Below are 117,220 nucleotides of genomic sequence, written 5' to 3'. Positions count from 1 at the left end.
CCCATGCAGGCAACGTCTTATTTGCTATAGACATAGATCTCTACAATCCAATGCGAAAGACGGCTTCCCACTGGCCGAGTTGGAAAAGATGACAAAAAGCTTGTCAGTGCACAGCCTGCATCTGCTCAAAGGACCTGCGTACAACTTGCACAGGGCACAAAGCAAGTCTCCTGTCTTCCTTTGAGTCAGAGGATTTACAGGGCAAGCTGTTTTAATGAGAGTGCACTCCCGACATGACTTTAGGCATATAGTATGCCCAGTTTGAACATAACCCCTACAAACGCAAATTGGATGCAAGAGGGATGCACAGTGCATGAAGATCACCAACGCGCTTCGCTGATGCCAGTACCAACGACAGCATCCTTAGATTCAAGGATTCTAAAGGCTCGAACAGAGCCTCCAGACCTATGATCAGGTCATGATGGCACCATTAATTTTATAACAGCCTAAAAACACAGAGTCTCTTAAAGCCCAAAGCATACTTCAGCCCGATTTTTGTGTCCGTGCGGACGGTGCATGTACAACAGAGCATTTCCGAGTGACTTGAGCACTTGGAAAAACCAAATGCATCTTTCCACTCGCACAACCAAAGGTGTATACTTTGAAAGCCTCACGCTCATTGGCGCAGCACCATTAATGCCCTCAAGACAAGCCGAAACGGCCATCCAATAAACTTCCAGAGTGGAATGGGAGTGACCTTCCTATGGAAAAGAAATTAGTATCCCCTCAATTGGGCACTGATATGGCAACAAAGATCTTCGCCTGCCCCAAGCTTCAAATATGCGCTACTTCAACACAACGGACTTCAAAATGCAAGTGCTCCATATTGTAGCTATTAGATTCTCCTTCTCAACAGGTAGGCCCCTAGAGACCACTGTTCAGGTAGAGTGTGCAGAATCGGCCTCCTGCCTGGGACAGCAGGTCCCTGCATAGAGAAAGACACTACGCTGTCCTCAACCGCAACGTCATGATGCTTGCGTACCATGTCTTTGCTAGCCAGAAAGTAGCCACCAAAATCAGTGACAGACCTTCCCCGCCGCACCCTTTCCAGGGTAGGCTGTATCAGTTCCCGTGGTGGGAAAGCGGACAGCTGAGTCCTGGGCTATACATGAGACAGGGAATCCACCCCCAGCTGGGCACTCCTGTCCATAATCAAGAAAACAGTGCGGTTTTCTGCAGGCGCAAAAAGATCCACATCGGCCCTGCCGAAAACAGATCCCAGATTCGAGGATGCAAATGCCACTCCAGGTGGGACCGCAGGTCTGCCCCATATCAAGACTGTCCGTGCCAATTGTAGCAGGGGAAGAGAGCGAGTCCCCCCTTGCCTGCTTATATACAACTCCACTGTCGTATTTATCATTCTGACCAACACATGTTTGCCCTGCTGGGCCAAGTGTTTCAGCACCACAAGAACTACTTACAGGAGAACTACGAACAATCTAATGTTCTGATGACTCAGCAGAGACAACACCACTTCTGCACATGATAATGGGACTAGGGACTTGTAGGCAATCCTGTTGACGGAGACCTCCAACATTTTCTGTGCCCGGGTGGACTGTGGCAGTATGCATCGGGCAAATCCACCGATATATGCCAATCATGAGGGTGCAGAGGGCATAACAGGTGACAGACAGGTGTGTTTGATTAAGGTGACATGCAAAGTGACATGATCTTCCCTGCTTGAAAAATATAGGCAGAGCATTTCTGCATCCAGCGAGACAAAATCATCCTCCTGACAGTCAAAGTTCTGCTTAGACTCAAGGGCAGCCAGAGAAACCATGTCTCCTCCTCAGCCTCCACGCGATCGTCCCCAACTCTCTGTGGCCTCCAAAAACGGCGATTGCTGCAAATTGATCAGTGAATGGAACAAATCAGTAAACAAATGAATTTTTGGGGGGGGAATGGATTAAAACAGTCGAGTCATTCAAATGACTCAAAATCCCCACATACCATCCAACTCACCTGTTATGCTTGTTGGTTCGACTTAAAAGTATAAGAAAGTTTTGTGTTCTTGAAAGTTGTGAACTTCAGAATAGTAAGTAAACAAAATGTAAGTATTTACGTAATCTAGGAATAATTTTACACTTCACTGTCCAGTGAATTCAGATCACTAAATCAAAAACATTTTATGATAGCATACAGTCAGGGTGAATTTCCAGAATTTCATTTTTTAGGAGTTTGACAATACTTTTAGAGTAACTGCGTCATTGTGACTAACAGATATAAAAATAGAGACCAAATAACTCGTCAGCTTGGAGAGTATTTGCAAAAATTAAGTTTAGAATATATCAGGCTATGAAGAGTCCATGAGGATAATATTACCTTAATTTCACCTCACTTTCTATCTCTCTTCTTTCTTAAAGGACAAGTTCGGTATTTTACACTTAAAGCCCTGTTTACAGATCGTATCTGATGAAATAGAACGGTTAAGATTAAAATTTGGACACATGCTCCTGTCCCGAGAATTTTAGGTTTATTTCGCTTTTGTGGACCTATTTTGCCAAACGCGTCACACCCGTGATTCTTCCGTTGAGAGCTTGAATAATAGACACTCCAGCCCAGTTGGTGGCGATAATGCACCTTTGCCAATTGCAAGCAAACCACGGGCATTTCATTGAATACACAGAAGAAGCAGAAGAAGAAGCGGCGGAGTAATATCGCAAAGGTGCTGCGGTCTCACAGCACGTCCTATTAAGTCAATGGAGCTGGACTAAAACTACGATAAAACCTGTTGGAATGCATCTTTTTCAGCGATTTTTGATGGAACATATCAGTGAACACCCCCTGACCACTCGGTGAGTTTCACGTCTTTGTAAACGAAAGTTTAATGTGTTTTTAGGACGGAATCTTCCAGTGCATATAGACAACCATTGTGGGGGTGGTGGGGGGAAGCGAAATAAACCTAAAATTCTCGGGACAGGAGCATGTGTCCAAATTTTAATCTTAACCGTTCTATTTCATCAGATACGATCTGTAAACAGGGCTTTAAGTGTAAAATACCGAACTTGTCCTTTAAGCTCTTATGTGCTGAGTAATGGCACTCATGTGACTATGAGAAAGCCTGTGCGTTTTCCAGAAACCTGTGGTAGTCAAATCTAATTCCTGTGAGAAAAGCAGATGCAGTCATGTGGTTCATTAAGAGGACACAAAGGTTCTCAGAGCACTGGTGTCCTCACCCATGAACATCTAGCTTGCATGGCAAATAAATGAACTCAACACTCGCTAGAATCCTCATTCTAAACAACTTTTTGAACTATGGAAAAAGTGAGTGCTAGGCACATTATCGATTGAATCTGTGTTCTAAGTGAATTCTCTGAATTTTGGGTTTTTGTAAGGATTTCCAGGAACCTGGTATGAATCACCTTCTCAAGCTTTATGAAGAATCAAAGCACAAAAGTATAGCCTGCAGAGGCTTGGACGCAAAAAAAAAAGCGCCATGCAGTTGTCATGGTGATAACACAAGAGTTGAGTATAGGTGGGAAAAGATCTACAAGGCTGTAATTTGTCTAGCCTTCCCACAGCCTGTTATTCCACCTGAGAGATCACGTTTATGTTGTTATACATGCACTTAAATATAATTGGTGATAATAACTTTTATGTTAATAATGCTAATCCTGTAAGAATGAAAATCCAGTCAACAAAACAAGAGATTTATTTCACTCCACAGCTTTAAATGTAGACATTTTACAAATTTTTTCAAGCGCTATGTGACATAGCATAAAGTATTTCTTCATACTTTGAAACAACTGACAACGTCTCGACAAAATGGCTCACGAACACTTATTTAATGATACAATACAATACAATCCCTAATATACAACACCTCCCACATAGACAAATACTATCTGAGAATAAAAAACTCTGTTTGCAGCAGGTGCAGATGGATAAGGCTGTGGATCAATATACACATTAAAGGATTTAAATAAAGCACATGGTGATGTAGGGAATCATGGGAGATTTATATAATGTCAATGAGTCATACACTGAATCACTGAGAGATGCAGAGAGTGGAATAGGAGTGAAGGGGGGATGAAATGGAAGGATGGCAGTAGATAAGAAGAGCCAGGGTGTTAGGAGATGGAGTGGATGAGGGAAGAGGTTGGCAGCTCTCTTTTTAGAGATACAGTTTAAAATATCTACTCTCTGCAAACATTTAATAGACATTTAGCCTGATTATTAACACTCTAGACATGCAAGCATCAGAATGCAAGTTCACATCCCATGAATTAAAATGATAAAAATCCCATAAAATAGCATTCCAATCCATTAACAGTGTCAATAAATATAAAGGATGGTAAAATAAGCATACTACAGAATATATTTCATAGTGAACTGGTCGAAACACCCCACATAAATCAAAACCATAAGCTTTAAGTCCATTTTTTCAGCTTTGAGGTGAACTCCTAAACATTAAAGTTGAAATAAAACAGAAGAAGCGACAGATCTTTTTTTCTGTATTGTGACGTATATTATCCAAGTGTAACGGAATATCGAAAAAGAAAAAGAAAGTTGGGCGGGGATTTGGTCCATTGGTTGTTGATTGGATGGAGGCGGATCTTAATGCTTGTGCAATCAATTGTAAGAAAGGGGCGGAGTTTAAGCAGGATAAATAATTGAAAAAGTCTGGCTCAACTTTAACAAAAATTACTTTTTGCTTTTGAAATGAGCAGTTGTCTCTGATGAGAAATCCAAAGCAAAATATTGATGACTCATCCTGCACTACACATATATTTGTCCAATCAAATGCTTTCTAGAGTGAGAATATCCCTCCCACAAATACCACCTGTACTACCTTGTGACATAACTAAAGCATACCTGTTTATTTAAACAAAAAAGTGAAAGAAAGAAAAAGAACAAGCCCTGTGGTATGTCCTGCTTAAACTTAAAGAGAGAATACAACTGCTCTTAGTGCAACTTTATGGGGTCTTTAGAATTTTTTTTTGAGTTTAGTCAGAAATATAGCTGAAATGCAGATGCAAACCAGTTCTGAAAATATCTTGATGTTGTACATTTTCATTTGACAACCCCAGTCCACCAGAACCACACACAACTATATTACATACTGATTAAAAGACTCTAGACTTCTAAAGGCATAATCAGCTGAGTCTGACAGAGAGAAGTTCTCATCTCTCACCTTGTGCAGTCAAGCATGCTAGTCCAGAACTCCACAGGTTTTTGATATACAACAACACAAAAAGACTCACCTAATTCACTCACAAAAACATAAGGTGCAGCTTCAAACATGAATACATTTACTCTGTGTGCAAGCTCAAAGTGTCTGTAATTTAATGCTGTAGACAGGTGTAACTAACGGACAGATCTTTCTTCTGGTTGCGACTTTTCGATGGTCGACAATAGTGCTGGAATCAGAGGTATTCTGATGTGAAGATCTACATCCTCTTCAGTCCAAGGACCACCAATACTGCTGCCATACATTGTTGCCACCTCCTCTCAAGGTTTGAAACATGCAGAACAGGTAATTTCTTTACCAGAGTTGAGCTGAGGAGAGATGGTATCTGGAACTACTGATTTCAGGATATCGTTCTCACTGGCAATGATGTGTTTCACTAGGAAGTTGGCAGCTTCGTTTATGTTGAGGTTTTCCTTAAATTTGGAGAGAGAGAAAGAACATACATGAAACTTTTTTTTGATTACCAGGTTTCAAAATGTTCAGTTTGATCATTCGGGAAGGAGACTGTGTTTGATCTCATCTCCCATTGAACCTGACCTGGGAACAGTAATGAATTATTAAAACCCATGAAAATGCTCATAGCTGGAGATTAATTTAAGACTGACTGGACTCTTCATTAAGAATGAATGGATAGAGGTTCTAAAATAAATGAAATAAATAAATAAATATATGCCTTTGAAACATCTCAATGGGATTTAATGAGATGGCCTACATGTATCAAAAGTCCATTCTCCCGTTTCCCTCGGCAACTGCCCTGCATGTGAGTGGCAGCTGTAATTAGCGTGCAAATATTAATAAGCTTCAATCAGAAGCTTTAATCAAGCGCTAAAGGTTCTGACAATACAAGTTATATCAAAAGATACAGTATTTGTTAGTATGCGGTCAGCAGGCGAGAAAAGCTATTTTATTGTAGCCTACTTTATATAAAGGGGGTCCCTGCTAATCGTGAACGTGATTTCGCCAAGTGCAACGTTCAATCAACCAATCAGATTTGAGGGACAAGTTTACAGTTTGTCAAGTTTAGGATTACAATTAGGTGCTTCTACATCAGTGTTATTTACCAATCATTTCCCTAACTTATGGGTAGGGTTAGGACTAAATATTCGGGCAGCCATCACATGGCAAACTCTCTTTGTTGGTAATCCTCCACACACTTTCACAATTGGATTCAATTTATTGTTGGTGACAAATACACCTGCAAATACAAAAACGTGCTTTTGCGTGACACACTATTCACACCAAAAGGACAAATATGAATTCTGAGACTAATGTTGAATCAGTGGGGAAAAAATTAACCAATGACTTTCCAAACTAGTACTGTGGCGGTACCCTGGTAAAGTGGTGGTAACAGATGGTAAAACTATGGTATTTGATATTTAACATGATTACTATATTCATAAACCAGAGTATTTACATGGTACTCCAAAGAATACCATGCAAAACACCGTATTACCCTGATACCATGTCCAAAAACGTCTCTTTTGTTAGTTTAAATCCCATACATGAATACACTTAGTGAATATAGTACAGTGGCATAAAATTAGGGTATGGTGTGGTATTAGCATGTAAAACCCTCACTATACCATGGTTCTGTATATTCTTAGTAAGTGTGAACACAAACATTCTCTGTCATTACTGTTGCTCCATTTAAAATCACAGCAAATGTTATATTTTACCTTAGCAGACGTCTCAAACCAGCCCACAAATCCATTCTCCTTGCAGTACTGGTCCATCTTCAGGCCGTTGTTAGTCAGAAAGTCTCTATTTTGGTCGCACTTATTGGCCAGGAGCACTGTGGCGACACTCTGGCCATTTGAAAGTATTAATTTTGTGTCCAGATCCTCCTTCCATTTGGAGACTGCCTCAAACGTGCTGGGTCTGGTAACATCAAAAACAATGAATGCCCCCACGGCCTCCCGGTAATAAACCCGCGTCATGTTCCCGAACCTCTCCTGACCTTCCAGTGCAGATGGAGAGGGAGGAAAAAAGATACAAAACAATTGGGAAAAGCACAACACAACAAGCCAAATACAGCACAGATATATATTCCTGTTCAAAAGTTTTGGGTTGGTAAGATTTTTTTTGTTTTGTTTTCAAAAGAAGTCTCACCAAGCAAGGCTGCATTTATTTGATAAAAAATACAGCAAAAACAGTAATTTTGTGAAAAAATTATTTACAGTTCAAAATAACTGTTTTATATTTTAATACATTTCTACTTGTAATTTATTCCTGTGATGCAAAGCTGAATTTTCAGCATCATTACTCCAGTCTTTGGTGTCACTTCAGAAATCATTCTGTTTTGATGCTCAATAAATATTTTTTATTATTATCAATGTTAATACACTTTTTCTTTTTTGGAGACCTTGGTACAGCTTTTTCAGGATTCTCTATTTGAATAGAAAATTCAAAAGAACAGCATTTATATTTTTTATTATTTGCTTCTCCTCATGTTTTATCTCTTTTTTTTTATCTCTTTCTTTATTTGTATTTTATTTTATCCCTTTGAAAGTGTACAGTTTGGTACACTGTTTTTTTTAGGTGATTTATTTGAAATAGAATAAATGTTTTGTAATATTACAAATGTCTTTACTGTCACTTTTGATCGATTTAATGCATCCTTGCTGAATAAATCTATTTATTTCTTCAGAAAAATCTTACTGACCCCAAACGTTTCACTAGTGTTGTATAAATAAATTGCATAGACAGACACAGTAAGATATTTTAGCTGCTCATGCCAGACACTCAAATTCTAAGAAAAGGCCTGTGCCAAGATAAATTTGGCATGATTACATTTATTATAATGAATCTACAGGACAAAAACACATGAGTCTATACAATTCATTGTGTAATTTCAAGCAATGTGCATCGTTCTGAGCACTATTCACAGCAAACTTTCTTGTTCTTCTTAAATTCAGTCGAATATGCTCATTACTGCTGATTTTTTCCAGCTAATGGCACATTCCATCTGTGTGCCTTTCTCTTGTCTGACTCTGAATGCAGCCACTCTTCTGGGCTGCCAACATTACACAACATTCCCTAGGACAGCTGTTTCCCTCAGTTAGTTCTGTTATTTATTCCAAATTAGAATCAGGAGGTGCATGTTGATCTCCATGAATCTGACAGCAGTCTGCTTCACACTAGATGAACCACGAAACATGAGATGCTGTATTGGTTTTGATAATCCATATGGGTTTATGAGATATTACACAGGTGTTGTACAGCAACAACAACAACAATGAATTATGAATAATGGATTATAATGTAAATCATCAATCAAGTTGTGTTTATGAAATCATTTGCACTTGAAAACTTCAGATGTGCTGCTGTTACTGCTATCGTTGACTTTCAATTTGATGAAATTGTAATGGTCACCTAACTTGGCAACATGTGTGTGCGTTCAGAGAAAACTATTAGTCACTAACAAGGAAAATGAACTCAGCATGTTTCACTTCATGAAATTGTATGTCAGGTGACTTCCAGGGCAGCAATGAGGAGTTTATGAAGCACATGCGGAGTTTATGACTGTAGCCTATGTATGATATTATCATCTCATCTCTCAACAGTGGCCTAAGTGCTGGAAGTACACTAACCCGTGGTTTGCTTACAGAGATTTCCCCACAATGTCATCCGCGTGCTTTATTTCTCTCACATGAGACCTTTCCATGCGGGCACGCGGAAAACGAGTTCTTTAAGCTGCGCGTGCCTGACACGTGAGGAGGACGATAAACATAGAAGAGCAGAGACTTCTGTTTTGGGTTGCAGAATAAGATCAAGTAGCCTAACATTAAATTTCACGTTGTTAAGCCATAATGGACTAATCTGATATTGAAATTGAGCTGCACATTTACGGACCAGTGTTCCACGGCTAACCACACAAAACAGCCAAAATAACTAATAATTTATCTACGATAAAACTATTGGTCTACATTTTGGTGGCTTTATTTTAAAGTTCCTAATTGTACAGGCTGCCAACAAAACATCTAATTATGTATCCCCCCCCCCCCCCCCCCCCCCTTCAATTATAGGCACTTTACCTAAAACATTAAACAATAGTTTAAATATATGCTTTGCTAAATAATAATAGGCCTACACAATTATGTACAAAAACTGTTAAATTATTTTCCATTAAAATTACTAATATTTTTACAGAGTAAATTTTTTTGTAAGTATAAGACGCATGTGTATGTAGCCTGTATTTATTTATTTACAGACAGTTAACCTCAGTTAACCTAAAGACAGGCTAATTTCTCAAAGTTTCAAAGTAACAGTAACTATTACATTTCGGCGGAATCTATGGTTTAGATTTACTATGGTAAGGAGTAAGGACGTTATGTTACATTCTTATTTAGTGTGTTAACGGAATAAACTCCATCACGTGAGGTAGGGCACTTTCTTCATTCTCATTCTATTTCAGCATTATGTTTAATAAATGCTGGCACGGATGTGTCTCCTGCTTTGACTCGCTACTGTAGTCTATACTTTCTCTTACCTGCGATGTCCCACAGCTGCAGCCGGACCGTCTCTGAGTCCCAGTTGAGAACTTTGAGCGCAAAGTCCACCCCGATAGTCGCTCTGTAGTTTGCGGAGTACGTCTGATGCACATACCGTTTGATGATGCTGGTCTTCCCTACTCCCAAATCACCGATGACAAGAATTTTGTACAAATGCTCTTTCTGATTGCTATGCATCGCTGAGGACATGTGTGTGTCCAGAGTTAATCACACTACCTAGTCATCTGTCATTGAACTTAAACTGGCACCGCCCAGGGCGTGGAGAAACTTGTGACCAGCTGTCAGACAAGCTATGTTTGCTCATGTGGGCAATATTACCTGTTATTCTGCGTCTACTCATGAGGAAATCTATCTATCTATCTATCTATCTATCTATCTATCTATCTATCTATCTATCTATCTATCTATCTATCTATCTATCTATCTATCTATCTATCTATCTATCTATCTATCTATCTATCTATCTGTCTATTTATCTGTCTATTTATCTATCTATCTATCTATCTATCTATCTATCTATCTATCTATCTATCTATCTATCTATCTGTCTATTTATCTGTCTATCTATCTATCTATCTATCTATCTGTCTGTCTGTCTATTTATCTGTCTATTTATCTATCTATCTATCTATCTATCTGTCTATTTATCTGTCTATTTATCTATCTATCTGTCTGTCTGTCTGTCTATCTATCTGTCTACAGGCATCTATCTATCTATCTATCTATCTATCTATCTATCTGTCTATTTATCTATCTATCTATCTATCTGTCTGTCTGTCTGTCTATCTATCTGTCTACAGGCATCTATCTATCTATCTATCTATCTATCTATCTATCTATCTGTCTGTCTGTCTGTCTGTCTGTCTGTCTGACTATCTATCTGACTATCTATCTGTCTGTCTGTCTGTCTACAGGCATCTATCTATCTGTCTGTCTGTCTGACTATCTATCTGTCTGTCTGTCTGTCTGTCTGTCTATCTGTCTGACTATCTATCTGACTATCTATCTATCTATCTATCTATCTATCTGTCTGTCTATCTATCTGTCTACAGGAATCTATCTATCTATCTGACTATCTGTCTGTCTATCTGTCTAGAGGCATCTATCTATCTATCTATCTGACTATCTATTTGTCTGTCTGTCTACAGGAATCTATCTATCCATCTATCTATCTGTCTGTCTGTCTATCTGTATGTCTATCTATCCATCTATCTATCTGTATGTCTGTCTATCTGTCAATCTATCTGTCTGTCTGTCTGTCTATCTATCTATCTCTTTCTGTCTGTCGGTCTGTCTGTCTATCTATATATCTGTCTGTCTGTCTATCTATCTATCTATCTGTCTGTCTGTCTGTCTGTCTATCTATCTGACTATCTATTTGTCTGTCTGTCTACAGGAATCTATCTATCCATCTATCTATCTGTCTGTCTGTCTATCTGTATGTCTGTCTATCTGTCAATCTATCTATCTGTATGTCTGTCTGTCTGTCTGTCTGTCTGTCTATCTATCTATCTATCTATCTATCTATCTATCTATCTATCTATCTATCTCTTTCTGTCTGTCTGTCTATCTATATATCTGTCTGTCTGTCTGTCTGTCTATCTATATATCTGTCTGTCTATCTATCTATCTATCTATCTATCTATCTATCTATCTATCTATCTATCTATCTATCTATCTATCTATCTATCTATCTATCATGTATGTACTGTTCACATAAAGGGAGAAAGAAGTATATAAAGGAAGAGACGAAAGAGGGGGTGGAACTGCATTCCACACTTAATCATGGAAACTGTGAAAATAACACAACCACGCAAACTCCAGCCTTGGCGCACAGCATCTCCAAATACCTCAATACTCCAACTATTCACCCTGAATATTTTTTTAAACGATTAAAATAAAAAGAGAGAAACATTTGTAATTGAGCCTCCTTTAATAACACTCAGGTAAAACCAATATTTTTTACACGCTTTGAAGAGAAATAAAAAATACTTATCCACAACATAAATAAAACCTCCAAGTAACAGAAATATTGCAAGCTACATTCGTCCCACTGTCACAAAGCTTAATCCACTATGACCATCATATTGAATAAGCACAAATATTTAGTAGAAAAATACATCACACACACGGTCGAAATCTACATTCTATGAACATCTTGTCAGAAAAGGCAAAGAGCGAAAAATGCAAAAGACTTATAGAAAATGTACAAAAGTTCTCAAAAGAACATTAAGCACTTATTTTAGCTAATGGCACTGTTCTGCATGCAAACATGACCATATTACATTACACATATTCAAGAAGAATATTGCACATTGATTAAAAGAATATAGATGTCTGTTGGTAGGTACAATGTGCGATTCTTCTAAGTCTGAGCATTTTAGCCTAAAGTAGTTCATAAAGTTCATACAAAAAAAAAATCTTATCTTTAATAGAGACTTTAATGTGGTTTATAGGTTTTATCAACAAAAACTGTAATGCCCTGTGTAAGAATCATGTCCACAGTGTAATGACACTTTGTTTTTGGCTCATCTACTGTATTTATGTATTTGGAACAAAAGCCTGAGTGGATAAAAAAAAAGGAAATGATTTGCAAATCATATACTTATATTTGTTGAAATAGGCCCTGCATTCATATATATTGCTTTATGTATAAATCACTTGTTAACTTATATTATTCAAAATTTGGGGTTAGTAAGTCTCTTATGCTCACCAAGGCTGCATTTATCTGATCTAATAACTATTTTAAATTATTTTTTATATATATTTTTAAATGTAATTTATTTCTGTGATGCAAAGGTGAATTTTCAGCAGCCATTACTCCAGTCTTCAGTGTCACATGATCATTCAAATAATCCTTCAAATAAACATTTCTTCTTCTTATTATTATTATTATTAATGTTGAAAACAGTTGTGCTGCTTAATATTTTTGAAACCATGATACATTTTTTTTCAGGAGAGAAAGTTCAAAATAACAGCATTTATTTGAAACAGAATTTTGTTATAACACTGTCTTTACTGTCAATTGAATGCATCCTTGCGGAATAAAAGTATTAATTTCATTAAATGAAAACCTTACTGACCCCAAACCTTTGAATGATCGTGTAAAAAGTTTTCTTGTATCAACTATCAGTTTGCATCATTTCCTAAAATTGCAAATTCCATGTTTCAAATTAAAATGATTAATCACTAAATACTTCAAGTAATAGTCTGGGACGTTTATATAAATTAATAAAAGTCAGATTTCTGCGGTATCTAAATAAACTTGCCCTTACATTCCTTCTATTTGATTTATTAAGAAAAATATAATAATAGATATTATTTTAGTTATATAAAGTGGCACAACATGCAACTTCTAAACTAGGGTAATAAAGAAAATGACCAATATTTAAACAAACTGCTTTGCGCTCAAAGGCTCAATTTGGTCCTACATTCAAACATTTGCACGTCCCTTGTATGTGAAGAATCGTGCAAGACGTTAAGACATCTTGCTGACAGGCAACAGGAGAGATAAAAATGACATCACCTGGAGCAGGAGTTTTGTTATATTACACACCTGTGTGGATTGACGTCGTTGGAATGTTATTAAATCTTCCGGTCTACAGACTGACCAAAATCAGTAACTTCTTGGCAAGAAGGGCCATAAACTTTGTCAGAGCACGAGAGCATATCAAGTACATCCTTAATTATCTGAAAAGCAGTTTGGTGAAGTGCCTTTCCCTACGCACATCGGGATTTTGAGGACGGGCTGGATTCCAAGCACCATAAAACGTCCTCAGCGAGTGCTTCTATATTAAGAGTTTACACTCCTTGACATTTACAACTGGGTTTTGCAATCTAAGCAGATGCACGCTCTCAGAAATTGCCTCTCAGTCTCCTTCCTGCGCTCCGAATAATCTCTCAGAGTGAAGAGGAGCTCTGGCTGTAGTGCCGAAGCATCAGCTGGTCGTATATTGGGGAGCAGGGCTCACACAACGGCAGCTCCGAGGCTGGCGATGTGGGAGACTCGCTGATCGAGTCCACGGAGGAGTCTCTGAATGGCGAAGGTGGTGTCAAGGCGCCCAGATCCTCAAAATCAGTGGTCCTGACCGCACACGAGGAGTCGTAGGTGCTGTCAAAAAGGCTGGCAGGTGAAGCCCTACTACTCCCACCGGCTATGATGCCACCGGTGATGCCGACCGCGGAACGAGGGTTGGTGTTTGCTACGGCCACCACATCTGCGTAAGTGGTGACGGTGGTGGGATGCGGCCTTTCTTGCGGGTGGAGACGGAAAGAGGGGGAGCAGGGTCTAGGGACCGGGGCGGTGGTGTTCACGGCTGTTCCCGGCGGTGACCCGGGCAGCATCATGGTGTTGAGCTCACTGATGTTCGCCGTGAATCGACTGACCACACAGCTGATCTGATCCATGATGGAGGTCTGGGGCGGGCCGCCATGATGCAAGCGCTCCGTCAGGTATGAGGGTATAGTCACCACTGTCGCACGCTCTTCATCGCGCTCTTCCAGTTCGCACCTCTGCAGCGGAGGTCGCTGACACACGGTCGGCAGCGGCGAAGGGGTCCGGGGGTGGTAGGTTACAGGGTAGCGCTGGTTTTTCTGAGACCCGTCGTATGCCAGCTTCACCTGGTCTGGCGGCCGATCACAGCCCTTTGAGAAGGGCTTAATAATGGCCGTCTGGTTGGCCTCTTCCTTTTTCTTAATGTGGATTGAGATCCGCTTCCACAGGTTTGGCCTGTAACTTCTCTCATTCTGTGCCCAAGTCACCGTTTTGCCATTGGAACTGTGGAAAGAAAACAGAAATGTGTATTTGATTGATTAATTATTCATACACATAACAATTTAACATAATTAGTATTTAGTATAGTACAGTATAGTATACTAATTGTTATAAAGTGTATATATATCAATATAGTGTATATCAGTTGAGCAACTACGGAGCCTTCCCAAAACGGAGAAATTGAGACTGAATTTATAGACTTTTGGTGTGGATTTATGCAGGGAACAGAATCACCAAAAAACGAAGAGGGATTTCCCCCCACATGGCTGCCACGCCCTTGCTAGTTTGAAACATTAAGGGCCTTATCAGACACTCGGTGCAATGCAGCGCCAGGCGCGACCCAAGTGTTTTTTACTAGTTTCAGCCCTACGCAGTTATCATTTTCACGTCCTGCGCCACGTTGTTTAAATAGCAAATACATTTGCACCTATTTGTGCGCCTATGGGCGTGCTGGTCTGAAAACGAGGTGTGTTCGGGTGCATTGTTGGCGCGTTGCTATTTTGAGGCAACAGAAATAGACTCTGCAGAATTATTATTTTTTTTGTTATTTAAAGAGCGCGTTAGTATTGTGCACCCTTTAGGCGGGTGCACAACGTGTGTGCACTCTGCTTATTACACACACAGGGTAACATACAGGGTAACACGCAGCAGCACACAAACTAGCCAAATATAAAAAATAAAGGATTACAATGTATAAGATTAATATTGTGTACATAAAGATATGGTGGAATACGGCTTGTCCTGTAGAGGGTCTGCTTGCGCACTTTAACCTCGTGCACAAGCAGATCCGTTTGCTCTCTGGAGATGTTCAGTCTTTCCGCTTGTAAAATCCCGCTATGTGAATAGCGAATCCGCCATGGCGCGAGCGCAACTGGCTTTTAAAGGGAATGTAAAATTACTCTCTGCTTGGTTTTTTGCATGTTACGCGCAAAGAACACCCATTACTCATTAAGAGAATAGGGACAACCCTTTTAGACCATGTGCTGGGCGCGCCAACCATTTTTCCTGTCGTTAAACTAGCAAAAGTGGATTCGGACACACCCTAAGTGCACTTGCACCGTGCGCTTTAGACCATGCGCTTAGATCGTTAAAATAGGGCTCTAAAGCTAAAGGCAAGAGAGAACTGACCCTACCATTAGCCATTTAAATCCATCCATTCCAAGCACAATTTCCCTCATCCAGTCCTGTACTTCAGACAGGAAATCTCTAACTTCAGTTCTCCTAATGCACCTGGGGACCCATCGACCCAAATGCACGAAACTACTGAGTTGCTCCAGGAATGATTCACAGGCAGACAGGGTAATTGGTTGGGGCTCTTTTTCTCTTTCGAGGGGAATATTGGCAGTTTTTTAATGTGCTCTAAAATATGCTCAGTTGAAGAGTTGATTCATTTTCAGTCTAAACTCATTTTCATCCTCAAAAGCAAACCTTTGGCAGGCATTACTGAGAGATAAACAGATTTAATGTGAGCTTTATTTATTTATTTATTTTGTCAGAAGCGGCTTCTGCATTTGAGAGTAGTGACTGCACATCATCTTATTATAAGGAGGAAAAAAAGGATTTTCAAAAACTGACATAAAAATAATTGACACGTTATGCCTCATTATCCTTAAATTCATTCAGTGTAAATCCAATTAAACCAAAGAAGCATAAATGAAAAAATAAGATGTCAATACTCAACTTTAGATAGCTGGGAAAAACAATTCAAGTCTGCAATTATGACCAAGCATTTTTAAACCTATCATGCAGGATTATTAACAAATAAAATAAAATAAAATAAAATAAAATAAAATAAAATAAAATAAAATAAAATAAAATAAAATAAAATAAAATAAAATAAAATAAAATAAAATAAATCTTAAGCATTCAAATTTGTGACAAAAACTAAGGATGAAACTGAAATAAATATTAAATTACACCTAAATGGTAAATGACAAATGCTTATAACAAAACAATTTTTTTTTTTATTAAAACAAAAACTGAAAATATGTATAAAAATCCAAATATTAATAAAAGCTAAAATAGTATATAGTATACTATTAGTATAGTATATAAAAATACTAAAATAACACTGCTCTCATACTGACCTTACTGTGTCTGTGCCAGAGCCTCGCCGTCTGAACAGGTTAGCCAAGCTGCTAGACCGGCTAGCGGCCGAGGCAGCTTTCCCGTCACCCACGTGCATCCTCACAACTGTCGACGTAGTGAAAGCGCTGCGTACGTTCCTCTCAGGTTTGGCCAACATGATGTAGACTTTGGGTACAAACATGCAGCACAGCGCAGTAGTGGCGCTGAGGCTAACGGAGAAACACATGGTGATTATCTTGTAGTTTGAACCAAAATAAATTGGCACGAAAGCCAGCCAGATAATGCAGGTGGTGTACATGGTAAACGCGATGTATTTGGCCTCGTTGAAATTGGCGGGGACGTTGCGGGTCTTAAAGGCGTAGAAGGTGCAGCTGAGGATGAGCAGCCCATTGTAGCCCAAAGGCGCCACCACTCCGAGTGTGGTGGTGTTGCAGATTAGGTGCACCTCGCGTATGGACGGATAGTCGTAGATCACTTGTGGAGGTTCCATGATGAAGAGCGCCACGATGATGCCCAGCTGAATCAGGATCAGTATGAAGGCGATGACCAGTTGGGCACAGGCGCTCATAAAACGAGGCTTCTTGGTGCAGATCTTCTTCTTGCTGCCCGCGAGGATGCGAGCGATGCGGTTGGTCTTGGTGACCAGGGCTGAGTAGCTCATGGCAGGCGAGAGCCCGATGCCTAACCTCTGCAAGTAACAATAGGCCAAATGCGGCTTGGCGATGAGGCAGAATGTACACAGATACCCCAAACAGATGCCAGCCAGGATGATGAAGCACAGCTCCCTGCTGGAGGACTTCACCACCGGCGTATCGTGGAACCTGATGAAGACTAAAGTGACGAAGATGGTAGCGAGCAGGCCAAGGCAGGCGAAGACCACGGCGGCAATAGGCTCAGGATCTCCCCACAGAAGGAACTGCACTGGGATTGGCTCACAGCCTGAGGGACAAGAATTTCAAAAGACGTTAATGTAATTAGGCACTACTACAAGTCTATATATTTATTTATTTAATGGGGACAATATGTTTTACTATCCTCCTGTATCTTTTTCCTGATAGTATTGTAAAAGTTAAACAGCTTAAGCAAAAAAAAAAAAAAGTTAGTATAATGCCATTGCCTATGATTATTTAGAATCAATGATGTGTGACATTTAAACTTGCAAGCAGAACATCCATTGTTATGCAGATAACACAGTAAAACTGGCGGCTGAATTACTGTACAACTTTATAAAACTGTGCAAAAACAAACAAAACCATCCGTTCAACCAAGCATCATGCATTATGCATTACAGGCTGACATCAACAAGCGCTGATATATTTAGCATGTGCGATTTGCATCAAGAGACAGAGAATAAGGATGAAACTGATTCTTAATTTGGATAGCCTTTAATGAGGTTGATCAAATGAGACTGTGAAGGTTTGTTCTGTTTTTACAGGTCAGATAAACTGTCAGTCCCAAACTAGTGACACCAAGAGCTACTCTGGAAAGTTATGGCCATGATTATCAAAGGCTTTTGTGAAAGTCCCTTTAGGGCAAGTCATCGAAATCGGCAGCCATATTTATAATGCCCCAGGGCAGCTATTCATGCTCAAAAATCTCTGTAAATGTTTGACGGAATTACACTTTAATCACGTTTCAAATCAGGAATAAAATATGACACTAATTTCAGCATAAATTGTGCTCCTTAAACTCAAAAACAGTATTTTTCAGACTGGTCCAGCTAAAGCACATGCATTAGCCTAATGCTTATATTCAAGTAACAGTAACACTTTACAATACGGTTTCTTTACTTAACATTAGTTTATGAATCATACTCTCACAATGATAATTTTTTTTTTTTTTTACCACATTTACTAATCTAGATCAAGGATTTCCAAACTTTTTTGTCAGCCAATCCCCTTACCTTAAATATTTTTTGAAGAACCCCCTTGTCACGGTTCTGTTCAGTTAGTTTAATTTCCATGGACTTTTAGTTTGTTTTTTCAGTCACATGTTCTCCTTCGTCTTAGTTTCCCGCCAATCTTTAGTTTATATGGGCACTGATTAATCGTCATAGCTACTTATCATTTAGTTCATTATCTCGGTCTATTTAAGTTCCTCTGTTTGTATCACTCATGGTCCGGTATTGTTTGTGCATAGCACACTGTTTCATGTTGTTTGTCTGTGTTGAATGAATCTAGCTGTTATTGGGATTCTGCTTTCTTCATCATCTTTGACCTGGGATTGTTACAGAATACCAGATCACTAATGGATTATGCAGGAAAAATCGCTTCCCTAGTCCAATTATAACTTCCTCTAATTGGCCTTTGACCTTCATTTCAGTCAGCTTGCATTAAAGACAACCTTCTATGATGAGACTTTAAAGTCCCTCTTCTGGGTCAGGGCTAACTACTACCATGCAGTAGACCTCCCAGTAGAGCATCTACCCCCGATCCAGACCGCAGCCAAACCCAGAGCCCAGCTCACCACCACCCCTAACCATGGAGACGACAACGCCAGAGCCCCCCGCAGACGGAGAGCTTCCGCCCACCGCGAACCCTGAGTATGACGACAGCGCCTAATAACGCCCCGGAGCGGAAGTCTGACCAGGGGTGTGAGCCGGCAAACATTGTCCTGGTGGAGCTTGACACAGAGGACTGGCTGATCGATTGGGACTCTGAAGCTGTGCATCCCACCCTGTCCCACCCTGAACTTTCATTATCAGAGTCATCAGCAGAACTATCATCACTGCTGGTTCTAGCCAGCGGAGAAACGGTATCATCGTTCAGCAAGAACACCAAATAACACTACTCATCCCTTCAAACTTACCTCTGTCACCATCTCTGCAAAGCTCAGCCAGTCCTCCAGCCCCACCTCTGCTGGATGCCTGCAGCCCTTTGCCTTCCCTTGTGACGCCTTGCAGCAACGTGAAGCCTCAGGTCATGCTACCACCTGCCTTGCCTGAGCGAGGGGATCCTTTGGCTCCGCCTCCGGCCTCTGATTCCTTCGCTCCACCTCGTCCCGTCGACCTGTCGGCTTCGTGTTGGCTCCTCCCTCCCTCGGCTCCACCAGAGACCCTCATACCTCCGGCTCCACCTTGGTCAGCCGTTACCCTGCCTGCGCCTCGGAATTATGAGCCATCGGCGGTGCTACGTCTCTCCACCCCGTAGGCTCCAGCGGGCTCCGCCCTCTCGAGCTTCACCTCGAACGCTCGTCGCCGCACCCTTGCCTTGGTCTCCAGAGCCAGCGATGTCACTCAAGCCCATCAGCTCTCTATCTGCACCCTGGGATCCCCTAACATTGGCTCTGTCTTCGTCGGTCGTCCCACGGATGTCGTCGCCCATGTCAACACCTTGGCTCCTCCCTCCCTCCGTGGGCTATTGTCATGGCTGAGCTCTGGGTCATCACCACCCGGCTAATCCATCCATCATCTCCTCCTTGACTTCTTCCTCCACCTCCTTGGTCTGCCCTGCCTGCTTTTACCAGCCCTTCTCCATCTCCTCTCATCAGCCCTTCGTCGGCTCCTTGTACACCCTCCCAAGCCCCCACCTTTCCTCCCTGAACGCATCTGTTACATGTTCTCCTTTCTCTCAGTTTCCTGCCAATCATTAGTTTATATGGACACTGATTAATCATCACAGCTGCTTATGATTTAGTTCAATATCTCTGTCTATTTAAGTTTGTATCACTCATGGTCCAGTATTGTTTGTGCATAGCACACAGTTTTGTGTTGTTTGCTTGTGTTGAATAAATCTAGCTGATATTGGGAAATACTTATTCTGGAATACTTATTGGGGAATACCTTCATCTTTGACCTGGGATTGTTACACCCCATTTATTACTGTTTTTATTGATAAATAATATTGATATTAATAATTAATTTTTTTGTTCATTTTAATTTCACATTTTTATGATTGAATTTATTAACTTTTCATCACCATACCATACCCACTGCAGTTCCCTTACGATCCCCGGGGGGTTCCAAATACAAATCTAGGTTAATAAATATATATTATATATATATATATATATATATATATATATATATATATATATATATATATATATATATATATAATACATGAGTGTATTTATTAATTACTCAAGTATTGCTCGATTTTAGTTAATGATACCGAATGCACTGATTAGTGTTAACATATTATATTGTAAAGTTTTACCATTTACTCTTGATTATGAGAATTTTAGCGTCTACATATTCGCTAGATCAGCTTGAAAAATACAGTTTTTAAGAGTGATTTGAGCTTAACATTTTTATTTGCTGTTTTAAAGGGGTGGTTGATTTCACTTTTCTAACTTTAGTTAGTGTGTAATGTTGCTGTTTGAGCATAAACAACATCTGCAAAGTTATGAAGCTCAAAGTTCAAAGCAAAGGGAGATATTTTCTTTTAAAGAAATTGCTTTTTAAGGACAACAATAAACTGCTTGTAGGGACTACACAAGCTAGTGACATCACAAACCCTAAAATGTACATAAACCCCGCCCCCGGCAATGCGATTTATAGATTATCATGACAGAATATGCTAATCAATGACTAGAAGATAACTACACATAAGCTACATAAATTCATCAACTAACCAATCAGAAATGTTGTCTACATGTTGTCACTTCTTCTTGAGTCTCTCCATCATTGTCCGACTTCGGTTTAAACATAAAAGGCTAAAAGTTTTTTACATTTTCAGTGCATGTCTGTGTGAGGTAATCGAAGCTGCTAAGGACACAAGCTGTTGTAGCTCCGCCCTCTGTGCTGGGAGCAGCAGCTCATTTGCATTTAAAGAGAGACAAAAAATGTGTTTTTGCTCACCATCAAAAAGTAACAATTTTAACATGCTATATAAAAATATCTGTGGGGTATTTTGAGCTAAAACTTCACATACACAATCTGGGGACATCAAAGACTTATTTTACATCTTGTGAAAAGGGCATTATACCACCCCTTTAATTTTAAGTGAGACTGTAGCCGCCACATTGAACATTTGGATTTCTCCTATTTATATATTTACATATGCGCCATCTTTGCTACAGAGTCTTTGTACAGTGCATTAACTATATTGAAGATCCTTGTAAAATAAATATATGGTATAAAATAAACTGCTACTAAATGTCGAAAATTGGCACTCAGGCTCTCGCATGAATAGCAGAGAGGCCTCGGCTCTCAGTAATGTACTACATGCTGAGAGACTGCTGCTACAGGGCTTACGCTTGACAGCAATTCTGGAACATTCTGACGGGCACCCCCGCCAAGTCCAAATCTCTGTTTTTGGCATTAAGTTGCCATGGTCCAGATTCTCAAATAACGCTCTAAGAGATAAATGGGTCTCCTATGTTATTCCGTGACCCAGATACTTATATCACACACTGTTGTACAAGATGATAAGCTTATGTGGCTGGTCTAAGCGTTTTAGAATCATGGGTAAAAGACGGTTGTGACTTCTAGATTAACTACAAGAAGAACATTTTGCTCTGAAAGTGGATGTAGAATCACCTGTGAGGTCATCTGTAGGCCAGGATCCAAGCTCACACGCACGGCAGGTGTATTCATCAAACACAAACTCGTTTTCTTTACACGGAGTGCAGGTCCAGCAGCAGCTCACCTCACCCTTACGGATAACCTGAGGTGGTCAGAACAGACCGGTCATGTTATAGATTTTTGTGAAGAAAATGCTTGCTCTCAAAGCCACCACCACAATGCTATATTGTTGTGGGTGGTTGCAGCGCACCTCTATGTGGTTAATAAGGGGTTCTAAGTGGTTTTTAGTGCATTGATATGTGGTTCCTAAGGTGTTTTGAGTGGCTAAAGTTCCACCTCTAAGTTTAGATGATAGTCTCCTCCTTAAAGATGGCTCAGACTCTTGCATAAGTCTGTATCTGGATTTTTTTTTTTTTTGCGCTTTGCAATAAAAAATGTAAGTAAGTCACACTCAAATTTGTAATTCTACTGAAAACACCTCTCCTATTAAGCCACATGATTAGAGATATCAGGTTCTTGTGGAAAAAAATGGCTATATTAAGGCATCTTTACACAGCTGACTTAAGGCTGCTTTGTGCCGGCTCAAAATTCTGTGTAAAGACACATTGCAGCATAAAAGCCAGACTAAATTATGCCTGCTCTGATCCACCTAAGCCACTTATATAACAATATGCAGTTAGAATTGCTGTGTAAATTACATTTATGCCACCTCTGAGCAACATTAAGCAGTCTGTGTATAAAAAAAAATTAAAAAAACCACATACACACTCACATAACACATTTTTCTTTACAAAGATTCCTTCACTGCATTTTTCACCTTTATCTGAGCTTTTTCACAGGGATCACTGCACACTGATCTGATGATGGCACTGCTGTTGGCCCAAATCTCCTCGTCATCCATCTTCAGCCCACTGTTGTCCCAGCTGCCCACGTGGATATAGCTATAGTCCTCCTCACTCATCTGTTTAAAGTTCATGATCTCATACCTAGAAAAACACATGTAAAAGCAATGTCATGGGCGTGAAATGGTTAACCTAGAGTCATTCTTAAAACCATCAACATGGTTTGCCCATATATCCATTCAGTCTGAAGGAAGATACTTTTGAAAATGAATTCACAATGACATCAACAAGAGATTGTTTTCATTATCTTTGAAAGGAGTTTAGAAGCACATTCTGACTTGTGAATGGAGCAGAATATGAAAGATTCCTACCTCCCCGGGGAGTCTCCGTTCTCATCAAACAGCACTACTTCTCCCGAGACACCACTGAAGTTTGTCCTCATGAGGAATTCTAAGAGTTTACCTCCATCAATCGGCCGCATGGCTTCACAGAGGCCTGCATAGCCTGGACACAGAGACTTCTGCATGGCGTGCAAGCCGTAAGCCATAGAGTAGATGGCATTGATCACAAAGCCCATCTTCGTGTCCTGAGCATACTGGTGTCGGAGCAACTCTTTCTCTGTGAAATGGTGTAGTGAAAACAAACAATGAAACAAACAATATATTGAATTCTAATGTCACTTTTTTATTATTAATATTGATTCAGTGCTTTCATCTGCCATAGTAATGTCTTTATCATCATTTGGGGGCTTTTCTCAGCATATACTGATATTTTGTAATTCATTTGATAACATTTTTGTTGAAAGATTCATTCTTAGATGGATAGATGAATAAATGGACGAATAGATGAATAGATCAAGTAATGAAAGGACATCCATGGACATGGAAGAATGGATGATGAATATATGAATAGTTATTCCATCAATTAATAGATAAATTGATGGAATAAAAGACATGGACAGATATATGGATTGATGGACAGATAGACTATGGATGGATGAATTAATGGATGGATAATGAATAGTTGAATGAACAGATGGAACGAAAGACTGCTACATGAATGGACGGATGGATGATAGATGATGGATGGATGATGAAAAGCTGAATTCAGTGATGGAATAAAATACTAATGTATAGATGGGTGGATGGATGGATGGATGAATAGATAGATGAATGGATACATGAATAATGAATAGTTGAATGAATAAATGGAATGAAAGATGGGCGGGTGGATGGATGGATAGATGGATGGATAATAATAATGATATTAATTTGTATTTGTAGTGCGCCTTTTTAAAACTCAAAGCACTACAACATGTACAGAAAATTACAAATCAAACAAAAAATAATTACTATAAAAAAAATACACAGTAATAAATTATAAATTAAAAGCTTAAAAAGATATGTCTTAAGAAGTAGAATTCCTAATAGATGCAGGTAATGAGTTCTATAACTTAGGCACATGGATGGATGGATGATTGGATGGATGGATGGATGGATGGATAGTTAATAGTTGAATGAATAGATGAAATGCAAGATGGGTGGGTGGATGGATGGATGGATGGATGGATGGATGTCTGGATGGATGACTGGATGGATGACTGGATGGATGGACGACTGGATGGATGGATGAATGAATAGATGCAATGAAAGATGGGTGGCTGGATGGATGGACAACTGGATGGATGGATAGATTGAATAACTGATGGATGGTGTATGGTTGGATGGATGGATGGATAGATAAACAGATCAATTGATGGAAAAACAAATGGATGTATACAGTATATGGATGGATGGATGGATGGACAGATGTATAGATGGATGGATGGATTGACATACAGTATATGGATGGATGGATTGACAGACAGATGGAGGGAGGGATGGATGCATGCATGCATGGATGGATGAACTGATAAAGACAAGAGTTAAAATGTCCTAAAATCATGTAAGCTGTGGGTCTGTCATGGTCAGAGATCATCTTCCACTCACTGGTGCAGGTCTTGTTGTATTTGAGACTCTCTTGAGGATGACCCTTCAGTCGGCACTGGAAGCGGTGCTGCCAGAACTCGACGAACCAGGGGTCCCGGAGGTTGGTGTCCGGCTGCAGGTTCAGGTAGTAATCATCGAACCATGTGACGTAAGCAGACTGAAGCTTGATAGTGATTCCCCCAGCTGCCTCCCTCTGGAAGCCATCAGTGACATCATAGCGGTCAGCCCAGCCGTCGCTGCAAAGTGTGCAAGAGACAAGTGAGTAATGAACGGCTTTTTTATAGAACAAACTCCCTTGAGACACAGACAGGGAGCCTCCCAGTCCAAACTGACCCACATAACAGCCAAAGCCCAGTAGTTATTATGACCAGGTTACACTATGAATTAGGTCTTGAGGACACAGCCGGCCAGTATTTCATACTGACAGTACTGTCACAGACTCTGGCGGGTATAATAAACCTCTCCATGAGATGGATATGCTCCAAGGCTTCCCTATTAAGCAACAAAGGGATCTTTGGATGGCAAGAGATGAATCTATTTTCTTCCTCCTCTTTAATACAAACACACACAAAATAAATGATACTTTTCAGCATCCTCTCCATCTATATGTTCTCTAACACTTCCTAAACTCACGGCGCTAAATGTTACACAACTCAGCAGTGTGTGGGAGGTATCATTTTTGTTCTCATGGTAGGTAAGGAGAGGCTTTCATAACTTGTCCTTGGAGGCAAAAGCAATGGGAGGGAAAGCATAGAGGAGCATGTAAGCAGGAGCTTGAATCATCTCATGGAAAAGAGCTGAACAGCTCAGTAAACCCACACACTGACCCCAGCGGGTCAGCCTCCCTCTGCCCACTGCTCCTGCAGGAAAACTTACAAAGACAACAAAAATGCCAAAGCAACGGCGCCACAATCTTTACAAAGATGTCTGACAGCATTTACAGCACATTAAAGCATCATGTGCATACTGCAAAATGATGCTGGGGCGATTTACGGAATATTTGATTTTATTTTGGTGCCAAATAATATTCATCAACAAATAGGACATTTCTCTCTTGCTCTTTGTGTTATAACTTGCGTAGGTGACATTAAAGCTATTTTAACAGTACATGAATACAGTACATGAATCTTTTGAACGGTCAGTTTTAATGAATCGGTTTAAATGAACACTGATTCAATTGATTTGCACTGATTTGTTTGTGTCAGCACTCGAAGATGCTGATAAAAGTTCCTCAGGTTGAATGATAGAAAAATACCCTAAAAACCAAATCAGTTCAAATACAATAATAATATCAAGCTTGAATATCTTCTGGAAAATAAAGTGTGAAAAATATTGAGAATTATTTTTTTTATGTCACAGAGCCTATGTATGTATATGGTTAGACTTCATAAAATGCCTATATAAATAAAAACATTTATTACGTTTACATGTGCAGAACTTTTATAGCATTAAAAAATAAATCACCAAATCTGGATTTAGTGAGAATTAAAAATAAAAAAGAAAGAAAGGAAAAACATGTCTGTGGGCGTTTCACGTTTTGGAATCTACACGAATCACAGTTTTAATCCGTTAACAATTAGCCCACAGAGGAATGACACACACACGCCTATGTGGGATGCTGCTGTATTAAGGACAGAAAATAATAACACATTTACACCAACAAATGCTGCAAATAAGCTGCAAAGTGATTAAATTAGGTTACATTTTTATCCATCCCCGGGGTGGAGTCCGATCAGCCCTCATCAGCCATGGATCAGCTCTTGTGCACACTTCACTGATGAACAATTCGACAGATAATACAACAGAATACAATGCAGTGTCCTCTCACTCACTACAGACAGATGGCTGGGCACAGTCTGCAAACTGCTCGTTAGTAAATAATTGAAAGCCATTCAGTTGTGAAACGGCAGAGCTCGGACATCACTGCTTTCGTGGCTGTCAATAGCCTGCTGAGAGCAGATGTTTTCAGATAGCATTTCGTAACAATTGTTTTGCAAATCGGGACGATCTTTGAAGGATGAACAAAAAATGTTTTTGGTCACCATATTAAAAATAGCATTTAAATTGAATAATATTCAGACTTTTGTGCTTTGAAGTGCTCGAAAAAGTTTTGAAGTACTTGAAAGTCCTTGAAAAGTTCTTCATTCTTATAACAATGTCTGTCTAATTTTCTGGGTTATAATCAAAGCTATATGCGATTCATCTTTGGACGTACCGGACACACACTTGTCATATTTTAAAGGGTTAGTTCACCTAAAAATGAAAATTCTGTCATTAATTACTCACCCTCATGTCGTTCCAAACCCGTTTCGATCATCTTCGGAACACAAATGACGATCTTTTTGATAAAATATGAGAGATTTCTGTCCCTCCGTTGGCAGCTATGCAATGAACACTTTGACGCTTCAAAAAGTTTATAAAGACATCGTAAAACTAATCCATATGAATTGAGCGGTTTAGTCCAAATTTTCTGAAGAGACACGATCACTTTATATGATGAACAGATTGAATTTAGACTTTTATTCACATATAAACATTGATCATTGAACATAAACAGAAGCGCAACCGAACATGCTTGACGCGTGAGAACAAACCTCATTGGTTCTTGCGGAAGCTCAAACGTGCTGCGTAACACGAGAACAAACCTCATTGGTTCTTGCTGAAGCTCAAATGTGCTGCGTAACACGAGAACAAACCTCATTGGTTCTTGCGGAAGCTCAAATGTGCTGCGTAACACGAGAACAAACCTCATTGGTTCTTGCGGAAGCTCAAATGTGCTGCGTAACACGAGAACAAACCTCATTGGTTCTTGCGGAAGCTCAAATGTGCTGCGTAACACACGAGAATGACCCTCATTGGTTCAACAACATGAGGGTGAGCAATTAATGATAGAATTTATATTTTTGGGTGAACTATCCCTTTAAGTTTGGTGCTGTTGTCAACAGCATTTTGGTTATTTTTCGCTATGTTTTGGCTATATCTTTGCATGAATATCATATTCATGCATTTCAATTTGTCAAATGGCTTCAATATGTGTAGATGTGATTGTTGTGATATTTGAGGATGGCTGCAGCAGCAGCATTTATAGAGTTAGGAAATAAAGAAAAAATTAGGGACATTTGATGACATCATAAGTTCGCCATCCCTTGGCTTTTGGTGAATTGACGCCACTGAGTAGAGTTAACGAATGAAAGCCAATGAAGCAAACATGCATATGCAGGGTATTACGTGAATGAATGAAATCAGAAAGCAGCCAAGATACCAAAGAAAGAATGTGGAGATTTTGGAAAATGTCTTGAGGCACTTTATCACTTTTGCAGCCACATAGAGATCAAGTAACTGGAACAGAGTGGCCAGATTCTCATTGAACCAAAGACAAAAAAAAAAACTCAACACTCGGCTACCTTCCCTGGTGTCTGACACCTCATCAAACAAACACACACACATAAACTCGGTCGTCCACTCATGCACACACAAACACACCTCACCCACGCATACACATGGACACACACACAGTCACTGGCACCCCCATAAACATGGCATCTTCTCTCAGCCCATCCAGGCTGTCTGGAATGCCCCGAGGCCCAGAATACCATGACACCATTTTCTGAAATAGATCCTCCTTAAATATTCTGAAATATAGGCCTTTACCACAGAACAAATGCCATTAAACTTCACCAAAACAAAGATTTTCCAGGCGCATGCAGGTTGATATTATCTGATTACAAAGTTATTAAAGGAGATGATCTCAAAACAATGGAGTTTGTTTATGATTTGAAAAACTATGGGCACTGAAAAAACGGCAAAGCAAATGATTGGATATTAAATCAAAAATCTAAATTTCACACAAATTTCTTCAGAGAAGAAGAGAAAAATATTCAAAGCACATGCTTAAAAATCTTCTTTTCAAATATTGGTGATTTTTAGAGAGTTTAACTTGCAATTGTTACCTTAAGGAGCAGTTTTGGTCAAAGAAATAAAGCTGAAATAAAATAGATGAAAAACAAAATTAAGAAAGTCAAAATTAGAAATGTTGCCTTGGCAACTAACTGAAATACATAAGTTTAGGTGAAATACTAAAATTACTAAAACTTAAACAGAAATACAAATAAATTAAAGCTAAATAGAAACATTAAAAAGCAAACAAAACATGATGAAACTGAATGCTCTGAAAAATGAGAGCTAATTATAATTAATAAATAATAATAAATACTACAATTGCATATAAATAATACTAAAATAACACTGGTATAAATTCATGTACTTTGTTGATTCAGTGTAATTAAAAATATCAGCTTCTCTCTTTTGAGGTCACCACAGTGGACCATCCACATATTTATTTCGCATATGTTTTACAATATTTAATAAAACCAATTCATTTAGCTGTTACCATTATTAGGTTGCCATTTCGGTTGCCAGTTGAAGGAATGATATATCAGTAATTATATATTTTTTCCCCATCATTTACATTTAGCAGAAGGTGTTCTTATCCAGTCCATTTAATGTAAGCTCATCCTTAAAGGTGAAGCACTAAACAGAACTGCAAAACATTATGTTTTCCCAAACGCTCCCAACATACATGTCTTCCATTGTTTGGTTGAACAGGTAGTCCCACCCCAAAAATACACCATTGGTTGAGCCAGATATTGCTGATACTCAACTGAACTTACCTATAGTCATCTCTGCATATAAAAGGAATAGGAAAAGAAATTTTAACTTTGAAAAAACAGACACTTCACTTTTAAGAGTCAGCGAATGCCTCAATACCAAACCGAAGAGCTCCTGAACAGAAGCAGAAATTGGAGGGATTATTCTTAGTTTAATATCTCAAAGACATAATACATTATTTCAGTCCTTAATATCCATAAGCGATTTATTAATGGAACAGCGAGAACTGAATTGGGGGTGAAGCTAAAAATAGATAATTTAGATGTCACACTCCAGGAGATTATAAATGGGAAGAATCATTTCTTACTTCATTTGACACTATGAATAGCACGTGCACATTTTTCAAGATGTCGATGCCAAGTCAAACTCTTAAAATACTCTTTTCACAGGATCTGTCATATACAATTATCTTTTTATAAGTCATTGAATGGTAAATTAGCAATCTTTCACAACTAGCTGAATGCGTTTGTTAGGTAAAGTTGAAATGTAAGAGTGTTTAAGAGACAGTCTGTACTTGTTGAAACAGATACAGTGTTACAGAATTAGTTCGGTGTCACTGCACCTCTCAAGTCTTGATTACACAGTCAATAAGCTCACTCAAGAGGAGTTATTATCATTACACGAATCAAGTGCCTATCTCTAAAACAATCATAAATCACATACCTTGCTTCAGATGATTGTTCACTATAATGGTGATGATGATGGTGATGGCAACATTTGTGGTGATAACAGACAGAAAGATGAGCCTTGCTTCCATGTTTTGATCCATCTTGAGTTTGTCTCTCACACACACACATACAAGCAAAGAGATGCAGATGATGATCAACAGGCGTGGTGGACATTCAAAAGGTAAACACAGTCTCTTTGAGATACCAACAGAACTGCCTGATGGTGTGGCCCTTTCTGACCCACAATATCTGTAGAAAAAGCACTAAATGAACAGAAGGTAACAGGCGGTGAAGAAGATACAGAAGAAAGGTGTCACCGGGGCTGGTTGTCACATGCGCTATATCTCATAACTACTATATGGTTTTGAATCAAACATCCAAATACAGAAATGTATGTTTATTCTAGGTTTCTCAATGTGTTGTCTGAGCAAGTTTGCACATATGCATACTTTTATCAAATTAATTAATTATAAGAACAGTTTTTTTCTGTTTATATTATCTTTCTTTTACTTTTATATTAGTACTTTGTTTTACACATTTTTGTTGCTCATTGAATAATTGTTTGCTTAATAATAATTTTACTTTTTACATTTTTGTGGAGAAACAAAAATTTTAAAGGGACATGGTGATAAAAAAAAAAAAAGATTTCTGTGTTCCCCCGATAAACTTTGCGTTCCCTTGCAAATTGTTTGCGTTCGCTCGAGAAACTTTGCGTTCGCTAACAAAATGTTTGTGTTCTCTCAAGAAACTTTGCGTCCACTCACAAAATGTTTGCTTTCTCTTGAGAAAACTCCCAAACTCTTCTGTGTTCTTTGCGAGCGAACATGAAATTTTCTCGGGGGAACGCAAACGTTTTTGAGAGAATGCAAAACCATTGAAATATGTTTTTTCCTCCCATCTCATATTTTTTCCATCACCATGTCCCCTTTAGTGGCTCAGTAAAAACCATTAAATAGTCTGTTTTTAGTTTTGCATATATACCCTTCAGTTCAAAAGTTTGTCTGTTTTAAAAAAAAAAAAAAATTAATATTTTTATTCAGAAAGTATGCATTAATTGATCAAAAATGACAGCAAAGTTATTTATAATGTTGCCAAAGATTTCTATTTCAAATAAATGCTGTTCATCAAATTCCATTCATCAAAGAAATCTTAAAACCAATTATCATGTTTCCACAAGATTAAGCAGCACAACTGTTTTCAACATTGATTATAAAAAGAAATGTTTCTTGAGCATCAACTCAGCATATTAGAATGATTTCTGAGGGATTACGTGACACTGAAGACTGGAGTAATGATGCTGAAAATTCAGCTTTGTCATCACAGAAATACATTAACTATTTTCTATTTAAATGTTTTAAAATGTACTTTGAATTGTAATATTATTTCACAATATTATTGTTTTTACTGTATTTTTAATCAAATAAATGCAGCATTTGTGAGTATAAGAAAATGTACAGACCTCAAAATAGTAGTGTATTTGATATATCAAAAGCCCAAATGTAAATTAGATGGATTCTATTTTGAATGATCCCATTTGATAACATGCTGCAACAAGCAGTAACAGTGGAAATGTTTAATAAGATTGGGTAGTCATTACAAAACAGAATGTAACATCCAAGCACAAATCTACTCAAAAACAAATCTACTCTGAGACATTCTCTGGAGTAAAACATGTGGCAACTAGCCCTGGTCTCTCCTACAACCTTTCTCAAGTGAGTAAGCTTTTCTAATACACTTTGAGAAAAAAATGGATTTGTTTTCCAAAACTGCCCAGAGTGCTTGCCGCAGGAACAATTTCAGGAGTGTTTTCTGGCTGTTTCTTTGATAAGAAAGCGTCTGTCAAGAATATAAATCCATGTGTAGGGAGTGCACGTGTTTGGTTACTCACCTGCCAACCAACAGGAACTCTCCAACTAGGCGGCGGCGTCTCATGGCCATGAGGATGCCACGCACGGTCATGCCCTCGCAGAAGCACGCCACCACACGGGCTTTGGGCAGGTGGCTTCTGAGCTTATCGAGAAGACGGTCAAAACTCTGTTCTCCAGCATTGCTGTAGATCTTGTCAGAGTGGGCGATACAGATGCCCTCCTTTGCTGCCATGTCTTTGAAGGCCTCCATTCCACTCTCACCATAGTTCCCTGAAGATTGAGAAATTGAATGATTTTTAAGCTTGAAACATATTTATATAGTTCTGTATTAGATTATATTACAGCAGTGGCCAAAAATGATGTCCAGAGGGGATATTTGTTTTTAATGACCTACGAGTTCAATTAAACTATCAAAATGTGAGGAAAACTGGATAATCTTAAAACATTTTAAATATGAGGGAGAACAAAACTAAACTTGGTTAAAGGTATAGCGGAGGATTTTTTACTTCCGGGTGGATCACCTATACTATTGGTCCTCCTAATTGTCAATCATTCTGGTGAATCAATCAAACTTATTCAAAAAGTGGAGAGGGCGGGTCTTATCTAAAATTCAGAAAGATCCTCCACTATACCTTTAAGGTATGTAACTGACTAAATTATTTGGCAAACTACAGCTGTCACGTGGAGTTGAGGAGGAAGATGAAGGAAGTGAGTGAACAGACACCTTGCCACTTAAAGATACTTTATTTAACACTACAAAACAAGAGAAAATCCAGGCCACAACACAACAGCTTACACACATAGGGTAAGAAAACACTGAAAAAGGAACAGAACAAACTGGGAGCTTAAATACAAGAGATAACAAGCAACTCAACAAGAACCAGGTGTACCAATCTGTAACCATGACAACTAATGAGCGATAGGAACACAGGGAACTAAAGGCGGCATATGAAAACAAGGAAGGTAAACTAATAATTAACTGGAACAAACACAGTGACAAAATAAAACCATGGCTAGAAATGAAACAGAAGACAATTAAACTAAACATGACAATAATGTGACAAATTGACTACAACATAATCAGTTATTGATATTTTGTTGGATCTCTCGTTTTTGCATGTGTTAATAATTTATTTGTATGACAGCTCGACCAAAAATTATGTCTGCAAAATTTGTTTCATTGCATGTTTTATTGCGTTATCACAAATAAAACAACTGACTCCAAGCACAATCTACCCCAAATTCTTGCAAAATCTGTAATGAATTTTTTATAATATTTGAATAAAGGGTGAATATGTCAATTTTACTTGGCCAGACATCACTTTTTGCCATTATATTGTATTGTATTATAAAACAATGATATACAATGCAATATATTATATTATATTATATTATATTATATTATATTATATTATATTATATTATATTAATAATAAATATGTAAAATGCATTTATTTATGTAGTGCTTATATTATATAAGTGTCTGAAAAATATATTCTATTCTATTATTTATTTATTATATTATATTATATATTATATTAGCATTTTGATTAAACATTGATTCAATAAAATATTTATATAAAATAAGTAATTGTGTTTTTAATATAAAATATCTTGAAATTGTACAGCTATAATGCTACTCTGTGACAGCAATAGATGTCACAAACATGTTGATTGGTGCACAAAACAATCCACACTAAAATGTGATGCTCAACCTGTCAAAATCATGCTGAAATGCCTTGGTTAAAATCTTCAGGGGGAAATGAGTCATAGGTGCTACTCACAGTTAAGAACAGCACAGGGTTTGACTGACATTCTCACATTTTATTCTCATCATTAGTTCTTCTGGTGTTTAGAAATAATATCTATCCTACTTCTTCCTTATTACCAGAAAATGATGAGTGGGCCAGTGGAGGAAAGTGTGAGATTGTTTCTCAGAACACTATTTTGAGAGATCACGGAAATTTCTCATGAAATTACCCTTTCAAGCAGTTTGTTCTGTTGAATAAAAAAAGTAATGTAATGTCAGATTTACTGCAAAGACTCCAAAATATTCATCTATATTCTATAAAAGTGTCCATGTTCTGTGCTTTGCTTCCTGTATATATTTAGTAAGAAACATAAATAGATTTCACTTTTTCATGCTTAGAAAAACTAATGAAAAACAGGCCATGGTGCCCCTCTTTCACAAAGCGTCAGGGGTAAACTCCCCCAATTTACATAAAAATCAGGTCACCTACTTTTGTGTGAGGAATGTTCCTAGTCTTCACGCATTTTCGAGGTACGAATTTGATACAATTGCAGAGATGGCTTGATAAAAAGCAAACATACAGCTTAATTTCATCCCCCCCAAAAAATTACTTTCACAGTTTCTTCCAAATCAATGCACAAAAAATCTTAATTATACCCAGGAGTATGAGCACTGGTAATGAAGATTACCAGTGATTGAGCTTTATTAATGAAAAAAAAAATAAAAAAATAATCTGTACATCAGCAGTGAGCGTAGTGGTTAACAGTCTGGACTTGTAACCTAAAGGTTGCAGGTTCAGATTTTGCAGGGGTGTTATGTGAACTGTGAAGTCACTGAGATGCCCTATCACCACTGCGTCCCAAAGGAAAGCATTTAACCCCAGTTTGCTATTAGCATTCCAGCGAGTACGCTGTGCTTGTCAAGGGGAAAACTGTCCATTGTTGTCCATCCTCACAGAGTTTCGAGGAACTGTACCAACTGTACAGGAACTGTACTGTTATGCAGTACATTTTAGTGTTCCCATTAATAATGTCTCAATATATTAATAATGTACACTGCCATTCAAATGCTTGAGGTGCAGCAAGATTTTTTAAAAAGAAAGAAAATAAATTAATACTTTTATTAAATTGATTAAAAGTAACAGTAAAGCCAATTATGTTTTGTTTTATTGTTAGAAATTAAATGCTATTTCAAATCAATGCTGTTCTTTTAAAATGTCTGTTCATCAATGAATCATGGTTTCCACAAAAATATTAAGCAGCATAAATAAATCATAATAAATGTTTTTTGAGTAGCAAATCAGCATATTAGAATGATTTCTGAAATTATTATGACCGCCGCTAGCGTAGCTAGCCGGTCATATAGGGATTGTCAAAGGTTTTTTTTTTTTTTTTTTTTTGTCACCTTACTGAATTTTTCGTCAACGATACCAGGGACACCGAAGCACCGGGGAACATGAAATTTGGTGGGCATGTAGCCCCACTAGACTTTTACGGAAAAATTTCGTTTGGTCCCCGGGGGCCACTTCCCCCCCCGCGCTGGGGCCCCCTTAAATTTTTCGTCAACGATACCAGGGACACCGAAACACCGGGGAACATGAAATTTGGTGGGCATGTAGCCCCACTAGACTTCTAAGGAAAAATTTCGTTTGGTCCCCGGGGGCCACTACCCCCCCGCGCTGGGCCCCCCCAAACCCCAAAAAATGCAGTTTTTCCTAAATAACTACCTGAACCGTGGCACCGAGGATGAAGAAATTTTTATGGTATGTTGGTCTACTAGACTTTTACGGAAAAATTTCGTTTGGTCCCCGGGGGCCACTTCCCCCCCCGCGCTGGGGCCCCCTTAAATTTTTCGTCAACGATACCAGGGACACCGAAACACCGGGGAACATGAAATTTGGTGGGCATGTAGCCCCACTAGACTTCTAAGGAAAAATTTCGTTTGGTCCGCGGGGGCCACTTCCCCCCCCGCGCTGGGGCCCCCGTAAATTTTTCGTCAACGATACCAGGGACACCGAAACACCGGGGAACATGAAATTTGGTGGGCATGTAGCCCCACTAGACTTCTAAGGAAAAATTTCGTTTGGTCCTCGGGGGCCACTCCCCCCCCGCGCTGGGCCCCCCCAAACCCCAAAAAATGCAGTTTTTCCTAAATAACTACCTGAACCGTGGCACCGAGGATGAAGAAATTTTTGTGGTATGTTGGTCTACTAGACTTTTACGGAAAAATTTCATTTGGTCCCCGGGGGCCACTTCCCCCCCCCCCCGCGCTGGGGCCCCCGTAAATTTTTCGTCAACCATACCAGGGACACCGAAACACCGGGGAACATGAAATTTGGTGGGCATGTAGCCCCACTAGACTTCTAAGGAAAAATTTTGTTTGGTCCCCGGGGCCACTTCCCCCCCCGCGCTGGGGCCCCCGTAAATTTTTCGTCAACGATACCAGGGACACCGAAGCACCGGGGAACATGAAATTTGGTGGGCATGTAGCCCCACTACACTTCTACGGAAAAATTTCGTTTGGTCCCCGGGGGCCACTCCCCCCCCGCGCTGGGCCCCCCCAAACCCCAAAAAATGCAGTTTTTCCTAAATAACTACCTGAACCGTGGCACCGAGGATGAAGAAATTTTTATGGTATGTTGGTCTACTAGACTTTTACGGAAAAATTTAGTTTGGTCCCCGGGGGCCACTCCCCCCCCGCGCTGGGCCCCCCCAAACCCAAAAAAATGCAGTTTTTCCTAAATAACTACCTGAACCGTGGCACCGAGGATGAAGAAATTTTTATGGCACATCAACCTAGCCCATAATCACTCATTTGTGATTTGCGCCCCTCCCATAAAAAATGAAAATGCAATATTATTCTGCTTTAATCGCCCCTATCTTCAGTGGAGATGTTCAGAACTGCACCATATTTCATGTGTATGATTAACTTGACAACCTCTGGGGGTATCCTCTGCTAAGTTTTGTAGAATTTCATCCATGGGGGGGTATAAAATAAATTCATTTATGTGCACATTTAGTGACTGTACACTCATCGGCCTGTAGATGGTGCTGTTGAGCAAAGGGTTGCTGGTTTAGGATGATACTGTCACACACACACATGCAGGAATACAAACAAACGCAAGCATGCACACACACTGACATCCACACGCACAGACACACACCCATACACACACATACAAATCCACATGCACAGACACACACACACACAAACACACACACACGCGCACACATGTACGCACACATACATACACGCACAGACACACACACACACACACACAGACACACACATACACAAATACACACACATACACACACACACACACACACACACACACACACACACACACACACACACACACACACACACACACACACACACACACACACACACACACACACAGACAGACATGCACATACTATTACTTTTTTTAGGTATATACATAAACACGCAATACAGCCAAATTACTCCACGTCATTTATTTTTGTGGAAAGCCAGTGCAGGCCTGAGCGGCGGTCATATTTTGTACCGCGATGCGGTACATCTAGTTTAGAATGAAGTTATTTCAAATAATAATATTGGTTGTAATAATATTTCACAATATTACTGTTTTGCTGTACTTAATAAATGCAGAAATTGTGAGCATAAGAGAATAAAGAGAGAATCTTAGCATCCCCAAACTTTTAAAAAGTATAGTGTCTTGTCTGTATGAAAAAATTTGAAATATTAGCTATCATTGTAACACTTTTCCTAGCTTTAAATATTGTTTTGTAATCTTTTAACTAACAAATGCCAATTAATGACAAATTCCTCCAGGAAATGAAACAACAACACCAAAAACAACAACAACACAAGCTTTGATGGATTCTGCAATGTTTTGTGATTTGCTTCACTATAAAACGTTCTAAAATGTTTGCTACAATTACAGATATCAGTATGATAATATCGAAATTTGAAAAAATAAAAACAAAACCAAGAGAATGATCTCTCAATCCCTCACTGAGCAATGTGCACCAGAAATTCTGTTCACTTTAATGCCATTGTGTAAATGATCATATAAGTGTGTCACCCATGTATAACTTCATGACTTTCAAATGCATCTCATCCTTCTGAAGACTTAGATTTGAGAAATGCATTTCCAAATGCGCACGATTCCATCTCTAATCTCTCTCCCCAGGGAAGGACTTCTTCAAATCTTTCACTCCATTCCTCTCTGCCAGTTCGGTGAATTCATTCTCTTGCTGCGCTCAAACTTCACTAGAACCTTCTGTCTCAGATAAAAATGGATATATAATTAAAAAAATCGGAGTTACATAATATCTTCCAGGCATTTCATCGATAAAGAGCGGTAATCAAGTGGTCTCAAAATCTAATTGGTTGGTCATAAGAAGCGATAACAAATGTGGCTAAAATGACCTCTGCACAACAGATATTTTGATGACGTCAACTGTCTCTTTCCCTCCTACAGAGAGACAGACACTGCAGACAAGTCTTTAAACAGTGTGTTCACTCAAACAGGAAAATACATTAAACACCCACAGACAGTGAAAACAGAGCTAAAGATGTAAATGATCATCATGGTCGCCTTTCAGTTAATGATTTCTGTTTGTTCTGTGATCTGTCACGAGGCCAAAAAAAGGCCAAAACAAAAGCACAGCAGCAACACGATACGTGAGCGTGGCTATTAACCATTCGTTCTGTGTACGCTGTGTGCAAACATCAAAGACACTCTTGAACATGACGAAACAATAGATAGACAAATCTGCAGGAAGGGATGGTTCTGCTTGGCACATCATTTTGCACATCAATACCTAAATACAGTAAATCTCACTATTATGTACAAAGCTTTCATTACTGCAAAACACGTTTGTCGAAGCCATCACCCACTTTCTCAAAACCTTAAACACAACAACCAAATCTTCAAACTACACTCAGAGAATATCTGACTCCTCTGGCGAAATCAAACAATTGCCTCAAAAGCATTTTATCTGTGCTCAAAATCAAATAATGCTTACTGATCATACACACAGCGATATTATATAATACACGCTACAGATCATTCATTATACACTACAGTACATCAAAAAATAGAGAACACAGAATCCAAAGCATGCAGTTACAGAAAAAAGCATATTACTTAAAGTATTGTTATCACAACTTATAGTAGAAAGGTGAGCAAATTGGATACTGTATGCACTGCAAGTATAGTATTGTACTGAATATTGTATAGTAGGCCTATTGAATGTTTGTATATTCAGCACTTGCATACTGTAAAAATACAGACTGCAAAAGCCAAAAAGGTTAAAGGGGTGGTTGATTATGATTTCACTTTTTTAACTTTAGTTGGTGTGTAATGTTGCTGTTTGAGCATAAACAACATCTGCAAAGTTACAACGCTCAAAGTTCAAAGCAAAGGGAGATATTTTCTTTTACAGAAATCGCATTTTAAGGACTAAAACGAACGGCTGGCAACGGAAAATGTCGTCTTTTGCCAGGCAAAGGGAACAACCCTCAGGAATGCCAGATCCAGCCGTGACAACATTCTGCACACCTTGCTCTTTCTCGTCCTCATCCTCTTCCTCCTTGTTCACCACCTCTTGTATACTCTTCCTCCTCTCCCTCTTACATCGTTTCCATCCATTGTTTGTATAAACATTCAGTGCAACATTTGAGTGAATTTAAGCACTCTGAACTGACTTGTATTATGTACAGTTGGTTTGGTCACATCATTAGAAACAAGTGTGAACAATTTTGAGTCGTTGTGTGTAAACGATGACAACTGTGTTGTAGTTGCACAGTGCGAAATGTGTTTTAGTGAGTGAGAATGTGTTTACAGTTTTGCAAAAAAAATTTGCAAATGGTGTCTTTACCTGAACTTGTTTAATGTTTTACAGAAAGAGTGATTTATTCATCAAATTGGTTTAGGCTATTTAGAATGTGGTTCAGAGAATGGGGTTTAGTGTTTTAGCAATTCAGAGAAAACTGTAACATACTTTTTAAAAGGCATTTCAAGGGTTATTTTCATCTAAAACATGGCAAAACACCTATTTTCCATTGGTGCTCAGTGATTGACAAGCTGGTTAAAAACCAGTCAAATCAAATGTGACTACAAACATTTGGTCTATTTTATTAATATAGCCAACAAATGAGCCAACAAATTACAAATGTCAAAGTATGATATAATAAAAAAAGGAGCCACAGAATATGCAAGCGGATAAATCAACATCATGGAGCTTTTCACAGCTCCCTGTTCTGTATGTGGGTGAAAACTGTGGTGGGCTCCACATTTAACTACCTGCTGGCAATTAACACCTGTCTGTGAGGTCATCAATCTTCCAGCCAATCTGCTTGAGTTTCTAATATACAGTAAAAAACTAAAATAAAAAGGATTAAAAGCTGTAGTACTGGGCAACGATTAACCGTGATTAATCGCATCCAAAATAAAAGTTTGTGTCTATATAATGTGTACTGTGAATAATTATTTTGTATATATAAATAAACACATATGCATGTATATATTTAAAAAATATTTGCATGTATATATATTTATACATCATTTTTATTATATTTAAATAACAAATTTTTCTTAAATATATAGGCCTACTTGCATATGTGTGTATTTATATATACAAAATAATTATACACAGTACACACACATATGTAAACACAAACTTTTATTTTGGATTGTTGCCAGCACTACTATATAGTTATATTAAAATAAATATATACAATTACAAGAACACCCAACAGAATTACTAAAACTTTAACTAAAAATTAAAATGAAAACAAAACTAAAAACTAATTCAGAATAATTATAAAAACTACAATAGTATGATACTCCAAGATATAGAGTTTGACTTAGTGCAGTTTAAACGGTGTTAAATCTTTTCTAACCAAGTATAATTGAATAAAAAAAGTACTTAAAAATGATGAACAGATTCCTGGATCTTGACTATATGAGGCACATTCTGCATCTGAGACATACACACTTTATAAGGACTGTGATGTGTCATTTCCCTCTATGAAAAATAAAGAGATTTAGCTGTTTAGGCCTAGATAAAGGTGAACCATGACAGATAGAGTGATACATTATCACCTAAAAAAAATCCCTCTAGAAATCTCTCACTTTGAGATTGTGGAAGATTTAGCACTTTAAATAATAGTGTTACGTGCTGGTGGAGATCTGTGTTTCTCACTGGAAGACTCTTGTGAAATACTAATATGAGGAAGAAATTCAACTTCCAGAACTAAAAGAGTTTCAGGGCAGATTCAGTTCTTCTAAGAGGCATTGGAAAATCCCATGATAACCGTGAAGAAAAATGCTTCCCTAAGGAGAGAGATCACGTACCTTCAGTGTGAATGGCAGACACATAGGTCCAGTTGTATCGTTTGACGATGTCCACCATCGCTCTGGCTTGCTGGGCGTCGGAGGGCACCACCCTCATGAAGTACTTGTACAAAGACTTATCGCTGAGATCCATACTGGTAGCCGAATACGCAATCTGGGGAATGTTGAACAGCTGAAGGAGATTCTGAACCTGGATGGCCACAGAACTGGACCCAGGCCCGATCAGCCCCACAATGGGCTTCTTCCCTTTCATGGGAGTCCCTCCATCTTCAGTTAAACACTTGGTCATGCCCTCCTCCTCCTCGGCCGAGACCAGGGTGTCACGGATAAACTCGATGCTCTGCTCCAGAGCCACGGCCGAATGCCAGCAGGAGTCTCTGATCTCGCAGCCCAGCGTGATGTTGGGTAGGATGTGTGGGTCCGCATTGATGCGGTCCAGGGTGTGCATCATGGCCTCCACCCGCTGGATGCCGTACTGCTCGCGTACGGCACCGCACTTGCGCTCGTGAACCTTGTCGGCTGGCGGCTGATGATGGACGGAGAAGAGGGCCCCGATGATGATGTCGCCGGGGATGTGGGCCAAGACGCGTCGCTCGCTGGCCTGGGCCTTCGCTAAATTATCCGGCCGTGTAGGACCCAGTCTGTCTCCGATCAGCACAAACAACAGTAAATGTAAAATCCCCATTTCCTCGGCCCTCTCAGATCAGAGTGTAGAATACAAGTAGGTTCCTCAGGGCATCTGAAAGAGTCACAAGAAGCAGAAATATTCAGAGCAATATCCCTAGAGATCATCAACCTCCCACTGAATCACAGAGGTGCATATTTGTGAGAGTCGTGATAAGGATGAGCTGTCGCCAGGGCAACGTCTTATTCTAAAGAGTGAGGATTTTTCTGCCTTCCTCTAAATATCTCGAGATCAGGAGGAAAACAAAGTTGAAACGCACATGAAGAAGTTCGTGAAATGTGCTTATTCCAGTCAGATCTCAGTAATGGGATGCATCATTAACACCTGTTAGAAACAATAAGCATGCAAATCTTAAAAGATGTATTGATTCAGATTCATGTATTCATAACCTCAGAGATTTTCCAAAACACTGAGACCCAGAAGATAATGATCTTATGCAGATTTGCAGCCACTGAATATTTATACTGCCTCTTTACCCTTAACCTCATTTTCATTACTCTAAATGAATTATTAATTTGATTAAAAATGAGTTACACAGCTTAAAGGGATAAATACAGAATTCCCCAGAATGATTGTTGGTTATAAGCCAGCCATTATATCATAATATATATATATATATTTATAGGACCTGAGGGAAATATCTCATACTTTTACAGATCACATGGAGAAATCATACCAAATGACGTCACGTCAAGAAAACACGGGAGAGGGATTTATACTATACTTTTTGTTTGCAACAGACTGATAGAACCCCACTGTGTGAACACAGAACCCCATGTATACTTAATCAGATTTATTCTTCATACTCAATTCTGTGTTCAAAATACAGAGTTGGTATTGGGATATAGATGCACTATTTATGTTCTTCCATTGCTACTGATGTTTTGCGCTCTAACTTCAAAGGAACTACGATGAATCTTTAAACAGCCAGGACTGGACAGGATATCTTAAGTTTTCCAAAACGACAGAAAAGCCTGAATTCCTTTAACACATAATTGTTGGGCAGACTTACAATGTGCATTCCGTTGAATTGAATTCGTGTCAAACCACCAACAGTAACTCAATAGTACAGAGAAATCCATACTGTATAGACAGTTTGCTAATGGTTGAACGGTTTCTTTTCTTTTCTTTATTGTAGCAGTTGTACATTATTTTGTTTATGTAATAGTTAATTTAAAAGAGACGTTAAACATTAGCAAGATATTACTTAATTAATAGATTGATTAATTAAGGTGCCAGACTCAAAAGTTACACGATCCACGAAGCATTCGCTGTTGTCTGAGCTGTCCATGGTGCTGAAATACAGTCTGGAGCATCAACCATAATCCATAATAATCATAATCATAATAATAAACCATAATAATCCAGTGAATCTGAATCTATGTATGGCAATGAAAATCACACTGTGGCGGAATACGACTTCATATGTTGCCAATGCCATAACACATAATCAAGAACTTACATGAAGAACTCACTAAGGAAGCACATGACCGTTCAAATCATCAGAAACATGACCATGAACTTAAGCGTGAGGCATTAGACATATATTGAAAAGTGTTAAATACCAACGCTATTGATTATGAAAACACCAGTGATAATGTAACTTACCGTTCGGTCGTTGTTTTGCTCGTGTTCTTCTCACAATCTCTGGGTGTATGAGCGCGTGCGATGCGCGTTCACTTCAGCAACAACTCTCGCGCGCGTCACGTGACATATATTTTTCTAAATATTTACATCTTGTTCTAACAGTCCATGAAGATGAAAACCACACAGAAGTTACATACTCACAGTCACCTCTGTTTGTATAAGTAAAGTCTAATATATATATATATATATATATATATATATATATATATATATATATATATATATATATATATATATATATATATATATATATATATATATTTTTTTTTTTTGTCAGGTGATCTTTTATTTTGTATGCCCATAAACTTCTCTGTTTTACAAACTATAGAGGTATTTATTGTCCATTGCAGTATTCGCTGTTTTTTAATTAAAAATAATAATAAAAAAGTTGTAAAGGTTCACGAATCTGGTCATTCCTTGACCGTTTTTATTAGAATTTTTTCTCTTAAATATTTCTTGCAGTGACTATAAGGACTGAGGCAGAACTTTGACCACTTCCCTCAGTTATACGGGCACAGCGCCATCATCTGGTAACTAAAAAAAATGATATAATTTATCATGTCAGTGCTGTTTATAACCTTTTGGCTTTACAACCCCACAATCCCATCAGTTAGTCACTTATACCATCAACACCAGACCAGAAATAACTCACAACTTACAGGGTATCATTTAGTTTTAATTAATATTATTCAGTTGCACACTTTACAATGTGCTTTCTCAGTTGCTGGCCCTAAGTTGTGGAATGGTTTACTTATGTCTATTAGATCCTCTAGCTCTGTAAACATGTTTAAAACCTTTCTCAAGACGTATTTGTTTGATGAGGCCTTTGCTACTTTGTAAGGACCATTAGGTTTGGATTAGATGCATTTGTTGTGTTTGTTTATTATTGAATTTTATTTATTTATTTCTCTAATATGAGTTTTTTTTTTATTTTATTTTTTTTATCCTTATAAAATTTGTACTGCACTTTGGTACACTCTGGTGCTTTAAAAATACATTTAGATGCGATTTGATGCACTTTTAAACTAAACAATCGATACTATATATATATAAAAAAAAACCAGACTAACCAAGTAGCTCGTTTTAATGAGGAAGTTTTGACAGTTCTGTGGTTTGTCCAGTCCTTCTGACATTGTTTTGCTGTACAGAAGAGAGAAGTTTGAGTAAGACAAGTAAGAAATGTAAAAATGTACCTCTTTATTTTACTACAAGTGTAATAATTTTTTTTTTTTTACATATTCATTTAAACACTTGGTTGGGAATTACTGATGTAGATCACATTCAAAACTAGTCATGCTATATACAGGCCTACAGTTATAGCAATTAAACCGTTAATTGTAAAATATGTAATACTTTCAAAGAAGTTTTTCCGGAGCAATTCAAGTGACACTATGAAGTTGAGGTATCAGATATTTTATTATTAATAAAATGTAATGTATTTAAAGGTTTTATAAAAAATATATAGATGTATATTTAGGTCAAATGTATAGTACTATTTTTCATATTTGATGTACTTCAATAGAAATGGTTTATATATATATATATATATATATATATATATATATATATATATATATATATATATATATATATATATATATATATGGCTGCAAGGGATTTTTAAGAAAGGACATTCATTCAAAAAGACAGCAGCACAAGCATATACAGCTTTTCTGTGTCTTATTATATCACTTTTGGCCTCTAGATGGCAATAACATACTTTTTTATTTCACAGGCACACATTTCAAAAACTTCAAAATCATATTTTTCTTAGGTTGTGGCATTAGTTGGTTATTGACTGACTTTTATAATTATTATACTGTAGTTGTGTGATCTAAAACGTGAAATAGCATCTAATACACACCAAACAAAGGGTGAATCCTCTGATCTGAGGTGTGTCCCAAGGCTATAAATTAATATCACCTGATTCTAATTGTGCTTGTCTATTTAATGCTCTTTGCAGCTGGTTAAATTTTTATTGCAGTTGGTTAAATTTTTATTGCAGTTGAGTCTAGCGCTGAGAGATCTGTTTTGTACAGAAACTCCTGCTGTCAGTTCTGTTTTAGCAGTTATTGTAACGTTTGATCTTAAAACCTCCTGTAGAAGTTTGTTAGGAGTGATTTGCCTATGGCTAGTGCATTGAGTGTCAAAATGCCTACTGAAAATCTGACTGATAAACGCATGTCCAAGTTCAAAAATAAGGGCAAGGAGCCAACGGTGAGCTGTTCATCCATTCTGGCTATTTTTTCCACTTTCAACAGTTCTCTCCTTAATCTCTTGATAGATTCACTCACCCTATCTCTGCTTGCAGAAAATGCGTGACCGCAGAATTGCAGAGTGTGTTGAGCTTCGAAAAGCTCACAGGGTTGAAAGTATTCTGAAGAGAAGAAATATTTCATCCTTGGGAGATGAGGAACCTCTGTCACCAGAGTTTAACACTGACAACGAACAGGTGTTTACTACTTCTACCTTCAACTAAAACACACATTTTTACAATACTTTATCTCACTGTTTTCATCTTGTTAAGGTCATATCTGCAACAATTCAAGAGATTGTTGCAAGTGTGAACACTGACTGCCCAGAGATGCAGAGACAAGGTTGTCAAGCAGCTAGGTACAGTAACTAATCTTAACTTGACTAGCAGTCATCTCAAATGATGTTACAGAGCATTACCAACCTTCAAATTGATCCCTACAGGAAGCTGCTTTCTCGGGAGAGGAACCCTCCCCTTAAGGAGATCGTTGAAGCAGGACTTCTGACTCGCTTTGTGGAGTTTCTAGGGAGGAACGATGACCCTATGCTGCAGTTTGAGGCTGCCTGGTCCCTTACTAATGTTGCATCTGGCACTTCTTGGCACACACAGCAAGTGGTAGAGCATGGAGCGGTACCAGCCTTCATTGCCCTGCTGGCTTCACCGATGCTGAACATCAGTGAACAGGCTGTCTGGGCTTTAGGCAACATTGCAGGTGAGGATACTTTGAACTTCAGGGGGCCTCTACATCCTAAAAGAATATGGAGGTTGAACACTTGCACTGTAATGTTTGGTGAAACTTATTTAGGTATTTTTTTTAAAACAGTGCTAGTCGTACTATGAAGTTGTGGAACCATTTGCCCCAGTGTTCATTTTTCCATTTTAGGTGATGGTCCATCCTATCGAGACGCCTTGATCGACTGTGGCATCATCCCTGCGTTGTTGGCACGGCTCACACCAGATGCTCCTGTGAGTTTCTTCTTGACTCGCCACATCTCTGAAATGGCAAATGTAAACAAACATGCAGAATGTAAACTACATAAAATGTCTTGCAGGTTGGGTACCTTCGCAACCTTACATGGACCCTGTCGAACCTTTGTAGGAACAAGAATCCCTTCCCTCGTTTCAGTGCTGTCCAACAAATGCTCCCCTCCATAATCCAACTGCTCCACCACGGTGACAAATCCGTCCTGTCTGATGCATGCTGGGCCATTTCGTACCTCACCGATGGACCCAATGAACGAATTGATGTGGTCATCAAGACTGGAATTCTTCCACGGTTGGTTGAGCTGTTGGGCTTTGAGGAACTCTCTGTGGTGGTAAGTACTCCAGTGTTTTTACCTTTTTTGGTCTTGATGTTGGGCCACTTAAGAGGAGTTTCACCAATATTCTCCAGACACCAGCCCTACGGTCGATTGGGAACATTGTCAGCGGTTCAGACCTGCAGACGCAAGCGGCCATTGATGCAGGCGTGTTGAGTGCCTTGCCCCAGCTGATGCGACACCCTAAGTCCAGTGTTCAGAAGGAGGCAGCTTGGGCAGTGTCCAACATTGCAGCTGGACCCTGCCAACAGATTCAACAGCTCATCACGTGTGGATTGTTGGCTCCTCTGGTGGATCTCCTAAGGAATGTATGTCATAACTGATGTCTCGCTTTTATGTTGAGTTTTCTGCCCCTGCAGAGTTGCCTATAAAACGTTCTGGCTTCAACGTGATTGCATGCTTCTCCTAAAGCTGGGCATAAAATGAGGCCAATTATACAAGTAGTCCCTCCTGAGGCCCTTTGAAATGTGGCTTCATTTCCAGTTGGGAAAACTATACTGTAACATGCATTGTCAAATCTTTGAGGTAATTGGAAAGAGCTGACTTGCACAAGACATTCATTGTAACCATTTGCTTGTACAAGAACTTCTGTTTTTAATGTTTGTGGTTGTATCATGATTTGACTTTGATAACCAAAACCTTTTTGGGCTGCAGTGGCGGTCTGATTTTTGCAGTAGTTTTGCCAGTATTTTGTGGTAAATTCTTCTAATTGGGATTCATAAATGGATGTCTAATTTGGCAATAAAATGTCTTGCGTACCAAAATACAATGTGCTTTTTCAGTGTTGGTTTGGCCAGTATTTGACACTTTGGGATACTCAAACTCCTTGTTTTGCAGGGTGACTTCAAAACTCAGCGAGAGGCAGTATGGGCAGTGACTAACTACACAAGTGGTGGGACTGTAGACCAAGTTGTTCATCTGGTCAAGTGTGGTGCTTTAGAGGCCATCTTGAACTTGCTTCAAGTTAAAGACACCAAGACGGTCCTGGTCATCCTAGATGCTATAAGTAACATTTTCTTGGTGAGTTCACTGTGTGTGGCTTCATAAAGAAATCTGCAAAACCCTCCTTCAACTCCCAGTGCTTGACATTGAGATGCTAAAATATCAACTGTGCACCTTCTACAGGCTGCTGAGAAACTTGGTGAGGTGGATAAGCTTTGTTTGTTGGTGGAGGAGGTGGGAGGGCTGGATCGAATTGAGTTTCTTCAAAACCACGAGAACAATACTGTTTATAGAGCGGCTCAAGCTCTTATTGAGAAGTATTTCAGTGAGGTGGGTGTCGCGGAGTCATTTTTGTTAGCAAGTTTGTCAAATGTTTTCATAATCCTTTTTTTTTGCAAATGCACTTTGATCTGGGAAAACTAAAGACACTTTTCCATAAACCATTCACTATTTCTTTTTACCCTCTCTGACGTCTTCCCATGATGCTCTCCTTGACTCCCTCAGGATGGTGAAGATCAGTGCCTGACAACGGAAGCCACAGACACAAACTTTGTCTTTGGAGCATCTGAGGTCCAAAAAAGATTTGACTTTTGATATCTTTTTTTAAAGCTTCAATTGAATAAAGGATTATTTTTGCAGCAGTTCTGGCCTATTTTTCTTGATTTGGGGGGTGGGGGCGGCAAGGCAGTTGGCATTGTACAGTAGAGGTTTTCATGAAAGATCGTGCTTGCAAGGTAGCAGTTTTAGTTTTTTTTTTTTTGTGTGTAAATGCCACCAGAGCCACTTAACGTGCTGAGTCATGACAAATGGCTTACAGTAAGTCTTATTTGGTGTTGGCAATGGCTGTTAACCACTGTAACATTGGTTTAGTGCCATTACGGTGTAAACTAAGATCAGTCATCAAGTATACACGTCTCCAGGATCACCTAAATTCATAATATAGATATTAACATGCTTGACAGTTTTAGACAATGATTCAAATCAAACTTGATACTTGAGCATCTTTGTGTTTTTGGAAAAATGTACTCTCCTCCAATACAGATTCATTCCTTGTACAAATCCTGGACTATTGTATCAGGTGTCTTTAAATTGGCAAACTGTAACAGTTTCACAGCAATTATAATTTTGAATACCAAATAATCTTATAGAAGAGAAATGTACTTTCAGCTTGACACATTAGCAAGTGTGAACTCAGAATAAACCAATATTAATGAATGCATCTTTAATGGCTATTTGCTTCAGCCAGAAAGTGAAATGCTCCACTTACCGTAATAGGATTGGACACATTTTGGTCTGCATCAATATAAACTATTCAGAGTAACTGTTGGTTCTTTGTGTGAGAGAGCTTTCTTAAAAAAAACTCTAAACATGCTCCGTACAATAAATCTATATTTTGACCTTGGACAAAGATTTGAGAATTTACATAACATTCATGCTTCATTATGCATCAAACCGTAGAATCAGATAAAATGATTCCCACTCAGAGCTAAGAATGTTGGTCCTCTTACAGTCTCTTAATTTAATCATCACACTCATCCTCACTGTCAACATCTTTTTCTTTCTCTTTATCCTTTGGAGGAGGTGGAAGATCCAGCCGGGCCCATGACATTGGCTCTGCCTTCTTCAACAAAACCTCAATTTTGGTAGCCATCATGTTCACCAAACTTTTACTTGCATCGATCACCTTAGGTAAAAGCAAATAGACAATCTTAAAATTATTAAAGTCATGCTTTGTTTGTATTGTGGTGCTGAAGTTTATATTAAAGCAATGATTTGGAGTGGAAATTCCTTTAGGACCAGAACTACATGCTTTAGAATAAAATATTGTGAAATTACAATACTTTTTCATATGCAGAGACAACTTTGGGAAACCTTTTATTATTATTATTATATCCAGTAACACTACTGCCACAAAATGTATTCACTTCAAACTTTAATGAAAAGAAGTATGATAAAAGTACTACAACTGAATACTCACCCCCCACAAACTGATCTGCTGTTCAAATTCTTTCTCTCCTTCAAATATAATGTGGATTTTGAGCTGCAAAGAATAAAAAAAAAAGCCTTATTTTGAAAATGTTAAACTACCAGTATACATAATATAGCAAATAATTTTGCGTTGATGTCTTACCACAGTACTGTTCCCCTCCACCGAGCTCAGCTCTGGTATTGAATTTTTGGCATAAATGGAAATGATGACCTGACTTCCGGTTTGGTGCCAATCAAACCTGCATGGTACAACCTTTTTTCCCTGTACACACATAAAAAAAATGTCATCCTCCACTTCAAACAAGATTCACATGTAAACATATTTAATCATTTGGTCTTCAACAAATTATGTTAATTTGAAAGTAGCATTTTGGCCTGCTAGAGCTGCACAGTGTTGTAATACTGTTTTTAATTGGAGTGTATATAAAAATCCAGTGTAATTGCCATCTACAAAATGCAGGGGGGAAAAAATCCAGTGCAAGTAATATAGTTCTTTGACATTTAAATCTCATGGTAGGCACTTACTGTATCTTTCATATTCCACTGATGCTCTCCTCGGGTACAGCCCTCCAGAGACAGAAACGTGTTGAAGTCTGAGGTTTTCCTCTTACAGCAGCTCCAATATTTCATCCTTTTATGAGGAAAGATAAAAAAAGACTTAGGGGCAGTTTACATGGCACGGTTTTCAACCAAAAACGGAAAACTTTGTATACCTTTTGCAGTGTTGTGCCTGAACGCGTTCATTGAACGATAGTTCATGAACTCGTTCATATTTTGGGCGAACGTGAACTGAACGTACTCTATTACTGCCTGATGAACGTTACTGTGAACTCGTTCATTCTGGTGGCTGTGAACGGCACGCTCTCTCAGTTTAACTTCGTTCATAATGGTGCAAGATTTCTATAGAAATGTATTTGTCCCGTTCCGTTCGGAACCTCCGTTGTCCCGTTTATTGACGCTGATCTAACCACTGATGTATGACTGAATCTGATACAACAGCAACACTTGATCACGACACCGGTCATCATCCAATCTCAGTCCACACTCACGCGCATCAGACCATACGAATAACAAACTCTAAATTGAGAATTAATTATTATTTTGGGACAAATCATTGTTTGATTTGCGCACAGAATCCTCCGCTGTCTGGTCGCTTCGATCCGGACTCGCGCTACCGGCAAATCCCTTTCACTGTCCGACTGGGTTTTGATTTCGGCAAATCAGTTTTGACGAATTCAAACAACGTGATTATTGTGAGTCCAACATACATCCAGCCACGCAAGAAAGCATGAAATCGTCCTGAGGGAATAATATACTGATGTGATTTGCTGGCCAATAAACATTTCTGATTATTATTAATAATAAAAAAAAATGATGAATGATGAATAATGAAATAAATGAATAAAAGGTTCAAAGTAAATTTATCCGAAATAAAAAAAACCCGTAACATTATAAATGTACTTGCTGAATAAAAGTAGGCTATTCATTTCTTTAATTTCTTTAAAAGTAGTGTATAATTACAAAAGCTTTCTATTTCAGATTGAAATACTATTATTTTGAACTATGGTTTGTGTGTAATATGACTTTAATCAAAACAAATGTGTTGTCTGAAAACCTTTTAAACACATACGAACCTGAAATTACATAGGCCTACAGTGTTATGTTGGCCTAGCCTATAGCCTACAAATATTTTGAGTGTCCCTCATTTTCCTGTAAAGAACCATGCACGATTGTCCCGCATTTGTTTAGTTGGCAACCCTACCCTCAATGCTATGTAAACCCTGGTTGGATAAGGATTTTAAAATTGGATATGAAGATGAAATCTGACGCATAGTTTCAGTGTTAAAACTGATAACATAATTGCTGTCTGTGGTTTTATATGGGCTGTGGCAATAATTTTGAAAAATAATAGCTCGCAGCAACATATGGAAAAAAAGAACTGAACTAGTTCATTTTTTGAAACTGTGAACTTTAGTTCAAAATGTTTAAGTTTGAACTATGAACTGAACTAGTTCATTTGAAAATTTGTGAACGGAACTTTGAACTAGTTCATGTAGAAAGTGAACTTTCCCAACACTGACCTTTTGACCGTTCATTTACATGACAACAGCATTTTGGGGGCCTGAAAACGCAAACTTTTGAAATCGGGTTTCAAAGTGTACAAAACAGTTACTTTTATCGTCTCCTTGTAAACAACAAAAACATGAATTTGTGAAAATGGTGACGTCATGCGCATTTCATGTCAGTCTATAGGCACGTAGTGTTTCTTTTAGTCGTTTTCGCGGATCCGTGTGAATGAGGATCGTTTTGACAACGTTGTTGCCTGTACGCAGAAAACGCTGAGGAAAAACTTAGGGTAAACGTACCCTAAATTGCAGAATCCGCAGATATATCTGAGATTTCTACATCTACACTTTTCTAGTAGTCATTTTCAGTTTTGATCGGATGCTAATTTACCCTTCATGGAAGATAGGTACACCAGCATGATACAAACACGTCTCGTCATCACTGGCTTGTCCGCTGAATGTCTAAAAAAAAAAAGAATGAGAATCCATTGTTTATATGATGAACTAAAGAAACTTTATGTGCCATGGTTTCTAATCTGAGAAGCAGAGAGAGTGCGAACAGTACCTTACTGCAGCCTCCATTCTTACAGGACGTCCCTATCTTAATTTCATCACTATCCTCCTCTATAATACAAGAGAGAAAATAAAATACATCAGATTAGAAGACAAATATAGACAGGTAGGGAAAAGGAGGGTCGGGCTTTTCTTACCTTTTATCTCCTGTGCATTTTCTTCAGTTATTTTTAGCTTTTCTAAAGCCTGTTTGAGCGAAGGAGAGATCTTCCGTTGTAGAATAGAGAAAGGCTCATCTGGACTACAAAGACAATTAAAAATGGATGTTTTCAGTCATTTATCCTTAAGAGGTTCTAACATCAATGTGAGTTTTGGCTGGGTGGACTGTTAATGAGAAGAACTTGTTCTCTATAGTAGATTTAATGCTGCATTACTTTATCTTCTGAACATCTGAACTAATGAGCTGGAAAATACAAATGGGGAAGACCCTGTCCTTTCCAAGTGCGTTTTTACCTTGGTCGCTGAATAGACTCCAGAGGTTTTGGTGTTTGGGTGATGCATTCATCACATTTTTGCTTCACGTCATTCACGTTCTTGTCCGCAGAGAACTTTACCTCTGGTTTAACAGGCTCAGAGGGCTTCTCCTGATTATGGGGGCCTTTCGTGCAGCCCTAAGAGATTCATAAATACAGACAAACATTTCAAGACTTAGCCATTTCAATATAATTAGATATTTATAATTTATATGAGCAATTACACAACTCTCTATGAAAATGATCATTCAGTCTCATCACAGACGAGTTGTAGCACTCACAGCAATACTGAGGAAATCTGAAAAGTCAGTTGTTCGTCTCTTGCAGCAAGACCACCCCTGGGAAGCGATGCAAGACACAATTTAATAGGTTTAACTCTGAGTAACAGTGACATATTTTCCATAAATAGCCTAAGTAAACTGATCTTTTTGAATGTCCACACCTTTAATGCATCATGAAACACTGGCACTCCAGGGTGGTATGTGCATGAATCTATGGATAAGAAGAGATTGATTCTGAAATGTGACGTCACAGGAATATAGTCACATGTCTATATATTATGTTCACACAATGTGCATCTTATAGTTAGTTTGCTACTCCACCAACTGCTCAACTACAGGATTTTTTGTTAAGACGTTTATATAACTCGCTTGTATTCTAGCCACCTATAAAACAAATATTAATTTACGAAGTCTGTGCTATTGATTGAGTATCATTCAAACGTTAATGACCAGCTTCATTGTAGATGCTTCACTACATTAACATGCTAAATAACGTTAAAATAAAATTAATAGTTGACCCTTTTTAGAGGTGGTCATGTTTTGTTAATAATGAATAAATGTTGTTTAACACAAGTGGGTTTCTTTCCAAATTTACCCTGCTATCAGTCATAGCAATGCAGCTATCGTTTGTAAAAAGTCTTACCATCCGAATTCTTGTCGGGGTCAAAACGTTGTCCACATCCTTTATTATAACACAGTGCAGACATAATGTTTGACAAAAATGCAAAAGTATGTTGTACAACGTGTTCAAAAGGGAATGGTCCGAAGTCTTTACTAGCTAGCTGCTGCTGCTTCCCGTCGTGAGGTCCCTTCCGGAATCTTTCGTGAATTTCCGTAAGTTGTCGTTCAGAGCTTCGGCTCCAATCGTGTATTTTCGGAATGTTTCGGAACTGGAATTACGGGATCACAGATTGGGAGATGAGATGCGCCGCCTAACAGAGTTTAAATAAAAAAACACAGACAAGGCTGTGCATGAAAACGAACCTTGTTCAGTACTATTTCACTCCGTCACATGAAATGATTGTTTTGTTTATTTTGTTGCATACCATGAACATGCTATTTTTTATATTAAAATAACAATAAATACGTTTTAGCGATATTTTAAAGAACATACATTGTTTTGTGCGCTCTATGTAGCGTAAACACATTATTCTAATTGTCTGATGTTTGTATTAGATAATGTTAAGATCCTATTGTTGCAATGGGACAGCAGCAACAACACCAACTCCGGTTTCGTTTGCGCATTCACGGGATAACGTGCGCTCGTGAGCGCGCTTTAGGAGGTGCGCGCTCCACTGATTACAGTCTACTGTGAGTGGCAGTGAGTCCTGTATGGCAAAGAAGTGAAGGATGTAGTTTCACAGAGCGGGCTCCTGGATGTTTGTAGCGAAGAGATTTCTTTCTCACTAAGCCAGAGGTAAGAGCTCATTCACATATTTTTTGATGCACTAAATATCGAAGAATAAGACTGCCCGCTCTCGGTAACAAACATATTTTACGACTCCACAGCGTTGAAAGTTTCCTTTGATTACAACCGTATTTTAATGGAGAGTCGTGCGTGCATCTGAGATTATAGGTTTTGTTTGACATGATCAAAGTTATTCACTTTAAATGCAATACAAATATAATGTCAAACTGTGTAATTTAGCCACATTTTCTCTTATTGCACATTTCTTTCAAGACTATTTTAATATTATTTACTGTGAGTGTGTTTCACATTTGTTTTGGGTGATTAATCGTCATGTGTGCTCTTCGTTGCTATTATAAATCTTGCAGTGAGATTAGGCTACCATTTAACTCCAATGAGAACAGGGTCAGGTATTTATTATCATAATTTTTGTCCAAACAATTTAATCCAAACCAAGGGCTTCTGAATAAATAACTGCCATCACATTTATTTGAGCAATAGGGATATGTCTTGATGAGATAAATGCCCTAGACTGAAATGGTTTACTGCATATTTCTCTTATTTGCAGGGTAACTGGATGATGGCATGGCTATAAACAGCTGCCCAGGGGGCAGTATGAGGATCTGCCTCACCAGTTTCTTCTTATTGCTCCTTTACCCGCTTCCTTGTTTGGGGCAACTGCAGGAGCGAGGGTCCTCCTCCTTTCAGTTTACTGCCTCCATCTACAATGCCACCATTTATGAGAACTCTGCAGCTCGGTCATACATTAAGACAGAGGTTAAAATGGGGATTGCTCTATCTGAGTTGGGCCCTTTGGACATCAAATATTTAATTGAATCTGGAGACGAAGAGGGGCTGTTTCAGGCTGAGGAATTTGTGCTGGGGGACTTTTGCTTTCTCCGCATACGGACTAACGGTGGGAGTGCTGCCATCCTAAACCGCGAAGTGCAGGATAATTATACATTAACAGTTAGGGCAACCGGCAAAGGCATGCTGGAGGCTTCTGTGATAGTTAATGTGCAAATTATGGATATGAACGACCTCCGACCTTTGTTCTCTCCCACTTCTTATGCCATTGATATTCCAGAAAGTACTCCGTTGGGAGCAAGTGTGGCTCAGGTGACCGCCACTGACGCAGACATCGGCTCCAATGGCGAGTTTTACTATTTCTTCAAAGACGATGTGGAGGAGTTTGCTGTCCACCCAACCAGTGGGGTGGTATCACTCACAGCCAAGCCTAATGCAGATAGCAACCGCAGATTTGCCCTTGAAGTTTTAGCAGTGGATCGTGGAATGAAGGTTTATGGGAACAGTGGTATTAGCAGTACAGCCAAACTAGTGATCAGTGTTGTGCGTATCAATGAGTTTGCACCAGCACTGAAAGCAATTGCACTTTACCCTGAAATATCAGACAAAGAGCCAGTATACGCCATTGTTACTGTTGAAGATTTGGACGAGGGACCCAATGGAGAAATTGAGTGGGTTGCCATTATTGCAGGTGATCCGCAGGAGCAGTTTGTCCTTGACAGAGCTCCTCTTGGAAATGAGTACAAGCTGAAGATGTCTGAAAAGGTCAACTGGGATAAATTTCCTTACGGTTGCAATCTCACCTTTCAAGCCAAAGACAGAGGCACACCACCAAGGTTTTCCAACACTCAGACTATTCAGCTCTTGGTGAAAAAACCACAGTCTGTGAAGGTGAATTTTGAAAAGAAGATTTACAAAACCTCAATTATCGAGATTGCACCACCAGGGACCATAATAGAGACTGTGAGGATATCTCCAAGACCGCCGGTCATCAGTTACGCCCTAAGCCTGACCTCAGATTCAATTTATTTTATCATTAATCCACTCACTGGTGTCATCTCAACAGCGCAAGAGCTTACCACATTAAGCCAGGAGCTCCTTGAGTTGAAAGTGATGGAGATAGTGAGTGGCATGACGGCAAAGGTGCAAATTACGGTTGAGGATGCTAACAACAACTCCCCAATGTTTACGAGCACGTCTTATGATGTTTCTGTCAATGAGAGCATCCCCATTGGCACTGTCATTCTCACTGTATCAGCGGTGGATGATGATAAAGGTGACAATGGGTGCATAACATACAGCATAGCCAGCCTTCAGCCCCTCCCGTTCATCATCAACCACAATACAGGAGAGCTGACAACATCCAAAGAACTGGATTTTGAATCATCTTTGGAGACATATGTGTTCGCCGTCCGAGCCTCAGACTGGGGCTCGCCTTATAGACGAGAAAGTGAAGTCAATGTCACGGTACAAGTGTTGAACATTAATGACAACCAACCCCTTTTTGAGCGCGTGTCATGTAAAGGTACGATAGGGCGTGATTTTCCTGTGGGCCAGACGATCATCACCATGTCTGCCATTGATATTGATGAGCTTGGGCTGGTTAAATATGAGATTATGTCTGGAAATGAACAAGATGTCTTCAGTCTTAACCCAGACTCTGGGATGTTGTCATTAAGAAGACCCCTCACTGCAAAAATTGTAAAGAACGAACAGTTCAACTTGATAATAGCTGCATCAGATTCCGAGCTGCTTTCCGAGCCCACCTTTGTAAATATATCATTGGTCAGAGGCAGAATGGCAGCAAAGAGTTTTAATTGTCAAGACACAAAAGTTGCACAAAAGTTAGCTGAGAAACTTTTGAAAAGAGCCTCCGCCATTAGCAAATCCAAAGTCGATGAAGGCTACACAGATCTGTTCTCTGTCAACAGACAGACGCCTCAGTTTGAATCCTTTCCATCAGATATTGTAGTTCGAGAGGACATGCCTGTGGGAGCCAGTGTACTTCAAGTGAACACGAATGATGGTGACACTGGCTTCAATGGTCGTGTCCTGCATGTCATATCAGATGGGAATGTCGACAGCTGCTTCAATATTGACATGGAAAGTGGCCTAATTTACATTTATCAGCCGTTGGACCGTGAGCAATCAGATCGGTACCTCCTTAACATAACTGTATATGACTTGGGCTTTCCACAGAAATCCAGCTGGAGATTGCTGAGAGTTAACATTGATGATGTGAATGATAACAGCCCAAAATTCTCCCTCAAGAGCTATACTGCCCTTGTACCAGAGAACGCAGCCTTCGGCACAGAAGTGATCCAGGTCACAGCCTCAGATGATGATCTCGGTCAGAACAGTGAAATCTCATACACCTTGTTAACAAACACCCCTATGTTTGCCATTAACAGTGAGACCGGCTCTGTTTATGTGTCTAGTCAGTTGGATAGGGAGTCCATCTCGGATTTCACCCTCAAAATTCAGGCTAGAGATAAGGCAGAAAGAGGGAATCAGATGTTCTCTGAGACAACCCTGAGAGTGTACCTCGAGGATGTAAATGACTGTGCCCCTATGTTTATTCCCAGGAGTTACAGTTGCCGTGTGTTGGAGGACATTCCTATAGGTGCAGTTATAGCTTGGCTGCAAACGCAAGACCCAGACATTGGATCTGGTGGATGGGTGAAATATTACTTGTCCAATGACTTCAATGGGACATTTAAGATCCATGCTGAAAGTGGCGCCATTAAGGTGGCCAAGGACCTGGACTATGAGAAGCAACAATTCTACAATCTCTCAGTGGTTGCAGAGGACTTGGGTTTTCCAGTGAAACTTCGCTCTGAGTCTTATCTTGAAGTGGAAGTCATTGATGTCAATGAGAACCTCAATGAGCCATACTTCTCAGAATTTGCTGTGAGGGGAAGTGTGAAGGAAAACTCTCGTCATGGAACAAGTGTCCTCCAGGTGACTGCTCAAGATGATGACAAGGGCAGAGATGGAGTGATCAGATACTCTATCAAAGCTAGAAGTGGTCTTGGAAGGTTCTCCATTGATGATGAAACAGGTATCTATTATTTTATTCTTTATGTGCTTTTTGGTTGTGTTGTCTACTATGTTTTATCTCTTTTGATGACTAACCAGTCCTGAGTCGATGCTTGCATAATAAAACAAAACCTGTGAACATGGTTGTGAATTTATGCCCTAACATTTTACTGCAGTGTGCTGACTGAATGGTATTAAAAGGTCAATGTGACGTTATTTGTCTTGGCAATGAATTTGTGCTCTGAGTCTACAATTGCCTCTGAAATTTGCTGCCACTGGAGAAGACCACTGACCTAGAAAGGTAGGACTTAACCTCTGTGTGGTTTGAATCAGTGTTCTTCTGTGATTTCTAACACAGTCTGTGTTTCAAAATCTGTTATGTGAGATCTGATATTTGCAATATTGAAGAAGAAAAGCTGCTCAGTTACTTGTACAACTTGTTGTGTGGTGCCTGCTTCACTATTAATTACAACTAATGACTATTGATTAGAGAACTACAACGGGCAGTGGGATGTAACTGTGGTTCCCCATTCACATGTCAGCTAATTAGGCTGAGCCTGTTAATCAGGCCCCTGTTTAAAGTAAGCGAGTGGTGCACAATTGTGCCAGAACCTCAAATGAGCATGGATTTTCCACAGAGAATTGAATGCCCTACCAGCAGCAAAAGACAAGTTGTAGGGGAAGCGGATACATGAGAACAAGAATTGTCTTTTATCTTCAAAGTAAAACTTCTGGGACAAGGAAGGACAGTGGCATTGGCTCAGCACGCCCGCCACATATCTGCCTACCAACATTCATTTAGCTGCCATGTTGCATGGTGTGTTATGAGTCCTTGACATTGTCACTAGATTTTTGAGATGATTGAAAGTGGGCAGTTCGTGCAATACACTTCCAAATAAGCAGAAATCAATCCCACTTGATCTTGGTCGTCAGACGAGATGTGTCGTGTTGAAGTTCATAGTTTGTATGTAGAGTGTTTCCGATTTAGGAAGTCTCTTTGCGCAGATGCGAAAGTGAACTAAAAAGGCTGGTGGGATTTATGAAGGCCTTATCGGCAGAGCACTCTGCTGCTTTGAGCAGGCATTGGTATTCCTGCCCACACTTTGGGAAATAAATCAGAGTGCACTCTCACTCAGACGCCTGTCGAGAAACAAGTTCAGCTCTAATTTGCCTCTGAGATTTGGCCTCTTTTTCTCCAGAGTCAGGTTATGTCAAAATCTCTTAGACACCTGCGTAAAGGACCGATTATACTGCACAAGACTGAAGTATTCTGTTTAGCTTTTTGAAAGATAACATATTTTTGGAGCGTATGGGAGTTGAGGATCTTTACCACAAGCCCACTTCCTCTTACAGACTTGAACTTTGATTGTAATTCAGGGGAGATATCAAGGGTTTTCCTTTTAATGCCTGCATGGCATACAAAGGAAACGTCTCTCTCACCGCAACAAAGATGTAGATTTGGAGTAGAATGAGAGGGAAAGGGAAAAGATTTATGTTGAAAACCTTGCATGAAAAGAAATGCACTTGATCTTGTTTGTAGGTATTCAGGATGACTTGATGGCTAAGTTCTGCCTGATTATGTTCTAAATTCTGACAAGTTATGAATATTTTATTGTTTACATCTTAAAATATGAACTATAATTTTTTTCTCAGGGAATTTGAAATTAAAATGGTGACAGCAAATGGTATGAATAATATGAAATTACATCAAGGCTACCATCTTATTTAGAGCAAAACATCTGCTATCAAAAAAAATAGCATGTGCGTCAATTGTTGCATAGCAATAGCATTGTTTTGCATTTGAAATGATTATTTCTGTAATTTGCGAGTACTAGCTATAGAGGATAATTAGGACCTCTTTAATACATAATCATCCTTTTAAGTCTGTTAGTTGAAGGACATGGCAGTGATTTTCTGCCTTCTAGCTCCATATGCTGCCCTTGATGTTTATAATACACACCTGTTGGTTGACTTTCATGAATAATGATAAATGCTAAAAGCAATGGCTTGTAAAGCAAAAGAAGCAGATGGATTTAGTGCTGTTTTCAATGACATGTGGTTTGAGATTCACAATCAGCTGAAAGTCAATTGCATCGTGTCAAATCATTTGCATTGCTCTAGTCGCTTTTGCGACAGCAAATTAGCATCTCATGTTCAAATGTTTTACAAAATCAGGCACTTAGTGTAAATCTGTGTCTCTTTAATTTGAGCTGGGACAGGCCTTGTGTTTTGTAGAATTTCTGATCCTCAGCATCAGAACCTGTGGGAATCGATCAAAACATCCTCAGCATCAAAGCTAGAGTCTTTGAATCAAAACTGTGGAAAATATGTCTGAGTCTGTAGAGTCCTGTCCCAGACAGCACTGAAACTTTGTGTCTTTTTTTTATGCCATCTGTCATATTTCTGACTCGACTGATGTTGTTTAACAGTGTATGAATGTATAGAAGCAGAGCGCTGTATACTGAGCGTGAGCATTATTTGCTTGTGTGACATCAATTTTACAGCAGTTTGGCTGAAAGGTTTTTGTACATGATGAAAGTGTGGAATGTGAAATGATATCAGTGAACTTTCCACATTGTCACTGAGGTTAAATAGTTATCTCATGTCAAAGGTTTTGTGGATACTAAAAAGCAAATTTCAAATACGTTTTTAACATCTTCGGAAATTTCAAAGGTTGTTTACTCCTAGAAAACGCTAGCTATTTTAAGACTATATGTTTCATATTCCCTGAGTTGCAAGACGTGGATGTAATAAGAGTGCATTTGACTGAATTTCAGGCTGAATTGCACCCCAATTTACTTCTATTGCAGTATAACAAATCTAGCATGCTTAAAGGAAGAAACGGCTCATTAGTGAACCTTCTCTCCATCTATCAAATTAACTTTAGCTGGAAACATCTAGATGAATTGGCACATTTTTCATTCTTCTGTCTGGGGATTAAATAGCTCAAAATGTTTATTTAAGTGTTGACTTTTGCTTATGACAACTGGTCATAAACAAATATTTTAGCTTGGTAACCTGAGGGTTGTTCCATAAAGGCCGCTTAGAAAAGCGGGGATTAAAGTCCAACACCTGACTTGAATTAACCAAACAAATAAGTTGGGGCTAAAATGATTTCATAAAAGGTAATTGAAGTCCACGCATTCCCACTAATTTGATCAAGTTTTATCTTGATAATTGTGTGTGCACGCGTTTCTTAAGCAGCCCTAGCTGATCCATCGATCTATCATCAAACAGATATATTTTGTGCTGTTTTATGCGTTTGAAACATGGTGTTTTCCTCAGTGCAAAACTTACATTTCACAGGTATATTCTCCATCCGTAAATGTTAGAAAGTCGTGCAAATATTTCCATTTTGCTGCTAAACTTCACATTGAACGAGCGCTGCTGCGCGCATGCTCGCTAAATAGGACCGCAATAATTCTGATTAAAATATTCACTTTGCTTGGAAAATTAATATGCAATATTTTATAACACCAGAAATATCTTCTAACTATAATAATTTATATTTAGGATGTTAGATAATTTGCGGTGAACTTATAGCTCATTGCACTCATATATTTTATACTTGTAAAATAATAATAATAAAAATGAACACAAGTAATTCAGGGAAGAATTTTTTCAAGAAACCAAATATAATAAAGATACAAAATATAGTTTTGGGTATGACCTATGCTATTTAATAAAGATGAGTTATACTTATTTAGAATGCTGAGCATTACAGCTTTAACAGCAATAAAAAATAAAATAAAATTGGAGAAGGCAAGAATGCCCAGTTTTAAATGATTGGTTAGATTTAGTTTATAAAGTACATTAGAGGATAACATGAAATTAAGAGCAATGGTATACATTTTGAAAAGATATTGGCATATCTAAAATCAAAGAATATTCTATAAAATAAAGGAATGGCCTACATATTTCATGAATTATCTTTTTTATACCCCCCCCCCCCCCCCCCCCCCCCTTAATTCTCGTTATTTTATTTATTTACTTATTTAATATTGTTATTATTTGATATTTAAATAATATTACTCGAATAACTTATTAGGAATTATGTGTCATTATAAGAGTTTGATATAAATATGTGAATGTTTAATTTTTATCAATATTTATTTATATATATTTTTTTGTCTTTTATTCCTTTTTCCTCCGCTCCGCGTCGTGCCTAACAACGCCCTATAGCTGTTCTAAATACATTGTAAAACACGGCTTCGCAGAGCTTATTGCTTAATTTTAAACCTACAAGTAAGTGTATTTTTATGTATTTATGTATTATGTATTTTTAACAACTTTAACATAAACATTTTATGTACAATATAATTGAACACGTTTGTATGTCTATATTGTCTCATTTATCAATGTAGCCTTAAGTAGATGTATACTGTATATTTATTTTTGGACGTATAGTGGTTAATAAAGTAATAAAATAATGGTATGAGAGAGTGTCAGTGGTAATATCATTGTGTTCCTGATGGTCAGTATTAGAGGAACGGTGTAACAACTCAGGCTTAGCCTGACAGTTAGCCTGGACCAGGTTAGTTTCCCAGCATAAGTTGCCAGAGTAACTGAGTTTGAACTATTTTAAGTTTGCTTTATGAAACAGAATAAACCTACAATAAGTCTGACTAACCAAAATAAGCCTGGCTTGTATTCTAATATTGTTTTATGGAACAACCCTCTGGTGCAAATGTTATACAGGGCTTGTCTTAAAGTCTGTATATACATTATGTATGTCCTAAAAAAGTTTTAATAATTTATTTCTGATATAGGAGGACTGAAGGGTGAATAAAAGGTTAATTTCAATTATTATTTTTTACATGTAAATTATTAGAATATCTGGGACTGGATATCTGGGTATATGCTATGCTTTACTAAATTCAGGATGGGCTTAATTTATGACTCTCGTAAAATCTGCATGCAAACATGCAGAAATCATGATACAAGTTTTCTTTTTCTTTTGTAAAATCAACTTAGATTCGCTGATGTTTTTCAGACAGCATACTATTTTGAGTTTCTATTGATCCATACTATTTTGAGTTTCTATTGATTAAACCAATCTCTTTCTTTGTATTAACTCAAATGTTTAGTTTCAATGAACTCAATTTTAAGGCAACCAGTTTGCTTACTTTTTAAAGTTAAACCAACAATTATTTTTAATAAAACTGTTTTAAACTTGTTTTGAGAATGGCACACATTTCAGTTCTCCAAGATCTTGAGCATGCTTTCAGAAAAGGTGAGGTTGTGCGGAAAGCCTTTAGTTTTGGCATGTTTTATGCAAATTACCAGATGTGGGCATGTACTCCTTTATTACGATCCACAACCGTTAATTAGAAAGCATCATTAGAAAGCATCATTAGAACGCAGATAAGAACAAGTTTATGTGTACATGCACTTGTTGTGAAGCCATCTGAAATTTTGCACGAGATCTATTTTTTTTCTCGCACACACAAATATGCAAATTGTATGAAATTATTAGTGAATGAGTCCAAAGTACTTTTTAAGATAATGTTTGTCTGCTCCATCTATATTTTGTGTGGTCTTTTTCTCTGTTTAAAAGGTTGACTGAGAAGTTTCATAAGGGGAACTGGCTTTGTTTTCTTTGAAGGTGTATTGTGAATATAGCAGATTTCCTTTAGGCAAACTGACCTGTCACACTGTGTTAGCTCACTGACAAACCATTCAGTCAGCTTCAGATGTCCCTGTATCCTTTGTGTCTTTGTCCCCTTGGGTGTCCTACTTTTAAATGCTTTTAAGGTTTTAGTAAGTATCAGGGACCTGCTTGCTGTGTGAGTTCTGCTATTTTTCCAGCTCCCAGTGACTGTGAGGGTCAGAATCCCCTCGGCTGAATCACTTTGCGCATGAGTGGTTTTGTTCAGTGCCATGGTTGACCAATCGACTCATCGCATTGCATAGCACAGCCACGAAATGGGTCATTCTGTCAGTGATGCCCCTTCCTATCAGTGATCGTATTTACATGTGCCCGTGATGCAATGTCGAAGTGCTCCTAATCATAGAATGGCAGAGCCAGCACTTTGGTCAGGAGTGATTAGATGTGCTATGCTGAAGACCTGAAGGTCATACAGTCTCTGAGTTGAGCGGTTGTACCCTGCGGTGGGATTCCCAGCCCATCTAAACTTAGTGGTATGTCCAAGATGTCAGTTTGGATTGGACACCACCAGCCTAAAATCTGTCTGCTCAGCAAGCATGTCCCCTACAAAGTGTAACTGTATTACACCTAAAGTGTAAACAGACTGTTTGACACAATGTTAGAGAAGACCAGTACATCACTTCAGTACATTTTTTTTATACCTGCATACATTAAAATCTAGGCTATTGAACATTTTTGTAATTGCCCTGGAAAAAGAAACTCGCCCCCATGCCCCCCCCCCCCCCCCCCTTTTTTATGAAGAAACAAACAAAACCCTTAAAATCGTATATATTATACATTATATAAAAGGGCCTGTGAATTGAACATCTGATTTATTTAGCACTTTTTTTTTTTTAATGAATCACTAAATTAATACATTAAATTGAAAGCCCTTATATACTGCATAAATAATTTACATTTTTAATCTACAGGAAATTAAATGAAATGATCTGCATTCACACAATATGGAGAAAGACTGTAAATCATAGTTACTGTCATACCTTTTTAACTAGCCCCAGTGACCCTGATACCAGTGATTTCTGTGTAGCTCATTGCCAAATTGAATAATTTATTGCAGATACTTTTATATGCATCTAATATTGTCACAATTTAGTTGTAGGCAATGGACTGTAAGAGAATGAAGCTCTTGCAAAAAAAAAAAAAAAAAAAAAAAAAAAAAATCTCTGAATTGCTTTAGGTTGGTCTCAGGTATCGTTGACAGTCGAGTAAATTTCCCCAGAGAAAATCTGAAGAGAAATTACACTTTTAGGCAGAACACACCACACCAGCTCTGGAATTGAAACACTCTGCTGAACTGACTTTGGTTTCTGGGAGTGCCTCTAAAAACATTAATCTTTCAGTCTGACTCTAATCTCCTCAAAATGTTGGGCACATTACAGTTTAATAAAGTTTGACACCCAAGTTTGACTCATGGTAGGGTCGGATGCTTTTGATGTGTAGCTGAATCACAAACCAAGTTATGGATAGCTTGAAAAATAAGTGAATGTTCCCAGCTCACTCAGGCTAGAGTACTGATAGCAGTTGATGTGCCATAAAAAGAATTTGTCAAAAGCTCGCAAACTGTGTGAAGTACTTGTTGAATTCATCAAAAAGGTGATCGATATTAAATGTTTTTCCACTGTTCTTACAGGAATGATTTACACCACTGGCACCCTAGATTGCGAGACTCAGGATTCCTACTGGCTAACGGTATATGCGACAGACCGAGGTGTGATGCCGCTCTCTGCCTCTATTGAGGTGTTTATCCAGGTGGAGGATGTGAATGATAATGCACCTTTGACCTCTGAATCCATCTACCACCCGTACGTCATGGAGAACTCTCCCAAAGATGTGCCTGTTGTCCGTATCCAAGCCCGGGACCCTGACGTTTCCGCCTCAGATAGCCGTCTCATGTATCGCATCACTGCTGGAAATCCTCAGAACTTCTTTTCCATAGATTCCAACACAGGTAAGGTAGATTTCATGGATTCCAACACAGGTTTTTTCCCTATGAAGAAACAAATTAACAAATTAATGCTAATTATGGGGCGCCGTTTGTAAAGCGGCTCACGCTGAAAATAACAGCAACATTTTGTCACATTTAGCTTCAAACAATGTTTAAAAAAACTGGTATGAATTTTTTTACGGTCACTTTTTAGCACATTTACAACAATATTTGTCAACTTAGAGATATTTTAAATAGTTAAATCTAAATATTAAATGTTACACCCAAATGTTAAATGTTAAATCTAAATGTTAAATCTAAATCTAAATCTAAATCTAAATGTTAAATCTAAATCTGAATCTAAATGTTGAATCTAAATGTTTCGGGTGAAACTAAATATTTAACTAATATGCAAATTTAGATTTGATAAATGATAAACATTTAGATTTAACATTTAGATTTAACATTTAGATTTAACATTTAGATTTAGATTTAACATTTAGATTTAACATTTAGATTTAGATTTAACATTTAGATTTAACATTTAGATTTAGATTTAACATTTAGATTTAACATTTAGATTTAGATTTAACATTTAGATTTAACATTTAGATTTAGATTTAACATTTAGATTTAGATTTAGCATTTAGATTTAACATTTAATATTTAGATTTAACTATTTAAAATATCTCTAAGTTGACAAATATTGTTGTAAATGTGCTAAAAAGTGACCGTCAAAAATTCATACCAGTTTTTTAAACATTGTTTGAAGCTAAATGTGACAAAATGTTGCTGTTATTTTCAGCGTGAGCCGCTTTACAAACGGCGCCCCATAGCTAATTGACTTAATTTTAATTGAATTAATTATAGCTAAATTAAGTACATTAACCACAGTTAATTGCATATATCAATGTTTGCAGAGAATCATATATCATTAGAATCATTATAATTTATAATATTATATACATTAATTATTTGTTTATTTAAATCACTAAATTAACACATTTAGTAATTAAGTGATCTATACAATTATCCTGCAATTATCCTGCATAAACATATGCAAATTACATTTTATGTCATTTACATTTTTATTATAGAAATAAAAAATAGTAATATTTGTAAGATTATACTGCATAAATGTGCCATTTACATTTTTTTATATAAAAGTAAAAATGTTGTATTTGTTTCTATAAAAATGTGTGTGTATTTATAAATATATAAATATATACATACACAGAAATAACCTGTAATATTATGAAATATTATAATTTAAAAAAATGGTTTTCTGTTTTAATATACTTTAAAATATAATTAGTTTCTGTGTTGCAAAGCTGAATTTCACAACAATCAGCATCATTAATCCAGTCTGTAGTGTAACATGATCCTTCAGAAATCATTCTAATATGCTGATTTGACTCACTTATTATCAATATTGGAAACAGTTGTGCTGCTTAATATTTTTTTTGGAAACTGTGATACTTTTTAGGATTCTTTAATGAATACAAAGGTTAAAAAAACAACAGCATTTATTCAAAATAGAAATCTTTTCTAACAATATAAATCTTTACTATCACCTTTTTTAATCAATTTAACACATCCTTACCGAATAACAGTATTCATTTCTTTCAAAAAAGGAAAGAAAAAAAATTACTGACCCCAAACTTTTGAAAGGTAGCATATTGTTAGAAAAAAAAAATATTTTAAATAAATGTTTTTTTGTTTGTTTTGTTTTTTACTTTTCATCAAAGAATTCTGAAAATATTAAGCAGCACAACTGTTTCCAACATTGATAATATATCAACATATTAGAATGATTTCTGAAAGATCTTGTGACACTGAAGACTGGAGTAATGATGCTGAAAATTCAGTTTTGCATCACAGAAATACATTTTATTTCAAAGCATAAAAAAAAAATTAAAAACATTATTTTAAATTGTAATAGTATTTCACAATATTGCAGTTTTTTTTCTGTATTTTTTAATCAAATAAATGCAGGCTTGATGAGCATAAAAGACTTCTTAAAAAAAAAAAAAAAAATTAAAAACCTTTTGACCAACACACACATACATACGTATGTATGTATTTATGCATGTATATGCGATTTACATTTTATGTCATTCGCATTTTTAATCTACAGGAAATACTGCATGAAAAAAATCATTTGTTTCCTTCTAAATTAGCAAAAAAGAAACTTTGATCATATTTTCCTTTGAAATTTCATTACAGTGTCCCCCAGTCCAAACCTCCTATTGCTTTCACAGATCCTTTCACAAGTACTACCAAACAAACTGAGCAAGCACAGGCTGTAATCTGCTTCAGTGTCAGAACATTCTAGTGTGAAGAGTTAACACACATGCAGAGTTCTTATCCCGTGGCGTGCTGGGTGCATTCTGCACTGCCGATTACACCCCGGTGCTGCTTTCCTTGTCATTTAAGAAGTGAGTCATGGGAGCTTATGTATGCAGCAGTAGTCAGTGAATTAATTAAACAAGGTTTGGTGCCAGCAGGAAAGCTTTTCATTCTACTATCGGCAAATCCCTTCAAGGCAGCATGTGGCAGCACATATTTACACTGGAATACTAGGTTTAAGCTCAATAAATCTAACTCAATATATATAATGAGATGTGAGTGAGTGTGTGCATGCATTGATATGTGGAGAGGAGAGAAGTAATGCTGTATTTCTCCATGACATACACTCTTTATGAAAGCGGGCCTTTGGACCAGTATGAGTGTTCAAGGATGAAATATACGAAGAAAAGAAAAAAAAAACCTGGAAGGTAATGAAATTATAGTTGAATCAACCCAAAGGTATCAAACCTTGAGTGTTTTATAGTTTGCCCCTGGACTGCAGTCATAGATTCTACTTTAGCTTCAGCCACTGCTGGGAAAAGCCGTTGTAATTGCTCCCCACTTATCTAGCTCTCTTTTTGTGATTGCCTGTTGAACTCAGCCTAAGTGTTCAGATAAATTGCATTGTGAGCTCTTTTATAAAAACAAATGTGCTGTGACTAAGCCAGCAACCAATTACTGCACCCTGAAAATAGACAGTGCATGTTTGATTATTAGTTAAGAGCGCTTGCCTCTAATAGAGTCATATCTTTTACAATTTCTTTTAGTTACAAATGCCCTGCCAAGAATATCTTTACAGTATATTTAAATGCAAGGCTTAAGAGTAAAAATCATTTGCTCTTTCCTCACAACCACTGGTTCCTCAACGTCTCTGTGAGTTCATAGCTTCTCTAATTTCTCTAATTGAGTCTCTCTGGATGGCACACATTAGGGAATACTGTGTATTCCAGCAGTGCGATTCAACCTGTGCCATCAGGAGTTCTTTGTTGCCATGGCTAATTCACTGAGAATCATTGGCTCAGAAATCAGTGCAATAGATTTATTTTAGGTTAACATGGTGGCAGTGTTCTTTAAAATGCTGAAATTTGCAATACTGGAATTGCACATGGGTTATATCCAGTATATTTTCAGAGAATCTTCCATATCACTTTGTTCTGTGGAACACAAAAGACATTCTCAGTAAATTGAGACTGAAGCTCTCGAGCTTCAAAAAGGATGAAAAAGCACATAAAAAAAAGTATTATAGAAGTTATCCATTCAACTGATGTGTGCTATATTCTAAGCTCTGGATGTGAAACAGACTGAAATTTAAGTTTTTGTACATTCTTCAGAATTTCTCATTTTTTTAATCCACAGAAGAAGGAAAGTCACACAAGCTTTGTACTATATGAGGGTGGGTAAATAAGCCCTCTTTTCTGCAGCTTGTCAATATGTCCACACAGCAGGAATTGTTGTCAGACCCATAGACCCACTTAAAATTATTTACCTTCAGACTCCATCATCCAGATGTTTTGTGCCTTAAGGAAGCATTCATATTCAGGAATGTCTTCCTGTTCTCAATCTCTGCTGCTCTGTCTGCACTGAAGTGTTTTTAAAGCCTGGTTACAGCCACCGGGGTTTGGAAAATAATGCATTCACGAGATGCCATCTGTGGGTTTTACGTTAGACGCTTGTCTCTTGAGCTGCTTTTTTTCCCCCTGAAATAAACAAACAATGTTGTGTGAATTTATGCACCCTTTCTGACATGTTATTAATCATTGTCGAGTGGAGCGGCTCTCCTCGTTGATCGTTGCAGGCCTTACATCGCACAATTGTCATGAAAGTCATTGTTTATTCAGTTTTGTCATTAAAATTTTTTTTTTTTTTTTTCAGGACTCATCACTACCACATCAAGGAAACTGGATAGAGAGCAACAAGAACAGCACTTCCTAGAGGTACTGTATACATTACCCATCTGACTGTACCTTAAAGAAGTAATTCATTCAAAAATAAAAAAAACCTATTAATGCTGCGTTCTATTCACACTTCAAATATGGGATGTTCCTACTTGATATTGGCATTTTAATGTATCTTAAAATAAGCAATGATGCTGAAAAGCTGAATTTTCAGCATCATTGCGCCAGTCTTTAGTGTCACATGATCCTTCAGAAATCATTCTAATATGCTGATTTGCTGCTCAAGAAACATTTATTATTATTACCAATGATGAAAACAGTTGTGCTGCTTAATATTTTGTTTAATAAATAGAAAGTAAAAAAAAAAAATCAGTGCTTATTTTAAATAGAAATCTTTTGTAACATTGTTTTTACTGTCACTTTAGGTCAATTTAAAGCTTGCTGAATAAAAAAAAAAAACGTACTGACCCCAGACTATTGAACTCTAGTGTATAAGGAAATAAAATGGCAATGCTTCTGCTTTACAGGTATTTGATTGTCAAAATCATCAATCAATTTAATAGCAATATTCAATAGCATAGCTTTTTTAAGGATGGCAGTTGATTTGCAGGTCTAATAGAGATGATGATTTACTGTGTTTTAGACACCTGGCTCTAAGCGTTTGATAAACAGGATTTATTGACTGGTATTATATGAACTTTTACTCTGATGCATTTTAGTTCATTAAAAGGAAATGTTTATCCTTAACTGTTGTACCATCTCCCTGGCTTTTGCTTTGTTTGTATGCTTTCATACACACACCTCTGAAAAATCAGATACTTCCAAGTTGGAGGTCTGACTTCAAATGCTTTTTTGAAAGTACAGAACTGACAGAAGTTACAAATTATGAGTTGAATGGAACACTGCATTACTCATTCCAAATTTAAAATGCTTAATTTTTTTTTTTTTTTTATGTATTTTTTAAAATTATTATTATAATTTTTTTTCACAATAACTCAACAGTGGTACTGGTATCTCATAACAGCACGTATAGCCAAATATTAGCTTACAATCTTTGGATGTACATGTTCATATATGCATATAAAATCATAACAAAAATAGAAATAATAGTTATAATACAACAGGGCATATCTGAGTAAATAAAAACCAGAGACATTTTATAGACCAAAAAAAAAAATGTAAAGGATATATCAGTCACTGAGCATCTTCAAGAAAGTTCCACAGAGAAGACCAAGTGCGTCAGAAAACATCAGATCTTTGATGCAGATCATATGCTAGTTTCTCTAGAGGTAGAAGAGTAGCGGCTTGACTCATCCACATATTGACTGAGGGTATCTGAGGAGTTGACCATAGTAGTAATATACATGTTCTTGCTAAATATAAACAGAAATTCAGTACACTTTCTTTGTCACCACCAAGGCACAGATCAGCTTTACAGTTCAGAAGATATACATTTGGAGACAATGCAAAAATCTTTCCAGTAATCTTTTGAATCATTTTGTGGATCTCCTTCCAGTAACCTTTAAAGGGATACTTCACAGTTTTTTCATATTAAACTATGTTATTCCCTTAACTAAGACGAGTTGATGCATACCTCTCTCGTCTCAGTGCGTGCACTCAATCGCTCTGGCGCGCGGCGACACTTCGATAGCACAGCTTAGCCAGGAGTGACTTTTTACTGCGCCGAGTCGAAGTGCTCCCAAGTGCTATTCCGCCATACATTATAGTTATCCTTTTTACCCGCTTAGAAAAGCGCCACGTTTTATTTTGTGTCACCATACTTGGTCGTGTAACTACTCGTGTAAATGTATTTAAATAGGGAAAACGTGGAGGTGTTTGGTCGCTTCTAACTTCATCTCTGTTTGGTCCCTAATGAATGAACTGGGCTAAGCTAAGTGCTATCAAAGTGTCACCGCGCGCCAGAGCGATTGAGTGCACGCACTGAGACGAGAGAGGTATGTATCAACTCGTCTTAGTTAAGGGAATAACATGGTTTAACATGAAAAAACGGTGAAGTATCCCTTTAAGTTTATCACAATCCCAAAACACATGCATCAACGTACCAGTGTCTGCCCTGCATTTGAAACATAATTGAGAAGAATTGGGAACATTTTATGAAGGCAAACTGGAGTTAGATAAGTCATGTGAATAAATTTATAATTTTGTTTGTGGGCCAACATTGAAAGTCCTTTTCCATATCACCCTCAAAGAGTCAAAAGTTGAAAGGCAAACATTAGACAGCAATTTATATAACTCAGAGATCTTCTTCTTAGTAAATGAAGAGAAAAGCTGCTTTTCCATTTCAGTAAGATTAAATCGTATATTGCTTTCTTTTAAGTGTGACTCTAAAAAGTGCCATAATTGAAGAAATTTATAAAAATCATTACTGGGAAGGTTAAATTCCTGCCTTAACGACTGAAATTACCTCAATTGACCATTATCAAATAAATGACCAAACTCCAACACTCCTCTCAACCTCCAGGTCAGAAGACCAATATTCTGTGTGGGTGGGGGGAGGATCAGGATTGAGTGCGATAGGAGACTTGAGAGACAGCTTATTTGAAATAGCTAGATATTTCTTAACATCCTTCCACACCAAAAGAGTATTAGTCACAGTGAAAATATTAGTCAGAGATTATATTTTTGTATATTATGAATAAATGGCAGAGAGAAACAGTCTACGAAAGCATCTTAAAGATTCAATCCCAGTCCAGCGTGAATCGGATCTATTAAGAATCCAACTTAACACGTGTAAAACTTCCGTAAAAAAATCCGTAGTTAAGTTGCATAGCAAGTTTTGGAACAGAAAGTTCAATCTCAGAAGAATATTCATTCTTATGACATTAATCCCACCAAGAAAATAATTTGGAAGCGTCAACCAATCTGATAGGTTCTAATTAATTTGAGTAATTAACTGGGGATAGTTGGCTTTAAACAGATTTTCCAGCTCAGGTGTGATATTGATTCCCAAATATTGAAATCCAGAACGTGCTAAATGGAAGGGGGAATTTAAAACGGCTTCGAAGGGAACATGCATATACAGAGCTTGAGATTTGTCCAAATTAATCTTATATCCTGAAAAATTACTGTATTTTTCAATAACAGCAAGAATTGCATCAGTAGAGGTCTCAGGAATTTTAAGAGAGCAGATCATCATCTGCATAAAGGGATATACGATGTTCCCCTGGACTTATTGTAATACCATGTATGTTAGCATTAGTTCTCACAGCAACAGCCAGTGGTTCAATAACCAAAGAGAATAGCAATGGCAAGAGTGGGCAGCCTTGATGACAGCCTCTGCTTACTGAAAATCTGTCTGACAACACTTTGTTAGTGTTAACTTGAGCCATAGGATTAGAATATAAAAGTTTAAATGATTAATTTTCAATAGCTTCAAGTATTTTATTGATAATCATATAGGATACACACTGACTTATTTATTGATCTGTTTTAGGAACACATTTGTCTGTTGAACAAAATAGAGAGATGCTACCAGTGACCTATTGAATTCATTGGAATATAAGGGGGAAGCAGTCGTAGTATCGAGTGAGGACTGGGTTTACCCATCCAGGATGTAAAGGCAATGAAGTTTCCATGTGATTTTTTTCTTATAAAAATAAGGTGCATTAGAGCAAACGTCTTGCCTACACCTGCATTATGAGTGACCGAAAGGATAAAGCCAGCGTTTACTGACCAAGGACTCTTATTTAACTCCAAAACACGTGCAGATGTGCAAATTTTCATACAGTCTGGTGAGCAGCCTTTAAATTACTGATCCGTCAATGAGGGCAGTACAGTAGCGCTGATCAATGGGATGGGTGTGGCTCCCCGTGATCCCTGCTCTACATGTACAGAGTGGAATGAGGGCCATTGATTTCTATGTTCACTAAATGATGATTCACTCTGCAGAAGGCTTCTAGTTTCAAAGTTCATATCTTACATCTAGTGCCTCAAGGTGCCTGCTTTGACAAGCGCAGCCTTGGCATCAGCATCTCCAGTGTGTCAGCGCTGACTGCGAACAGTCCCCATTAAAGATTTAGTCCATAGAGGCTTTCATGATCTGCTGCTTGTGAGTTTGCAGTGGTGTAATTTGCCCCTTGGCTCTTTTTATGTCCAGTCTCTGATCAAGTTCTGGGAATATCCAGTGGAGCTCCATGTAGAAGAGTGAGATCAATTGCGTTCTTTTCTGAATAATGCTCCTGAGTGTATCTTTTTTCTATTTTATTTTTAAATAGAGTTTTTATTTTATTTGTTTTTTATGTATAGCCTTTTTATGTCTCTTGACAACAGAGAAATGTAGTAGCTATGCGGTTGCTAAGATGTTTGAGTGGTTTTTGGTGCATTGCTGTGAGGTTGCTAGGGTGTTTTAATGTCTGTACATCAAAAATCGGATTGCTTAATTTGAGGTTTAATTTTTGTGCATTTTTTTGATGAGTTATGGGATGAGTTACAGGATAGAAATAAAATACTCTAAAATGTGCAATGTTAATGGAAAATATTTTGTAGTGCAAAGTTGAAAAGGTATATTGCAGATGCAATAAAGAATAACCTGAGGAAAATGGACCAATAATATACTACTGTTAAAAAGTTTGGGGTCAGTAAGATTCTTGTAATGTTTTTGAAAGAAAATTTGATTTGATTTTGATTTGATACATTTTATTAATCCCCAAGGGAAGTTTACACGAGGGGAAATTTACAAAATCTCAAACTATGGCTGCATTTATTTGATGAAAAATAACAGTAATATTGTGAAATATTATTACATTTTAAGATAACTGTTTTCTATTTTAAAATATTAAAAAATTAAATGTATTCCTGTGATTCCAAATACATTTTCAGCATAATTACTCCAGTCTTCAGTGTCACATGATCCTTCAGAAATCATTCTAATATGCTGATTTGATGCTCAAGAAACGTTTCATGAATGCATGAAGAGACAATGAGTGAACGTACCCATCAAAAACTGTACATGCAGCTACCTTGACCTGTTAAAATTGGCACTGAAGTTAAAACTAACTTTATCTTCACAAACTGCATTTTCATCATAATTTGTTTATATGTGTTTATCTAGGTTACAGTTATGGATGGAGGAGGGACCTTTAGGCAGTCTACTGTCTGGGTGATAGTGCATGTTCAGGATGAGAATGACAATGCACCTGAATTCAAAGAGTCGGTGTACCGCATCATCCTTCTGGAGCGGGACCGCAACAAACGCGGTGACCCTGTCTACAGAGTCTTCGCCCATGATCGAGATGAAGGGTCCAATGCAGATCTCACATACAGCATTGTGGATGGAAATGATGATGGCAAGTTCATTATCGATGCTAAGACAGCCATGGTGTCTTCCAGGAAGATGGTCACGGCTGGTGGCTTTGATATTCTCACGGTAAAGTACCAGACAGATGGGTATTTCAGTTCACCAAAAAGTAACTTTTTTTTTTTTATATGCAGCATAACGTTTTCAGCCTTTTCTACTTCATATTTTCTATGCCCTCCTCAGATAAAAGCCATTGACAATGGGACCCCTCAGAAGTGGTCGACCACCCGTTTGCATGTTGAATGGATTCGGAAGCCCGTGCCTTCACCACTGGCCTTGCGATTTGCCGCAGCCGTTTACAACTTCACTGTGGGGGAAAACGCCAAAGTGTATGAATCAGTTGGAGAGGTCTCAGTTTGGCAGACAGCAACTCCTTTATGGTTCGACATCATTGGTGAGCATCAATAATGCAGCAGTTCCAGTCATAAATTAAGTCGGGTTGCAAACTTTAATGTCCGTAATATTACTGATGTTAATGTCTGCTTAGGATGAATCGCTTGTGTTGTTGCATTCCTCAGTTGCTTCGGATAAAACCGTGCTGATGAATAAATGTAAATGTAATTCGTTGCTTACAACTCTTCTACATATTTATCATTTGCACCTATATTTTCTGCTCATAGTTGGACAACAGAAGATGCATGTATGGTAAAGTCAGTCAACTAAACTATGCAAAGAGGGTCATTTTGATTAAACCCTCTCAGTGTTTAGAATTTTGCTGAGCATTGCAGATGTAGTACCACGATTGCTTGTGTTATTTAGTTGGAAAACTCCCAAATGAACAACCGTTTAAAAAGTAATTTTTGAATTTGTTTAGCTTAATATGAGCTCTTGACATTCATGTCAATTTTCTGTTTTCTTTTTCTTTCCATTCATCTGGATCTGTCTCTGAGAAGGTGGAAGGATGTCACGGGAGATGTTTTATATCCCTCAGAGCTCCTGTGGTGGAAACTGTTCATCTGACAGCGGTAGGCTAACTGTCAGTATTTTGTAGTTATTTTCCTGAGCGTGAAGGTTTGGCTAGTTTATCTGATACTTTTAGATACTCGCTTTAAAAACTCCATTTGCCGCAGGACAAACGTGAAGCTCTCAATCCTGTAAACACTTTGAGTGCTGAGATTCCTTCCAGACTTTGGTCTTCTGATCTCATTTAAGTGCATTGGAAATTGAGTGGAATTGGAACAGATGCATGCAATGAATACTAAAGATGCTCAGAAAGTTTGCCCTTATCCGTCAGAATGGACCTGAATTAATGATTTGAGAATCTGCCGGGAAGAGGCTTGTACCTGACACAGATGTTTGTGGGAGTCGAAGATAAGAGACCCGAGGCTGATGGGAAAGATCCCAACATAAAGCGGTTTATGTTTCGAATGCTGTGAAACTTTGATGAATCCCTGTGAAACATAAAAAATGTATTTCTCACAGAAGAGCAAAACTGCATGACAGTTTGACTGGTAGAGTGTTCACCTTTGATCCTTTTCTGCTAAACCTTTACCTCTTCGTTGGATAAATAAATACATGCAATGCATTTTCTGTCACTTTTAATTTTTCAGGTCATGCTAACTGTGATTTCTTGGTGTAATAGGAAACTATGATGGTCCATTTGATATTCAGAGAGGGATGGGGACCATAGTAATAGCCAGACCTCTAGATGCAGAGACACAATCACAGTACAACATGACGGTACAGGTGACAGATGGGACCAACACAGCCACTACACAGGTATATTTTTAGTTGTATAAACATCTTGGAAACTTTTTCTAACAGAATCGAGACTGCTAACTTCTCAAGAAACTAGCAAAAAATGTATTCCTGGTAACTGTGGTTGAAATATCCAAGAGAGAAACATCTCTAAGATGTTAAGCAGTGTGCCAACTTTTATCTAATTTTATCAACGTGAGTTTGCTGTGTGAAAGAGATATCTATATAATCTTCACTGAATATGTCTTCAGATATGCCAGGGGCTGCTGAGTATTTCAGTGTCCCAGAAACCCACATCGTATTGTCATTCTAGCATGTGCATTTTCTATTTCTTATTATAAAACGGATAGTTCCGGTCCTTGATTCTGACTGGTTGAGCCGCGTTCGAAGCCGTTGTAAATTACTCAACAAACATACACATGTGACCACATTACATTAGTATTACTGCGCAACTGCCGTTTGTGATTCTTTGCCAGAGGAGAACTGGCCCCCGACTGAGCCTGGGTTCTCCCAAGGTTTTTTTTCTCCATTAGGTCACCTGATGGAGTTTTAGGACACCATTAGGTCACTTGATGGAGTTTTTCGGTGCCTTGCCACTGTTGCCTTTGGCTTGCTCAGTTGGGGATATTTTGGGGATATTTAATTTAATTTTAACAATCAATAAATTCCTCTTGAAACAAATTTTGTTGTATTATTTTAATTTAATACTGTGAAGCTGCTTTGATACAATCTGTATTGTGAAAAGCGCTATACAAATAAACTTGACTTGACTTGACTTGACTTGTTGCTGTATGTGTTGCTTAGCAACCTCTTTGGAACCGAATTGCTTGGCGGAGGAATAAATGTGTTATAACGTTATATTTTTTGCTGCTGGTGTTTATTTTATGAATAAAATAAATATAAAAATGTATATATTAATAGAGTAAAAGCAATAAGCCCTTTGAAGCCGTGTTTTACAGTGAATTTAGAACGGCTAACAAAACGCCCCTTAGCTGTTCTAAATTCACTGTAAAACACGGCTTTGCAGGGCTTATTGCTTTACTTAAGCTGTTTTGACATCAGTGCATATTGCAACAGAGTAGATTACTTATAGGGATCTGTTTAAATTAGATGAATTTCTATGTGAAAAGGTGAAAATGACTCTGTCCCCTGTATCTACAGGTTTACATAAAGGTTTTGGACAGCAATGACAACACTCCCATTTTCTCTGAGCGTACATATGAAGTATTGGTGTCTGAGGATACACCAGCTGACACTGAAGTCTTGCGTGTCCGGGCCAGGGACAAGGATGAACGGGCAAAGTTGAGCTACTCCATCCATGGCAGCGTTGATCCGGCAAGCATGCGGATGTTTCGGATCAATCCTGGTACTGGTGTCATGTACACAGCAGATCGACTGGACTATGAGGTCCGCACTCACCACATCCTTACTATTATGGTAAGAAACAAGATTTCTATAATACAACTGAACTGTGGTTGCAATATATTGGTAGATTAGTTGATATGTGAAATGGCATGTTTTAGATTTGAAATCACTTATGACTTACAGTGGGGTCCAAAGGTCTGAGATCACTAGTATAAATGCCTCACTATTTGCATTTTTCCTAAGAAATTATATATATATATATATATATATATATATATATATATATATATATATATATATATAATTTTTTTTTTTTATATAATACTTTAATATAATACTTAAATTATATTACTATTAATTGATAAATAATAGACAAATAAAAAAATGAACAGGATTTTCTTGGACAATATTTCCCCCTTTGCTGACATGGTGGAATGGACTCCACAAGTGTGTGTAAAACCTGATGTATGTTATACAGCATGATTCAGAAAATATTTAAATGTTCATAACATTTTTTTAGTGTTCAAAATTAGAAATGTTCTATTTTTTTCCTGGTTTTAGTACAGTATTTTAAAGTATTTTAGATTATCAGAAATAAAGCTCAGCATACCAAATTTTATATTTTGACGGTTTGCATCCTTTCTGTCTTTTTTATTCCTTTTTTTCTCATTTTGCTTGTTTCTTCACAAATCTTTTCCATGCAAAAACTATTCGTTTTTCTCCTCAGCTCTGTCACCCTGTGTTTTCCTCCTTTTTTCCTTTTCTTTTTTTAGGTTAAAGATCAAGAATTTCCCTATTACAGAGATCTGGCACGAATTATTGTGACTTTGGAGGATGCCAATGACCAGCCACCCTTTTTTACTCGCACTATGTATGACAGTACGGTGTTTGAGTCGACCCCACCAGGAACGTCAGCTTTGCAGGTGATCGCACTAGACAGAGACTCAGGGAGAAACGGGGAGATAGTTTACTCAATTGATGCAGGTAAACACCATGTTCTCTGCTCTTGAATTTATTACGCTCCCTGATAACATTTCCATTGTTCAGCTGTTTTGAGTAACTGATTGTCTATGCCGCTGAGTGTGATGCATTAGCTCATTTCTTTTAACATGTCATGCATCTTAAGATTTATCTTTGATATATCCTTTACCTGAAATGCCACTTTTCATGATGAACTGACAGGCATGTCATTTTATTTTCTTTCTCAGGCAACACTGGTGGCTTATTTGGAATAGATCCACTATCTGGCATAATTTCAGTAGCCAGAGAGCTGGACCTTACAACTGTGGGTTTTTATACCCTTACTGTGAGAGCCACAGATGGAGGTACACCGGCATTAAGTAGCACCACTGCTGCTAGGATCGCCATCTCTCTGTCTGATTTCTCCAGTCCAAAGTTTGCCCAACAAGAATACCAGGCTGAGATTACAGAGAATGTTGCTGTCGGGACTTTTGTCTTAATGGTCTGTGCAATTAGTCGATCCATACTGATTTATGACATTAAACAAGGCAATGATGAAAGGAGGTTTAAAATAAATCGTTACACAGGTGTCATCACAACACAAAGGGATTTAGACTTTGAGATGACCTCCTCATATATGTTGGCCATTCAGGCTGTCAACATGGCTGGGATTGCCTCCACTGTCACTGTCTGCATCCAGGTTGTTGATGAAAATGATAATCCTCCAGTTTTCCAGGAGCTCACATATAAAGGGACCATCAGTGAGGCAGCCCCTATCAATAGTGTGGTGATGAGTGAGGATGGAAAGCCCTTGGTAATTGAAGCCACAGATGCTGACAAGAATCACAATGCCCTCCTGATCTTCCAGATTGTGGAGGACACAGCTAAATTGTTCTTCACTGTGGACTCGGGAACAGGTTCAGTCAGAACTATAGCCCAGCTGGACTATGAAACATTCAGTGCTTTTTATTTTTCTGTAAATGTGCGGGACAGTGGCAGGCTTCAACTAACAGCTGAGAAGCCAGCCAAGGTCCTAATCAGGGTTGCGAACGTCAATGACTCTCCCCCTCAGTTCTCACAAGAAGCTTATGACACTGTGTTGCTTCTTCCAACATATGCTGGGGTTGAGGTTCTGAGAGTAGAAGCCACTGATCCAGACATGACCACTGATCTGATTTATTCTTTGGCTGATAGCAACTTGGAGCACTTCGAAATAGATCCATCATTGGGTGTCCTCACGGTCAAAAACAAAAAACTCTCCAAAGACCGTTATCGTTTCAATATCAAAGTGTCAGATGGGCGGTACTTTTGCACAGCACTTGTGACGGTGTTGGTCAGAGAGGCTATGGACAGTGGTCTCCTTTTCAGTCAAACCTCTTACTCCTCCTCTGTATTGGAGAATAGTGTGAACATTACCACAGTGAGCATTATAAATGCTGTAGGAAACCGCTTAAATGAACCACTAAAGTACACTCTTTTGAATTCAGGGACACGCTTTACAATTCGTCCCACATCAGGGGTTATTCAAACCACAGGAGTCCTTTTCGATCGAGAACAACAGGAACTGTATGAGCTGGTAGTAGAAGTGAGTAGAGAATACGACCAGCTGCGAGTTGCTAGAGTAACCGTCAGAGTAGAAGTTGAGGATGTTAACGACAATGCTCCTGAGTTTCAAGGCCTTCCATATTATGCTACTGTGCAGGTTGATGCAGAACCTGGCTCACCCATTTTCCAGGTGTCCGCAACAGATTTGGACAAAGGGATAAATGGAGCTGTGTATTATGAGCTTAAGGAGGACCATCCACAATTTGAAATGAACAAGCTCACTGGGGATCTTACTCTTAAAAGGGCCTTTGATGCAGACTTGTCCAATGTTGAATATCCACTTGTCGTCCTTGCACGTGATGCAGGCTACCCCTCCTTGTTCACTGTTGTTGAGCTTCCAGTTACAGTTGTGAACAAGGCCATGCCTGTGTTTGACAAGTCTTTTTATGGCATATCAGTAAGAGAGGACATTGCAGTGTCCACTCCCGTTTTATGCATAAATGCCACCAGTCCAGAGGGTCAAAACATTATATATACTATTGTGGAAGGGGATCCCTCCTTTCAATTTGACATTGGCTTTGACAGTGGTGTGATTAATGTCATATATCCTTTAGACTATGAGACCACACCCTACTACAGGCTAACCGTCAGGTCTATGGACACTCTCACTGGAGCCAGATCCGAAGTAGATGTGGATATAGTTGTGGTGGATGTAAATGACAATGCCCCTGCATTTCTCAATGCCTCATACACCACCACTTTGTCAGAAAACTCAATGATCGGTTCTAGCGTGATACAACTCTTGGCAACAGACAAAGACTCTGACAAAAACAATGTGATTAACTATCAGATCCTCTCTGATGGATTCAACAGCACAGACTACTTCCTCATTGACAGCACACGTGGACTCGTGTTAACGGGCCGTCTTTTGGACTATGAACTTACACCAAGCTTCAGCTTTATCGTTAGGGCAACAGACAATGGTTCCCCATCCCAGAGCAGTGAAGTCACTGTCACCGTCTTGGTGAGTGACGTTAATGACAATCCACCGTCCTTCAGCCAACCACTTTACGAAGCTTTTGTGAGCGAACTGGCTCCCAGAGGGCACATTGTAACATGTGTCCAGGCTTCTGATGCAGACAGCTCAGATGCTGAGAGTTTGAGGTACAGCATACTCTCTGGAGATGAGAAAATGAACTTCATAATAGACTCCCAGACAGGTGTCATTTCCTTGTCCAGCCAGCGCAGACAGGGGATGCGGACAGCGTACAACCTCAATGTGTCTGTATCAGATGGGGTATTCACCAACACTGCACAGGTGAACATTCAAGTCATGGGGGCTAACCTTTACAGCCCTGTATTTAGTCAACGGTTCTACTTGGCAGAGGTCCGCGAGAATGCCCCTGCAGGTACCAGAGTCATTCAGGTGCGTGCCACAGATGAGGACTCAGGAATTTTTGGTCAGATCATGTTTTCTTTTATCAATGACCTTGGAAAGACTCAGTTTTACATTGGAGCTGATGGCCTAATAACGACAGCTCAGAAACTGGACAGAGAGAACCCAGTGAACCGAGACATTGTGCTAACTGTAATGGCACTTGATGGTGGAGGAAGAGCATCCTTCTGCACCGTTAGGGTAATTCTTGCTGACGAGAATGATAATGCTCCACGTTTTAGGGCTATGGAGTATAGAGTTAGTATAAAGGCTAACATGCCAATGGGATCGCTGGTGACTCAGATCCAGGCTCAGGACCCAGATGCCGGCGACAATGGCAGAGTTAGCTACTCGCTGTATAGTGAGGCAAAGCTTCCTCTAGTAGATGTGCTGGAGATTGAGCCTGACAGTGGCTGGATGGTCACAAAGGGAAGCATGGCACATCTCAGAGGAACGGTTCTCTCCTTTTTTGTCAAAGCTACTGATGGCGGGATCCCAGCCAAACATTCCCTTGTGTCTGCATTTATTCATGTCTTACCACCTGATGCAAATGTACCCTCCTTCACCCAGCCCCAGTACTCTTACACAGTCCCAGAAGACACACCCGTTGGAACAGCCTTGGGATCAGTGTACTTGAGTCCTGGTCAGACTGCCTCATTTTCTGTGGTAAATGGAGAGACTGGGGAGAGTAACCAGGGTGGGACATTTTTGGTCGAGAGAGAAACTGGACTTCTAAGGCTTGTTAGCCCCCTTGACTATGAACTCATCAACATTTACCGTTTCAAAGTTGCTGCCACCATGAGGCAGGCGCTCGTTGCATCTATGTCTGTAGTAGATGTAGAAGTGAAGGTGCTAGATGTGAATGACAACAAACCATTATTCGGAACCAGTTCTTATGTGGCCATGGTTATGGAGGGCATGCCTAGGGGTACACGGGTTATCCAGGTACGAGCACTTGACCCTGATTGGGGCTCTAACGGACAGGTTAATTACAGCCTTGGCCCGACCCTAAACCAAGAGCAGGACAAAGCAAGTGGATCTAAATCTGTCTCCAGTGCTATGTTTGTTATTGACAGCAAGACTGGTTGGATCACTACTCTCGGTGACCTGGACCATGAGATGTGCCCATCTTACACCTTCAACGTGGTGGCATCTGATCTAGGTGAAGGTGTCTCACTATCCTCAACAGCTGTAGTGACTGTTGCAATAGCAGACGTCAATGACAACCCCCCTACCTTCGAGAGGGAGTACTACAGAGGTGCTGTGCGAGAGAGTGACCCACTGGGGGAAGTGGTCTCAGTGCTGAGCACTCGTGATGGGGATAGCTCTGATCAGAATCGGCTTGTCAGCTTCCATATCACAGGTGCGTATTAAAGTAGGCCACTGGAGGATGATTTATGGCTCTCGGAGGCTCTCCGGGAAAGATAATCACATTGAAAGGGTTTAATTTAATGAACTAAGTGTGCAAAAGCTATATGAGTAAAGAGCCATCTGCTTTATGTGTCACATTACTTTGTTTAAAGACCATCTGGGGATGTGAACAGATTGTTAGATTTAAGCTCAGTTTATTGTTTTCAATAACTTGGGATACTTTATATACCCTCTCCAAAAGTGTCCCTAAGTGTTTCGGTTCACTTAGCATGCTCTTAGACTTATATTGATTGGTGTAAGCACAAATTTGTATTTGATGTGTTCAGTATAGTTTATGAAATATTATGTTTGTTTTATTTCAATTAAAGAACAATAATACCTTACAGCATATAAACATTGTTATGTGTTTATGGAAATTAAATGCATGATAGTTTGGTTTCTGTGCAGGCCATCACAGAGTTTTACAATTCTTCCTTGCTCATTTATCTCAATTCTGTGGCCATTCTTTTTGACTCAGGAGGAAACCCCAAGGGGGTGTTTGGGCTGGCTCCTGTTCAGGGGGAGTGGAAGGTCTTCGTGAAACGGCCTTTGGACAGAGAGGAGCAGGATCAATACCTGCTCAATATCACAGCCAGTGACGGCCTGTTTGTAACCCGCATAGGCGTAGAGGTCACTGTCATGGATGCCAATGACAACAGCCCCATCTGCAATCAGGTCTGAGCAATTGATTTAGGCTGGCATTTGTCATCTCATACAGCCCAAGTTAACAACTACCATGTTTAATGCCTGCATACTGATGAAAATGAAGTATTTTTACACAAATGTATTTTTTCTTAAGAATTCAATACACAGTTTTATAGTTTTTCATCATTATTTTTTTAGGCTCAATATGAGGCTTCGTTTCCAGAAGATGTGGCTATTAATACTGTTATTCTGACAATTGGAGCAACAGACTTGGACACGGGTGTCAATGCAGAAGTTCAGTACTCTCTGTTTGGCATTGGAGTTGAAGATTTTTACATGGATGCAAATACTGGTATTTCTGTACAAACTTCTTTCACATTTGCTTTTACACTTTCTACACTTTTTTTCAGTGTCTTAAGGCTTGAATACACTACATGATTTTTGACCTGGTTTGCACTGGAGGAGTCAACACTAGTTGCATAAAGTCAGAGCATGTCTGCAGATTTTGTGCAGTCGGAGTTGACAGGTTTCACAAAAAGTCGTCGTCTTTTCTTTTTTTTTTTTGCCTCAGACTGATTCCTTCCAGTCTGATGATATCAAACATGTTTGACATTTGTCATTTGTCTCTTAGCAAAAATGTGCATGTTTATGCATGATTTTGTGTTCAAAGTGATTTGAGAAGTCTGGTAGTACTGTATGTGATCCTGTGTCATTGAGTGAATACTGCCCGTTTGTTTTCTGTAAATATTTTCAAATTCAGCAAGTGTATGATGCTGTTCAGATTTTAAAAGTTGTGAACTGCATTCCAGCCTTTAGATTATTTTAAGTAATTGGTTACAATACAAATAATAAAATGTTGCCTTCTATCCCAGATTGCTTGGAAGTTTAAAGCATCTTTAGATAGACAGCATTGATTTAGTAATTACTTCATTGACGTCATTAGGCTTGATTGAATGAAACATTTATGAGACACAAAAATATTTAGCACCGCCATCCATCATTTACAGTATCTTTTATTCATCTCACTTAAGTTTTTACTTAATGCAACTCTGGCCCATGGTTCTGAGTTCCATCCTGTGAGGCTTTTCTTATGTCTCTTTCTTTTTGTGCCAGGTGAACTGAAGACGGCTTCTCTGTTGGACCGGGAGAGAACTGCAGGTTATAAGTTGGTAGCGCAGGCTACAGATGGAGGAGGGCTGTTCTGTCGCTCTGAAATTTCTCTGACCATTCTGGACGTTAATGATAATGCACCATCATTTGCCTTCACACGGTTCATGGCGAGTGTATATGAGAGCGCGGCGCCCAAGGCCTTGATCACACGCCTTCAGGCTAATGATCCAGATGAAGGTGTGTATTTCACACGTGTAACATTTAGGTTAAACTTTCTATGAATATATAAGTGGTCTTGTGACTGATCACCGTCTCTTTTTTCCGAACCATTTCAACCCTCTTTTGCCTTCACCATTTTATTTGAAATAGTCCTACGGTTTGATTTTGAAAACTGAAAACATAAGCTCATAAAACTCTCACAATAATTAACAAATAACAAAATCGTGTTTAAAATTGTTTTAGATGAGGTACAGCATATCACATTGCAAGCCCTTAAATTTAGCGAATGATCCTTTTTTGGATCATTAAACATTAATCTCTAGAGGGAAACATTATCATTGCATGTTTGATGGGTTTTTTTTATGCCTTCTCCCAGGTCTGAACAGGAAGATTGTGTACACACTTGTTGACTCTGCTGATGGTATGTTCTCCACTGACCCATCCTCTGGTGTGGTGATCCTGGAAAAGTCTCTGGACAGAGAGAGGCAAGACTTGTATTCGATCAGGATCAAGGCTACTGACCGAGCAGGGGCCGATGGCTCGCTTTCCACCCAGGTGGACCTCACCATCGTGGTTCTGGACGTGAACGACAACCCACCTGTGTTTCAAAAGCAAGATTACGCGGCCACAGTGCCTGAAGATGTTACTGTAGGAACAGAAGTGCTGCGCGTCTTTGCCACGAGTGGTGATATTGGAGTGAATGCAGAAATCTACTTTAGATTCTTGTCTGGAAATGAGCTGGGAAAGTTTTCCATTGATGAATCAACAGGCAAGGCGGGGAGACGGATGTTTTCTGCACATAAAACAATTATTTCTGGTTTGAAATCGTTTTGCAGTTTTTAGTTCGATTTCTTTCAAGAGCTTACTTGTAACTAACACAGACAAAGGCTTATTGTCAGGTCATTTATATTTCCTTTCTTCATGAATCATTGAGAAAAATGTAAGAAAGTCTATTGACTCTAGAAAGGACATTATGATTTGACAAATTGTGTCTGTTAAAACAGCACAATATAAGTGCAGCGATTGGGAAAATTTGTTATGAATGCTCCACAAAATTCTAATAATCGTGCTTAACATGCAGAAAACATGGGAACAGTTACTGAGAGCGCTCTTTGTCTCTTAAAAAGATGTACGCAGTCAGTGGAAACCCTGAAATATAACAACATTTTTATAGTTATATCACTTCCCGTCCATTCAGTTTTGACAAAAGAATAATGTGCTTTAGTTTAAAACTGTACTTTAAGAGAATTAAGCTCTTAAAGGCGCAAGGAAGTACAGTGCTTTCTTTTAGCTATTGTGTGTGAGCTAAATGTTCTGGCTTTTCTTGCATCCAAAGGAGCCTTTGTATTGAAAGTTATGTAAATGTGGCGTCTATCATATGCATTTAAATTAATTGGCTTAGCTCTGACTCATATCTTGTATGATTCCAGGCATAATTTCTGTGGTGGACGATCTTGACTATGAGCTCTGCAAGGACTTTTTCCTAAATGTCGAGGCCTTTGATGGCGGATCGCCTCCCTTGACGGCCAGGACCATAGTGACCATAGAGCTACTGGACGTCAATGACAACTCGCCTTCATTCAGCGAGGACATTTACAATGTTCTGATCAGCGAGGACGTAGCCATCGGAGAGACCGTCACAAGGGTAAAGTTCTCTCATTAGCCGAGCCACTTCATTGGCATTTAATTAGCCACAGACATAATTTCAATTTCACAGCTAGCATATAATTAAGCTTATTGCTCGCATAAATCCCCTTAATGAATTACGCTAGTTATTCATTTGTACTGTGTACTTGAGCTGTAATATAATTTATCGTAAGAGGGTGTAATTTGCTTCATGATCCATATAAATTCAGGGATTTTTGGCTTTTTATCTTGTTTGTTATGTGCAGCTGTTTGCAGAGGACCTGGACAGTCAGATCAATGGGCGAATAACTTATTCCATTCTGAAAGGGGACCGTGACAACCAGTATTGGATCGACCCTGTCACTGGGCTTCTGAAAGTTAACAAGGCACTGGACAGAGAGACGGTTAGTCCTTGGAATGAGCTTGGGTACTTTGGCTAATGAATCTTGACATCTCTTCGAGACACTCTCCTGAGACATTGCATGATTTCGGCCAATTATGTTTAAATCAGCCGTAAAGTCTTTAATTAAGCAAATGTAGGATTGAAACTGAGGCTTTTGTGTGACTGTGGGTGAGCGGACAGTCTTGTTCTTCTAAAAAAGACATTTAATAAGAGTTGAGTCATTCTAAACTGTTTTTGCCTGACATTTATCCTCCTGTCTCACTTGTACAAGGTCTCAAGCTACTCATTGTCTGTGCAAGCGTTTGACAGCGGGTCACCTGCCAAGTCAACCACTGTGAATGTCAATATCGAGATTGCTGATGTGAACGACAACCCGCCGATCTTCTCTCCCGCTAATGCTTCAGCTGTGATTCAGGTGTGAGCCACAGTCTTAACTCTTTTATTTGCAGCAATAGACATTTTCGCATACCTACAATAGATGCTTTCATTCTTTTGAAAGTGTCTTATTCTCACCAAGGCTGGATTTATTTGATCAGTAATACAGTAAGAACTGTAATATTGTGAAATATTTTAACAATTTAAAATAACAATTTTCTATTTTAATATATTTAAAAATGTAATTTATTCTTGTGATGGCAAAACTGAATTTTCAGAAGCCATTACTGCAGTCTTCAGTGTGTACATTATCCTTCAGAAATCATTCTAATATGCTAATTAGTTATCAGTGTTAAAAAAATTGTGATGCTTAATATTTTTTGTGGAAACATTACAAGATTGGCAGGATTCTTTGATGAATAGAAAGGTACAAAGAACACAGTTTGTCTTTACTGTCACTTTTGATCAATTTAATGTGGCCTTGCTGAATAAAAGTATTAATTTCTTTAAAAAAAAAGGTCAATGTTGCAGTTTATGATTGTCTAATATTGTTCTGTAATATTGCTTCATATATATGGAAAATATTAAAAATTCTTCTTTGCTTTTATTGTTTATAAGATGTTTTTTGTTTTTGTTTTTTTTTTGCTGTATTTTATATAATGCTCTTTACATTTAGCATTTACTTGGTTGAAATGAATTAACAAAAAAAAATCAGCATTTCAAGACATTTCAGAGCAAATACATAAATATTTATGTTAGAAGGCAGAAAAAACTGAGATAAAGTATACAATTTCAGCACAAAACTCATCTCCCCATGGAAATGATTGGTAAGAGGAGAGGAGAGGTGTGCAATGTCTTATGATCTACCTCCAGGATGATAAAGTGTCTGAGAAATCCCCTAGAAAGGAGCTACCTGAGCCATATCTATGGACTAGATAGAATATTATGTAACTTTAGGGTCTGCGTTTTTGACTAGGTCTAGTAGGTAAACAACCTAGCAATTACCTAAGAGACACTTGCTAAGTCGTACCATTTTCCCACAGCACACTAGCATTGAGGACTTTTGAATGGTCAAGCACCACTCACATTCTCAAATTGAGACCTTATTTCTTTTCTTTTTTTTTTCTTTTTTTTTTTTTCAAGTTGAACAAGCCTGCAGGAACTACCATCCTCACACTGTCAGTTTCTGACAAGGACTCCACTAGAAATGGCGCACCTTTTGAGTTTCGCATCGTGTCTGGAAATGAGGGCAATGCCTTCAGTTTGGACCAGAATGGAGAATTACGGACAAGTCGAGTGTTTGGTCCAGATGCAACGCGGGAGTATACGCTTGAGCTACAGGTTAGTACAACTCCAGAAAACAGCTCAAAAAAGTAAAATGTCTGTTAAAGTCAACATGAAACAGAAGTTGGGATAGATGGTTCCCTATCGTGATGTATAACCGAGTGAAACGGCTTCTCGAGCAAGAAATGCTTTTGAGTGGGACTTGAATTTGTTCTTGAAATGATTGGATGGTTGTGGTTTGCTATTGCTGTGATGTCATGTGAGTGACAGGTTGTCCCGCCCTTACGGCAGTAAACATCATCAGAGATGAGATGTCACTGCACGAGGGAGGGGAAGTTATTTTGATTAAAGATTATGAGGGCACATGAATAAAAATAAAAAAGATGTGCACAGATAAATCATTTATAATAAGTACTTTAATATTCCATAAAAAAAAAAAGAAAAAAAAGAAAGATTTGTCCTAATTTCATTGCGACTTTAAAGTGAGTTCAGAATGACTGAAACCACATGTGGGTGTTTCTTCAACTATGAGCACTTTTGACAAATTTAAACACTTTTTCTGGAATGACTTTTCTAAGGTTAATTTCATAACTCATTTTATATATTCTAAATAATGAATTATAAATAATTTAACAAAAAAATACCACTTTTTAGATTATTTGACCCAATTATAATTGTATTAGGAATGACACACAATAACAATATTTTCTTCACAAGGGTCTGTGTACCTTCTGGTAATTTGATTTTCTACTTAAAAAGAAATAAAGAGAAACGAGAAATGGTTTGATTTTTTTTTTCTTTTGTTTAAGAAACGGAAAAATTTTAATGAAGCTAGATTTTATTCATGGGTAATAAAATGAGAGATTATGCTTTAATATTTGTCTTGCATGCATGGGTGGTCCTGAGACGCCCCTTTTCAACTCACCCTGTCTTCTGTATAGCCTACTGTCTGTCCCATCATGCAGTATAAGAGTTCATCTAATGTCTACTGTCTAGCTACTGCTCTGCAAATTAGTTACAATAACGTTTCTTCATACTGATTGACTGTTGCTTATATTTCTTGCCAATATACATCTTGTTTACAGCACAACAACACACTTCTCTGGTCAGCGGAGCACTGGTGCGATTCTTTGCATTGTTTCTTGATAACAGCGGAAAGAACTTAAAATACTCTGTAATTTTTAGTCATACAGATAAGAGTAAGACATCATTCAAAACTGTCTACTTCTATTTGTATACGCTCAAAATAACAACAAAATGAAAAACAAAGTGGGTGTGCTTTCTGCCATCTCTCTCTGTGAACAACTTTCTGAAACGTGTCACAAAAATGAACCGAAACTCAGCAAATACAAAACATCTGGCATGCACAGTCGATCTTGTCTGAGCTCATTATCTCACACAAAGTGCAAGCTATTATATGATAATCATCCATAATCACCTCGATAAAACAAAGCACCTAGCTTCATCAGGTTACTAAATAGGCTACTTTTCATTGTTTTTGGAATAATTCACGCTGTAAGGAATAAGCCTTGAATTTAGTCTACCTCAGAGGAAGAATGTGACTTGATTCGGCAGAGGAGATCATTTCTGATGAGTTACTTGCATTAGTTAAAGTGCTATTTTTAAATTAAACTTGTACACATTTTACTAATTGGGTTTTCCCCCAAACTATATCCTACGTGGAAGACTGAATCGATGCAGGACTTGAATGATGTGGAATAGCGACAATAAGGCATTAACATGATTTCGCTTCAGTTCATAATTCCAAAGTAATTCCATAATTCCAGCCTATAATTGGGCCTTAAGACACTGCAGTAGACTAATTATTATGGTGAAAACTTAAGCAGAGTTTTATTATAAATAATATTAGTTATTTTTATGTGGGGTTTGGTTTTACCATGAAACACAAATAATGTTATTATTAAATAAAAATGTTTTGCTTATAATAGCGAGTGAAATGTTGCATCTGGGTTTTTTCTTAAATAGGCTTTTTGAGAATAAAATTTATTAAAATTTCAAAAGTTTTCCTCCATGTTGTTTTAGATCACATAAAGCCAAATGCCGTTTTATTGTTATGAATTAAATCAACTCTGATTTGTCAATAACATGCATCAGCCGTGAAAAAAAAAATATATATATATAAAAAATTTTTCTTTCTTTATTTTTTTTCTTGTAAGCGCCACTAGTAGTTCTCGTGAACAAACTTTTCTCGCCTGCCATGTATCTTCTATAGAAAATGAACTGAGCTCACGGTTGCTGCGTATACCATGTATTATAGAAGACTAGGGACAGTAGACTAAAGTGCCGTTTCAGGGCCGCCCACACATTCAAAACAAATATTAAAGCATAAACTAATTTTTTACCCATGAACCAAAAATACGAAAAACTTAATTTTTACGTTTCTTAAACAAAACAAAAATCAAACCGTTTCTCATTTCTCTTTATTTCTTTATAAGTAGAAAATCAAAGTAACAGAAGGTTCACGGACCCACAAGTGATATTTACCTTGATTTTTAACATAAAACAAAGTGTCAGTAGATAAAGAAACACTCATGTAGCTGCAGTGACATTTCTAAGGGATTGAATACAGTTCTTTAGTTTAAAGCTTTAGAATTGTACAATGTGTTTTTGTCCTTGTCAACAAGGTGCGTGACTCTGGGAAGCCTCGTCTGTCTTCCACATCCTTTGTGTTTGTGCGTGTCATCGGAGACAGCCTCTTCAAACCTGTGGCCTTCCCACTGGAAATCAACATTGTCATGGCAGCAGATGTGTTTCCTGGCGGGATTATAGGGAAGATCTATGCCACAGACCGAGACGAGAATGATGTTCTCTCTTTCAGTCAGAGACCACAAACTAAGAGTCTTTTCAAAATCAACAGACAGGACGGGAAGATTGTGGCACAAAATGGCCTGGAACCTGGAAGGTAAATTAAATGCAACCTTAATTTCAAACAACCTTAAGTCAAGTGTGTATTTCTTCAACAATGGGCACTTGTGACCTTGTTGACCTCGATATAAAAATATACTCTCACTAGTTTGTTTTATTTAAAGTTTAAATAGTCCTGCATGTCCTCAAACATGACTAGCTAATGCAAATCATACAGCTTTATTGCTAGCATTTATGAAGACAGTTAATTAATAATTAATACTTTTCTGGCTTGTTGCATTATTTCACAAAATTACAGCTTGATTTATAAATGAAGAAAATAATTCGGTATAAAAATCAATTTTTTCTATTGGGGGATCTGTTGGTGCAAAATTGTCGAATGTGGTGGAAATGACAGCTATGGAGCTGTCAATATTTGTGTAATTCGATGTAACTTAGATCATTTTCACATTGAAAAGTTGAAAAGTTTATTTCACTCTTTGATTACAATTTCATAGTTTTTTTAAAAAGTAATAATTAATTTTCTAGGACAAGCATAAAACAACCAAATCTAGACATTTAAAAAAATGTTGCATTGTAAATAGTTTCTCAGACTATTTGTGAACTTTTATATAACCGAATAAAATTTAGTTTTAATAAATAAACCGATTAAAAGTGCCGGTAGTTAAAGAAACACCTATTAAAATAAATGGCTTGAATCTCTCTTTCTTCGGTGCAATAAATTGGATAATTAGCAGATTCAGATATAAACTGAAATCATAATATTATTGGATAATCAATATATATTTCTACATGTTTTTGTGATTTGTGAAACTGCAAATTTGCTTCATAATAATCAGTAACCAGTGTTATTTTAGGTTTAATTTAGTTTTTTATAGTAGTGTTATTTTGAATTTGCTTTTTATTTTTATATTTTTAGTTTACATGTTACTTTTAGTTTAATTCTTAGTGATTTCATTGTGCTTTTGTCATTTAAAAAATATATATTGCCATTTAGGTTTATTAATTTCTTTACAGTTTTAGTTAGTTTTAGTTTTTATACTTCCAGTTAATAATTGTAGCGCCTAAACTTAAATTTATTTCAGTTTATTGCCAATGCAAAATTTCTAATATTAATTTAGTTTAAGTTTTTCAACTAATATTTATATTCTATTTTATTTCAGCTTTATTTCAACTAACAGAAATGTTTTTAATAGTGTCGGAGCCAATAGCCTCATGCGCAGCGCTTCGGTGTGTAGCGCAATTGCGCTTCATGCGACCCGATTACAAGTCCCAGCCCGTGGTCCTTTTCCGGACCCCTCCCCCCTCTCTCTCTTACTTCACTTCCTGTCCTTTCTCAAAACTGTACTGTACCTGTATAAGGCCAAAAATAAATCTTTAAAAAGAGAAAGAAATGTTTTTTATCAGTTTGTTTTAGTTTATGATAATGACCTTGTCTGTATCTGTAACACCGTGTGTTTTCTCCCAGGTACTCCCTAAACGCTACAGTCAGTGATGGGCGGTTTTCTGTAACAGTGGCTGTTAGTGTCCAGGTGGAGCAAGCCACAGATGAGATGGTGCAGAATGCAGTGACTCTGCGTTTCCAAGACCTGACCCCTGAGGATTTTGTGGGTGTTTACATGGAAGACCTGAAGAATGTTCTCCGTAGCTCACTGGTTGGTGATGGGACGGGTGTTATCGACGGGCCAGACCCCCTCCACATCTTGGGAGTGCAGCCAATGAGTCGCTCCAGTCAGCTGGAGGTGCTTCTTGCCATGGAGACTCCGGATGGGGGTTTTGTGGGCCCAGGGGAACTGGCTCTCAAGCTGGAAGAGGCGAAGGGTTTACTAAAGGGAGCGCTGCGGGTGGTCAACATCCTGGATCAGAGCTGCTCAGGGGAGCTTGAGTGCGAGGAGAGAGTCTGTGAGCTCACCCTCAGTCTCGATCCCATCGGCCTGGTCACCTACACCACCTCCAGAGTGAGCTTTGTGTCTCCACGCTTCAGCAGCAAAGAGATGTGCACATGCCCGGGTTAGAGCTCTGCTGCAGTCTCCAATGATAAAACGGGCTAAACTAATTCAAATATTTATTCTAGGATGCATTTCATAGTATGCATTATTTATCCTGGTAGATTAAATTCCAGCAGTGGCTTGTGTCGCAGAATATCCTTTTGCTTGCTTTCTTACTTTTTGTGCCCATTGCAGGAGGAATTTGTCCATCATCTCTAGAGCTTTGTGATGGCCAAACGTGTCCGTCAGACATGCAGTGTGTGCGCAGCAGCCCCACAGCGCCCTCTCTCTGTCAGTGTCTGCCTGACACACTCGACAAATGCGCAGGTTAGACTCAAATATGTTTTCACGCTGCTCATTTTTAAACTCTGGCTTAAGGCCACTTTTAACCCTGGCTAAAGCAGCATTTCATATTTCAAAAAGGGGGTTAGCAACACTTTTAACATGTAGAATGTAACCGTGAGTTGTAAGCTGCTGGTATATATTCAAGTGTTTGTCACGTGTTTAGTTGCAACATATAGGCTAAAGGAAGTAGTTAAAATATTTAATAGTGATGACAAATACATTAACATCATTGGAAAAGCTATGTATATACTGTCCTGGAAATATTTATAATAAAATATAAATACTATGTATATACTGTAAAAAGAAATATTTCTCACTGATTTTCATTGTACATATATTTATTTGAAACTGTATTAATTTGGTTCATAACTGTAAAGAGAATAGTTTTACCTAATAAACATTTTCTTAAAAAATCAAGTGCATTTTATTTAAATATTAGATTTTGCTACTGCCCATACCAAATTTTTAATCATACAAAAAAGAAATGAAACTGCTTTCCTTTGTTACTGCATAATGTATTTGTATTCATTTTAAAGAGTTTAGAGATTGATGTGTGCATACTAGACAAGATACAATATATATATATATATATATATATATATATATATATATATATATATATATATATATATATATATAATATTATATATATATATATATATATATATATATATATATAATATTATTATTATTATTATTATTTTATTTTTTTCTGGTGAAAGTGAGGCCATTCCAGGATGACACATACGTTTTTAATACGAGGAGAAGACCTACCGAAATGTTTATTCTTTCAAAACTTTTATCATTGAAGGGTGTTTTATTACATTGTGCTGGTTTTAACCCAGTGAGAAACCTTTTTTATTCAGTTAACTCGTTTGAAGAATTTTTTAACAAAGTTGAACCAAATGTAGTTTTAGAGTTTTTAGCAAAAATAAATTGTAAACACCTGATATAGTTTTACCATACATTTTTCTCTCCATGAATATAGTCACAGAAGCTGGCATGGCGTTAAAAACAAACAAACAAAAACTCTGGGGAAAGTGTATAGCATGATATAATAAAAATGATACCATATAGATTTTTTTTTTTTTTTGAGCCCCTTAAGCAGTTCCAAGTTAGAAACTGTGTCATTACTACAACAACAAAAATCCTTTCTGATTTATTTTCCTTTAGCTTGATATAGCGGGCAAAACTTATATCAACATTAATTTCCTCTCAAATAACGTCTCTCTCTTGTGGGATATCCTATGAGTGTATCAAACATATATTTAAGTTACATTTTTAGTGTACATTGTTGAGGTCAAACACTTCTATATCTTTTGTGAAACATATTTTTTTTGTGTTGCTTTTACTTGGACTGATTGATTTCTATGCCTGTGCTGGTAAGGCCAGACATCTTTGAGTTTTGCAGGGAACAGTTACATCAAATACAGAGTGACAGACAGTGATAAGTGCGGAGACATGAAGCTGGGCTTGAGAATCAGAACACTGCAGAGCCAAGGAGTCATCATGTACACACGCGCTGACCCCTGCACACTTCTCAAGGTAAGATGTGAATACACACACACACACACACACACTATATTTATCAATGCATTTCTTGTCGCTCATGTGGAACATGCTTGGCAAAAGGAGCAATGAAAGACTCTTAATCATCTTCATAGGTGCAAAAACTTCATTTGAAATTGCCCGATTGTGTTTGCTCTAGTGAGTGGTTGTGTGTCTGTGTTTGTTCAGATAGAGGAAGGGCGTCTGTGGTTTCAGATGGACTGTGACAACAGACTGGACAGCTTGGGCATCTCTGGTCGTCCGATCAATGACGGGTCCTGGCACACCGTGACCCTGGAACTCACCAGTAACTACACTCTCCTTTCTCTGGACGACAGCTATGTGGAGCGCCGGCGTTCTGCACGGGCCCCTGTCCTCATCTGGCCCCTGGCTGCAGACGGAACGCTATTCTTCGGGGCTCAGGTGTTGAACAGACCAGTGGGCAGAGGCGGGCAGAGGCCCCCGAGGGCTCAAGGCGGCTTCCAAGGGTGCCTCGGGTCCGTCATGCTCAACGGGAATGAACTCCCTTTACAAAATAAGAGGAGCCGGTACGCAGAGGTAGCCGGGCTGAGTGACGTGAAGCTGGGATGTGTTTTATTTCCTGATCCGTGCCTCGGAGGGCCGTGCCAGAATGGAGCTTCTTGTGCAAAGCTGCCCTCTGGTGGTGAGAAATAGAAAGCACGTATAACACTCAATAGAGTTGTTCAGATTAGCTTGACTTATAAATCTTGGTTCTTACTGTGTTTGTCCTCAGATTTCTCCTGCAGCTGCCTGCCACAGTTCACGGGGTCTCGGTGTGAGGTGGAGGTGTCGCCCTGCGTGCCCTCGCCTTGTCAGAACGGGGGTGATTGTAAGGCTGTGGGGAACACCTTCCTCTGCGGCTGCTTCAAAGGCTTCACAGGACTCATGTAAGACATTTTATTTCACCATGTACTATTTGTGATTTGTAACCATATACCAATAATCTTGCGTACATGTCAGACCTTTTCATATTGTCACACCACAGACAGTTAATACCAAATATATGAGACCTAAAAGGGAAAAGAGTCCTCAGTCCTCATATTTATAAATATTTACATGTTTTAAGTATATTTTAATATAATAATGCATATTATTTTATTGGAGTAACCCAATAGATCAGGTCAACCATTTTGAACTATATAATACATTGAACTATATAATTTTTAAGAGGTTATATATTATGTGTCCAATACAATAAAACCACCTGGTGAGTGAGAAGTCTTTTAAATCTTTCTAAAAACTTCATGTTTCATTTTTGGTTTCATTTTAAAAACATGATTGGTAGACAATAACATTTTAAGAATAATATATAGTGTGTGTATATGTGACCCTGGACCACAAAACCAGTCATAAGTCGCACGGGTATATTTGTGGCAATAGCCAACAAAACATTGTATGGGTCCAAATTATCGATTTTTATTTTGTGCCAAAAATCATTAGGATATTAAGTAAAGATCATGATCCATTAAGATATTTAGTAAATTTCCTACCTTAAATATATCAAAAATATACTTTTGTGAGTGGATGCAGCAAAATCGCCAACATAAATGGACAACTTTAAAGGCGTTTTTCTCAATATTTCTTCAACGTAAGACTGGTTTTGTGGTCCAGGGTCACATATATATAGATAGAGAGATATATATATATAGATAGATAGATAGATAGATAGATAGATATATAGATATAGATATAGATAGATAGATAGATAGATAGATAGATAGATAGATAGATAGATAGATAGATATATAGATATAGAGATAGATATATAGATATAGATATATAGATATAGATATAGAGAGAGAGATAGATAGATAGATAGTATATACAGTGTATATATATATGAAGAGTTCAGATGCAAAAGCCTCTAAATGCCATCTGAAATTTTCTTATAGAATGATCATTTTTATGAAGCTTGTATATTTAAGTTCAGTAATTTCACTTAAATGACAATTAATAGGTAATCTTCATTGCCATTTAAGTGAAATTATTGAATTTAAATATACAAGCTTGATAAAAATGATCATTCTATAAGAAAATTTCAGATGGCATTTAGAGGCTTTTGCATCTGAACTCTTCATATATATATATATATATGTATATATATATGTGTGTGTATCTATGTATGTCTACCAATCATATTTTAATCACCAAATAGTTTTCATGAGATATGATCTAAGACCAATAAAATATGTATTAATATAGTATTTAAAACATAATATATATAATTGATAAAATCTGAAAGTCTGTGGACTTTATTTTCCATGATTGGTAAGCATTAAAAGCTGTTCTATTTTATTTTTAAAGTCTTTTGTCTTTTGACAATCAAAAACATAATTACAATTTTGCTAATAATATTCTATTTGTGTTTGTTAAATTGCTTTTAGTTAGAATTCTTTGGACGTGATATTTATGTTTATCTCGAAACAAAAGTGAAATTGTGTTTCTTCTGAAATAATGTTTGGTAAGAATGCCTTGCATTTGAGCAGAATTGTGTTGTAGAGAGCAAGTAATCAGCAGCTCACTTTAATTACACTCTTCTGAAAGTCATTATCCTTAGTGTTCACCTGCTGTTTTCCCTCTGAGACCTTGACTGCTGGTTCAATAAATGCGTGACACTGTAAAAGGGGTATGTTGTTTACTTGTGTTAATTAGACCTTTATCACTAATTACTAAAATCATTTAATAAATAAAGAACAGATTTTAGAGCAATCCATCACAGAAATCCCATTAAGGCTTCTCTAATTTCTTTGTGCTATGATAATTATATATATTTTTTTCAATATGAGATGAATTGGAGTTCTCCACTAGATGATGCTGTTGTTTCTTTAAGCAAACCTAAACCTACACCTGAACAAAACTGACTGAGAAAAATTGGATACTTTTTCCTTAAAAATGGCCTTTTATATTGTGGAGAGAAAGTAATAAAAACCTAATTGCTTTATATAATTAACTATATAACTACTTTCTCTGCATTTCCAGCTGTGTCATTAATTATGTATGTTACGCAATTCAAACAACCCTCTGATTATTTTCTCTTATGCTCACTTGTCGTTGAAATTTCTTGCACTTAGAGTACATGTTAAGAGGTCTCTGAACAGCAGATCATCACATATTTGCTGTTTGCGGCACAGTTGGGAATTTGAGTTCTGCTAAATGTGAAAATGTATGAATCTTTAAAGGCAGCAAAAAAACTCTCTTTCTCTCTGCCTCTGAGAACCAATCAGATAATGAGAGAAACACTAATGCTATGTTCAGAATAGCATAGTAGTTATTTTTCATGCTGTTTATAGTAAGTACAGTATATACTGTGCAATGTATGGTAATTTTCTGTATAGACAAATTACCAACACTTCCGTTGAAAGATTGAGTTCAGTAAGTAAAAAAAAAAAAAAAAAGAAGAAATTAACACTTTTATTTGAATTCAATTCACATTTATCTGTATAGCGTTTTTCACAATACATATCGTTTCAAAGCAGCTTTACAGAAAATGCACGTGTCTATTACAATTTAAAGTGATCTGTTATCAGAGGTGACTGTGTCAAAACTAATGTCCATATGTCAGAAATGTACAGTTCTAAGACAATACAAATCATGCAGTTAGCTGACATTTATTAATTTTAGGCAGAAAAAATGAGCACATTAAAGTAATTATTACAAGTTGTGAACAATTGTTACAATCCAATAGAAATTGAGCATTGGTGCATGCAGATTCAGAGATTGCGTCATCTGATGAATAGACTTCCTGATGATGTGGACTTAGTATTAGTGACTTGGATATCCTAGGCACTACCAAAAGTCCAGAGTTTTGTAATATTTTAGAGCATGATGGATAGTAGGGTCATAGAAGATCGGTTAAATACACAGGAGCTAAACCATTTAGTGCCTTATAGGTCAGTAGCACTACTTTGGAATTGAAACAGAACTTAATGGGTAGCCAGTGTAGAGATAATAAAATTGGTGTTATATGATCATATTTTCTTGACCTGATAAGACCTCTAGCAGCTGCATTTTGGACTAATTGTAGCTTGTTTATTGAGGATGCAGGACAACCAGCTAGTAATGCATTACAGTAATCTAGTCTAGAGGTCATAAATGCATGAAACTACATTTTCTGCAACAGAAGCAGATAGCATGTTCCGTAGCTTAGCGATTTGTTTTTGTAATATATATCGAAAGACAAGTTGCTGTCTAAGATAACACCCAGGTCTTAAACTGTAGAGGATGAAGTAACAGTACATATAATAATCAAAAAATCCTGAGAAAAAATGTATCCCGATTTACAGAAAAATATTAAGCAGCACAACTGTTTTCAACACTGATCATCATAATACAGGTTTCTTGAGCACCAAATATTAGGGATACGGATCATGTGACAATGAAGGCTGGAGTAATGATGCTAAAAATTCACTCTGAAAACTCTCACTGCATAAGTAAATGATGAGATAATTTTCATTTTTTGATGGAGTATCCCTTTAATATAAAGTATGCAGTATATACTGCACAGTATACAGTAAATAGGCTGTTGGGAATTAAATACTAGCTTACTAACACAAATAAATCCTTCTGTCCACAGATGCGACGAGGATGTGAACGAATGTGAGAGGGAGGAGTGTGAGAACGGAGGGGCTTGTGTGAACACATTCGGAGCCTTCTACTGTAACTGCACCGTGGGCTTCGAGGGTCAGTTCTGCGGGCAGCCGTCTCTGGACGGCCCAGACACTCAGGCTGAGGCGCTGTCATACGTCGGACCGGGAGAGATCATCGGCATCGGCGTGTTGCTCTTCGTGGTGTTAGTTCTGCTGACCCTGCTGGCCGCATTCCGTAAAAAAGTTTTCCGGAAAGATTGGAGCAGAGGGGAGGCGGTGGGCATCTCCACAGAGACCAACTACATGCTGCAGAAGACGGGCATGGGATCCGAGGGCATTGAGTTCAAAGCCGTCCGGGTCAGTGGCGAGTGTCGTGCCAGCCTCTACCGAAACGACAGTGCAGGAGGGCCGCCCCAGGTCATGGTGCGCCCCACGGCTTACACGCTTCCCTGCTGCCAGGGAATCCCTCGAGGGGAAACAGAGAAGGCAGAAGGAGGGCTGGCCACCCTCTCCTGCCCTCCCCAGATGAGCACCTTCCAGGCGGATCCACCGCACATCCTCGGGATGCCACGGAGAGGTGTGGCCGTCTGCAGTGTGGCGCCCAATCTTCCCTCATCCATGTCCCCAAATCTGTCCGAACGCAGTCCTATCCGCAAACCACCGTGGGAAGAGGATGAGGAGGACGAAGATGAAGACAACATTATGGAGCATCGAGTCCAAGCTCTGGAGTGGGAAGACAGGGGTTATCAGGCGAACGGAGGGGAAGCGTACAGAACCGAGGGTAACGGAGTGGCGCACACACACACCACTAGTCTCAGATCAAACAAAGGTTGACAGAACTGCAGCCAGAGCGATTTCAGCGTGACTCCATAACTCCCCATGGCCAATTAAATGCCAGCCTTTGTGTGGATGAGATTATACATATGCACCCTGGTCTCCATTCGCAAAATCCGTCGTACAATAATGTGTGATGGAGTGCAATTACCTTAGAGATAACATGAGGCTTTCACACAAAAAGAGGTAGTGAAGCATTTAGAGTCTCTCCACATGATTCAAACAGAAACATCCACATGATAAATGCTATGCATAATGCTTTAATTACAATGAGATACATTAGTGGCCAAAAGTGATGGCAAGAGGGGATATTTGTTTTTAATGACCCTACAAGTTCAATGAAATCATCAGAATATGAGGAAAATATTTCATGTTTTGCAACTATTTTAAATATGAAGGAAGAACAAAACACTAAACTTGTTAAGGTGTTTATCTGGCAAAGTTATTTGGCAAAGAAAGGCAAACTACTGCTACAGGTTTTATTTTACTATTCAAAAAAAGCATAGAAAAACAAAAAGCTCACAGGAAAAAGCATATAATAACTACAACATAATCAGTTATCAATATTTCCTTGGTTCTCTCGTGTTTGTTCATTTTTTTTCCTTTTTTTGTTTTTGTTGCCTGTGCCTGGCCAAGAATTGTCCACACAGTTTGACAAATAATCTTTGACAATTTTTTTAAATAATTTTTAATAATATGTGAATAAAGGGTGAATATGTACATTTTTCAAGGCCTTGCATCACTTTTGGCCACTTCTGTATGAAAAATAACTGGGTTTTAATCAAATCTCCTTTATATGATTTCGTATTTAGCGAATTTTCAAATTGGCTCTTGAAAATTGACCAGGGACTCATAAATTGTTTCAAAACAAACCAGTTTATAGTAATCAGAACCATCTGCCGTGCTGTAGCAGCCAACAGGAGCCGTGCTGTAGAAATAGGCCAACAGGAGCCTTTTTTCCCTCATAAATTATTTAACAGTCTGGCCATGCAGGTAGGCAGCTAGTACATGTGTGAGGGCGATGATTACACTTCCGCTTGTGTAACCGTGTTACATGCGTCCACAGATTTTCTCTGGGCATTGTGTTCTAAATTGAATGATTTTGGTCTTGTTAGTGTTTTCTTCAAGCAGAAACTCATTTGTCACGAACTGTTTGCTAGCTTTAGCAGTGTGTCTGGGATGAATATAGGACGGATATTACTGCTCTTTCACTTTAGCAGATTTGAAAGCAGAGAGAGCATTAAGCTTTCAATGCCGTTTCATAAGTTCATATGTGCATGTCTGATTTTGGATATTAGATGTCTGTTTGGTGAATGTAAATGGGCCAGTAGTTTAGACTTGACATGGCATTATTTTCACTGGCCCTACCACAAAAATATTTTAGCAGCGGTATTTTTATTTTTATTCTTTTCAAAGTGATAGTAAATATCTGACCCAAAAAAATTATATATATATATATATATATATATATATATATATATATATATATATATATATATAAAACTTAAAATAAAAATATTAAGCAGCACAACTGTTTTCAACATTAATAATAATATGAAATATTTCTTGAGCACCAAATCAGCATATTAGAGAATGATTTCTGAAGGATCATGTGACACTAAAGACTGGAGTAATGATGCTGAAAATTCAGCTTTGCATCACAGGAATGCATTACATTTTAAAATATATTACAATAAAAAAACTATTATTTTAATTAGTAATACTACTTCACAATATTAAAACATTCAAATACTTTTTGTATTTTTTTTTTTTAGTTAAATTTCTTTCCAAAAATAAAGATTTAAACAATTTTGTACAGCTATAATATTACTGTATGACAGCTATAAATTCATAAACACACTTTAGCTGGAAAATTATGACCAAGACATTGACAGCAACTCTCTCGATGGCCCTGGACCATTGCTATTGTTGGTCCCTGTTACATTTACTGTTGTTATGACTGTATTTGCATGTATTGTGTGAATGTATAGCACAAATGCATGTATTTGCACGTGAATGGATCTGTATAAAGATCTGCTTTTGTACTCTTCTGCAGAAGCTGGAAATGCAGCAGAGGTCGTCGCCTGCTTCTCCGACAGCAGCACCAGCGAGGCACACTCCCTCAGGTCTTTCCAGTCTGATTCCTGCGATGACAGTGGTGAGCTTTCCTCATGCATCGCAAGGTCCAAAGTTCTTAACATACCCTCCAAACAACCTCCAAAAAAACTTCCACTGCTCAAAGAACTTTTGAAGTTTATCTCGCCACTCTGGAAAAGTTCAGCAAATGTTTTTAAAAGGTGGACTGTTGCTTTAGGGCATTTTTTCCTGTTAGGCTTTAATCATTCAGTTAGTACTGTAACCATCAAAATATTAGGCTCTAGAATATACTGTACGTTTCACAGTCCAAATCCCACATGATCCTACAAAAATCATTAGGGCATGACTGAAGCTTCTGAATAAACCACATAGTAATTTAGATAACATAATGAATTAACCCTTTGCATGGACGTTTTCTCACTGTTTGTTACGTAAGCTTTGTCTTTGTAATGTAATATTTGTAATGATTTGAGACAGGCAAAGAAGCAGGCTGGGAAGCGGATCCACCTGCAGGTTTAGATTTATTAAAGTGCGAACACAAAGTAACAAAGTGAAAACAAATGAAAACACGGAACAGGAGGAAACACTAAACCAGAGAAGGTCTATTGAACGACTGACAGAGAACAGGTGAAACAAGGGGCTATATATACACAGGCAGACAAGCTTAACAAGATACACTGCAAAAAATGCTTTTCTTACATAGTATTTTTGTCTGGTTTTCAGTCCAAATATCAAAAAATTCTTAAATCAAGATGCATTTACTAGATAAGTAAATTTAGATAAGATTATTATGTCTTGTTTTCTGCTTAAAACAAGCTAAATTATCTGTCCATGGGGTAAGAAAAATTATCTTAATTCAGACAGAAACCAGATTATTTTTCTACATGGACAGATCATTTTGCTTGGTTAAAGCAAAAACTTAATTTTGATTTATTTCCCCAGAAAACAAGACATAATATCTTATGGCATTTTATTACTTTAGTAAATTTTTAATATTTGGACTGGAAACAAGACAAAAATACTAAGTAAGAAAAGCATTTTTTGCAGTGTAGACCTACAAAGAACTGCAAGACAGAAAATAACAACATTTTTATAACATAAAAACATGACGTGAAGAGACTCTGGCGTAGGAAACACATGACAGGAAGGTACAGAAAGCACAGGACTGCTGTGCTGACCATCAGAAGGTGACTGTGATGGTCCAAGGAGGACCCACTTATTCAACAACTGACAGAGAACAAGTGAAACGAGGGGCTATACTGTAGCCAAGCCAAGTTATGTACTCATTCTCATTTCATTCTGAACCCACGTGACTTTATTTTTTCAGTGGAACAACAAAGAAGTTTAGCAGAATGTCCAAGCTGCTCTCTTCAATGCAATGAAAGTCAAACTCTAATAGGAGAGAAACACACCACAAAAGACTCACAAAGCCACAGTCACTCTAGACTTAGAGCACACAAAATTTCTACGGACACTGCGACGGCCACTTTGTGGCAATCTTTTTTAAAAACATAAATTCAACATATAACAAAAAAAATCTAATCAAAAACAGACAATCTACTCAGCTTTACTGAAAAAAGTTTGTATTTATTTAATTAAGCTAACAGGGCATGCCGTGACGTATCGATCACGTAATACGAATTCGGAGGTTAGAGTTTACCATTTCCTTGACACATTTCCGGTGTCCCGCATTCGCATGCATTTGAATGCAAGTCAATGGAACGAAAGAGTAGTTTGACTGAATAGTCAGTAAACCACACTCTCACGCAACCATCCGTAATATTATAACCTAATATTAGGCAGAAGTAACAGATTATTCCATTCACCTAATTAAGATGACTTGCATTGTCTGATCTTTCCAAAAGGAAATCATGAGGATTAGTGATAACCGTACCCTGCTTTAACAAAGTGACAGCCTGAATAGGTCAGAGCAGTAATTACAATCCATCTGCCTTTGAAATGCTCTCCAAACGGGATTGCTATTATGACTCAGTAGTGTATTATCAGTTCTGCTGTACAAAATAGATGTCAGACTGACACATCAGAGGTCCACTTGCTTTTGTTTAGCTGATTTCATGACGCTGGAGGATTACAAACAAGACAAAGTGATTTATATAAATGCTTATGTAAGGTTTTCATTGAATGTTGGATGTTGGTTTGATGTGCTTGATCATTTATTCAATTGTTGCCTGACATTTTACACTTGCTAATTTCCTAGCTTCCATCGTGACTGTGATACGACTGGTAAATAATGCAGTGGACACCATTGAAAATGAAGGTATGACTCAATTTTCATATTACTGAATGAATGTTTTTTTTTTTTTTTTTTTTTGAAGGATTTAACAAATATTATTCTTTATTTTTCTGTTTTAAATATTATTTTTAGCATAGCGCTGAAACCCTATTGTAATTGTTAGGATTTTCAAAGTTCAACATTCTGCCCTAAAAGTGATCGGGAAGACCCTACCGTAAATTGTAGAGACGCCCCTGTCAGCCTGTAGGTGGTGCTACAGCGATCAAAAATATGAAATCACCCGATATAATTCAAGCGAAATCGAAGAACGAACTGATTTCTATCAAAATCAGGCCAAAACGAAGTTCGAAAACAGCTTTCCAAAGCAAACTTTCCGGTAAAGGTCGCCCTGTCTGGTAAACACCTTTGTAGTGTACCACCATTGGTCCATGGTGATTGCGTAATAGGTAGGTGTGCGCGGAGGCTCTGCCTTCCACGTGGAAATCTTTTCCACATCATTTCTCCTGTTCAGTCCAGACGTCCTCAAGTGAAAACATGAAAACACTGGAGAGTCGGTTAGTAGAAAATTGTAATGTACTTCTGATGAAGCGAGACACTGACACTGTTTTTCATGTTTAATACGGTAAAGCTGCTTTATTTTAAGCAATCTTTTGTATAAAGTCCTATATAAATAAACGTGATATGACTTTACTAGAGTGGCGAATTGCAGAGCTCGTTCAAACAAACATATCCACGTTGCTGTGCTCAGATGCTTTTCTTATACTTTAATAAAATGCTTGCTGTTTTCTCAAGTTTGTTTTGTTTATTTTGTTATTGAGAGAGCAAAGCGTGCAGCACTTATTCATTTAAACGCCACTCTTAGCAACATTGGCGGCATCAGATGTTCAATAACAGGATATCGCTGCTATTTCAAACTTTGTTTTACCCCTAAATGTAGAACAAAAAAAGAACTTCGCCGTGAGTATATCGAGGCCTTTAGTCACAGGCTCAAAGTGAACAAAACTTGTGTCTCGGATCTTCGCCCTGACGATTCTGGTATTTTTGAACCTACTTTTGTGAACTAGTAGGTTTTTTCGCCCGATTGGAACCAAACCGGTGAAGAAAGATTCTCTGGAGTCTGATTGTCAAAAATTGTCACAAAAAAAAAACCGATCTCGTTTTTTCCCCAAAGGATAAAAAAAAAAAAAGTTATTTATTTTTCTGTTTAAATATTGTTTAATTAATTATTGATATACTATTTTAAACTAATTAGTTATATATAAAATAAAAAATTTGATTAAGAATTGTTGTTTGTTCTGTTTGAGTATGATTTCATTTTTAGTAAAAATATTTAGTAGTAATTTAAAAAATATTATTATGTACATATTATTAATGAATATAGTAACATCATCATTACAAAATAAATCTAATCAGGACCTTGATTTTCCTGCTTATTAAATGGCTACTAGGCAAATAAAACATTTTCACCTCAAATCAATATTTCATGTCCATTTATTTATTTATTATATGAGAAGAATGAGGGCACAGAGCTATACGGGAGACATCCAGCGCTGCTAGGAAATCGGTTGCCTGGATACAGCGGTCAATCACACAGTTTAGCATCATTATAGAGAAAAAAAACTGACCACAGAATGTTGCAATTGAGAGAAAGTATTGAGCTGTAGAGTAACATTTTATGTTATCCTGTTTAAATATTATAGGGATCAAAAACCATGCTGCATGAAAAGGTAAAGGTAAAATCCCAGAGCGAAGTGTCCAATCATGTGGGAGTTCAGTCCACACCGGAGAAAGTGGGATTAAATCCGTTAATTAAACTGCACAACTCTAGACTCGTATAAAACCAGGGTTAAGACTCGCTCTCTAATCACTCACATAATCCAGTTGCATTGAAAACCTGAACTATTGAACTACCCTTCAGTTACTGAAGAACAGTATCCCTATCCTCTGTGGCAGTGACCTGGTTTTGAAGCGCACCAGATCCAGTCTCTAATTAAACCTGCCCTAGCCCAAAGCTGTTTCCAATCAGTGCAAAAACAAGCTGTTTGCTTGAAAGTCTCACACACTATGGTAATTCATTCTGTCTGAGGAGTTTGCAGCTCCACCTTACTTCTCAGAGGTCTGGATGAAAGTGGACTGTTTTTGTTGGTTATGCTAAACAGCACAGTTTGATTTACCCAAGTAGGACATGCTCCTGGTTTAAAGACTTTTGTGGGACTTGAACCAGCATTCTTTTACTTTGAAAGTGTAAACTTTCAGTTGTTACCTTGAGAAGATACTTTCTATTGTTAAATTACATTGCTGTAACCTAATGTAATCAGATTCATTTCATTTTATTAATAATATTATATACTATTATATTATTAATTTAATTAATGAATATAAGTTTCAGGTATATTTTAAATGAATATATGTAATACAGTTTTATTTATATTTTACAAATATTAATATTTTTAATATTGTTGTAATATTAAAGTCCCCCTGTAGTCAATCATTTTATCCTTAAAAAATCATCTTTGAACACCAAAATTACATATTTAAGCTTTTTTCCTCATGCCTTGAAATAGCTTGAATGTAACTCTACACCCTTGCCTCATTTAGTATAGGTGGTTCTATGAATATGCAAATTATCCCCGCCTCCACTCACTCACACCAGCTCAGAGATCCACTCTGTGACGATCACATGTTGATGTGATTGGTTACAAGGTTGTTTGTGACGTCAGAAACACCAGCGATTTCAAACCACATTTTTGAGATTGTCTTTGGTTCACTTAAGTTTTAAAGAGAAAATACTCAGCAATGGTGTTGACTTGTGACTTTTCGCACGGTTCAATGTATTAAAAACATTACATAGACATATAAACAACATTAAAAACTTGATTTTCACCACAGGGGGACTTTAAATATATTTTTTGGTTAATTAAACATCAATTAGCTGTTATTTTTACTTTAATTAAAACTTGTAATTGAATTAAGTACTCCTAAGCTTAACTCTTACATGTACAAATTAAGAAGGAAATTATTGAGTAATGATAATATTCACTAGTTATTAGGGGTGTAACGGTACACAGAAGTCACAGTTCAGTTCGTACCAGAGTTTTGGGGTCACGGTTCGATATTAGTTCGGTACAACAGGAAAAATCAACAAATCCCCAATGCTAGGTTTCTTTTCATTTATTTTGAACAGACAATAACTTGCAAATTACAGTTTGTTCCCCCTATTAGCATTTAGTCCCTTAGTTGGTACAGTACAGCGTCCTTTAGTGTATTAAGCACAAAGCCAGAACACGTGTATTTCATCACTGGACTGTAGTGAGACTTCCACCACACAAATCGCCACAATGCCAGCAGAAACAACTTAAATGACGGTTCGGAAGGGATACATGTACCGTTACACCCCTACTAGTTATCTATTGCTAAAATCTGATTGGTTTAGGCCAGCTAGGATGTTGATTTAGTCACATTTTCCTCTTCTTTGCAGGTCTGGGTGATGTGCAGCCTCACAGTACCACCTGTGAGTGCACTTTATGTTTGCTTTTATTGTTTCATTTTACTTTACTAATATCTGTCCCTTTGTTTCACATGGTCATGCATATTTATAAACCTTTACTTGCACCTCATATTTGAACATTCCATCTTCAAATATTTCATCAAGCATAAACAAGTCGATTGTTCTGTCTGTTTTTATTTTATTTGGCTGTTTGTTGTTTATTTGTTTTCATCTCATAACTCATCAAAACCCATGTATGTCTTTTCACAGCAAGCCCACACCTCCACTGTGAGGATAGGATGTGCCTGAAATTCGTCAAAAAGTATTTTATGAATTGTAAGAGCTCACATCTGCGATTACTGTTCTAAACAAGATAGCTCTTATCTAAAATGCATCTTGTGTATTTAAATATAATCAAGGAAATCAAAGGGGAAAATAAATCAGAGAATTTTCACAGAACATTTTTTTGTGTGTGTATGTATATACTGTATGTGCATATGTATGTGTGTGTATCCTATATATATATAACCTTTAATCTATCATATACTGTTATATAATATTATTTCAATTTTAAATAACTGTTTTCAATTTTAAAATGTTTTAAAATGTAATTTATTCCTGTGGTGGCAAAGCTAAATATTACTCCAGTCTAACCCCAAACTTTTGAACAGTAGTGTAGATTATTATTATTTGTAGTAGTATCTGTAGTAATAATAATAATAATTATTATTATAATGATTGTTGTTGGTTGTTATTATTTATAATTAATATTATTATTAATATTCAAGACTTGTGTAAAGATTGCAAAATGTGCAACATTCATAAAGTTACGTCTAATGAAATTTGCATAAGTCCTCTGCACTTTTTGATACTCTGCATGTGTTTTCCAGCCTACCAATGGCAAACGACAGAGTGGCTCGACACGTGTCTCCCAGGCTTGGAATCACCGCCTCGAGACCAGACCCCTACACCACCACCCCCACCCCTTCCTGCTCCCCCACCTCCCCTGACCCCTACACGGTTATGTGGGACCCCTACCCGCCTGGGCGGCAGCGTTCGGTTGGACGGCAGCACCCTATCGCTGCAAACGGGCTACCCGTTACGACGATACCAGGGCCAGAGAGATTTCCGCTCGTCTCAAACCCTGGATGACAACAACTCGCCTGTTTATGAAGAATACCGCGGCCCGGCTCACTACGACATCGCCTCTACTGTTCACCCGCTGGGTTTTAGCGAGGGCCGATCCACACCTGAACAATACCTGCTCTCTTACCCTCCTCTACTAGCCTGGGAGGAACGTCCGCATGTCTGGGAGAACACACACCCCTTCGGAAGCCAGCAGGAGATCGACAGACCGGGTAGAATTTCTCTCCGGGCCCAACGTTTGCGTAGACAGAGCCCAAAGACATCTTTGTCCGGCATGAGAGAGTATTACTGACCATTGACAAACAAGTCCTTAATTAATCTGGATGCTGGATGCAACTGAGGACTCGTCCTGAAGATGTGTGCTGATCTCTTTCCTACTGTACACTAGTGACCATTCTTCATGTACCTTATTAAAGGGTTAGTTCACCAAAAAATTTGAATTGTCATCACGTTGTTCCAAACCTGTATGACTTTCTTCTGAGGAACATGAAAAAGATGATAAAAAAAAAAAATTCAACGGTTTCTCTTCTTTTTTTGATCTTCTTTTGTTTTCCTCTGAAGAAAGCCAGTCATAGAGGTTTGGAATGCCATGAAGGTGAGTAAATTGTCATTTTGGGGTGAACTATCACTTTAACTAGGTCTGTGTGAGAACAACATGCATAGTTTTTACCATCTACTTTCTCATCAGCGCATCTGAAAAGCAGAGTGATACTGTGTGTTTGTGACAAACCACAGGCGTTATTGACGGAATCCATGTTTCTCAACCAGGGGTCCAACAAACTCTGTGCTCCGCATAAGGATGGGCAGATCTTTTGAGTAGATATCCAAGTATATCCTTGGGCCGGCAATGTTTTGCTATCAAAAAAGTCTGATGGAGAAAGGAAACCTGTTTTATTCCATGGACTGCAAAAGCCGTGGAGAAAAACAAGTCAGTTTAATTACATTTTTGTCGACGCTTCAGGGTTTGTAAGGATCTAGTAATTTGTGCATATTCCAGGACAGAAAGCTCACAGGTGTGTTTCACATAAATGAAGAGCTGTTTATGTATTCACGTGCTCTCTTTATGTCTCGTCAGTAATGCATGACAACTACATATGAATCACTCATCACACATCTGGCGTTTCATGGTGTTTTGCTGTTTATGCTGCTGTTTTTGTGATTTTTATTTAGTTTAGGATCACAAAACTGTCATGCTGGTATGCTTAACATCTGTGTTTATTGATTAATGCATATAGTATAAAGACTTAGGAAGCATACAGACTTTATGAACAAGAAAAGGTTGTATTTATAAATCGACTTTCTCATCAAGGTGACTTTAATTTACTTATTTTTTATCGTTTAGTCTACCTGGCTACAAATGGGAATGTATGTTTTTTCACCTGATGCCTCGTTGTATCTCATTCCCAGTAGCAACTGCCCATATAATATATGCAGTATAAAAATCAGACTGGGAATCTAGACACAAGATTTTTCAGGGTAGTTTTCTTGGTCCATGACAAATTATTTTATTTTTTTTTCCTTGAAAAATGTTTTATTTTTAATATCTCATTTTAGTGAGTACAAATAGACTTATGGAATAATTATTATTAATATTATTATTGTTGTTGTTTTATAGCGCCTTTGTAGAGTCCAGGGTCATTTCACAAAGCATGATGTTAATAATGTTTTATTTTAACTATTTTATTTTATTTATTTATTTTATATTAAGTTTGTTTCTGTAAACAAGATCTTTAAACCAGAGAATATTTTTTAAACCAATAAATCAGATTATTGTAATGGTTTTCAGGATGACCCTGTGGGTCAGAGGGTTCTGATGGTCTGTATTGTGTTCATATATGTTGATGTTGTCTATTTAATGTGTAGAACTCATCTTGTATGTTTGAATAAAATCCTATTCATTGTCCAGTGTAAAATAAAATAAAAGAACAACTACCATATGCATTATCTATATATTGATTTAACAAAGATTGCTGGATATGTCGCAATAGTAAAGCAGTTTCAGCACAAATGCACATCATATAATATTTTCATAGAGATACGAATAAATCGTGTTTTTCCTCTAAGAAAGAAAACTTCTGTTCCCTGAAAAACTTTGAACTCTCATTTCCTTTATGCAAATCTGTGATGACAATTTTTTCTCCTGCTAAAATCTTCCTGATTGACATTTAATTGAGCAGTTTAGACTGAAGTTATCATCATATGCACACATAATGAACTAAAACAAACCTTCACACAAGCCAATCTTTCCTGTGCTCGACAGAAAGCCACAGCAGTTGCAGACAACAGCTTTATACAAAATTTGCCTTTTTTGTAGTTACAGTACGTCATTGTTGTTACATCAGCAAGTGCACAAAAGGACACTCCTGTTGAATGCAAATAATTTAAGACGGTGCATTATTTCTCCTTTTGCAGAAACAACTATACAGAAGACAACACAATCCAATTGCGTGATCCAAAGCTTGTTTACGGGCAAGGTTCCAGGAATCCAGCTTATATGATCGAAACATAATGACACTTTTATCTCTGGGCCTTTTCTCTGTTGTATGGGGACATACGCCGGTTTCATCAGGGAGGTCTTGTAAACATCCTGCGTTTCTGTGCTTTTATGCTCTGGGTGTATCATTAGGCATGACCACTTTGTCTTTTCAGATTTGAAAGTGTGTGCTTCAGCTGTGCAGTGAAAATTACAGAGTTTTGTACATTGTAAAAATGGGTTAAATGGGTTAAATGGCCAGTTGAATGTGCATTTCCTCTATGGGGCTTTCAACACACTCTCATTGCAGTTTGAAACTATTTTACGTTTTGTCGAATTGGTGAATAATTCGTATGAATTTGTATAATCTCATTCATACGTTTTCATACAACCTGCCTACGCCTCATTAGCTATGGTTCCATCAATCTATTTGTCCGCAAATTTTGGAATACCGCATTAAAATAAATCGCTGGATGGAATCACTAAGATGCGCATAAATTCAAAAAATGTGCATTAAAAAAACGTATACACTTAATTGAAGCAGATATGTTTTATTCAATAAGAAGACATGCACATAAACTCTAATTAAAACACATTTACCGAATAAATTCCTTGATGTGCAACAAAAGAATAATCATGTGACTGCTTTGACGGATCATGTGATCAGAACAATTTTTGGATGGACGACGAGGTCCGAATTAAACAGATTTCCCTACTTAAACTGTCAGAGAAATCTTCTCTACATGCATCAGCAAAAGACAAAAAGAGGGAATTTGGCACAACTGAGAGCTCTGTAAACATGGCTCTGTTGTCTGTATGTCTCTTTCTCTGGCGCATGGTGTTATAAGCTTGTGACGTACGGGCATCTGTTCCAAAGTGGTGTGTTTAACATCCACAGTGCCAGAGCGCGAGTGTGTGTGTCTGTCAGGAGGCAAAGGCAGATGTTTTGCGTGGAGATGAGGCCTGGTTAGTGTGTCTAATCTGGGTATTATTCAGTAGACTGTGTGGGTATAATCACCCCTAACTCTCTCATGTCTCCGAGCAGAAACAGGGGAACGATAATCCAGCATCTCTCCCCCATCCCCTTATATAACCAACCGTCTTTCTGTCAGTTGAGCGGCTGGCTCTCACTTGTTTTAAAAGTCAAAGGAAATGGTGCTCACGGAGTGTGGATTCCCCATTGTTCGGTATACTTTTAGATGTAAACACCAGTATTAATTCAGAGGGATTACGAGTTTCATTTCATCCTTGCATTCAGCATCGCACGTTTGATTCAGTGGAAGTCGACTGTGAGATTATGGCGGTTTGACCTTGCAGATCTACTTCTGTTTTGTTTGGGCATTACCCATCAGTCTTCTGTGGTGGAATTTCATTGGCATCATTTTGGATATCAGTGAAATTGCTTCACTCACAGAAGAGACAATGGAAAATGTTGATATTGTAAAGAGGTGCAAATGAAACACTTCACATTTTAATTAAGCAATTTTGGGATGTTATTGTGCATGTGGTGCATTTTTTATTTTACTCTTTTTGACAAATGAAAGTATCCAACCTGATCTCATAAGAAAACGTAATTATTTTATGAGGTGACAACTTCGTATGAATTTGGAAAACTTTTAGAAAAAATGTGAGCCATTGTAAAATCAAATCACTGTCAATAGCTATGTGTCCATTCAAAGTTGCAAATTGAATGTGCAAAATTGGACTATTGCATAAAAAAATTCTTTTTCAAGAGGGGGAAAAAATTGGAACATTTTCTCTGACATCATGAATTACTTTTATGATTTATAAAGACGAAACACAATAAATGCTGTTATCTTAGGTTATCGTAACCTTTAAGGATCATCTCCGCTTGTACTATTTGGAAAATCTGCATGTTTCTTTGATGTATTCCATCAAGAATGGTCAATTGTCACAAAGAAGTCACTTCTTTTTTTAAAAAAAATGTCAGTTTTTATGAGTGGATAATTGGGAAACGTTTCCTCTACCCTACATTTCAGACGTCAATGACAAAACTTAAGAAACTAAAAATCCCCCTGTAGTCAATCATTTCATTCCTTAAAGGGATAGTTCACTTTGAAATTAAATTTTGGTATGTTTTAGCTTACCTCAAGGGCATCCAAGATGTAGGTGTCTTTTTTTCCGCAGTAGTTTCAATTTTGATATTTTTAGGTCAAACCGTTCTTGTCTGTCAGTCATATAATGCAGGTCTATGGTCACGGTCTCAAAACATATCAGCCAAAGATAAAGTACTATGAGAAACTTTTTAGTTGACTTCCAAAGTCTTTCGTTTCTATACTCTCACCCTCATTAACCTTGTCTTAAAGACCCCCTGTGGTGAAAATCAAGTTTTTAATGTTTTTTATATGTCTCTGTGGTGTTTTTAAGACAAACCATGTGCAAATTCATGTCAACACTACTGCTGAACTTTTTGTCCTTAAAACTGCAGTGAACCAAAGACACACCACAAAAATGAAGTTAATTCGGCCAGCGCTCATACCTGTATTTACACCCTGTTTTCGGTTGAAGTCCAAAGTAGTCGGTTGTCGAGTTCACGCACGTGATCATAGGTAACTAAACATATGCGCGTGAACTCGACAATCGACTACTTTGGACTTCAACCGAAAACAGGGTGTAAATACAGGTATGAGCGCTGGCCGAATTAACTTCATTTTTCTTCATATCTTTCACATCTACTGCAGTCAGATTCACCCGTGTTAACTCTAAAGGAATCACTCACATTGGCTGGGCACTTGTAATGACACATCAAGGATGTTAAGAGGGTAAAAGCAGGTTTAAAATATGCCCCATTGAAGTCAACAGGGTGCAAATTTTAAAAAGAGGATCACACGGTGTAGGCAACACCGATTTTTGTCGTTGTTCTCTATACTGACAGCACTCCAAATTTACAAAAAAATTAGCTCAATGTTAAAATTGACCGGAGTTCTCCTTTAAAAACTTATCTTTGATCACCAAAATGACATATATACCGGGATAACCTGGCTTCTCTTGAGCAGTAGTGTTGACATGAATTTGCACATGGTTTGTCTTAAAAACACCACAGAGACATATAAAAAACATTAAAAACTTGATTTTCACCACAGGGGGTCTTTAAGACAAGGTTAATGAGGGTGAGAGTATAGAAACGAAAGACTTTGGAAGTCAACTAAAAAGTTTCTCTCAGTACTTTATCTTTGGCTGATATCCTAATTCTTTATTGTGTTTGAAATGGTTTTGAGAGAGGCACACTTGTCTATTTTTGCTCATCCAAAAAATTGCTTCAAACAAAGCCACAGAAAAATCCACTGTTGCATCTCCGAGCAACACACAGTGGTGTTCCTGAAAAAAATCGATGTTCTGAACGAATCATTTGATTCAATGATTTAATGACTCACTCATATATACAATCAGTTGTTTAGTTCCTGAAAGAATCAATGTTTAAATGAATTGGCTGCATTATTGATTCAATGACATGCTCATAAAAACAGCCAAATGTCATACATACTGTAAACCTATACCTGACATCTCAAGAGTAAACAAACATAAACACTATGTATAAGATAATGTGTACGATAATGAATATGTAACAAGCTACAATGTCAGTCATTTTGCTCTCAAGCTGGGAAACTGCATTCGCTTTGCTGATTCACAAAACTCATTGTTACATAACATATATATTTG

The 117,220-nt window shown here is 37.8% G+C and overlaps 4 protein-coding genes across 11 annotated transcripts; 2 read left to right on the top strand and 2 right to left on the bottom strand.

The window, feature by feature from the left end:
• Positions 1-1,531: 1,531 nt before the first annotated feature.
• On the bottom strand, positions 1,532-43,551 carry grm5a (glutamate receptor, metabotropic 5a). 2 transcript variants are annotated; one of them, XM_082157487.1, is made up of 9 exons: positions 43,457-43,551; positions 41,164-41,902; positions 32,086-32,335; positions 24,862-25,097; positions 23,245-23,491; positions 22,849-23,017; positions 22,047-22,173; positions 16,564-17,503; positions 11,424-14,479 (listed from the first exon to the last, which is right to left on the bottom strand). In XM_082157487.1, the coding sequence occupies exons 2-9, from the start codon at positions 41,846-41,848 to the stop codon at positions 13,603-13,605; spliced, it is 3,531 nt and encodes a 1,176-aa protein (XP_082013613.1). In that variant the 5' UTR covers positions 41,849-41,902; positions 43,457-43,551; the 3' UTR covers positions 11,424-13,602. The 2 variants fall into 2 exon arrangements, 1 of the variants encoding a protein (XP_082013613.1); XR_014202316.1 differs by lacking the exons at positions 11,424-14,479; positions 16,564-17,503; positions 22,047-22,173; ... (4 more) ...; positions 41,164-41,902; positions 43,457-43,551 and adding exons at positions 1,532-2,345; positions 3,001-5,604; positions 6,868-7,148; positions 9,681-9,951.
• Positions 43,552-45,415: 1,864 nt separating this feature from the next.
• On the top strand, positions 45,416-49,253 carry kpna7 (karyopherin alpha 7 (importin alpha 8)). Its single transcript, XM_082158236.1, has 10 exons — positions 45,416-45,712; positions 45,807-45,947; positions 46,023-46,108; positions 46,193-46,461; positions 46,633-46,715; positions 46,802-47,065; positions 47,143-47,376; positions 47,906-48,088; positions 48,194-48,340; positions 48,515-49,253. The coding sequence occupies exons 1-10, from the start codon at positions 45,623-45,625 to the stop codon at positions 48,602-48,604; spliced, it is 1,587 nt and encodes a 528-aa protein (XP_082014362.1). The 5' UTR covers positions 45,416-45,622; the 3' UTR covers positions 48,605-49,253.
• A 132-nt stretch (positions 49,254-49,385) lies between these two features.
• Positions 49,386-54,209, bottom strand: chordc1b (cysteine and histidine-rich domain (CHORD) containing 1b). The gene is made up of 11 exons (XM_082158238.1): positions 54,036-54,209; positions 53,554-53,603; positions 53,393-53,449; positions 53,092-53,249; positions 52,776-52,879; positions 52,631-52,689; positions 52,457-52,527; positions 50,525-50,630; positions 50,142-50,261; positions 49,989-50,051; positions 49,386-49,694 (listed from the first exon to the last, which is right to left on the bottom strand). Exons 1-11 carry the CDS (start codon positions 54,097-54,099, stop codon positions 49,530-49,532), a joined length of 1,017 nt encoding a protein of 338 aa, XP_082014364.1. The 5' UTR covers positions 54,100-54,209; the 3' UTR covers positions 49,386-49,529.
• Positions 54,210-54,688: 479 nt separating this feature from the next.
• On the top strand, positions 54,689-113,003 carry fat3b (FAT atypical cadherin 3b). Of its 7 annotated transcripts, none has more exons than XM_082157476.1 (31): positions 54,689-54,809; positions 55,369-58,668; positions 65,945-66,262; positions 70,460-70,521; positions 75,554-75,868; positions 75,983-76,193; positions 76,693-76,764; positions 77,382-77,518; positions 78,659-78,934; positions 79,636-79,846; positions 80,071-84,165; positions 84,691-84,887; positions 85,056-85,209; positions 85,971-86,204; positions 86,563-86,955; positions 87,617-87,831; positions 88,079-88,216; positions 88,487-88,630; positions 89,734-89,931; positions 92,520-92,797; positions 94,229-94,770; positions 94,944-95,075; positions 96,481-96,638; positions 96,831-97,305; positions 97,396-97,549; positions 101,236-102,029; positions 104,139-104,240; positions 106,398-106,457; positions 109,912-109,944; positions 110,191-110,256; positions 110,811-113,003. In XM_082157476.1, the coding sequence occupies exons 2-31, from the start codon at positions 55,386-55,388 to the stop codon at positions 111,356-111,358; spliced, it is 13,995 nt and encodes a 4,664-aa protein (XP_082013602.1). In that variant the 5' UTR covers positions 54,689-54,809; positions 55,369-55,385; the 3' UTR covers positions 111,359-113,003. The 7 variants fall into 7 exon arrangements, 6 of the variants coding, with proteins under 6 accessions (XP_082013602.1, XP_082013600.1, XP_082013601.1 ...); XM_082157474.1 differs by having other exon boundaries at positions 109,906-109,944; XM_082157475.1 differs by having other exon boundaries at positions 76,690-76,764.
• The last annotated feature ends 4,217 nt before the right edge of the window (positions 113,004-117,220 follow it).

The sequence above is a fragment of the Leuciscus leuciscus genome (assembly GCF_965113295.1).
Source record: "Leuciscus leuciscus genome assembly, chromosome: 24".
NCBI classification, from domain to species: Eukaryota; Metazoa; Chordata; class Actinopteri; order Cypriniformes; family Leuciscidae; genus Leuciscus; species Leuciscus leuciscus.
The sequence above is the reverse complement of the archived record's forward strand: the minus strand, read 5'-3'. Positions and strand labels throughout refer to the sequence as shown.

Excerpts from the sequence above, each read along its gene's own strand:
- chordc1b (XM_082158238.1), bottom strand. The coding sequence starts at position 54,099 with ATGTCTGCACTGTGTTATAATAAAGGATGTGGACAACGTTTTGACCCC. Across the intron at positions 53,604-54,035 it reads CCCCGACAAGAATTCGGATG|ATTCATGCACATACCACCCT; the intron begins GTAAGACTTTTT and ends TCTTATCCATAG. Across the intron at positions 49,695-49,988 it reads AGCAGATCAGTTTGTGGGGG|GTGATCGATGCAAGTAAAAG; the intron begins GTGAGTATTCAG and ends CTTTTACCTAAG.
- grm5a (XM_082157487.1), bottom strand. The coding sequence starts at position 41,848 with ATGGGGATTTTACATTTACTGTTGTTTGTGCTGATCGGAGACAGACTG. Across the intron at positions 25,098-32,085 it reads GAGTTCCTGTTGGTTGGCAG|CGACGGCTGGGCTGACCGCT; the intron begins GTGAGTAACCAA and ends CACACTTTGCAG. Across the intron at positions 23,492-24,861 it reads ATACAACAAGACCTGCACCA|AGAAAGAGTTGCTCCGACAC; the intron begins GTGAGTGGAAGA and ends ACCATTTCACAG.
- fat3b (XM_082157473.1), top strand. The coding sequence starts at position 55,386 with ATGGCTATAAACAGCTGCCCAGGGGGCAGTATGAGGATCTGCCTCACC. Across the intron at positions 79,847-80,070 it reads AGTTTACTCAATTGATGCAG|GCAACACTGGTGGCTTATTT; the intron begins GTAAACACCATG and ends TTTCTTTCTCAG. Across the intron at positions 97,550-101,235 it reads AAAGGCTTCACAGGACTCAT|ATGCGACGAGGATGTGAACG; the intron begins GTAAGACATTTT and ends TTCTGTCCACAG.
- kpna7 (XM_082158236.1), top strand. The coding sequence starts at position 45,623 with ATGGCTAGTGCATTGAGTGTCAAAATGCCTACTGAAAATCTGACTGAT. Across the intron at positions 46,716-46,801 it reads GGCTCACACCAGATGCTCCT|GTTGGGTACCTTCGCAACCT; the intron begins GTGAGTTTCTTC and ends AATGTCTTGCAG. Across the intron at positions 47,066-47,142 it reads TTGAGGAACTCTCTGTGGTG|ACACCAGCCCTACGGTCGAT; the intron begins GTAAGTACTCCA and ends AATATTCTCCAG.